General features: G+C 35.4%; 5 protein-coding genes across 10 annotated transcripts; 4 read left to right on the forward strand and 1 right to left on the reverse strand.

The window, feature by feature from the left end:
* The first annotated feature begins 613 nt into the window (after positions 1 to 613).
* Positions 614 to 12,009, forward strand: LOC117419789 (inter-alpha-trypsin inhibitor heavy chain H2-like). The gene is made up of 21 exons (XM_034032902.3): positions 614 to 813; positions 1,074 to 1,166; positions 1,781 to 1,825; positions 2,587 to 2,759; positions 2,961 to 3,065; positions 3,222 to 3,384; positions 3,527 to 3,634; positions 4,080 to 4,208; positions 4,422 to 4,538; positions 5,101 to 5,269; positions 5,743 to 5,868; positions 6,602 to 6,783; positions 7,482 to 7,667; positions 7,834 to 7,973; positions 8,129 to 8,301; positions 8,521 to 8,652; positions 8,969 to 9,082; positions 9,786 to 9,984; positions 10,068 to 10,240; positions 10,516 to 10,627; positions 11,649 to 12,009. The coding sequence occupies exons 1-21, from the start codon at positions 724 to 726 to the stop codon at positions 11,794 to 11,796; spliced, it is 2,877 nt and encodes a 958-aa protein (XP_033888793.3). The 5' UTR covers positions 614 to 723; the 3' UTR covers positions 11,797 to 12,009.
* Positions 11,903 to 18,422, reverse strand: LOC117419790 (DNA/RNA-binding protein KIN17-like). The gene is made up of 13 exons (XM_034032904.3): positions 18,153 to 18,422; positions 17,563 to 17,657; positions 17,299 to 17,342; positions 17,074 to 17,196; positions 16,731 to 16,912; positions 16,007 to 16,055; positions 15,685 to 15,742; positions 15,385 to 15,505; positions 14,804 to 14,854; positions 14,442 to 14,510; positions 14,208 to 14,307; positions 13,795 to 13,895; positions 11,903 to 12,947 (listed from the first exon to the last, which is right to left on the reverse strand). Exons 1-13 carry the CDS (start codon positions 18,264 to 18,266, stop codon positions 12,888 to 12,890), a joined length of 1,167 nt encoding a protein of 388 aa, XP_033888795.1. The 5' UTR covers positions 18,267 to 18,422; the 3' UTR covers positions 11,903 to 12,887.
* A 53-nt stretch (positions 18,423 to 18,475) lies between these two features.
* LOC117419497 (ATP synthase subunit gamma, mitochondrial-like) lies at positions 18,476 to 25,912 on the forward strand. 3 transcript variants are annotated; one of them, XM_058985958.1, is made up of 10 exons: positions 18,476 to 18,602; positions 19,515 to 19,549; positions 19,899 to 20,030; positions 20,302 to 20,506; positions 20,732 to 20,875; positions 20,983 to 21,047; positions 22,161 to 22,316; positions 24,362 to 24,458; positions 24,905 to 24,942; positions 25,765 to 25,912. In XM_058985958.1, the coding sequence occupies exons 1-9, from the start codon at positions 18,562 to 18,564 to the stop codon at positions 24,909 to 24,911; spliced, it is 882 nt and encodes a 293-aa protein (XP_058841941.1). In that variant the 5' UTR covers positions 18,476 to 18,561; the 3' UTR covers positions 24,912 to 24,942; positions 25,765 to 25,912. The 3 variants fall into 3 exon arrangements, with proteins under 3 accessions (XP_058841941.1, XP_033888173.1, XP_033888174.1); XM_034032282.3 differs by lacking the exon at positions 24,905 to 24,942; XM_034032283.2 differs by lacking the exons at positions 24,905 to 24,942; positions 25,765 to 25,912 and having other exon boundaries at positions 24,362 to 24,462.
* Positions 25,913 to 28,169: 2,257 nt separating this feature from the next.
* LOC117419367 (transcription initiation factor TFIID subunit 3-like) lies at positions 28,170 to 86,788 on the forward strand. Its single transcript, XM_034032061.3, has 7 exons — positions 28,170 to 28,681; positions 30,321 to 30,563; positions 65,776 to 67,592; positions 73,886 to 73,968; positions 82,485 to 82,782; positions 83,399 to 83,505; positions 84,927 to 86,788. The coding sequence occupies exons 1-7, from the start codon at positions 28,516 to 28,518 to the stop codon at positions 85,039 to 85,041; spliced, it is 2,829 nt and encodes a 942-aa protein (XP_033887952.3). The 5' UTR covers positions 28,170 to 28,515; the 3' UTR covers positions 85,042 to 86,788.
* Positions 86,789 to 104,734: 17,946 nt separating this feature from the next.
* LOC117419871 (transcription factor GATA-3-like) lies at positions 104,735 to 122,014 on the forward strand. Of its 4 annotated transcripts, none has more exons than XM_058985959.1 (6): positions 104,735 to 104,824; positions 111,640 to 111,987; positions 113,355 to 113,879; positions 116,704 to 116,849; positions 118,831 to 118,956; positions 120,846 to 122,014. In XM_058985959.1, the coding sequence occupies exons 1-6, from the start codon at positions 104,746 to 104,748 to the stop codon at positions 121,140 to 121,142; spliced, it is 1,521 nt and encodes a 506-aa protein (XP_058841942.1). In that variant the 5' UTR covers positions 104,735 to 104,745; the 3' UTR covers positions 121,143 to 122,014. The 4 variants fall into 4 exon arrangements, with proteins under 4 accessions (XP_058841942.1, XP_058841944.1, XP_058841943.1 ...); XM_058985961.1 differs by lacking the exon at positions 116,704 to 116,849 and adding an exon at positions 116,903 to 116,940; XM_058985960.1 differs by having other exon boundaries at positions 113,355 to 113,822.
* Positions 122,015 to 144,179: the final 22,165 nt, after the last annotated feature.

The raw sequence follows: 144,179 nt of genomic DNA on the forward strand, positions 1-144,179 counted from the left end.
CAGTTATATATTGTAATGGCTTTTGTATTAACTATCTTTTAAAAATTGCTTTTTTTTTAAATTATGTTTCTAATGTATTTTTTTTACGTATCTGATGTTATTAGCAATGTAATTTACCATACCTCACTATTCTTTACAGTGTTTACCAATGCTTTACCCTGCTTTCACTATGCTTTATTACACTTTGCTATGTTTTTATTACTGTAAACTTTTATAACAGCACCGTTATTTTGAACCGAGTAAGAATCAAATTACAATTTGGAGTTTGGACCTTATATCATAGATATCCTGTCTTATACTGTACAAGTAAATGTTAGCATGTTACTGATGTTAAAGGGAACTAATATTTTACTCCCAAGAAATGAAAGTACAATATTTCATTTTCAGCAGAATAGAATGTTTTTTTTTAATAAATAAAAGTTAATGTAGTCAGCTGAAAACAAGACAGTTCCTAGAAGTGAAGCAAGCTTATACAATTATCAAATGTGCTTGCATACACCAGAAGCCATTCATAATTGCACAACCTCTGTCCAAATTTCAAAGTTTTAAGAATGTGACCTTGAACAAATATTGGCTGTAGTCTAAAGCAAACTGTTCTTCAGTCCTTAGGGCAACTTTTCACTTTTATCATTCACTTTACTTTGTCCTGGTTTGGAGCACTGCCCAACTTAGACAATCTGTTTGTATTGCCATTGCAGACAGACAGGCAGCCAGGCAGGCAGAATGAGGCGCCTTGTGTGTTTTATCGGTCTATTATTTGCGTCTAAAGCAAGTAGTTTGGACTTTTTTGTTGAAGAAATTGGAGATTTTTATGTGAGCATTTTGTGTTAAAATATATAGTTTGTAGGTACTAATATGAATTATGTGTATGTGAATATATGCTGACAAATAGCTTTTCTAAAGTCCTACCATATCCAGAGAAATATTTTTATTCTAAAGTCTGGAAAAAAGGGAAAATGTACCTAAAGTTATGGGATTCTTACAGGAATGCATTTAAAAAAAAGGTTTGTGAAATGAAGCTAGTTATTTGGGAATAAAAAGATTTGCATTAACACTGGTCCTCTATATATTAGGATACACGACTTGGACAAGATGAAGAGCAAGGCAGCATCAAGATTTCTGGCCAATCTCCACCAAAGCTGATTAACAGATACGAGAGAAACCGGGTAAGTGCAGGGTAACTCAATTGTCTAAAATGGTTTGAAGACAAGTTAGGCTTGACATACTTCTGCAGCACAATTTATTCATTCTTAATTTGCAAAAAATGTTCAATTTAAGTGTATACAAGTACTTTTGTTTGATTAGAAACATAGTAAAGTAATTCAGACCAATATGTGTAATTTCATTATTTTTGTCAATTAATGCAAATGTAAATAATAATTTTAAATAATTGTATTCTTCTGCATTAAGTAACATTTTCATTTACAAAATATTTACATTTTTTTTGGAGTAGTTGTATTCACTTTTAAATACTCACAGGAATGCATTTCTTTAAATGTGGTTTTGAAATACATTTTGTGTTTGAAATGCAGTTTGTATATTTAGTATGTTTGTTTCCTAATAACATTTCATATTTTATCAACGTAAGATTCTACTTTTTTTTTTTTAAATGACCTAAAACATAGAAATGTTGTGTCAATTGTGCCTAATTCTTTGATTCTCCTCTTTTAAGGGATATGTGCTTACCATTAATTAAAAACAGTTCTTTGTATGTTATAAACCTACTGAAAGTCAATATTTCTGTGCATGTTTTAACATTTGTGTCTTTGATATTGTCAAGAGAAGTACATTCACTGCTGATGAAGTAGAAAACGAAGAAGTTGAGGTATTTTTTTCATTTTGTTATTGCGATAGAAAGAACACTGTGGCTCCTGTAACTAGAGGATCTAGAAATCAATTGTTTCGTTTAGAGACATTGTTGTGACTGACAAGTTATTATTATAATTATTATTATTTGTTTATTTAGCAGACGCCTTTATCCAAGGCGACTTACACAGACTAGGGTGTGTGAACTATGCATCAGCTGCAGAATCACTTACAATTACGTCTCACCTGAAAGACGGAGCACAAGGAGGTTAAGTGACTTGCTCAGGGTCACACAATGAGTCAGTGGTTGAGGTGGGATTTGAACCGGGGACCTCCTGGTTACAAGCCCTTTTCTTTAACCACTTAACCACTGAACCACACAGTCCTTACAGTGTCCATTTGCTTTGATCTGCTGTTCAGATCCATATAAAACATCATGACACTCATTTATTTATTTTTATGATAAAACAGAGCAGGCCTGGTTGGAAATTTAGTATAATGCTGGTTGAAGCTGGCTATGTCAGTAGAAGTTTTGGATGAAATTCTAAATTGTAGTGATCATTGATGATTCTTAAACAAATCTAATTGCTGTACATCTGTGCAGAGGCTTTGTAAACCAGGTGAATATTCCAGTAAGAAAACAGTAATTGTGTGCTACAAGTCACCAGCTCACCAGTGCTTATTGGTGGAAAAACCTAAATCAAGCCATTTAGAAGGTTACTAAATAACACATTATGTATAAATAATGATCTGAGATTTTACATTCGTTTTGCATTTTAGGTAGAAACTGGAGATGGAATCCACATCCACAGTTATAAAGTGGAGGCCAGAATCACCTCCCGTTTTGCTCACACCACAATCTGCAGTAGAGTGGTCAACACGGCCCAGCATGCACAGAGTGTTGTGTTCAATGTGCAAATACCTAAAAGTGCCTTCATCTCTAACTTCACTATGTGAGTTCCTTGATTTCTCAATACCTCATTATACATTGATTTATTTGCTTAACTCTCATTTTAAGTACAAAATTATTTATAAACAATGCAGTTATAAATCTGTCACACTGTTGCTAATTTAAAATGTGTGGGTATGAATTCTCAATGAGCAAACCTCCTACAATGTTGCATATAATTAAAGTTCTCTAAATCCCATTGCAGGGATGTGAATGGGATCACATTCATTGGTTCTGTTAAGGAAAAGACCGTTGCTAGAAGCCTCTATGCAAAAGCTAGAGCAAGAGGGAAGGCTGCTGGAATAATAAGGTGAAATAAAGTTTAATATTCTACATGTTATTTAACAAATGTCCAGTTAAGTATACAAAGTCCTATGTATCTATATTAATAGGATATGAATTAGGTAAAAAATTCAATACTAATTTATACTGGCAGCATACTAAAATTCCCAATTGATGTTTTCAGAACAAATTCTAATGACATGGAAACGTTCAAAACTGAAGTGCATGTCCCTGAAGGAAGTAAGATCCAATTTGAAATACACTACCAGGGAATGATGCAGAGAAAGCTGGGAGTGTATGAATATAATCTTAACCTTCAACCTGGCAAACTTGTTCCACAATTTCAGGTACATTTATGCTATATTTTTGCAGTTATATATTTACCAATCCAGGTGTAAACGTATGTCTGATACCAGAAAAAGAGTGATTCATCTTCCTTACAACATATGAAAATGAGTGCTGTATGATTTGAACAATTGTTTTTCATAGGTGGATGTCTACATTTATGAACTAAAAGGCATTGCTTTCGTTAGAGCACTAAACTCCCTTGGAGGACACTTTGAAGGACTCATCAAAGTCACTACCTCAAATCAGAAGGTAAAAAAACCCACCATCTTTAAAGTTTCTAACCTTAAGACTCCTGAACTGCAGAAAATATTTGCCATTAATTATTATTTTGTGAATTTACTAACATATTCCTCTTCTAATATATAGTCACAGGTGTGAAACTGTATTTAGGTTTTGGTAAATTTACAGACATTTAATGCAAAAAAATGAACAAAAAAAGTACATTATAGCATTTTTAACATTGTATTTTGAAGCTTTCAAGACAATGTTTTAGGTAAACAATTGCAATATAATACTACCAAAAAAGAATTCTTGCTTATATTATAGTTAACCTTTGTTTACTCCTCTCTGAAAACATAACTTTGCTTTTGCCCAAGCTGTAAAGTAGGGTCCTTATGCTTTAAATCAGCCCATAACTAGCTTTGTGTCATGTCCAAAGTGATTAAGATAACATGCATTATATTTGATTTTTCAGGCACATGTTTGTTTTAAGCCAACTCTGCATCAGCAGCGTAAATGTCATAACTGTTCTTCCACTGCTGTTGATGGAGACTTTACAGTGCAATATGATGTGAGCCGAGAAAACAATGGTGGAGATCTACAGGTAAGTTTACTTGGGTTCATGACATGTGTTTTTGCTTTTTGGAAATGTTAGAGATTTATAGAATTTTATGGAATTTGTCTGGAAGTTAACACTGGGTAGATCAAATTCAGGAGATCCCATTTAAGATTCAAAGTAATAGTTCATGTTTTATGCACAACATATGCAGACTCATGTTTATTCACAAAACTCATGTTTATTCACATCTTTCCATAGGTCTCCGATGGATATTTTGTGCACTTTTTTGGTCCCATCAATCTGTCACCTCTTCCCAAGAACATCATTTTTGTCATTGACGTCAGTGGTTCTATGTGGGGATTAAAGATGAAACAGGTAAGAGGCCCAAAATACACTGCTAAGCACCAAGTGTGTTTTTTTTTTAAACTCTAAAGGCAGGAACTTCTCTGCTGTATCAGTGGATTCACCCTAGACCATCTGCAGCACTGAAAAAAATCAAGATAGCACCTCACAAGTTGTTACTTAATGCAGCCTTTAACCTGTGAACAAATATATACATTTCTATTCAACTGACACAATCAAATCAGTTAAACAGCAATTCATGTTAAACCCTGAGCATAAATCAGTTTTCTAAAGTCATGCAAGGCAGTCTTTCCAAAGCACTTTACAGTAAGATATATTACTTTGTAGTCTAGTAGTATACTGCCCCCGAGTGAACAGATATGGTATTTCTGCATTCCTGCTATAATTAGAAACCTAAATGCTTTTATAGTACTTCAGTGTTTTAAAGATGTAATATATGGTTTGCAAGAGATAACAATGAGAATTTAAATATGTGCATATGATAGCTTGTTTCGAACTGATAGAAAATATAGCTAACGTACAGCAGGGGACATAATGCTTTACAATACCAATGACTTTCTCCCTTTGTATTTAGACTGTTCAGGCAATGCAGACCATCCTGGATGACCTTGGCCATGATGACTTCTTCAGTATCATTGACTTTAACCACAATGTTCGATGCTGGAGTGACGAGCTGGTTCCAGCAACTTCCATCCAGACCTCTGAAGCGAAGAAGTACATCCAGGAAATCCAGCCTAATGGAGGTGAGTAGTTTTGGGAATTACTGTTCTACCTACAAAATCAGATCTCAGGCCCCAGCAAAGTGACAAGCACCTCACCTAAGCTTAAACGAATACACATTGTGCTGGACTTGTAATGAAAGTAATAAATACTTTGATTTTGAATAAAGTGGAACATGTTAAAACATCAAGGGAAGACTAAGTCATAGCTGTGTGTTTAATACATTTATTTTAACAGTAACCTAATACATTACCCTATACAAATATTCAGCATTTTGTTAGAATAGCTGGAAACTGATCCATTCCAATCTTAGAGGTTACTGACCACATCTCAGCAGAAACAAGCTTTTACAGTTATAACACGTATTTAGATCAAATGTATATTTATTCATTAAAGAAGTCGGCAAAAGACCTTTTTCCCGATTCCTCGGTCAAACTCAGTCAATTTAACTGGATAGTCACTGAACCCCAGTTTTTGGTAATCTCTTTTGATTCAGGTACTAATATCAATGAGGCACTTCTAAGAGCCACTCACATGCTCTCTAACGCCATGAACTATGGAGTCATAGACCCTCGCTCAGTTTCTATGATTATTCTGGTCTCTGATGGAGATCCTACCGTTGGTAAGCTGAATGCTCTTCATTCTTTTTTGTAGTTTGCTTATAGATGACATTTACCCTCATGCCAAATACTATATCAATTATTAAAACTGCCATTGCAACCTGCATAACTAGCACATAAGTAAATATAAAACTGCAATGCACTTATTCGTATGCCACGCAACAATGTATAGTTGTGAATCATTATTATTATTATTTGTTTATTTAGCAGACGCCTTTATCCAAGGCGACTTACACAGACTAAGGTGTGTGAACTGTACATCAGCTGCAGAGTCACTTACAACTACGTCTCACCTGAAAGACGGAGCACAAGGAGGTTAAGTGACTTGCTCAGAGTCACACAATGAGTCAGTGGTGGGAGGGATTTGAACTGGGGACCTCCTGGTTACAAGCCCTTTTCTTTAACCACTGGACCACACAGCCTCCTATATCATAATACAAAATAACACAAATTAAATGTTTTATGTATCTACAAAAATGGAACACAACATTCTTAATAGTTTAAAGGGTTAACAACTGGTGAAGGATCTTGTTCTAATTTTAAGGTCTTTGTTTTCATTATCAATCAAGCCAGCCAGTTCAGTCTTTATTTGAGGAACCCTAGGCATTAATGATAAGGCACAAGATGTAACTGAAGCTCAGTCGGCATCTGTATTCTACATTTGAATCTCTTTCAACATTAATTGATAGTGTGTTGACCGATATTCCTGTTTTTTTCTTTTTCTCCAACTATAAGGGGAGATAAAGTTGAGCGCCATCCAGAAGAACGTGAAGAAAAGAATGCGTGACGAGTTCTCCCTCTTTTCTCTTGGGATGGGATTTGATGTGGACTATGATTTCCTGGAGAGGATTGCGCTGGAGAATCGGGGAATGGCTCAGAGGATTTATGCCAATCAGAATGCCTCTCAGCAGCTGAAGGTGCTGTAGAAAGAATTTATCACCTTTTTATATACACAGCCACTCCCCAAATAGCACTCAATTACCTAACTGGGGAATGGCCACATCTGTGATTGTTTAGGGCTTTCACTCTGCCACAGGCACACTAACCTGTTCAAATGTCCATGGCCTTTTGGTGTTTCCTTAGCTAAAAAATGAATCACACAATGAACCCAGTAATAAAGATTTAAACAGTAATGCCAGTGGACTAGGAAGATTTTAAGGATGATAGAGTTAGTGACTTTAACCATATTTGAACATGAGGAAATAAAAAGTGATAGTGAAATAGTTTGTACATTAATATATTTTTCTTTTACGTATTAAGGCCATTGCACTTTGGATAAATTATTTATCTTCCTTCATACGTTACAGGGTTGGTACAGTTTTCTCATATGATCCTCCGTACAATAACCTTTTAGGATTGTGTCAGGCAATTCAATGTATTGTTACTTTGTCATTGCTTTATGCATTTAACAGGCAGTGCAGTGCAGCTCTATAACCACAAATGCAAGGAGCCTGGCTATTTTGCATAGTGGTTAAGATGCTCGCTTGCGGTGTGTGTGGTCACTGGTTCGCGCCCAGCCTCTGCCCCTGTTAGACGTGTCATAGATCTTCAGATTTATGTTTTGCCAGTGAGTATTTAAGTGTCCTGACACTGTTATCTTCTTGGCACTCTGCAGGACTTCTACCAACAAGTCTCTTCTCCTCTGCTCAGGAAGATTTTAATCGAGTATCCTGATGAAGCCGTAACTGATGTCACACAGAACAGTTTTGACAAGTACTTCAGTGGGTCGGAGCTTGTGGTTGCTGGCAGAGTTGAACCTCATGGATATTCGGTTTTGCAGAGTGTTATTACAGCCTCTTCTGTACGTATCACACATGCTGTTATTTGAAGATGTATATACAGTACATGGCAGTGCTTGATGATGAAGATTAGTTTTATTTTCATGTGGAAATGATTGCATCCACTTGGTAATCAGAAATACAAGTAATAAAATGAATTAGTTTGAGCACATATTGTGTTTTTTTCAGGGTACAATGGATCTGTCCCTTCAGGCAGAAGCGGATGTCCATGAACTTGATGAGATATTGGCCCTACAGAGATACGTGAACCCCGGGTTTGCCAGGCAACTCTGGGCCTACATCACTATCAACCAGCTTTTAGCTGAGAGGTCAGTTTGGAAACTAGCCTTTTTGTACCTTGATAATACTTTCAATAAGGGTTGCATGTGCTTGTTTTTAGAATGTCATATATACCTACAGAATATTGTGTAAAGGAATTGTGGAATCAACAAAGTCACTACTACATGTTTCAATGTATAAATAGGTCACTGGCTTCAACAGCTGCCAAGAAGAGGAAAATAACCCAGAGGATTGTGAGCATGTCACTGCAGCATCAGTTTGTTACACCAATGACAGCCATGCTGGTAGAGAGTGAGAGTGGTGATGAGAGGCTACTGGTTGATTCTCCGAAAGATCCCAAACAGGGCTGCTGCTCAGGTGGCGTCAACTTTCTGTATAAAACAAATAAGAATTGAGTATGTCTCATTTTTGTAAAAGTGAGGAGGGGGTCATTCTACTAAAATTATTATTATTATTATTATTATTATTATTATTAATAATAATAATAATAAAAATAATAATAATAATAATAATAATTATAATCAACTGAACTTATTTTATGTTCCCTACACAATTCTCAAAGCATTTTTCTTTTAGGTTCCTTGGGAAGGAAAGTCTCGCTCACCTACGGCCCTCCTCCTTGGGCACAATTTCCAACTGCGCAGCCAACCGCCTTGGCTCAGATAGGTCCTGATTTGGTGGAAGCTCTACCGAATCACATCACACTGGGTATTACACACCTGTAACGTGAAAGTAGCAACGCATAAATTATTTGACTAATATGGTATTTTTTTTTTTAACTGTCGATGTTTTGTGGAAATATCGGACATTTATTATACAGTGTAAGCGACAAAATAAGATATTAGTTATAATTGATATATTACCTTTAATACTGGTACAGCATTTGGAAGCAGGGTGTCAGAAGTTAAAATAACTTTACATAGATAAACATTTTTTTTTTTAAATAATGTGAAACATTTGTAGCATTAACTCATTCTTGGTGTCTTGTTCTTTTTTTCATATGCATGGATTTTCTACGTTCCAGTTGAAAACGATCCTCACTTCATTATTCACCTGCCAAAGAGTAAACAGGATATCTGTTTCAACATTGATTCAGAGCCCGGCAAAATTCTGAACCTGGTGTCCGATCCTGACTTAGGTAAGACATTAACATGGCTTATTACCTGTACGTTACTCTATATTTTCATGAATGAAGATGAACAATATGGTTTTGTATGGATCATTTATTCATTTTCTGGGGATTTAATGACAAACTGCTATTGTAGGTTCACATTGTTATAAAGTAATAATGTTTAGGTTATTTAATTGTAATTACTAATTAAACAAAACATGTTAAGGTATTGTATTAAATCTTATTGTTTTGCAGAAGAGATCTGAAAAAAATGATTTAGGTTTTTGTCTCTGGTAAACAAGGGTGCAGAATGGGGGTATCTGCAGTGTATTTCTGAACACATATTGAGGGTTTTAGAATATACTGTACATGAGGGTCAGAGGATTTGGAGAACCAAATTTGGGTCTGACGAAATGAGGGTCACTTCAGGAGTCAACATTTTACTTGAATGCTGTCATCTTGTGTTGATGTTGCTTCAGAGTTTTTTCTGAAACATGGGACCCTATTCACAAAACCTTAAGGTCTGTTCAATGATTGTTTTGTTAAGGTTTTTCTAAGCCTGTTTTGGTTAATTAAATCATGTTTGCAGTTTACAAAAACGTTTTCAATTGTTTTAGAGATGGTTAGAAGTGTATTCAGTCTTCAAATAGCTGTTTAACCTATAAGAATGTTTATTAACACACTTAGTTTTACAACACATAAGTCATATCTGTTGTTTGTTTATATGCAGGTGTTGTGGTTAATGGTCAACTGATTGGAGCCAAGAAACTAGAAGAGACAAAAATGAGTACCTTTTTTGGAACAATTGCAATTTACTGCAGAAAACAGGATATGAAAGTAGAGATCAGTACTAAGCGCATCTCTGTGACGAATGGGAAGTATGCCCATATCTTCTCCTGGGAAGAAACGGGAAACATGACACAAAATGGGTGAGTTGAAAAAGCTGATTCTGCAATGTGAACTGCAATATACTGTACAGCTGCACTGCAAACACATCCTGTTCTTGATTCAGTGTTAAGATCTCCATCAAGAAAGACACTCGTGTCACAGTCAGCGTGAATGAAGAAATATCATTTATGGTTCTACTTCACCGTGTCTGGAAGAAACACCCAGTCAATGTGGACTTCCTGGGAGTTTACACTCCTCACACCAACATGTTCTCACCTGAAGTACACGGACTACTTGGTAAGTAGCCTTCATCCAAAACCAGATTCACTTGACATCAATCACACAAAATGTAATCTTGTGCCTATTTCACCTCATTTAAAAAGGTGGCTGGATACTCGCAGGTTAGGAAACCTGTCTGATGCATTCTGGCTAAAATGTAGAGAACGTATGCCAGATGGGTCACTTTAGACATCTTTTCGATTATATTCGTGTGTACTGTTTGAATATGTGTGCTTCACATGAGGTATCAAAAAATAATCCTATAAGGCTGTATTTTGTATTGTTTGTTTCAGGCCAGTTTTTCAGTGAACCTGAGGTAAAGGTATTCAATGTGCACCCTGGATCAGATCCAAAGAAACCTGAGGCTACAATGGAGGTCAAGGGACATAAACTTGCTGTAACCAGGTATAAGACATGCAGGCTCAACCACTCAAAAAAACAACAGTGACAAAGTTTGCACTGCATGAAACATGCAGCATTGTCAGACAGAACAAAAAAAAAAGTTTTACAGAATCATGACCCGATTAGAGTTTGAAGGTTACTTATTTCTGAATGGTATTTGAAAAGTTCACACCATTAATCATCCCTAATCATCCATTCTTTTTTGTGTTGCTACATTAAAAAAAATATAATGCAAATTATGCTTGCTGAAGAAAAGATAAATAGATACAGATACCGCTATAGCTATATCAATGCATATTGTATAGTATACTGCAACTATAATATTTCTTATAAATGGATACAGATACAGTTATATCAATGCATATTGTATAGTATACTGCAACTATAATATTTCTTATAAATGGATAGATACAGCTATAGCCATATCAATGCATATTGTATAGTGTACTGCAACTATAATATTTCTTATAAATGGATACAGATACAGCTATAGCTATATCAATGCATATTGTATAGTGCACTGCAACTATAATATTTCTTATAAATGGATACAGATACAGCTATAGCTATATCAATGCATATTGTATAGTGTACTGCAACTATAATATTTCTTAACTGTCATAATCAAGTCAGGTAGCACCAACAGTTTTAAAAAAATAAATACTCATTCTTTTTAGTTGCAGCAAAAAAACAAACAAAAAAACACACACTTACTAATGCCTATGTTAATATATACAAGAATTTAATAAATTTAAATAAGGCCTCTTGTCATTTGGTTGTATTATCAAGAATGTAATAGTCAGTTTTTCCATTTTCAGATCCAGTGATCACAGGATATGTGCTTGAAACTTACAAAGCAACAGCTATTTGTTAACAATAATACAAATGTACTGTTATTGGACTGCTAACCTAGTTTTATTATTTAAAATAATGTCAATACTTCAGATGTAGCAAAAAACAAAAATGTCCAGCCTTTATTTCTTTTTTTAATATTAAATGTTTTCTATTTTTTCCCCCCCAACAGAGGCTGGCAAAAAGATTATAGGACAGACAAAGTATATGGAACTAATGTCTACTGCTGGTTTATTCACAACAGTGGGAAGGGATTCATTGATGGACATTACAAAGATTACATTGTTCCTCATCTTGACAGCTTTCTGCAGCGCTCATGAATCTTACAATTTAATAAAGTATATAACAATTGGGATATATTATTTTTGAATATATTAACTATTCTTACAAATCTAAAAATCACTTAGCATTTTATCAAATTCAATACCTCAGTTCATTCCAAACCTGATTCAACAATATTATATTTTTGAAAGTTGGTTTAAAATATATAGATTGTATTATGCAATTTATAGTTTAATACAAGATATACTGTCTCTGGTTTGAATTTTTTTCTCAACTTACCTCTACAATGTGTATGTTTGGATTGAGTGATTAGGATCCCTTTAAGTAATAGAAGTTATCTATTGGAACATACAGTCAAACCCAACATTATTGACCAGCTGTATAGAGGGGCCATGTGTCTTCTGGGACGACTTTGAGGGATTCCAGTATATATTATATTAAGGGGTCATAGCAAAGGTCCTATATGCGCATGTTACAGAAAACATGCATTTTTATTTTCATAAAATTATATCTGGTACCATACTAGATTTGTTAGCTATAACTCTTTAAAGAACATAACAAGACTGGTGAAAACTTTTGCACCCACACAATATCGACCAGACGAAAGTCAAACTTAGAATAAATCAAATAAACATCAGCAACTAGTACTAGAACAATTTGAAATATGTATTAATTTCTCAAGAAATACATGGAATATGAAATAAGGGTTGGTGCAGTGCTCTGAACTGAGGCTATGGCAGAAAAGGAGGAGCTGAAGTGCAAGAATTATATTAAATCAGAAAACATTTTAATCAAAGATTCGGATCTTGACTATTTGTAACCCAAACACCATTGAGTAGGCGACAGAAAACATTTCATTAAGTATTTGGGGAAAAAAACTAATATATGAGAAATGTAAATAAAGCACTATTCTTTTTCATGTCACAAGCAATACAGATCTGTATTGCGGTATAACACATGGGAAAATTTTACATAGTGATAACAGAAAAATTAAACTTTTAAGAGTTCAATTTTAAGCATTATTCAGTTAAAATAAGGATAACCCTGACATAGTAGAGTTTATTGTCCTGAAAAGCTAAGATAGCAACATGGTGTCTAGGTCTTTCAGAAAATATGTGAAACTTATTAGTCAAGCCAGCTTGGAAATATCTTCATACGGGACATCAACTTTCCGTCCTTTTAGGCGCCCCTAAAATCAAAACATTATGAGCATCAGTTGCAAAGTAATTTCTTCAATCCACTAGGGGTGTAATGATACACTCATTTCACTCTATGATATATATAGGGCTTGAACTTTTCGGTTTCTATTTTCCAAATCTCTACCTCTCTTTAAATGTTAATTGGTAGTAGTTTAGCTGTCTCCTAATTAAGAGCAAACTACTCAATACAAACTGGGTTTAAGAATTTTTTTCATTGCTACAAATCAAGGAGATTTTAAATGATGGACTTGCTATCAGTGTACACTCCGTACTGAAAATAAAATCTGTCAGGACAACTCTGATAAACAAGTGAAAAATAATAAAAGCGCAAAAATAAACTAGGTGACTGCAAGAATGAAATGCAGTTAGGATCAGTGATGCGCAATTGACGTAATTTGTCACGTCTGTTTGAAATAAAAATTAAACAAAGCAGTATCAGGTGCAGTCAAGATATGAAGGTAAAAACAATTGACATTGTAATTAACAGCTTTTTCTGAGATTTTAATTAGGAAACAGAATCGGCTCAAAATAAGTGTTAAGGCACGTCATGTGCTCAACAAAACCCCAGAAAACGTCAAGCCCTAGATATATACCATGGTATGCAGGTTACAATACTACATGTATCCGCTACGCAGGATACATAAGATCAAATGATCATTTAACAAGGAATATAAACGATAAACATTCAAGAACCATTTGGTAAACTACAATGAGCTAGATGATGAATCATTACTATCCACACATTTCAACATTATCTGAACTTCCTTTAAAAAGGGACAGGACTATTCAAACACGTATATATGGGGCAAAATGGCAGCTGTCATGCATAACACTTACAGAATCAAGAGTTATTAAGGCAGTAAACTTCTTTTCATCTATAGAATCGAGGATGGCTTCACTTCCCCTGAAAGCACCATTTAACACCAGTACTCGTTTTCCTGAAGAAATAAACATTACATATAAACAATAAAACAAACATGCTATAAATCGGTCTAGGATTACAAATATACAAAATTACACTGCAAAACAATCCCCCATTCTTTCTACTACAATCCCATACATGTACATCATATATAATAATGCAATAAAGCAGAAGATGATCATTTAACAAGCCTGGGTAAAAGAAGGTTTATATGCTTTGTTTTGCTGTAAAAGAGTAAAACTTCATCTGCAGCTTTTTGTATACAAAATAAAATACTTCTTTAGCACAGTATTTATGTTTATCCAGATTATTTTACTGTTGTTTTTACCTGGTGCTGGAATGACCGTCTCCAGATGAGCCTGATCAATTTTCAGTTTGTCACCAGAATCCACCATCTTTATAATCGCTGTGTACTTCTCCTGGACATCCTATTCATTATTACAGCAAAGTGTCAAGATTTTTTCTTTCAAACCTTACATTTTACATACATAACTCACAAGTCACCAGTGCTTGTCTTCTACCTTATTCCACTCTCAAACCCACACCTGGCCTTATATGTTACCTTTATTAGTCCTTTCTTCTTGTAATAGTTATCACCCAGCCTCTTGGTTAATACTTTCACAACAATATTCTGGTGGGAAAAGAAAAAAATATATATATATAAATAAATAAATAAATAATAATACACAAAATATTATTCTTTGATTTATAACTTTTGACTCAAATGGACATCTGCAGTATAACATGGTGGCTGTGAATCCACAATACAGTAGTAAACTTACATTTTTGACAGCTTACAGTAATCATTTTATTTAACCTGATAAAATCTCTGTAATACTGCTTTTAAAGACCCAAGTTGACTTTAATTGATCTGAAGTTGTATTAGTCTAAAGGTGCATTAGTGTTCTTCTGCAGAATACTTACAGGATGCAGCCAATAGTCTGTCCTGGATGTTTTCTTTTTTTGTTCTTCCATCTAAAATGAACAAGAAATCTAGTAATGAGTAATTTAACAAATTATTGTTTTTAATTAATGGTAAATGGTAATGCTCGTTTGGTTGTTAGTAGCTTATTGATCCCAGAATCTCATCAAGCAGCTTCTTGAAGGATCCCAGGGTGTCAACTTCAACAACATTACTGGGGAGTTGGTTGCAGACTCCCACAATTCTCTGTGTAAAAAAGTGCCTCCTATTTTCTGTTCTGAGTGCCCCTTTATCTAATCTCCATTTGTGACCCCTGGTTCTTTTTTAAGGTCGAAAAAGTCCCTTGGGTCGACACTGTCAATACCTTTTTTGTTCAAGACTGAATAGATTCAATTATTTTAGCCTGTCTGCATATGACATGCCTTTTAAACCCAGAATAATTCTGGTTGCTCTTCTTTACAATCTTTCTTGAGCGGCAAACAGTAAATAAATGCAACAGTCCTTTATTCATTATTGCTTATGATTCAGAGAATAACAAAGTTGTGTTATAAATAACATGCAGGAGTGGATTTTAAATATGTACTTCTATGATTTCATCCAGGGCAGATTTCTTCTTTTTTTCCTTAGACTCAGAACTGTGGCTCGCTTCCTTTCGTTTCACTGATGCAGTTGCAGCCTGCAGTGCACTGGGACCAAGAGAAGTACTAAAAGACAGAAACACGTTGTTGAGGAACAAACAAACAAACCCATCAATTTAGAAACACCATTCGTTTTGAAAATAGTGACCATACAGTAACTTAACTAGCTATCAAATCTGAAAACAAATCAAACAAATGGTATGAAACTAAATGTATGGAACACAATTCCGCAACATATTTCTTACCTTGACTTTGAAGAAGTTGCAGCGGATGTACTTGGTCCCTTGTTTAAACTGAATGCAACTAGGCAATAAGACAATAAACATTCAAAAGGTAAATCAGTGATCATATCAAAGATTTTATTTTTCATATTCAATAGCATTTTAAGCAAGTATGAACCAGCAAAGTACCCTTTAAAATAATGTGTGACCGACAGGACAGCAGGCAGGATTGTACGAGCACAGTTTAAATAAACAAGTAGCATTAAGTCTCAACTGCATAATCTCCTGTGTCCATATACCAATAAACCATTCAATAAACCATTCAAATAAATACATTTCAACATACCTTTTTCTTCTTCGTTTTCTCTTTTTAATTCTGTGAAAAATGATGTTTCCTAGGGGGAACAAATGTTAACATTGTATTTATACTGGCCTTTCAAATTTATTTTCCATTGCTGATCAAGCCTGGGGCCCTCATGAAGCAATGCAATGAACTTTGTGCTGCTCTGTGATTGAGAGGAAAATCATCTGCTGAAGTTCACATAGAGCCCTACTGTACAGGCACCCACAAATCTAAGTGGAATCTTCCCAGACTGGGCCATGCCAACATTGAGTAGCTTGGTAATATAATGTTGCTTAAGTTTACCAAAGGAAAAGATGCAACTGTTTTATTTATAAACAAAATCTGACCATCTGAGTGATTTTGGACAAGCAATTCAGATAAAGCAATTAAAAGGACAAAATGTGCACCAGCAGGCCTCCTGCTGCAGAAACAGTGGCTCAATAGCTTCAACATAATTGACACTGCTTACCATTTGCATTACAAAACGGTAAGTTTAAGATTAGGATCATGCCTTGAAAGACTATGCACTAGTTACTATGACTAAACTATCTTAAATATTTTAAATTTCCCCCTTTGTTCCTAAACTTCGACCATATATTTTAGCCCTGCTAAAATATTTATAGAAAATTCAATTGTGAATTATTTTACTGAAAATTATCCATGTTTGCACACATTGTGGGACAGGCAGTTTTGTTCTATGAGTGAAATATAAAATAGAGATCTATACCCCTTCTTTTCCTTCCTTTCCTCTCCGAACTTGCTCCTCGATGAATTTTGCACTCCTCTCTTCATCATCCAAGTCCTGTTTTTTCTTTTTCTCAAGTTCTTGCTGCCTTGCAATGGTCTCGGGGTCCCTGTCTATATACTGTACGTACCAACCCTTGGGTGTTTCATCCACTTTACAGTAACCTAAACATAAAGGAACAGATCATTAGGCCTACTGGCAATACAGCAAAATGGCAGAATATAAAACACACACACGATTGGAAATGAAGGTTAGTTTCAGCCAACAGAAAACAACTTCTAAAACATAAGAACTACATGTTTCATTATCTGCGTAAAAAGCATACCTTCTTTGCCCAACCATTTAGTGAAATCCGTCAGTGTTTCCCACTGTGTAGAATTCATATGGACATGTTCTCTGTCACTGATGTACTCGTTATACACAATATTGTTGTGTACCCTCTTTGTTCCTAAAATGATCAATTAACAACATGTTAACACCATAACAAGAAAGACAAGTAAAAGTCCTGCACGTTGTTTACAGCGGATATTCTCTATGATACCAATCTTACCAAATCTTCTTCTAATCAGCTCTAAAAATTCATTCTTGAACTCCCTGAAAAAAAAAAAATTAAAAAAATATATATATATATTGTATATATACATATATAGACTGTTATACTAAAGTCCAGTGTTAGATCACTCAACATTAATAATGAATATGCAGACTTCTGTTCTTTAGATTATTTACAACGTCTTCTACTTGATGCAGCGGGTACAATATAATTTCGTTGAAAACGTTTAGTAATAAGGTGCTCTTGCAGATGTACACTTACTCTGAAAAGTAGTCCATAAACTGGTCAGGATTCTCTGAAGCAAGCAATAGTTGTCTCTGGTGAGATTCGGCCATGCAGTGGCACTTGAACCCATTCTAATAAAACATAAATAATACAAAAAATGATAATGTGTCACTCTTGGACCTGAAATATAAACTTGTAACACTATTGTTTGGTTCTGATAAACGGTTTTATGATTGACGGGGCAATAATGGTAAAAATGTATCTTTAATGTAAATGTTGTCAGCATTTGCCCAAGAAACCTGTAGCCCTGCAGCTACAACTACACATTTGGGGAATGTTATGAAATTGACATAACAAGGTACACTTTCTGAAGTGAGTGCTCAGCAGAACACAGTTTCTGAAACGTATGCTAACTAGTAAATACTGCCCAAATGTGAGATTATGGAAATGCACAATAATAGTTAAACTCTATTTAAACATGTCTTGATACGCAGGTTATATTTTTAAACTAAACAAACTTAAAGTATGATACATGAGAAATCTGTTCACGCCAAACTTATTATTTAATACAAATAACATAAACGAAATACCGTACTAAACCCCAGCTAACCAAACACAGGACTCACCTCATCTCTACACTGTTTCTGACACATCTGACAATACCATCTTAATTTCTGTAACCCTTTAGATTTTATCCTGTTGCCGATGGCTTTTGGAGATAGGAATTCCGCTTTCCCCATTTTCTTTCACTTTGAAACACAATAATAAAACAAACTACAAAAAGTCTGCTCTCAGAAAACCTTAACACCGCTCACACTTGTTAATATTGACGTCTACGTCATCTAAAATGAGGACCTTTGCGTAAAATCTCATTAGTTTCTGTGTTCGCCGTTGAATCGTCATGATTTAGTGTGGTTCCTGTATACTCGCTATCGCGAGACTTCACAATCCGATTACAAAGATATTTCACAGGCTGGAGAGTTACTGTATTTACGCCTGCGCAGTTAGCGGCGTCTGACCTTCAGCTAAGTCACCATGTTTGCCAGAACCAGCACTTTGGTTTTCCAGCCTCAATGGTAATGTTATTTAAAATACAGAATCATATGTTATTTGTGATACTTAATAGTGAGTGTATATGTTTTATAAGCGAAATCTGATTGTTTTGTTTGACAAGCAGTTCAGATAAAGCGATGATAAAAGGACAAGTGTGCACCGGCAGGCCTCCCTACAGCAGAACTGTGGTACAGATTACCGTACTGTAGTCATTTGTAGAATAAGGCCAGGTTCATTGAAGATGTGCATGAATAAATCTGTTGTTAATTCACATAATAATACTAGACTTGATTTGACTTTTTTATTTATTAAGTTAGTCTTTTTATTGCAGCATGCTTGTTTTTTTAATGTATGTAGTGCTTCAATGTCACTACATACTTATTGAATGAAATATGTTTTACAGGAGTAAAACTTGTGTGCTTTATCGACAATATCGTACTACAAAGCCATAGGAAAAGGCAGTGGCTTTAGTATGTGATGTTATACTAAAAAAGATATTGAGCAAGTACAGGTCATTAGTGTCACACTGTCCTGAATAGGACGATACTAGTCATAAATCCTGTGGCTGTAACTTTGTTACAAATTAAATCTAGAATGAATACACGAGTATTTATAATAGTCAACGATCATACGAAGTTTTCTTTGTGCGTGTAAAATAAAATACTGCCTGACACTGGTATCAACATTGTGGTTTGATATATAAAATGTGAACAGGAATAGACTTGCGTCCGATTGGTTGAATGTTCATCACCTAAACAAGCGTTTCTTCTGCATTGTTGAAGAAAGCAAATTATACAGTGTTTGCATTTGAGTATTTTAAAATACTACGGTTCCAGCACATTTTACTTGGTAAATATCATGCATTTTAATAAGCAAATTCTGTTTTGTTTTGAAATCAATTAAGTATTCTTCTCAAATAATGTTTTGTTTTGCAGTGGCCAAGTAAGGAACATGGCCACATTGAAGGACAGTAAGTATTATTTCTTGGTCAGACATTCATACTGTGTTAATTTAACTTAAACCACAACCTTAAATATGAAAAAAGTAATAATGTTTAATAGGAGTCAAGTACCATGTTTTTGTACATTTGTTCAAAATAAAAGAAGCTCATGCAGAACAATATAATTAGTTGATGTGATATTTAATAATTTAAAAAAAGCTCATCCCCCCCAAAAAACATATACTTAAAAAAAAAAAAAAAATATATATATATATATATATATATATATATATATATATATAATATAATCTCTCGCAGGGCCAGAAATTTACAAAGTTCTTACATTTTTGTGTTTTTTTTTTTTTTTTTTTTTATAAAGTCACCATGCGTTTGAAATCCATCAAGAATATCCAGAAGATCACTAAGTCCATGAAGATGGTTGCTGCAGCAAAGTATGCAAGGGCTGAAAGAGAACTGAAGCAAGCTCGAGTGTATGGAACTGGTGCCCTAGGTACAGATTTTACATAACCCACTAATTTTTGTTATTATTTAAGTAATTGTGGTATACTCTGGGTGAATGGAACTTGGGGGTGTGTGTGTCTGTGACTTGCTCAAGGTCATAAACCAAGGTCTGGAACCACAGCCATTCTATTTGTACAGTTACAGAATAAGTTAATTACCTTTTTTTTCTTTCTCTGGGAGTCCTTGGCAATACAAGTGCATTAGTCTTCATGTTAGTTAATGCACATCACATGTACCAGTATATTATTTATCTTCTGTAGCCCTGTATGAAAAAGCAGAGATCAAGACCACTGAAGACAAGAACAAGCACATCATAATTGGAGTGTCCTCTGATCGTGGTCTTTGTGGTGCCATTCACTCAAATGTTGCGAAGGCTATCAAGAGTGAGATTGCTAATCTGACAAGTGCTGGGAAGGAGATAATGGTGATTAGCGTTGGTGACAAGCTGAGAGGTCTGCTCTACAGGTAATCCTTTCTCAGTCTGTTAACATGTATCCATGATGGAATATTTACTTGCTTTGCATTTGTGGTAAACAATGAAATGGCAGCCTTGAACATGCATTTTTATTTTTTACTATGCTGAATTTTGTTTCAAAACAGCATGTATTTGATACATGTACAAGTACCTCCTATGTCCTGTTGGTAGCAACACCTGCTTGTACAATAATTATAAAACTTTTATTTTTGCAGGACTCATAGAAACCACCTTCTGCTTAATTTCAAGGAAGTAGGACGTAAACCTCCAACCTTTGGGGATGCATCGGTCATTGCCACTAGTCTGATAAATTCTGGATATGAATTTGACCAAGGATCTGTCATTTACAACAAATTCAGGTGAGAATCACTGTCCTGTTTGTAAGTGATATGTTCAAGACTGTTTTTAAAATGTTTGTTCATTTGCTTAAAAAAAAAAAAATGACCTTTTTGTGTATCATTAACAGGTCTGTTATCTCATACAAGACTGATGAGAAGCCTGTGTTCTCTGTTGATACTGTTGCAAACTCGGGTAAGAATAGTTGACTGACAGAAATAGACTTTCATTTAAATGAATGTAATCCTTAGAGGTCAGGTATCCTTGCATACCCAAGTGCCAGAGCCAGCATGGAGACATTGAATGGATTTGTTGGTCTTTCCTGATTGCTATGCTCCTTGCTTTTCCTTGCAGTGTGCATCTCAAATTTAGATCAGTCACTGTTTAGATCAGTGGTTTTCAACATTTTTTTTTTTAAACTGTACCCCTTCTCTCTCAATGTTTTAGCTGTACCCCTTAACAATTTTCACTCTACTAAATGGTACTACAGGTACAACAAAAGGCAGAATAATCTGATAAACTGAAAAAATAATATTTTTTTTATTTAATATATAATTTGTCACTACTGTTTGTGACTGAGAAATTGCTGGTTTAGGACAAAATACAAAACAGTAATTTTTAAACTGTTACTTTGGATGCACAGAATCAAAAGACAGTATTTGGGAATCTCTTTGGATACAACTGCATTTGCTTTCTAATCGACAGAGTTATTATAAATAATCCAAAATAGCCTGCCCTGTAATTGTTTATCACATTACCAATGACTTATTTCAGCATAATTGTGTGCCATTTAAAATGTTTACAACATCAAGAACGCTAACCTCAAGATAAAACTAATTAACAACTTTTTTTATTGGGGGGGGGGGAATCAATCATGCATTCGTACAGGTGGATGATCATTTTGAAAATAGTCGGACTGTCAACTTTAAGGCTGCTAAACAAAAATCAAATATTTATGTACAGTGGTTGAGACTATACAGTTAAAATAATAATAAAATCAATTCAAGATCATTATTTTTGCATTTCTGAATCCTCCTGTGTACCCAACAATACCCCCACTGGTTGAAAACCTCTGGTTTAGATCATTAAATTGATCCCCTATACCTTTTGCCACAAGGACCTCGGAATACTTAAAATTTGATGTGTGGGTTAATCAGTTGATCTAATCTTATATATAACAAGACTAAAACTGTTGAGCCAAGTTTTAAAGGAACCATCTATGTGATGAATATTTTCAGTTACTGTACATGTCAATTTTAAAGCTGGTACTTTTTTTTTTATTACTTTAACGGTTATTAATCATTTTAGAAAACATGGGAATTTATGATGACATTGATGCGGACGTACTGAGAAATTACCAGGAGTTCGCTTTGGTCAACATTATTTACTACAGCTTGAAGGAGTCCACCACAAGTGAGCAGAGTGCCAGGATGACTGCTATGGACAATGCCAGCAAGAATGCTTGTAAGATTTACTTAATTTTTGGGGGGATTTGTACAAATTGCGAAAAAATAAATAAATATGTTTTTAAGATGGGTGTAGAGCGTAAGGGGTTGTAATTTGATATAGAGTTTTTGATATAGAGTTCTGTATGCTTTTTTTGATTGTTTATTTTTTCCTGGCGAATATATATATATATATATATATATATATATATATATAATTCAGCTGGCTCTTTGAGCTAAAATATTATATATATATATATATATAATCTATATATATATATATATATATAATCTATATATATAATATACACACACACAGTGGTTTGCAGAAGTATTCACCCCCTACCAATGTCACATTTTGTTGAATTCCAAATAATGTATGCACAGTTTTTCAAACTAACTTTTTTTTTTATTCAAAGCTGTAGTGGTTAAACTGAACACTGTTTATATGAGGAGAAGGTTAAATGTCAGCAAAACTTGCAAAGAAAATGTACACAATGAAATTTACTGGTTGCATAAGTATTCAGCCCCTTAAGTCAGTACTTGGTAGAAGCACCTTTTGCAGCAGTTACTGCTATGAGTCTTTTTGGATAGGTCTCTACTAGCTTTGCACAGTAGGATGGTGACATTTTTGCCCATTTTTCATGGGAAATTTGCTCCAGTTCTAATAAGTTTGTTGGGGATCGTCGATGGACAGCAATCTTCAAGTCTCGCCATGAATTTTCGATTGGATTCAAGTCGGAACTTTGAGTGGGCCACTCAAGAACATTAATTCTCTTCTTGTTCAACCACTCGTGTGGCTTTGGCTTTGTGCTACGGGTCATTGTCCTGCTGACAAGCTTCCCGCTCCTTGCTGAAGAGAAGCATCCCCATAACATGATGCTGCCACCACCATGCTTGACAGTTGGGATGGTGTTGACTGGGTGATGTGCAGTGTTGGGCTTGCGCCAGATGTAACACTTGGAATTTAGCCCAAAAAGTTCAATTTTTGTCTCCTCTGACCACAGAACCTTTTTCCACACGTCTGCAGTATCATTTACATGCTTTTTCGCAAACTCCATACGTGCTTTAAGATGAGGCTTTTTGAGAAATGGCTTCCTTCTTGCTACCCGTCCATACAGGACAGCTTTGTGTAGGGACCGGCTCATTGTTGATGTGTGAACACTTACTCCCATCTCAGACACAGAACCAGTTTCCTGCTTGCCCGACTGCTCAGTTTGGGAGGGCGACCTGATCTGGGTAGTGTCTGGGTGGTTTGATGCATCTTCCACTTCTTAATGATGGACTTCACTTCTTGTACCCTTCTCCTGCTAGGTGCCTCTCTACCACTTTATCCCTAACTTGTTTCGAAAGCTCCTTGGTCATCATGGTTGCTTTGTTGGATCACTATGCGAGTTGCAGCTTGAAAGTCTTTATATACCTGAGGGAAATTATCTACAAGTTAAACTACTTTGAGAACACAGGCTGAAACCAGTTCACTAATTTTGTGGCCTTTCAAACAAATCATTTACACCTGAGCTGATTTAGGGCTGCAGTAGCAAAGGGGTTGAATACTTATGCAACTGAGATTAATCCTGTTTTTCCCTGTAAATCTTACTTACTTATATTCTATATGCATTTTTTTTTAACTTCATCAATGTGGAGTAGTTTGTGTAGAGTCTACATGTAAAGTCTAATTTGAAAGCATCATGGAGTATGCTCAGGTGCCAACAAAATGTGAAAACTTTGCAGGGGGGTGAATACTTCTGTAAACCACTGTGTGTGTGTGTATATGTATGTGTGTGTATATATATATATATATATATATATATATATATATATATAATTAGTGTGGTGGTGCATATATGTAATACTCTGAGCTTTTAGTTCATCACATTGTGGTTAAGCATGTTATGGATATTCTTTAGCACAATTTATTGTAATTTACATGTAGACATACTTGGTGTATAGGTTTTATACCAATGACATATCGTTGTTGTTGTTGTTAATAATAATGACCTCTTGAAACCTGTAGTGGGTTATTTCCTGTTGGTACCTAACATACCTTTTCCTTTCCTTGTGTAGCTGAGATCATTGACAAGCTGACTCTTACATTCAATCGTACACGTCAAGCTGTCATCACCAAAGAGCTTATTGAAATTATCTCTGGTGCTGCTGCTCTGTAAGTATAAAATAGCCTGTGATTTATTTTATTTTTATAGTCCATTGCAATTTAATAACTTGGATTTAACTATTAATTACCAAAGCTATTTGTTTATGATATGTCGCTTTTATTTATTTAAACCAGAATTGTAACCAGAGTTTCTTATTGATTTCAAAATATTGCAATGCATGGATTGAATTTCGTTTTGCATAACTTAATTATCATGAGGCTAATTCATATACTAATACCAATATTGCCTATTACAACTGCCTTGACTGCTTTCATCACCATTGTCACCACCCCTGCTGCTTTCAAATGTTGCTATCCAATGCTTACAAGTGAATTAAAACTAGGTAGTTGCTTAACGGCTGCATTTGGAAATTCACAGCCCATTACGCAGCACATGCATGTCTTTTCTTCCATTATCATTGCTCACTTTCATGCTGCATGGTTAACTAAAATAGGGCTTGAAGGAATTTTTCAAACCCCCCCACCTAAAAAGGTAACTACTGTAGTTGTGTGTGTGTGTGTGTGTGTGTGTGTGTATATATATATATATATATATATATATATATATATATGTATATGTATATATATATGTATATGTATATATATATGTATATGTATATATGTGTATATGTGTGTTCCAGTCCTGGGTTTGTCAATTACAGGTGATGTTTCTCTGTACTTGTTGATTTATGCCTCGGATACCACACCTTGAAAATCAAGTCATGAGAGCTATATCACTCTCTATATCACTGTTTTTCCTTCTTGATGCAAGTCAAGGTTGTTATAACAGTAGAAAACACTAGTGGAGGCTTTGAGTAAATTGTTGATGCTCATAATGCATCGGAGTAGAAAAATGCAACATGTCTAAGAGTTTTGCACAGCTCTGTGTGTGTGTGTGTGTGTGTGTGTATAATATATATTTTGTATTTCACTTGCACTCGTATCTAACCCTGATGTAACTATCAACACTTCTCTGCTCTTGAATTGCCCCGATATCAAATCGTACTTTGTTTTGTATTTGCTCATTAGGACTGAAGTCATTGTATTTTGTATCTTGCTCTTTAATTGTACTGTAATTCTTTATATGTATTTTTTATATACAACTCTAAGTTGCCCTGGGTAAGGGCGTCTGCTAAGAAATAAATAATTATATAAATTTAAACCTAAAGTTAGTCAGTACACATTAAAGTAGTTTCTCAAATTTTACATTAAACCTTTTTGTCTTGTCTAATTTTCTTAAATGTATTTTCTGCTACAGTTTAGTTATTTACATTGTATCCTATTTGTATTTCTAATATTTGCATTCTTTTTACAGGTAAATGTGGAACACCAGTTACTTTCCAGACTCGCTGAGCTTCTGCTATTCATGTTAACAACTGCTGGTGAATTGTTTTGTCAAGAATTTACAGAAACCCTTCAGTCTGTTTGTTTGTAAATTCTTTGAATAAACATCTTGCACAGAATTATTCCATTTGACTTAATAAAATACATGTTGTGTTGTAAATCAACAGTGATTCAATTGGTTTACCTAATGAACAAAAAACTGAACATCTAGATATTTATAAAACACAAGATTCTGAAAGAACTATTCAAAATAAACATGCAAATCAGCCCCAAAGTTTCCACAGCTGAATCGTATATAAAGTGCCCCTTGATTTCACAAATTTGATGAATTCTGCCATGTTGACAGTCAATTGTAAAAGTACTACATTTTACTTCATCATTTCAATGTTTTTCAGTATTTCACTTTGTGTCAGATAGGAAAATGAGGAAGCACTGTACTTTTATTCTTATTGAAATAGAAACTGAAATCATGTAGATGTGTGTTTTGGTTAAATGCCTTCATCTGTGTACACTAATGAATTGGCTCAGCTTTACTGACTTGGTTTTATCTCAGAATTTACAATGGTTTAGCGGATGTTAAGGATTAATTATATGTGGAGTAGAACATGATACAGGGTACAATTTGTTCATATTGTTAATGCATATCTGAATAAAGTATCAAATCAGTGTTTAAATAGAGGAGCACTTCTGAGAGAATTAAGAACTTCACAAATTGGTTGTAAAAAGGTGTGTTTTATCTGAGTGTGATGTAGTTTTTGACAAAGTATAACGATGTTGCCAAGTTTCAGCAGCATAATCCACATGATGAATTGAAATATTTATGCAAAAAATAGTTAGTCATTATTTTAAAGTAACTTAAAGGGTTGTGTATTTATTGAGAGTATATTGGTTCATCTTAAATATGCTTAATATTATTGTTTATAAGGGGCACAGGCATTTGGGTATCCAGTCTGGTTGAACTGACAAAATCCTTTTGAACAGGCCTGGCAAATGTCCTAAAGCACTAGACAAAAAATAATGCAAAACTGTTTTTGAGAATGAAAGAGCAGACACCTGGCAGTTTAGTTACAAAATTTAAGATACATTTTATTTGAGCACTTCATCCGTTTAATATGAGGGAGGTTCAGGTGGGTTGACCCTAAACTAATTAACTAGAAAAAAAGGTTTTAGTTCCTGGAGAGAACAAGCTGATAATGCAACACCATTTTTTTTTGTATCACAAAGGGATAAAGATTATAAAAGGGGTACCTAAATTGGCAATTTATGGATGTTAAAATGTATGTATTTAAAGTTAGTCACCATTACAATAACTACATTTAGTCACGGTGAAATTATCTGTTAGTGTCTACTCTGTTGCATCTTGCATTAATGCAGTTTTGTTTTTGCAGACCCTCTTATTCTCTAAGAACCACACTGATCTAAAGTAGACACGCTAGCCTCCAACTCTAGCTCAGCACTGACAATAGCAGATTTTTACAGGTTAATCACTCTACAATACTTTATAAATTGATAATGCACCATATGTTTAAATAATTGTTTTGTTATAATAGCTAATTTGAGAGCAAATTCTTAAATCGGGTGCAATGAAAGGCAAATCAGCCAGATTGAAACCTTGTTGGTTTATTCTTTAAATCACCTTAACATGTAAAATCAGAAAATATTTTTCTGAGTATTTAAAGTTTAAAAAAAAAAAAATCTACTGCACAAAAAATGGTATTCATTGTTGACTGAATATATTATGTGGCTCAATCTCTCAATGTGAAAATAATAATGCTTGCCATCCTTGGAATGTTCATCGAGTTTGACAATCCTGTCATCTTTTTCACAAGCAGTCATTGTTGTGTTTTATTGTATTTGGGTAAACCCTACACATCACTGCTTGTTAAATCCATACGATATAAACAGGAGTACAGCAGTAAAATACTCGTATTACCCATTTCAAAGACGGAATCTGTCTGATTATACTGTTGCTCTAACAAGCCTTTGCCCATTCCGTTTAGTGCAATCGACATCAGCAGAACTCTTGCAACATTCATGTTGCCACCAATGCTACGATTCATGCGTCCAATTTTATTATTGATTAGCCATATGGTAAAAAGTACTGTAGTTACAAGTTAACTTTCTATATATTGGCCACTGAGAAGTACATGGCATTGTATATTCGCCAACAAACGAGAGGCGCCTTGGTTCAGCATAGAAACTACCGAATAAGTCCCCTCTCACCCTGCAAACACGTATTTCAACGTTGTTTTTTCACTACACGAATCAACACAGACATAAGACAGCAATACAATACTCGCTGGCAGCATACTACCGGTATTCTACAAATGCAAACAAACTGAAGAAAGAAAATAACATAGAACCTTATTTAAAACATCTAAAAATAAAAAGACAAATTATACCCTTCCTCTCGGAGCAGCACATAGCGTAACAATAGCCAGAGTGAAAAGCTGATTGAAGCATCATCGAGTTTAACCTTCCAATGCGCATGTGCACCCCCAATTGACCCTCTCGGCGATGGATTGATCTTGAACTATTTATAAAGAAAATCAAGATGGCGACTTTCGCATTAGAGCTAACATGTTTATTCTTTTAAATGTCAACAGTAACATTATTAACCAGTTGTTTCTCTAATACAATTGGATTTAATGCATCATGAGGACGAGGAGCACAATTTGAACCTGGAACTAACCGGAAAAAGCCCCTGAACAGAGCCAGCGGGATGTGTGAGAGCTACTCCCGGTCGCTGCTGCGGGTGTCGGTGGCGCAAATCTGCCAGGCTCTCGGCTGGGACTCGGTGCAGCTCACCGCCTGCGATCTCCTGACCGATGTCCTGCACAGGTATATCCAGCAGCTGGCCAGGGGCTGCCATCGATACTCCGAGCTCTGTGAGTACACATTACCTCTTTATTTACGCTGGTGCAACATCACGTTATCATCTGTGGGCACTGGGCTCCAATATGAGGCCTAGGCTTCAGACAGCAGATGCATGAAAAGTTCATCACTGCAGAATGCACTACACAGAAGCAATCATGTTACAAAATAAGAAGTTTTCCTGTTGCGTCTGACAATATTATAACATGCAATAGTATATATATATATATATATATATATATATATATATATATGAAAACTGGTTTTGCTACTAGTATGTGTAATGACTGAACCCCAGACAGTTCCTTTATTTACACTGACTGGCATTTAATTTCAGAAAATTATAGCTGCTGAACTTGCTGTCCGTCGGTGTTTGGTGCTGGTAGTGAATGGTTGTACGTGTGCGTGTTGTTTATATTGTTCTCATCATTGGTCTACCAAGGGGGTGTGTTCACGTCAAAATAACCATGGATCTCGCAAGATAGCCAGTAATTATATAAGCTCCTGTCTTTTTTCAGAAGTTCGTTTTTCTTTGGCTCGTTTTCAATTTTAAAACACATTTTCCAATTCAGAAATACTGTGTCATCATACAGACACACATTATTCATTCATTAAAAAAGTAAAAATCGTTTAAACTTTTTTTTTAAACCAGAGCTAGGTGGTGCAGTGCCATCAATGCTGCGGCAAATTCATAATGGGAAAAAAGCACACTAAACATTTGAATAATACATTTTTTTTGTTGTTATTTTGAATGTCATTTTACATCTAATTGTAGATGGTGGTAATAGTAGTATTTCAGGATCTATAATGCAACATACCATTTTCATCTCTCTTTCAACAGTTTCATCCCCCAAAACAAGTTATTATATGTGCATATGACGCAGCTGAAGCGTGAACATTCAAAGTACACTTACAAAAAACTAAGAGACGTTTTCTTAAGATCCAATATTTCTGTCTGAAAATTTAGATAGACTTGTGTACTGAATTTAGCAGCATGTATTTACAAACCTATCCATAGTGAAAGGGGGTAATGTTTGGTAAACTGTTCAAGTGTATCATTTTGTATTCCATATTGTATGTTCTTGGACCATGTTGTAAAAATAAAAATGTCAGTGAAGAGAAGTGTTTGGCAAGTCACCCGTCTCCTCAGACAGTTCTGTAAACATTTTTAATTGGTCACATATATGTAATACAGTGCATGATGGCACCAAACATTTCAAATTTTCTCAGTAACATTGCTGTATTATAGACAATTTAACTGATGTGATTGTGTCATGTACTATACTTAAAAAACTATGCCGTTTTAAAAACTGGTCATTTCTGCAACAGTCCCAGCTGAGTGCAATACAGGGAGTATATGATAGTCACTGAGAACTGATCTTAATTTTACATATTTTGACTGGAATTTAAGTCTTGGGAAGGAACTGAAGTATTGCTAATTTCATTTGAAATGACAAAATAGCCTTCCTGTTTTACATGAGTAACATTTGGAGCTTGGCAGATGGTAGACATTTTATTTTCTTGTATAGAGAATTTAAATTTCGTAAGAGCCAGGGGACTTCTGCTATTCAGAGAGTGTTGATGTAGTGAATTTTCCACAAAAATCAAAAAAAGAAAAACAAAATTGATTATTTTTTTAATTTATTTTTTCAGATGGCCGAACGGACCCCATGTTAGATGATGTGGGACCAGCATTCAAACTGATGGGAGTGAACCTAAGTGAACTTGAAGATTATGTCCACAATCTTGAACCAGTTGGCTTTGCACATCAGATCCCATTGTTCCCTGTTAGCAAGAACAACATCCTGCAGTTTCCCCAGCCAGGTACCCAGGATGCTGAGGAGAGGAAGGAGTACATTCCTGATTATATGCCACCAATCGTATCCTCACAAGAAGGTGGGGTTATTGTTTCCTTTTCATTTTACTACTCTTTTGACACCATATGTGTTTGCTTGTATGTCAGCTGCTACTTAGTTGTAGAATAGACTTATCCAAACACATTTAATACTTTTGCCTTTTTGCAGCATACTATACATAGGTATATTAAATGACACCTTGATAATCTGAAACAACTGATTATCAGGGCAAAAAGTTAATGTTATAGTGTGCTACAAGGGATTTTCAGTTTAAATTGGGGTTCAAAGGGGAAATGTAGTAAGTATTCATATATATACTCAGAACTTTACCAAAAGAAAAAAATATATATCTATCAATATTCTGAAATCAAATTAGGAATGCAACTTTTTTTAAATAAGCAATGTGGCTTTTTCTGCCTTTTGAAAATTGCCATTTTGTGATGCCAGGTTAACGTTTCTGATTCTTTTGTATTCAATTTTTCTGCATAATTATAACGTTTATTAAGGATGTGACATCCTTATTTAGCATAAAATGAAATATAAAGATTGTGAAAACATTGTAGTCTTGATTGCTTGTGTAGTGACAGGCAATATATTGGTGTTCTACAAAGCCTAGTACTAGAAGTAACTTGTCTAGAAAAAAGCTTGGAATTGTACCTGGGTTTTTGTTCCTGCCCCTGGCTTCTATCGACATCCCTGAATGTGATTGGGTAATAAAATAATGTTGTTGCTTAAACAAAAAGCATAACAAGTGCATTAATGTTTCCAGTAAGGGAGCTATTGTCCAAATGTGTCACTAGGTTGAGCAGCTGGATTTTATTAGAGCATTTCACAACACTAAGGAATCTCACTGTATGCATCAACCACTTATATTGGGTGTCCCAGGATTGATCCAAAAAAACATGTGGATGATCAGGTCTAGGGGTGTTCCCTGGTGCTGTAAAATGCACTTATAAAATACACTCCCAAGTCTGTTTTATTCCACCTTGTTAAAGAAGTAATAAAAGATGAATGTATAGAAAACACGTATTGTAATATCTGTATGTCTGTAAACAGTAATGTTTGCACATTTGCATGATGTTTAATTTTACTGTACAGTGCAGGTGCATAAACATCACTACTAATAGTTGTGAAAACCTGGTACTCAGGTCTGTATGAACTGGCAATGAGAAGAAAATGATAACACTGTGTAACACTGTGTGACACTCCTTTTACAATCTTTTTTTTTTTTTTTCCATCTACTTTAAAATACAGAAGGTTTTGGTATAGGATCACTGCATGGATACATGTTTACACTGTAGTTTTGGTAAGCACAAGGTTTGGAATCTTCATTGCTGACAGAAATAATGCTGAAGTGACACCTTTTAAGCATATTTGTGGTGACTGGAAAAATTGTACACTTTACATAGGGTTAGGTGAGCTATTCCACTGCTGTACTAGAATGTGTTCTAAAATCTCTTACTGACTATAAACATGTATTACTAATGAACTTATGGTAGTTTTGAGCCACTGTTTTACCAAGTTGAACTTGAAACAAGTAAACACATGTGTTTTGTCCAAATGTTGGTGTCATTAGAGAATTAAATTGTGAATTTTAATGATTTCTAGTTAGTAGTAAACCTTTGCATCTGTTGGGTGTTTGGAAGAACTTTGAATAAAGCTGACCTAACTGAAAAATAAGCAGCGATATCTAAAATAGTTTTTTGACCTAAAGCTAACTGTGGATACTTTACTTTGTACCATTCTGGACATCTTTTTTTAATCGGGGACAAATTTGCTAAAAGGGCTGAAGGCATATTTTAAACCAGACTATAAATGGGTTTATTTTGTTTGTTTTTCCCCCTTTCCCTGTAGTCCATAATAGTTTCCCTGTATAAGAAAATGTTAATGTAAATGTAATGCATTTAATATAATGCATCTATATATGTGTTTCTGGTGGAATTTGGGCCAAAAAGTTAAATCCCTGGATGCTACAAGTCATGCAGTATTGCATTATTTTGTCTTTTCTGCTTCAGGTTAAAAAGGTAATATTAATTCCTGAACTCGCACAGTGCTCTATAAATTTAAAGTGAAATATCTGTCTGGATACTGGCTTAGGGGAAGTTGGAAACTGCATATGGGAGGCAGGTAGAAACTTGTGAAGATTCGATTTGTACAACACACACAACCACCCTGCACCTGTTTATATATGAGAATTCTCTAAAGTGGAGTACGTCTTTAAGGTACAGTAAAGGATGAGAGGGGTTTTCAGACTGCTACAAAATTTACAACATGCTGGAATGCAGTTTTGCAAGCTATGTACAAGATTTTTGAATAAACTATTTCAAGACTAAAGTAACTTAATACTGTTACAATTAAGCAGCAAGCCAGGACCACTCAATGTTTTTTTTTTTTGTAATAAACAATTCCGTGTATACTGTATTTTTATATTGTCCTCCTTTTTCTATATGGCTTTCTATTATAAAATCTTGACAGCAGCATAGACTTGAAAATGTAATGCTAAAAAGCACATTTAACAGCTGAAAGGAAAGATTGAGTTAGAAGCCAAGATGTATTGACAGCTCAGTCATTGGCCAGTCTGAACTAGTTTTTGTATATCTAACCTAAACATTGGGTGATTATTCTACAGGTAGCCAGTGTAAAATAATATTGCTTTTATGGGTGCCAAATAATTAGTGATGGAGTAGTGGTTAGGGCTTTGGACTTGACCAGAGGGTCGTGGGTTCAATCCCAGGTGGAGGACACTGCTGCTGTACCCTTGAACAAGGTACTTTACCTAGATTGCTCCAGTAAAAAAAACTGAATAAATGGGTAATTGTATGTAAAAATAATGTGTAAAAAGTAATATAATTGTATATAAAAATAACGTGATATCTTGTAACAATTGTAAGTTGCCCTGGATAAGGGTGTCTGCTAAGAAATAATAAATAATATATTAGTTGTAGTTGTAAATGACTCTGCAGCTGATGCATAGTTCACACACCCTAGTCTCTGTAAGTCGCCTTGGATAAAGGCGTCTGCTAAATAAACAAATAATAATAATATCGATATTTTGATATGATATTGATATTGTTCAATATCGATAATAATTTCCATATAGTGGGAATTTTTAAAAAAATAATCACGTATGCTCACAGAGACCTATTTTATTGCTAATACTGCTAAAAATACCAACACAGTATAATCAAGTTTATTTTATGTTAAGATACAACAAACCCTATACATACCAATCATAGTCAGTCTCGTAGGCAAACAACACCCACTAAAGTATTATTTAACCATTTCATACCATTGATTGGCGTTTAGGTACCAAACTCTATTTGCATGCTGTGTTAAGCACTATTGGTATTATATTGAGATATGCGCATGCGTCAGCGGTTCGTTGCATTTTGTCTGTGTGATTTACTTACGCTATTATTAATGTTTTTTTAAAATGTGAACTTTTGGTATTATAAATGAGATGTACTTTTAAAATCTCAAAACACATCTCAAAATTCGGCACAACACGGTACTTTTTACTTTTAGACGTGTCGTGAGTCAGCATTTATACATTCGAGCAGTTGAAGATTCAATTACTTCTGGATTGGTTAGAAAATGAACACCCCCAAAGTCTAGAAATATTTTGGTTTTGAGGTGGCTGATGATGGAATTGTAAAACAATATAACAAGACCTTGTTTTTCTCCATGGATATTGTGAAGCAAAACACCACTAAATTAAAGTAGGCTATTGCTTTTTGCTAAATGTCTTTTAACTTCTATTTATGTTTGATATTGCAATTGTGTTCTATTTCTGTGTTTTGGAAGACTTCGATATTATCTATCGAAGTACGCGCACAATATCGATGTACAATTTTTATATCGTTGCCCACCACTACAAATAATATATGATTTTAAGAAAGGACATGATATTACTGTATTTGTTAGAATGACTCAAATCACTCAAGTGAAAATATGAAAATCTTCATATTATCTTAAAACCAATTTTTTTTATTTTATTTTTAATTATACAGCTTTTCTTGAAGCAGACTTTATGAAATTTTATTCCCAGAAAATAACCCATGCATTAAAAAAAAATAAAAAATAAACTTAATTTGTATTCTTGCTCATTCTTTTTATCTAATTAAACAGTAGTTGATATAACACTACATACTGATACTATATATATATATATATATATATATATAATATATATATAGTTTACCACCTGTCCTTGATTACATTACCAATATGAATAGGTACTTCTTTTTAAATGTAAACAGTTGTGTCTTTGGATTCATAAAACTAATGCTGGATTTTCAGTTTAAACTCATAATACAGTATTAATTGTATAATTACACAATTCCTACATCATTTTTATTTAAAGTGCTTTTTTGTAGCTCTAGGCATGTTGCATACTATGCAGCGTGCCCAGGAGGAAATAATAGTTTGCAACCAGCCGGCAATAAACAGACATGTTCAGGAACTCCTAAGTGCCAAAGGCAGCAAGAAAAGGGGCTTTTTCATTTCCTCAGGTCTCTAGCGCCTTTAAAGAGAGGAGGGCTGGATTACATTTAAAGGAACAGGGTACTGTTCTGAGAAGCTGGCTCTCCCAGAGAGAGAGGTAAATAGGGTTGGAGCCTGTCTCAGCTGAATTCCAATCAGAGGACAAAAAAAGAAGCTGTTTGCAAGTTGTTGGATATCCTGTTAAAATTAAGCGAAAAACAGACGTGTGCTCCGCACGGATAATATTTTCACTGAATAGCATATAACATACTTTTCCTGCAGAAACTAATTACAATAAAATAAATAGTTATTAGTAGCATGCAGTACAAATTATGATGGTTTTAGAATTGTAATTATACCACTCCTGTGGTGAAATTTCCATTAGTTATTTTTAGGTTCTCTCATGAAAAGTTAGTGACTGGATCTTCTTTCTTTTTTATTGTGACATACTGCACTGCAGCATTCTATTGCTAAGCATGCTGCATATGATTTAAAACCAACACTACTTACAAAACCCTGATATTCACAAAATTGAAATATTTTAAGATGGAAGTAAACTTTGATCTCATTTTCTATTTAAATGAGACTAGTTTAATAGAGGAATTTCATAGACTTGACAAAACACCGGGTCTGAAGAATGCACTTCTCTACACTCAGTCCACCTGTCGGAAGAAACAAGCTCTATACTTCCTACTCTGTAGTAATGCCTTGTAAAAAGTAATAGATTACTGTACAGTATCTCTGAATCAGTTTGGGGTTCTACAGTATTTTTTACCAATATCTTATTTATAGAAAATGTGAACATTCTTAGCTTAAACAAGATACCAGTATGATGAAAAACTGTAGTTATTTTAATGTGTATTTGTTTTAATGTATTTATTAGTGACTAGTAAGCCATTACAATTACAGGGAGTAATAATTAAAAACATCAGTAGGCTACCGGTAGTAAATCCCCATCAGGATATGCAGCTCTGTACTGATAATGACTGTTTCCAGTGAGGTGATGTCATAAACTGCATTACCATACAAAATATTTTTAAATTTTTATATAGTCCTTCCACAAACTATCTAGTGCAATGGCAGGGCTTTAAACCAACATAAAACGTGCATATACAGTATGTGCTTACTGATGTAAGCATTTGTGGTATTAACAAGATATGTCCTGAAAAAACATGAAGTATCCTCTATTTCTTAAGCTTTATATTAAAATGAATTGAACAGTGGACACCAGTCATACCAAAAGGCTACACAGCCCTTAATGTGTTGTTATCATGGGAATGTACAGATGTACAAAAAACACAATACCATGTAGTTTGGTTGGTTTTGTGAGTTTGAAGTTACTTTACAACACAACAAAAAAAGTTAATTCCACACAGAAAATATGGAAATAAAAATGGTTGTGTCAACTATAATGCCATTTGTCCTTGGAAAGTAACAGGCCTGGAGAAATGGAAAGTGGGTGTTTTGATGGTGGGGGGGAAAAAAGGCATCTCTTCAGAACTGTTAAATCTGGGATTTAACCTAAGGTGTTTAAAACCAGCCGATCTGATTGAGATCAGTCGATTCAATGGGACGTTAAAGCAAAAATAATCCCATAGGAGTGGGCCAGTAGGTACCTACTAGCCTATTAATCCCTAAAGCTACCCTCTACCCCTAAACCTAATGTCTACAACTACCCTAATCTCTACCCCTAAACCCAATCTAAACTCCTAAACCTAACTGTGTTACTAATAAAGTACTTTTTACTATTATTTCAACACTGCTTTTTAGCGCCCTCTAGCGGCTACTACATCCGACGTCCATTACAGTGCTTGATCCGGACCTACTCTATCTGTTGGGAGGCTAGTAGGTACCTACTGGCCTATTCCTGTGGGTTTTTTTTTGCTTGGTAACGTCCCATTGAATCGACTGATCTCAATCAGAGCGGGTGCTAAAACGGACCTTGCTGGTACATGCTTAAATAGCTCACGTTTGGCTACTGCAGTACACACTTAAGATTCAGACCTCAATTAAAAGAGTAGTTAACAAAATAGGGATTCCAGTTTAAATAAGGTATTATTCTACCAGTGTGGCTGGTTTTTATTTTAATTTTTTTTTTGTCTTTCATTTTGAAAGTATTTCCTGCAGGTGGTGCTGTTTATTTAAAATTCTCACAGTTCAAACCTGATTTTAAAGTTGCCTACTATTTAAAATCTATTGAAGAACTTGAATCAGTATTTACCTTGTAATACACGACTTAACTTGCAATACCAAGCTTTTGTTTTTACCCAAGGCTGGAAGTGTTTATCTATTGTCCTTTTGCTTGTTATTATTTACTCTAAGGGAATGGAGATTAAATCTAAATGTTAAATTACCACTGACCATTAAGGTAAACTCTACATTAAGTATCATATTTAAGGTGGCACAAAACATATTTTTTTCAAAATGGATTTGCATTAGGTTCACAAATCTGCTCCATAGAGGGTGTCATTTCAAGCAAATACAGTACCTTGCGAAAGTATTCGGCCCCCTTGAACTTTGCGACCTTTTGCCACATTTCAGGCTTCAAACATAAAGATATGAAACTGTAATTTTTTGTGAAGAATCAACAACAAGTGGGACACAATCATGAAGTGGAACGAAATTTATTGGATATTTCAAACTTTTTTAACAAATAAAAAACTGAAAAATTGGGCGTGCAAAATTATTCAGCCCCCTTAAGTTAATACTTTGTAGCGCCACCTTTTGCTGCGATTACAGCTGTAAGTCGCTTGGGGTATGTCTCTTCAGTTTTGCACATCGAGAGACTGAAATTTTTGCCCATTCCTCCTTGCAAAACAGCTCGAGCTCAGTGAGGTTGGATGGAGAGCATTTGTGAACAGCAGTTTTCAGTTCTTTCCACAGATTCTCGATTGGATTCAGGTCCGGACTTTGACTTGGCCATTCTAACACCTGGATATGTTTATTTGTGAACCATTCCATTGTAGATTTTGCTTTATGTTTTGGATCATTGTCTTGTTGGAAGACAAATCTCCGTCCCAGTCTCAGGTCTTTTGCAGACTCCATCAGGTTTTCTTCCAGAATGGTCCTGTATTTGGCTCCATCCATCTTCCCATCAATTTTAACCATCTTCCCTGTCCCTGCTGAAGAAAAGCAGGCCCAAACCATGATGCTGCCACCACCATGTTTGACAGTGGGGATGGTGTGTTCAGGGTGATGAGCTGTGTTGCTTTTACGCCAAACATAACGTTTTGCATTGTTGCCAAAAAGTTCGATTTTGGTTTCATCTGACCAGAGCACCTTCTTCCACATGTTTGGTGTGTCTCCCAGGTGGCTTGTGGCAAACTGTAAACAACACTTTTTATGGATATCTTTAAGAAATGGCTTTCTTCTTACCACTCTTCCATAAAGGCCAGATTTGTGCAGTATACGACTGATTGTTGTCCTATGGGCAGAGTCTCCCACCTCAGCTGTAGATCTCTGCAGTTCATCCAGAGTGATCATGGGCCTCTTGGCTGCATCTCTGATCAGTCTTCTCCTTGTATGAGCTGAAAGTTTAGAGGGACGGCCAGGTCTTGGTAGATTTGCAGTGGTCTGATACTCCTTCCATTTCAATATTATCGCTTGCACAGTGCTCCTTGGGATGTTCAAAGCTTGGGAAATCTTTTTGTATCCAAATCCGGCTTTAAACTTCTCCACAACAGTATCTCGGACCTGCCTGGTGTGTTCCTTGTTCTTCATGATGCTCTCTGCGCTTTAAACGGACCTCTGAGACTATCACAGTGCAGGTGCATTTATACGGAGACTTGATTACACACAGGTGGATTCTATTTATCATCATTAGTCGTTTAGGTCAACATTGGATCATTCAGAGATCCTCACTGAACTTCTGGAGAGAGTTTGCTGCACTGAAAGTAAAGGGGCTGAATAATTTTGCACGCCCAATTTTTCAGTTTTTTATTTGTTAAAAAAGTTTGAAATATCCAATAAATTTCGTTCCACTTCATGATTGTGTCCCACTTGTTGTTGATTCTTCACAAAAAATTACAGTTTCATATCTTTATGTTTGAAGCCTGAAATGTGGCAAAAGGTCGCAAAGTTCAAGGGGGCCGAATACTTTCGCAAGGCACTGTAAAATGCAATTTTAACCATGTGTTGTAGTACTGTATTACTGATAGATGTTCATAAACATTTGGCCTCATATTAAATACACAAATATACCAATTAACACATATCCTATTTATAGTTCAAGCAGGACCTATCTGTCTGCTTTTCCTGTCTCTACTCTCTCTTTGTATTATTTTTAGTCACATTAGGGATGTTAGATTCAGTTTCATTTCCTAAACATTTAAGCTTCATGATAAACTTTTTACATGTTGGGAATGTTTGGAACCAACCAGTGTTAATGTGGATAATATGACGTGTGTTAAACATGTATGTGCAATGGAAAAGACTATATGGAATAAATAACCTATCACTGTACACATCCTTCTGTATAAACACTGCAGCTGACATCTGTTTTTGGCATGCGTATCATTGACAGTGGTTAAATGTTTAAGAAAAATTCTAACTTGGAAAACATTTAAACTCAACTATTAGCATCCCCCATTCACTTATGCACATAAACAATCCTGTTTGTCTGCCTCTGTCAGGAAGCCTATACAATTATCAAATCTGTTTATCTTTCCAAATTGAAGATTATACAGTAGGCTTATATTAACAAATTTCACAAACACATAACGAAAACAAAAAAATATCTTAGTCTTCATTCTAATTCTAAAATAGTGTAGCTGCATAAGTAACACAGTATCGACTTTTAGGATATGCTCGTAATTGTATATTTAGAATGGGCAGATATTTTGCCAACTTTATGAACAAAAATGGTTAGTGTGTTTTAGTTTCAAGCAAGGAAGAAAAAGTACGGGCTTTTTTTTAAGCCATATAACATTGTCTAAATTGTAAAATTATATTTCCCCCTTTTATTTTTAAAGCTGCTCTTGTCATCATATTAGTAATTTTAATGTTCACTTTTTAAAACATTTTTATAAGAAATATTTCCCCCTGTATCTAGCCTTTATCCTGTAAAGGTATTCATTGACTAAAAAGACACCTTTATTCAGATAATTCTCATTACTGTTTGAAAGCATACCTTTCACAATGAGAAGGGGTAGGGAAGTCTTTTTCTTTGTAGATAGATGTTCATCTTCATTTTGACACTGATACTGATATACTAATACAGTATTATCTCTGTCCCCCTTATCTCCATGTATTTCCCTCATGAGGAAGCTATCTGTAGTTTGTAGTTCTATTTATGTTGGACAAGGTCAAGATAATTTAAACTTCTATCTTTATAGATAAGAGAAGTGGATTGGGATCAATGCAGTCAGATTTATTTGCTCTTATTTTGTTTGGGCCATGTGTTAACAGAGATCTTCCATAGTTTTCTCATTTGTCTTTTTTACTTTGCCAAGAAGACTGTTCAGAGATCTTTAAAAATATAACATTAAACAGAATAGCTTTTCCTTTCAAGATCAAATCAACACCAGTTACATTGACCAATAGTTTAGTCATGGAAAAAACTTCATCTTTATATCTTTTTTTGTTATTCTTAAAATAAAGTAAGCATTTAGTGAACATGTTTTCCTCCACTGAACACACAATGAGACAAGCAAACATTTATTCCAGCTGAAGTTACTATCTTTAATACTGAAGCAGAAACGTGCATCATACATTGTTTTAACCCAGCAGACTTTCTTGGGCACATTTTGAATGTGTACATTTGTGTTTGTGTGTGTGTGCTTTTGTTTCTGTTTTGTGGAATTCTGTGAAGGAAGTACCGGACTAAACATTCTGTTCTTAGGAAACCTGAATGTGTCAGAACCATTTTATTTCTGACCTCAGCCCTGCATGTGTGAGTGTGAAATTGCTAGTTGTCACGTTTAAAATTACAAAAAAAATGAAAGCATCCCACTGAAAAACCACAGCATGTTACCTGCTGTGTGGTGGTTACTGTAGCACAGAGGTCAGCTGAACTTGAACTACCGTGTTGGGTCTTTTGCTGCGTGCATCCTGTGACCCTAACCTCAGGGTGCTGCTAAATAGAACCGAATGTGTGACTGAGGCAGATTTCTCAACTTGCTGGTTCAAGTGGAGCCTGAACGTTTCAAATAGGCATCTCTAGCAATGTATTCCTACTGAGACATCCACAACCTGAAACAAGTAAGAAATACATACAAAATAAAGAATAGTTGGTGTTGAGTGAAATTGATACTGAAGGTAATCCAACTATTTATACCGTGGTACGACTGAGTTTGCAGACAAAGATGGTATTGTTGACAGAACTTAAACACAGTTTCTATTCTTGAGCTTTTACTGTAGCCATTTATAATCGGCAAAGACAACAAACTTTTGTTTACGTAATATGCATTATACAAATCAAAAGATCCCATTTTTGCAATTGACATTTAATGTGTGATTTATTGTATTTACACATTGTCAAACGAAAAAATATATAAAAAAAAAAAAGCTACCTTCGAATTCCTGGATAGCGAACGAACCTTCGAACACAGCCCTACAATATTTAATTCTAATTTATTTATCTACATCAATTAACCTTTTTCTCTGCAGCGTGAAAAGGTTGTTTTCTTTAGTCACAGAAAGTAACAATATGTGGGGACTCACAGATGACTTCAGACATTATTATAGGCTTCTACCTGGCTGATTTAACATACGATTTTGGCATTAATTAAACTACCAGGGATTAACCAAAATGAAAATATATTATTATTATTATTATTATTATTATTATTATTATTATTATTATTATTGAAACTTTTCAAAGCACTCAAGTATTTTTTTTTATTAAAGCAGTATTTGTAGTAAATATAAACAAAATAATGAATAAAACAAAGACTATAAGAACTGTGAAATTGATTTTGCATGTGTGAGTTTTCATAATTCTTAGGTTTTTTATGTGTGTGTGTGTGTGAAGGAGGGGGAGGGAAACAGCACTGTTTACTGTGGTTGTCAAGCTGTTTTCAAAAAGGCCAGCCAGATATGTAGTCCAGCATAAAATTTATAAAAAGCCAATTTAAAATTGCATCCAGCTACCTGCTGTAAGCAGTAAGGCATTGTTGATGTTTGAAAATTGGATTTGCATACCTAAAATAGGAAAAACCATGCTGTTCACTTTAACAATTTGATAATGGTCAAAAACTGTGTCTCTCATTCTGGTCCGTAGTAAGCTGGTGCCATCAGTTCATGCATCTCTTATATCCAAAGAAAATAATCTTTTGAAAATAAATGAAATATTTTTCCTTCACAAAGTCTGTGATCTTTGCTCAATGAATTAACCCATGTGTTTTTTTTTCATTATAAACCACTGGGTGCCACATTGCAAATTTTCTTCTATTTTTCTTTTTGAAATAGATACAGACATAACATTTTGCAGTTTATCGACTTTACACAATCTAAGTTTTTTGTAAATAAACAGACCATGAGAAAGACATTTAGTCAAAACACTTGTCATTGCATTTACTATGTTTTCTTTTCGTATTTCAAAATTTACATCAATTGATTGTTTAATAGTTATGGATAAAGATGTGCTTTAGCATCCTTAAACAAGACCAATTTTAACCACATCAAATAACTGAAGACACTGTAGGTACTGTAGATAATTATGTGAATATTTTAAAACAAAAGGTTAGCGGAATTGTTTACATGTGACTCCAACTGTTTGTTTTGTATTTATTTGTACAATAACTGCACATGTTTGAATTGCAGCAAAAAAGAACAATAGAATATTAGATTATTGCTAACATTTGAAATGTAAACTTCCTCAACAAACATTTATTTGTGTATCTTTATGGATAATGAAGGAGCAGTAGTTAATGTGCATTACCACAGGGAGCCACCTAGATGGCTCTCTTGCACTAGTTTTAAATGCTTAGTTGTGCTAGTACTAGTGATTAAAAAATCATACCGAACATTTGATGTAATAGAAAGGGTCTACGTTTTCACCCTTCACATGGAATCAAGCTTTGTAAATTATCATAGTGTAGGTTATACGTTGGACTTACACGTAGGCCTAATCATATTTTCCACATCAAAAGCAGGACTATTCATTGAATATTGACTCAGATTTAAGGTTGTTCGTTGAATTCTGACTCATTTTAATTTTCAACCTACAATGTGTTTTTTAGTAATCTCTGGTAAGTCACAATATCACCAAAATAAACTTGCCATGTTTTTTACTCACATTATTTAGGTAGAAATGAGAAATTCTTATGTACGTTATTTATAATGCAACGAGTAATATGTCTGAAGGTGCATTTAAAGAAAGCTTGTCAATCACAAGAACAAAGTGCTTCCTTGCCCTGGTAACTACATAATTGTAGGTAGGCTACCTATTGCCAAACTGTTTAAGGAACATATTTATGATTTCTGCAGATTCTGGGTAACTGGAAGTGCATTTGAATGGAAAGCTTCATGTGTTATATCTGTTAAGAGCATTATAAAATGGAACCCAATTTCACCCTGATATAATGTATCTGTGTAAAAAAAAAAAGGCAAGCCTGATTTTAAAGATGTGTTTTCAATTTCTAAATGTAACCAGATGTTTTTAATTGGGGGGGGGGGGGGCATCATAAACCCCTAATCATATTAATCATACAGCTACATTTAAAACCAGATTGACACCATGAGATTTTTTTAAATTGTGTATTTATTTTGGAATTGCAGAATTTTAATAGACACAAGGTGGATTGTTTTGAAATTAATACATTGACAGTAAAAAGTGGTGTTGCTCTGTTTATTTTAATTTGTAATGTTTTACTTTTTTTTTAATCATTTTGCTGCAAAATGTATTTGGGATTTAAATATGATTTAAAAAAAAATAAACATGAAACCTGTTTAATTTCTAACATGGCCTCCATAGCAAGCCTAACCCTAAATTTCAATAAATAAAGTGACATTTTATTAGGCAAGTAAGTTTGTCTTGTTGATTTCATTCTTTTTCCTAACCACCATTGGTAGCCGGCCAAATATACATGTAGATGGTTGTAGAATAACTGAGCACCCTGCAGGACCTACTCAGGGTCTAGCTTTGTGAAGCTGGCACAAGGCTGACTGGCTTGTTTTCATCGATGTACAGTATAAGTGTCTTGGCAGAAGTCCTGAGCCTTTGCTCTGTGGTTAGTCCCAGTGGTTAAGTCAGATGTGCACTGTGCAGTAAATTAGGGCTTCCACTGGGTTTATTTATTTTTTATTGATGACGAGCCAAACAAAAAAAGTGCGATCCAAGTTTTTTAATTAAATACAAAAAATTAAAAGTCAGTGTGTGTGGTTTTCCATTCAACAGAATATAAGCTGTAAAACATGGTTACAGAGTGAAATAGCCCTCTCATTCTTCCAGGGAACTATTTCGAAGAGGTCCATGGTTTCCTATGTATTGCAACTTGATGAAACTGTACATAATGTGACTACACTGTTTTTAGCCAATATAAACATGTCGTTTCTGATCTATGAAACAATACTTTTTTGTGATTTTCCTTTATTATTTTATTTATTTCTTAGCAGACACCCTTATCCAGGGCGACTTACAATTGTTACAAGATATCACATTATTTTTACATACAATACCCATTTATACAGTTGGGTTTTTACTGGAGCAATCTAGGTAAAGTACCTTGCTCAAGGGTACAGCAGCAGTGTCCCCCCACCTGGGATCGAACCCACGACCCTCCGGTCAAGAGTCCAGAGCCCTAACCACTACTCCACACTGCTTTCCTTTGTATTACTGTGAAAACCAAAGACAAATGATGGGGCTCTTCCTGAGAGATGATTACACCTACCTGTCCTGTAATCTTATTCCATCTAAAATGTTATTTGAAGGCATCTTTCATTGCTTTTTATGTTCTAGTTATACCAGTAGTACAGTCATTTGTCACATGTTGATTTGGTATGTGTAGTTACCATGAACACTTTGTTTAATGGAAACTTTTTATGTAAAGAATTGTGAGTACCATATAGAAACTAATTTAAGTATTTGTTTATCCCTGTCGGATTAGAAATAATGTACAATTGCAATTGAATTGCCTCCCTAGAGGGCTTTAAGCTTAGAGGGTTAAACAGATTGTTTCAGCTTCTGTCCCTCGAGATGGTTCATTTAAAAAAAAAAAAAAAAAAACATTGAAATAGTTGATGTGGCATCTGTTGGTGCTTACTCTTGTTGTGAATGGTCAGCTGCCAAGGTAAAGGGGGGGGGGGGTTGTAATGTAAATTGGTTTTGAGCTGAGAATTGCTGGTATATAATTTTGTAATCAGAAAGGATTTAGTAGACATTGACATTTTATTTAATGTCCTTCTTTCTTAATGACCCTATTTCCGCTAACTTGGCTTGTTTCAGCAGATTTTTGTGTAAAACAGCAGCCACTTGATGTGATGTTTGTGGGAAAGAAATAGCAAAACTGTATAAAAATACAGGATACAGATTCTTATGCGAGAATGCAGTATGTGTGTATATATATATATATATATATATATATATATATATTAAAGAAAGCCTTTCCCCTTATTTTATTTTAGTTGTAATATTAAAGGAGAATAACTTGAATGTTCTAATCAGATGTTCTTACTTTCCTTGCATCCCTCTAACTCCTTCTTTTGGAGAACATCACACAGGTGGAGAAGTCTCATTTCATTTATATGTATTAACTTGGGTTAAAATTCCCTCATACTCATATACCTGCTTATTAAGTGGACTGTGTAAATTCCCATTTATAGTATTAGCTTTAAAAAACACATTGTAGTGTCTTATTTTTTAAAGTGTGTACTTTTGTGTGTAAAGTGTGGACTGATATCTGCATTGCCATGTTTGTACTTAAAGTGCATACATTAGGCTTCTATTTAAGACTCAGGCTTTTGATTAAATGATAAACTCTGAACCGATAAGAAGATAAAACTGATGAGTCTTAACTGAAGCTTACATCTCTTAACTCAACGTTTTTCTGACGGCAATGTGAAATTAAAGCCTTACAGAAGTGATACAGTATTGTTCATTCGTAATTTAGAATAGGGCTAAATTTCAGTATTAAACTGCTTATAGAGAGACCGAAGGTTTAAGGACCCCCTGGATGGTTACAATGAACTTTTATTTTTCCTTTGATCCCTTCATTAATTATTTTAAACTGTGTTGCAAAAAGCACAGGTCAAAAGGGGAAGAAAGAAGGGTGTCATTTTAAAGTGAGTGGCCTCACATGGGTAAACCTAAATGCCCGCTGGGTTGTTGTCGGTCAGTCTATAAAAAAAAAAATCTTAAAAAAACAAAGAAATTAATTATCCTTTACAATGATCTGTACCTCTGCTGGCAAACATTCAATTAACTTTTTAGTGCTTGTTGTTTTTAGTGTTGTGTTTGACCAATGAACCGTTAAGAACGATTTTCCTTTGAAACAAACCTGAGAGGAAAAGTAACACAGGGTTAAGCAGAAAACCAGCTAACAAGGCTGTTAATTGACATCTTTCCCATGATGTCACAACCAGTAACCAGTAGAGTTTTTCATGCAGGTATATATAATTTGTACATTTCAGCTTTCTTTTGCAGGTAGTCAAATTAGCTTTGAGTAGCTATTGGAACCACTATAAAGAGATTACTTACTGTAATTTATACTTAAAAAACCCAAAAAACAAAACAAAACAAGCGGTATAGTTTGAAGGTAGACATGGTTCATTAAACCTGTGATGGTTTCAACAGATTACTGCCAGTTTAATCAAATGAAAATATTTTAAGACACATCATGGACTTTTATACTGCAATTCTCTGGAACTGTATGTAGACGGGCATTCGTTTAATATGCGCTATTCTTAAGATAATTAATTGATAAGGTCATTCATTTATTTATTTTTTTCCAATTGTAGTTTGATTTTAAAATCCTAGATTAGTTTTGCCATACATATGAAACAAATGTTTGATCGTGACATTGTAATGTGACCTGCAGTTGCATTCACATTCCTGTTAAATTGAAACAAGGTTCACCCCTCCCCCAAATTAAAAAATGTTACCAAACGATTAGTGCGGCTTTGTTCGTATGCAAATTGTACAATTTACATACGTAAAAATAAAATAGAACATTGTCCTAAAGGGAAAATGTTTCTGTAAGAATCTTTTGATCCCGTACACCTGCATAAATGGTATCCGTTACAATAAAATCTAAATTAAATCCCATATACCCTATTTCATTTTTTAATTATTTTGTATGGTATTTTACAGCACATCAATTCAAGGTTTAAAATAACAACAAAACAAATAAAGTATGTATTAACAATTGGGGCTTCTTAACAGGATTTGTGTGACAGGTGATCCTCGGATATACTACAGGTACAGCAGGGTACTATTTTATTCTGTGTGACTTGTCAACTGTTTACAACTCATTATTGTATATCAGATCTGAGCACCAGAAGTATTTTTGGCTGCTGTGCAAGCAAGTTCTTTTGTTGAAAGAATAACCTTTTGTACAATATTTTTATTTTTTATTTTTTTACTGTATTCTGTTTTAATACAGAGCACCTTTTTATATTAATATGTGGCTAGCAGGTAAAAACTGGATCGATTTAATTGTCTTCATGCTTTCCAAACCTGAAAATAGTGGGAGTTTGTTTAACTGCCTGAAAGCAAAAACACTCTATTCTTGGATTTCAAAACGGTTACATCAACAATTTAATTAATTAATTTAAAATAATTTGTCCAGAAAGGGACAAAGTCCCATTTTAAACTGAGTTTAATTAGGCCAAAAAGGTAACTATGTTTTTTCTTTGTTAGAGCTATTGCATTTCAGAGCACTAGTTAGGAGTTTTATCAGAAACATAGAAAATTATCAGAGGAGCACTAGAGAATGTGAAGGTTGGTCTGCTGAATACAAATAAAGCATTGAGACTGTGGTTCTGCCTCACAGAATCCACGCTGGTGGAAATGCTCTGATAAATGCACTGATAAATGTGGAGAAGCAGAGAACTCCAATGTAAGAGTCTGTCAACAAGCAGGGAAGTGTCCAGTTAGAGGAAATTTCATTGCCTGGTCAGACACAATGAAATTAAGTACAGTTTGCTGAAGTGAAATCAGATTGAGCAGGATTGAAAATGCTCTTGGGAGCTGGTGGTGATCAGTTTACACTGCATTCTCTGAAGTGACAGAGGGATTAATATCTTAGAAAAATATCTGTACTTATGTAGGCATTACAGGATTGATTTAAGTTTACTTTTAAATGGATTGGCTAGATCAAAAATGACTGTGAGTATTGCAGTACTTTTAAAGACATTTTCAAAAACAAAATCATACATTTAAGACGTGTAGTATATTTACTATATTTGGCAAAAGAACATTTGTTTGCATATATTTGCATTTTTGACAGGGCTTCTGTGATCTATGGTAAAAAAAAACAAAAAAAAAAACATTTATGTCCTTCAACTTTCTTTAACATAATTCAACTATCACATCCTGCTAGATTTTTTTGTGTGTTTTAAGACTACTACCCCACCATAGACATATTGTAGAGAGCTGAAAATATTTTCAGTTTTACTTCTAACAATGATAGGCCTGACTATTATTATTATTATTATTATTATTATTATTATTATTATTATTATTTATTTCTTAGCAATCATAAGCAAATACATTTCAAGTATTACATTCAATTCATGGCTTGTTTTTCTTCTTTTGTACCCCCCCAGAAATCCGAATTGTAAAGTATGTGTGGGTTTAACTTGGAAGTGATTTCTTTTATTAGGTCACTTTAGAAGAAAATGTCAGAAGACATATTTTTCAATGTTATTTTGTGCATTACTCATAGTTGGAGGTCATTGCACCGAACATGCTATGGTTACCCACAGCCTTCATAAATCCATCTTGCATTGAGCCGGGTGCAGCTGATGTTATCACAGCTTTTTCATTTACAATTCTAAACAGGGCTTGCCATTTTACTTTACAGGTCAGTGAGGGTGACGGTGAACCATGTGTATTATTTTTATAATGTAGCGCTTGCATAGTACAGTACTACAGTTCACTTCACATTTCGGATAATATTTAATAAAGCTGTGTTAAAGATTAGCTTTAGTTTTAAATACAGGTTTTATGTGTCATCTTGTTGTTTTATTTATTAATAAAATCCAGTAGTTTTTAAACCGGTTAAAAAAAAAAAAAAATCGCCAAATCTCAACTTTTATCAAAAATCAAAATCACATGTTTCATGTCCAAAGTTAATCCGGTAATGCAACTTCTTGATACTGTAAGTCACACATTTTGAAGTACATTTGAAGTGACTAAGGTTTTGCTCCGAATACTGCTGACAGTGGCAATGAGACATTTTAATTTAAATTTTAGTATGTAATTATTTCAACATTAAAGTGTTTCAGTTTATTCAATTATTCATAGCAGTGTTTTTCCATCTACAGTATTGTAACAGTGAGAATTTAAATATTAATTTAACTTATGCTTTCTGTACACCTGGCTTGTAAGTCCAGTGGTGATTGTATTCTGGCTTGCATGTCTAATCAGACTTCCCAGGAAGAGACTGCACTCGCCATGACCCTCTGCCTTGTAAATTCAGCTAATAAACATAATATAAGTGACCTGACCCTGAAAAGGTGTGTGGGAGATCTGCAGCGAATACCCTCTATACAAAATTGGCTTAATTTTGACACTGCAAACAGAAAAGAAAATAGCTGTAATCAATGCAGTAATGTTGTTGTTTTGCAAAATAAATGAATATCCACAATGATTAAAAATAGCAGTAGTGCATTGTGGGTGTACCATAGTATCGTCTCTTAACATTACTTAACCGTTTCTTTTAGATATGGCATTTTAATAAATTAGGTATTGCTAAAAAAAAGTCAGGGAAGAGGTAAGGAGTACTGGGTTTGAGAAGCACAAAGATATTTTGATAAACTCAGTTCGAGATCAAAGACTACTTGTGAAGAAATTTAAGACTGTGCTTTGGGGCCTTTTTTAAACTGATAATTGAAAAGTATTTATGCTCAATTCCAGTGATATTCTGATATCAAAAACCTTTGCAGATTCTAAAATGTTCATTTTAATGCTACGTTTGTGGTGTAACCAGTTTATTTCAATTGATTCTTAAAGGTGTAGGCCTATACATTGGAACAGAGTGCATGAAACTGTATTTGCTGTGTATGGTAATAAGAAAAGAATCCCTTTATTTTTGGGTTACATTTACTGACCAGGGTAGAATACTGGCCTGTATTAAAGTATTATTCTAATTGAAACTGTTTTTGAGGTAACACATTTTGGGAGTTTTAAAACATTTCTATTAACCAACCAAACAAAAAAACTCTTTTAAGGTCAGATTCTTACTGCATAAAAGACCTTTCCATGCTTAACTTGTGCCTGGGGGAGCTGGTGAGCTTTTCTCATGGGATAAATGTGATATTCAAGTACAGGCCGTTAACATACCTTAACCTCCAGCTTGTTAAACACATTTGTTTAAAAAATATTTACCCATGAAGGGTGGTTGTTACCGTTTCCAGGCAAGTGCTTTCCCACTGGAACAACAGGAATAGGGAGAATCGTTTTGTTTTCAGATTCTAGATTTACCCAAAACCATTCAGATTTTTTTCAATTGTACAGTAGCATGAAATATTTGTAGGCTTCCTCTATAAACATGTCTGCAGTATTGATGCTGGTTGATGTTTTACCTACACTGGTTCCAAAGCAGAAGCAACATAGGAGCTACACTATGTGGCTTGTGTTGCTAATACTGTAGATAATTGTTTAAGATGATTGCTGTATATATCAGACACAATGAATTTTAAATGATTCACTTCTGTACTGGGTATTTTTCCGCTTAGCTATACATTCTCTTGTTTGGATTTGATTGTTTTGTAACATGGTGGAGTTATGGAACATGTAAATCGTTCTAACAAAATATTCCCTGAAAACACAAATTTTGCTATTCATTGATCTACAAGTGTTGTTGTTAATAATAATAATAATAATAATAATAATAATAATAATAATAATAATAATAATAATAATAATATATTTTCATTTTGGTTAATCCCTAGTAGTTTAATTAATGCCAAAATCGTATGTTAAATCAGCCAGGTAGGTGCCTATAATAATGTCTGAAGTCATCTGTGAGTCCCCACACATTGTTTCTTTCTGTAACTAAGAAAACAACCTTTTCACACTACAGAGAAAAAGGTTAATTGAGGTAGATAAATAAATTAGAATGAAATATTGTAGGGCTGTGTTCGAAGGTTCATTCGCTAGCCAGGAATTCGAAGGTAGCTTTTATTTATTTATTTATTTTATTCTCGTTTGACAATGTGTAAATACAATAAATCACACATTAAATGTCAATTGCAAAAATGGGATCTTTTGATTTGTATAATGCATATTACGTAAACAAAAGATGGGTGCCGCTGCTGTGTATGGAGCAATGTATAGTATCCAAAACACTGGGGATACCTATAGTGGTTGTAGTGCTTCAGTAAACTATGTACTGAATACCCAGTGTACAAGACAGTGTAAGAGAAGTGTTGTGGTAGAATATGTTTGAAACATACAAAATATACGCTAACACTAATTTTAATTTCAGAAACTGAGCAACGTCCGCCCCTCCCCCCTCCAGCTCATGTTAACCAGAGACAACTTTTAATTTCTTCATTCACCATCTGGACTGCAAAGCATTGTATACCGTAAGCTGTATTGAAAGAAATGTCTCAAAACCCCTCTGATGTTTAGGATTTTTTTTGTTAAATGCCCAGACGACCAAAAAAAAAAAAAAATTTAAAGCAAACTGCAAGCGACTGTTGATGTATCATGGAGGCACAACCAATCTCCAGGGTCAATTGACAAGCGTAAGTTCATATTATTATTAATATTTTTAGGAGTTTTAAAATGTGACTGATAACCTGCTTGGAATCGTAACTGTTAAATAAAGCTTTGTTTTGCCTAGGTCCACTGCAGTTGTTATTGTTGCAAGCAGACTCAATTACGTGTAAATAAATAACATGCATTTTTATTTAATTATAAAAATGTGATTACTGTTCTATATAACAATTTTAAACAACATGTGACTCCTTTTATTCCATTTATATGGATTACTTGTAAAATAATAGGATTTTCAATCAAATATAAACAAGTAGCTATGGTGAAAATATGCAAATTCGTACTATTGAAGGTTCGAACCTCCCTTTGGTAATGTGTTCCGAACCTTCGAAGGTCAAAATGTACCCTTCGTTGCAGCCCTAATGTGTTGTATAACTACAGTACTAAACAAACCCTGCCAGGCTTTCAAAACATGAAACATCCATGACTGTTCTAACTGCTTCCACTACATTTTAAGAGCCTCTCTCAAACTACTTTATCATTGAAAACTATAAAGAGCAGGTTGTAGAACCACTGCTAGCCTGTGAGGGGTAGAAAAGCTCAAGAGGTCGAATGCAGCTGCCAAAAACTAGCCTTCAGACAGAGTATTATCATAACAGAAGTATTTGGATCACTGTGATGCTAATTAGAAAGCCACTTGGTTCATAATTGTGGTGATGAGTATTTCTGCACAACATAATAGCTTCCCATTTCCAGGAAGTGAAATGCCTCTAAACTATGCATGATTATAAATGATTATATAATTGTCTTTTATTAGAGCTTTAGACGACAACCTTTATACTTCAGTTTTTTTTTTTTTTTTTATAGCTTTAATAAGTATAATTGCGGGTTTGTCTGTGGATATCCTGTACTAGAGACTGCCAAGGGAATGAAATTAGAGTCTCAACGGTAGTTTTTTTTATTTATTTTTTTTATTATTATTTAAGTTGGATTTGATTTCCAAACTAAGCAGAACATATTCAATAAATGTATTAAATATATAAGTATTAAATCAGAAAATGAATTGCAGGCTTCAATATGTTTGCTAAACTGATCAGGGTTCTTTCAGTTGTTCCTTAATTACGTTTAAAAAAAAAAGAAGAAGATAAACAAACGGGCAGTGTTTTTCTCTCATCATCATATTGGCGTAAACAGATCTTTTCCAAGGTATGGCCCTACACATTTCATGGGAAAAAAATAAATTAAGACTACATTTGTAAGATTGACCTTTATTTGTACGTGTGCTAATACCTGAAGGCCCTACATCTTTAACAAGGACACTGTCAACATCAGCAAAAAATGCTGGGAAAATTCACACTTGATTACCTGTACTGTAGGCCGATTTGCATTGATCCTGGCAAAGGAGTGAAGAGCTGTGCTGATGCTGGTACAGTTGTCATGAGTTTGACAGCAGACACATTTCAGACTTGAAGCTGTGCCTCTAACTACTGTATAGGAAGAGGGTCAGTGGATGTGTGTATGCCACTAATGTACAGTGTATGATTGCCTATAATATTGTGCTGTGATACAACTAAAAAGAGGATATATATATATATATATATATATATATATATATATATATATATATATATATATATAAATTATTATTATTATTATTATATATTTTTTTTTTTTAAAATAACAGGCCAGGTAACATACTTAACCCCCCTGCAGGGAATTTCCTTGATGTCTGTGAGCAAGTGGATTTGTATGCCCCCACATACATTCTGATACTGTACATGCTGGAGGATGTCTCTGTGATGCCTTCCATTCTCATTCAGCCGTTTCCTTTTCATGGGAAGGGCAGACTCCAGGCGCCAGTCTGTTTGGTCTGCTGCAGCCTTGCACTTCTAGCACACAGAGAGTACATAACCAGGAAGATAAAAGCAACCATGCAGTGCCAATTAAGCATTTTGTTGTATTGCTCACAACAGACAAAAATGCACTTACTTATTGTTTTTGGTATGTGAGTTCCATGAGGGTACAAACTGTTTTAAGATATTGCTGTTTTTGTTTGTGAAAAGGTGAAGAGTTCAAAGATTTGTAAAGCTGTACAGCCCAGAAGTAATACATGCTGGCTGCTTTCTAACCCCAAAAAACAAGAGTTTTCACAAATATACCCGTTTGTGTGTTAATATTTTGTAACTGAAGTGTGAGCTTAAAAGGCTAGTTTTATACAAAGTAGTGTAGTGCCAATTAAAGGCTGTATTATGGGTGTGCTTATGAACATTTGGCAGATATATCAGGGTTGTGATTCCAAATGTGTTCTACTCAATTAGTGCCTAATAAAGCTGCCACCAAGTGTACATCAACCCTTCCTGTTTCTCTAAGTGCAGGGGGGAGTTGGGTTTGTCGAAAGCTGCCATTGCATTTTCTAAAAGTTCAACAGTATTTAGGATTTTTTAAAAAAATTCTTTACTTAAATGACACCGAAAATTACATTAGTTTTTAGAGTGGGAAAATAATATAAAATTCAGATTCTTAAAAAAAAAAAAAAGTATACGTAGGACCCTATATTATTTTTGTTTTGTTTACAGAAATGGCTGAATTGTTTGTTTGTTTTAATTTATTTTAAAAATACCTCCTCTGATTTTCAGTGGGTTCCTGGGGCAACTGCCAGCATGTAATGATATACAAATTACATAGAACAGTTTTCCTCTTACGCTTTTACAGCCTCATTTCAGGGTCATGACTTGTTGGTTTGGGCAATCATTACATTAGTGACTCAAACTATTGCAGTTTAGTCAGTAAGGCTTTCTGTCTGTCTTCTTCAAAGTAAGGTTTCTTAGTACCTGTCCTATATATTTTGACATCAAAGTATTTATTTGTCAGGGTCGGTGGTGTGCAGTATATTTTAGTATTTTAGTTCATGAAAGGCACTACACAATAAAATGCTGTATATTGCTTGTATTAAGTATCCAAGAATGTCATGTAAAGTTAGTCTTTCTAATGCAAAACTGCGATGCAAGATATCATCAGGTATTACTTGCTGTATTGTATTTATTTTGATTTTCATAACAGTAAAATCAATGAACATACCTCAACAGAAACTCTGGAAACAGTGAGCAGTGAAATCCTGTGCCATGACCTTTTGGTTTCTCAAGAGTCAAATACATTAAAACATCTGTTCATAGCTTTCCGATAACACAGAGACTAACATGACGTGTGAAGCACAGTAGTTTCAGATTTCTCCAGGATTTATTCTGCGTTTTGTTTTAGTTTTTTTACATTGGTAATAAGTTAATGTTCCTAGTAGAGAGCTGTCCAACCTTTTTTGACAAAAGCTGAGCCATACGACCATTGGGCTAGAATCAGTAAAATGTAAACATTAGATAAAACCTTAGTAAACTGAAACTGAAATCGCTTTTAAAAAAAAAAAAAAAAAAAGATTAAACAAAGGCACTGCTTCAGTATTTTTTTCTAAACCTGTTACTTTTGAGTGATACTTCTACTGTAAAAGAGACATTTTGGATCTTGGTGAAACATAGAGTACTGTATAAGGCCACCCGATCTGATTGAGATCAACCGATTGAATGGGACGTTATCGAGCAAAAATCATCCCACAGGAATGGGCCAGTAGGTACCTACTGGCCCATTCCTATGGGATGATTTTTGCTCGATAACGTCCCATTGAATCAACTGATAAGGCTCAAGTGCCAATGGACAGAACTCCTACAGTACAAATACATTTTTTTCCATCCTTGTAAAAGCTAAACATATCATTAAAATAGCATCCAGCATCTGAACTTATCAGGTCAGGTTAATCAACAGTACAGTACTTTATGCTGAAATCTATTCAGTACAGTAACTGTCAACATAAAATAATCATGGTCACTTACCATTTCTTACAGTTTTTATTTTGGTCTCCAACTGACCACTATTGGTTTTTGTGTTCAATAAAATTACATTCTAATCTGTGAAACTAGAAGAAACATTTGGTAATTTAGATGATAATAATAATAATAATAATAATAATAATAATAATAATAATAATAATAATAATAATGTAATTCAATGTACAAAAGAATAGAGCAGTGTAGTTCCTAGGTATTGTATATGTAAGCATAATCCACGACAGGGTGTGCAAGAAGACATATCTTGTGCACACATGGTGCATTTTGAACCACCCAGAAGTGCAGTAAGATATGTTTATTTTATAAAAGCAGTAAGATTATTAAACTTTAAATTCAGTTTTATTGAATGTATCCTTCTGCCTGCACAAAATAGTTCCTATTGTCATTAGAAGCCATACATTTGCTGGTAAAACTTACTACTGCTGAGTAAATTTTTTTGATTTTCAAGGTTATTTTTTTAAAGTGCAGTTTGAATGTATTATTTTCATGGCGAGGGTGAAAAAAACAAAACAAAAAAAAACACTAAACTAAAAATATAACTGCTTATTTACATGTTTTATACACTTTGGAAAGTAAAGTTGATGTTTGAAATCACTGCTTAATATATGTGGCCTGAAGTCCTTAACTGCCAGTATGGCAGCAAAGTTTTTTTCAAGATCTTGACCCAGACACACATTCATCTTCAGAGGTGATTCGGCCTGTAAAGGTGTTTATCCAAGTGTTTTTATAATTCTTTATAGGTGATATTGCCCTTTTACTATACAAGCAGAAAGCTTGGTTATAAATTCCCCAAAATTGATACAATTTAAATAATACATCATCTGAAAATTATTGCTTTACCTTAACTGGAACATTTGCAGATTGTGCTTCAAATTTAATGGAATAAAAAATAAATATTATAATAATCTACATTATACTAACAGCATGGTGGCATGAGTGTTTTAAGATAGTGCATATTGTTTTCATTAAACACAATATAGCTGCTCATTTGTAAGATGTGGCTCTGTCCTAATGTTTTAGGCCATTTGAAGTGTAGAGTGTAGATTAAACATTACATTTCTTCAGAAAAGCTAGTAGCTACAAATAAGAACCTGGTAGCAATTGAAATGCAATAAAATAGTTTTCCCTGGTGACCAGTTAATGATTTTTCTTAACATTTCTCCTCTTTTGGGGTCAGAGCTAAAATGCCTTTACCGGTAATACTGTCAGGTTTTGAAAGCCTTCAATTCTGTTGACCTTTGAGTTGAACCCGTCACAAATGTTAACATTTTCTTGACACAGTTTGTACGAGGGCCAGCCAGTCTAGGCTATTTTACTGGCGTTGTGTTTGAGGGATTTTGAGAGTCCCGAGGTAATTCTTTCTGAGCCAAAGTAGCCTGAACGGCATTTCACTTTAAGGCACGCAGGGTTCATTGGCAATGCCTTTTTTTTTTTAAAGTGTAATTGCTGAAAGACATAATTGTTGGAGGCTTTGAAGTAAAGGTAGTTTGCGACAAGCTATATAGTTGTAGCTTTTTTAAAATTAGAATGTATGTTTTTAAAACAATTTCTGATTTATTATTGTACTGTAGTTAGTGCTTCCTCTGAAGAATATGTGGGTATTAGGAAAAATATATCTATTTTTTAAAAATGTTTTGCCTAAATATATATTTTAAAACATTGTATTAAAATTCATTATACCTAACTATTCATTTACCAAGTGATGCATATTTCTCACGGCTAATATTTATTTATTGAACACTTTCTCCTTAGCTTGCCTCTTAATAATATACTCTATTTATTGGGTTAATGAAAGGCTTACTAGGGGTCAAAAATGGGAGACAGAACCAACTTAAAAGGGTTTTTACTTCAGCTGATGATAAGGGCACAGGAAGCTAGGTACTAAAACATATCGCCTGGCTGCTGGCATTCATTACAGTGAAAAGGAGGAATCATTCAGGGCAGTGTGTCACCACAGCGTACATGTATGAAAATATCTGTCATCAGCCAATGTTTATTGTTTACTGTTCTCAGCCTGGCGCCAGGCACTGAAAAAACAGAAGCCAAAAAATCACTTTGTTTTGGGGGCGGACAAATTCTGTGGTTTTGTAATCGTCTCTGATCAAAAGGTATGTTATTACAAACAACGTTGTAAGCGGCTGGCATTTCCCTGTTCAGGGTTCATGCATTACAAACCAAGCACACTAAGATGTGGGCGCTGGATGGTCCCTTCTGGGTTTTGGTCTGCTGCAGCCTTTTTGCTTTTACATACCAGTGTCTTGTAGTGGAGCCAGCCTGACCCAGGGTAAATATGCTTATATTTCCCCAGCCATTTGCTGGGCTTCCAATTCCCCCTTTGAGCTTCTCAAATCTGGGCTTGATGATACATCTTTCAAATAAAAACAAATGCTGGAGCCAAGGAAAGAGGTCATGTAAAAGTAAGGAAGTAGTGAGTAAAATAAACACTTGAAACAAGTTTACAAGTTTGATTTATGTGCAGTACACCAACAACAAAAAACAAGAAAAAAACAGATTCTCTTGTCAAATTATGCTAAATTATGCAAGTTAATTTGTTACTGAATGTAACCTTGAGCATAAAAAATTGATTTTCAGTCACATTTCATACACAGGTATGTTCTATTCATTTTGATTAACAGTTAAATTCATTTTATTATTTGCGAACATTTTAACTTGCTGCATGTTAAAATTCCACTTCAATTTTTTGCCCTATGTCAGTGATTCTCAACTCTGTGGCTGCTGGTTTTCATTCCAACTGAGTTCTCAGTTATTTAACTAGACCCTTAATTGAACTGATCATTTGCTTAATTAGACTTGTTTTACTTGTTTTCAGCTCTTAAACAGTTGCAGATTTCAAGTTAGCTATAACATTTAATAAGTAACTTGAACTCTGCAACTGTTTAAGAGCTGAAAACAATTAAAACGGTCTGATTAAGCAAATGATCAGGTCAATTAAGGGTCTAGTTAAGTAATTGAGAGCTCATTTGGAATGAAAACCAGCATACACAGGGGGTCCCCTGGACTAGGGTTGGGAACCACTGCCCTGTGTTACACTGCATTCAGTAAACTGGAGGACATGCATTCTTTACATAGCCCATACAAGTGGTGGTGGTGGTGGTGTTTTTTTTTTTTTTTTTCGGCAATATATGCTAATTCAATACAAAAAAATAAATAAATGCATCGCCCACCTTAATGGACAACACATCTGTGTGTGTGTTGTTTTTTTTTTTGCTGCCATCCGTACATATGGTTAGTGGTGGTTGAAATACAGTAACTTTTACATTCTACAGTACATATGACAAAAATTTAACCTCTACTTACACATTTCTTTCACTAAAATTCAGCACCCAACAAAATGTTTCACATCCTTGTTTTTTTTAAATATAATCATTAGCATTTGGGTGGTTCATACCAAGTTGCATATTTTAAAGAAAAGCTAATAATTGATTTGACCATTTTCATAACTACTTCAAAGGAAGACCGCCTTGTACACTTTGTAGCAAATTACAAAAGTTAAGAAGCATTTGCTATAAAGTGTCAAGCGTTTGCCCTTCTTTGATTAAAAAAAAAAAAAGATTAGTCTGTTACACAGGTATAGAGATTTTCTTTTTTAAAAACTGTCATTATGAACATACAGTGCAATTGAATGTACTTGTAAACTATACTGTAGCTATTTTAAATTAATGTTATTGTTTGAAATTCAATATTTTGGTTACTTGTGTATTTTTTATTTCCATTGCTAATAAGATATAATTCACAGCTTTTTATTTTCTTCTGTGTAACTGCTGATCTTTATGGTTAAGAATAAGCCTTAATTAAAATAGCATGGTCTTTATCAGACTATCTTGCAAATATATATATATATATATATATATATATATATATATATATATATATATATATATATATATATATATATATATATTGGGGCAGCAGTGTGGAGTAGTGGTTAGGGTTTTGGACTCTTGACCGGAGGGTCGTGGATTCAGTCCCAGGTGGGGGACACTGCTGCTGTACCCTTGAGCAAGGTACTTTACCTAGATTGCTCCAGTAAAAACCCAACTGTATAAATGGGTAATTGTATGTAAAAATAATGTGTAAAAAATTATGTAATTGTATGTAAAAATATGTGATATCTTGTAACAATTGTAAATCGCCCTGGATAAGGGTGTCTGCTAAGAAAATAATAATAATAATAATAATAATAATAATAATAATAATAATAATAATAATAATAATAATAATATATAATCAGTACATTTCGGCAGTTAAAAAAAAAAAAAAGATAAAAAACAAAAAGTGATTTCTATAATTTTGAATTGTTCTATTGAAAGATATAAATTAAAGTAGAGCTTCAGTTTTATAAGAAACAACACATTATTACATAACATGCATACAATGAAAAATAACATGCAAAACTAATTTCATAGTTTGACAAAAGTATTTGGGCAATCAACATATTTCGTATGAAAACCATTTGTTGCTAATTATTGGCAATTATCATGATTGAAAACCACCTGATGGTAATTATAGAATAAATAAATACATAAGCAAGTGCTGAAAAATAAATTGGAAATGTGTGATTTCAAAAAAGTAAAAAAAATGGTTAAGAGTATAGCAATGATCTAAAAATGGCAGTGATACAACTTAACGAAAAAGGAGAAACTACCAGAAAAATAGCAGAAAGACTCGGTTTACTAAAAAGCACTGTGTGGACTATTACTGAAAAACACCGCAGAACATCAACGACTGCAACTAGCGCCAGGTGTGGAAGACCAAGAAAGATTTCTGCAAAATCTGGAAGGAGAATCGTTCCAGCAGCCTGGCAAAATCCTCAAAAGTTCATCATGCCCAGTGTTAAACATGGTGGAGGTTGTGTGATGGTATGGGCTTGTTTTTCTTCCTCAGGCACTGGCGACCTTTGTGTTGTAGAAGGACCAATGAATGCTGCTAAATATCAAGAATTGTTGCACTCCCATTTGTTACCCAGTGCTAGAAGGCTTATTGGATGGAAGTTTGTATTCCAGCAGGATAATGACCCTAAGCATTCTGCGAAGTCTACAAAGGAATTTCAGAACAAAAGGAAGGTTACAGTTATGGATTGGCCTTCTCAGTCCCCAGACTTGAAACCCATCGTGATGTTGTGGAAAAAGGAAACCAAAGTCGATTGCAGAACTCAAAGGTGTATGTGTTGAAGAATGGGCAAAAATATCTCTGGAAAGATGCCAGGAACTGGTTTCAAAAGGAAGCACAGGGTGGGCACACAAAATACTAATGTAAAAGGTCCCCAAATACTTTTGTGAATGTATGAAATTTGTTTTTGCATGTTATTTTTCATTTTATGCATATTATGTAATAATTTGTTGTTTTATTATAAAGCTGAATCTCTAGTTTATATCTTTCAATAGAACAATTATAGATTATAGAAATCACTTTCTTTTTTTGTAAATGGGTTTGTGGTCCTGGTCGAGTTACCACACTCTTTTGTGATCTTCAAATTCCTCTTTGTCATCTTCAGTGGTCCTTCAGAATAATTCAATACTAGACTGCAATCATTGCTACACTGGTTCGAAAAACAGGGTTTCTTCCTTTTACTTTTTAAAAAATCATTTTAATTAAACATCCCTGTAATTGGAGGAAATAAATACTCTAATTACATACTTCATATTTGAGACTCTGTAACTTAATATATGGATATCTATAATAATCTACATATTCAAAAGTCACTTGGATCTGGGTTAGTTTTTGGCATGTTCTTCTGTTTGTAAATCAGTGCCTGTTATTAGTTTTTGTTTAGTTTGAAAACCAATACTGTTTCTGTGATGTAGGCTGTCAGCAAAGCGTGGCCACCTGAAGTTCAAGCACACATTGCAAATGTATACTTTCAGTTGTGTTTTCAAAGTGGCAACCTTCTGCTAACATTATCTTTGACACAAGAGCAAAATCGCTGAAATCATTACAGCAGGTAGCTTGGGCTCAGAGATCACCTGCCCTTATCAGCCTTTTTAAGTAAAACCCCTTTTCAGCAGGTGTGCACCACCTCTTGACAGCATCTTTCATACTATGAGGATTAGCAAGGAGCCATTGTTCTGACCTGTGGTTGGTGGGTCACTTGCAGCTTTTTGCTCAGGCTATAATTGTCTTTCTGTGTAGCTTTATTTCCAAAGTGGTCCTCTTGTGTTGATTGCTTAGTGTGTTAGTAGGCACCTTGGGTTAAAGAGAGATTTAAGATGTGTTTTTGACCTTTTGCATATTCTAAATTATTACCTTAATTTTGTTTTTGTTTTAGTACATTCAGCCATTGTGTCAATTGTAGGTTTAGTCTCTGTAAAGATGTATTTTATAATTAATCCTATATAAATGATTACGTATTGGAAGAGTTACATTTTACATGGCTGACATACAGTCTGTGCTTTATCTAGCCGACATAGAGGGCTACATTTTGGCACTGTCACAGAACAAGCCACGATGAACACTGACAAAATATACCGCATAGGGGCACAGTTGAAGCACAATCTCACTTGGATAATTACCAATAAATGTTCTCACCCAGTAATACACTACAATTTTGAATTGATGACCTGAGCCTTTAACAGCACCCCTATAACAGAATTTGGCTAGATAAGTCACAGTATAGATATACTGTACCTCAAGCCAAGCAGCTTTATGCCAGCCCTGTATATAAAGTTATTTGGGACTTAAAACCTATTGAGCCTTTTTCATTCTCGATGTGGGAATTCATCTGAAAATGAATGAAAAAATCCTTAGAAGTGTTTTTTTTTTTTTTTTTAATTATGAGAAAATGGACTGTGTATCTTTAAATAGACTAACCATCATTAAATAATTACAGCAGTCATTAACATTAATAGAATACTAAGGGTTATCTGTCGGTTAATACTTTGGTAATAGAATTGGCCCTCTCCGCTGTCTCCGAGTTTTCTCTTTGCAGTGGCTGGTGTGCAGACAGAGCTGTACACAGAAGTGATTATGGGAAATAAGGGAGCCACTTGAGGCCAGCTGAGAGAAAAGTAGACCTTATCTCAACCAATTAATCAAGGAACTCATATTGTGGGGCAATTATTCAAAGCTTATTCTAAAGTAACTTGTAGCCTGAGGTTCAGAAACTTTTTCCAGAATTTTTGTCAAGGTCGTGAAAGGACTTTGGGCCTGGTGCTGTCACTTGGAAGGAAAGCCTGATTAAAAGGAAAATGGAAGTACCAAGGGTAAAGTGTCAGATCACATACAGTAGCATTTCTGCTTGAACAAGTGTGTTTTAGTTCTCTATCCTGAATAATGTGGGCACCTTTTTACAGTTCATTCTCTACTAATGCGAGTGTGCAATTAACATTCCTCAATGGCAGTACTGTGAAATGAGTGGTGGAAAAAACATTAAAGCGTACCAGACTTTGATGTAATTCTGACTGTTTGTTTTTGGTGGCATCTATGGAGCACACAAACCTAGATTGGGCTTTTGTGCCCGTGACAGGGCAGCTAAAAAAATGTGCATTGTAGTTATTAATATCAGGTGGTTATTATTTTATTGGTTGTTTATACAATCCATTTATAATTTAAATAAAAAAAAAAACAATCAGGTCACATCTGTTCTGAGACGCCATATCCCATTTTTTACCTACTGACAGCAGCAATACTGCAATTTTAATTAAGCAAATATCTTTTCCAATATTATTCATGTTAAGTGCCATCATATGTTATTTATTGGAGCTTCTTTATCATTTGATAGTCGATAGTTTCCTCTTTTGAAATAAACAATAAATGCACACAGCACATTGCAAGCAAATGTTCCTCTTGCTATAGGTACATCACCATGAGTAGAAATATTTCAAACGTGTTCCCTAGAGTTTAGTGGTTACTGTAGCTTAGTAAAAAGTGTACTCTGCACTACCAGTGCTATTGTACTGTATATTTTAAAATAAATACTTAACAAAAGTACTCTTTACTTCAAAAATATGCCATGAACGTTATGATCACAAAGAAACCAGGGGTGGTACTGCCATTGTGGTTACATTCTAATATGGGTCACAAAAAGTGGCCTAGCCAAATTCTATCCACGAAGAGATCTTCAGTCCCCTGATACATGAGGACATCTTTGTAAAGTTGTTGTATTTTCTCTTATCGTTGTCTTGCTTGCCTTTTATTAGCAAAAAAAAAACCAAACCATGAATAGCAGTGCATATCAGTCAGCCACAATTGTATATCTGGTCTCTCGTGTATAGAGAAAATACATCTTTACTCCACACAAATTAGTAATATTATTCTTGTTTATGTTAAGCATTAAAAAAACAGTGGTAAGATATAATCACAAATAGACAACTGTGCCCTTAAAATGACTCAGTTGACTGCTTATCTTGCATTGTGTAATTCTACTGTATTTGTCCAGCTAGACATTGTGTATTGCATTCACTGATACAATAGATGGCACATACTGTTTCTGGGTCCAAAAAAGGTAATAAAATGCAAATAGTACTTGTGCTGTTTAACAAATTAAATGTCAGAATATAAAATATTGGCAGTCTCATTTTATTGCAAGAAGGAAACAAATACATATTCTTAAATGCAATTCTTATTATACAGTACTGCAGTAATCCTAGCTGAACAAAGACCAGTGATTAACGATAGCAATTTATTGTAGCTTGTAGAAGGGAAGGAAGAAGGGACATCATTGTTATCATATTTCATATCATAAATAACAGAAGAGAGCCAATCAGAAAACTCTGGTGATGTCAACCAAATAACCTTTGAGAACAATTACCATAGAGTGTAGCCAAAAACCCTAAATTCATAATGTTATCTTATCCCTTCTATGGTTATAGGATACAGCTGTATTAACATATAGATTAGTCCATTTATAATAGTTGGTGTCATTTCAGGTCGTCTTGTTTAAAAAAGCATTTTTAATGTTTAAATTGTACAGAACTGTATGTCGAAGTGTATTATGAGAGATTGTAGTGCTGTATAGCATTTATTTTTTGCTCCCCTCTGAACTATATCGGGTTGAAACACATTTTAAGATAATTCCCAATAGTATAGAAAATGTGAGTGTAATAGGCAGCAGACAGAAATCACAAGACATACTGTAGATATTATTAGAGATGTCAAATACTGTAAAATATATCCTGTTCCTGTATTTTTTTTTTTTATCTTTGCTACTTGTTCAATATCATGCCCCTCTTTATTAACTGGAGTGCCTTGTTTAAGTCATTACAGAGCATTACAAGTGTTTAACTCCTCCAAAATCATCACAATTAGTGCAAATCTAAACATTAGACAAAAAATTGTTGATTTGACAGATATGCTATTGTACTCTGTTCTCAGTGTACTTCAAATTGTAAACCTATATTCTATATTTTTTTTCAGTTTTTATTGAAAAGAATATTCTTTTCATATTGTTAAGAATAGGCTTCAAGTTATAGACTCATCACCAGTGCCATGACATTAATTATTTTTTAGGTAGATCAATTATTTTCAGAGAGCAGATCAACCCATCTTTCAGCTGACTGTAGCAACTTCAATACAAGTCCTTTACCTCATAAAGGGGAAGGCGTAGTGTTGAATTTCAACACCATTTCACTTAATTTCCTGTAGTGAGTGCAGACAACTTTCCTGTGGCTTCTTTAATAAAGGTACCCCTACTATAATTAGGGCTTATTGAAAAGTCTCTACAATGAAGAGGAAATCATACCAACTGAAAGGCGTCTATTGAGGAAAGTAATGCGTGAGAGAGTATTATTAACCCATTTGTTTCTTTTGTGTGTGTATTTCATTAATTTGAACACACTTATTTTAAGACTATATATATATATATATATATATATATATATATATATATATATATATATATATATATATATAATATAAAAAATTACACATACAGCATTGAACATTTACATATGTTTTAATAAGCCTTACTTTTTTAATATCTTCTGCAAAAGTGATGCATTGAAATGTATCTGTTAATGTGATCCTTATAGGCTGCAGATTTATAATGATTTAAATAAAAGAAAATGTGCACACTATAATTTTCCTATTTCCTGTTACAGAAGAGGAAGAGGAGCAGGTTCCTACAGATGGTGGCACCTCAGCAGAAGCCATGCAGGTTCCTCTTGAAGAAGAGGAAGAAATGGAAGAGGAAGAGGATGTCAATGATGAGAACTTTTTGGGCAAGAGACCTTTGGGAAGTCCTGACTCCATGGAAATGCCAGTCATGAAGAGACCACGATATGCAGGTCTCAAAACAGAAAGCCCAGAAGGGGGGATGGAACCAAGAGAGCCTCTTATATCCATCAACCCACAAAAGGTGCCACCCATGCACTCTCCTGTAAATACACATGATAGTTCCGGGTCTTTGTCTAGATCCCCTGAGCCCCTGGTTTTGGCACCACCCTCTAAAACACAAATGCCTACCCCGAAAACAGACTCTAAGCATGGTATTCCTAGAGCAAAACCAAAAATAACTTCGCCCGGACAAAAAGCTAAATCCCCTAAGGGGTCTAATTTGACTTCTGCTACTGGAAGTCCTATACGATCTCCAAAATCTGGACCTAAAGAGAAAAAATCACCAGGGCGAACTAAAAGCCCCAAAAGTCCCAAGGTTTCGTCGCATTCCGCAGAGAAGGTGGACACCCCAACAAGAACACCTTTAGCAGCACTGAGTGAAAAGATGGGAAAAGAAAATATACATTCAAAGCAAGGGCAAGCAACATGTGAGACAGAGAAGCAAACTACCGATAATCAGTTAAAGACATTTTCTGTGGCTGATAACACAATTGATGACTCTATTGATGCAGTGATTGCCTGGGCTTGTGCAGAGAGGGAACCTGACCCATTCGCATTTTCATCGGGGTCTGAATCGGAGGGGGAAATCCTTACAAGTCCTAGACGACTTACGATTTCTGAGCCAACGACTCCCAAGTTGATGCTAAGCACAAATAGCATCAGTAAGGGTAATTCAACTCCTGTTCCATCTAGTTCAGATAACTCCTGGACAATGGATGATTCAATTAATGAGGTCATCAGAAAAGTAAACTTGGGCACTCCTTCAAGTGTACCTTCCAATCCTCCATATTTATCCTCGCCCTCTGCTTCACCACCAACTCCAGAACCACTTCTCAAGGTCTATGAGGAAAAGACAAAGCTGGCTGCTTCAGCGGATGTGAAGAGAAAACTGAAAAAAGAACTGAAGACCAAAATGAAGAAGAAGGAAAAGGAAAAACAGAAAGAGAAGGATAAGGACAGGGATAAAGAAAAAAGTAAGGAGAAAAACAAGGAGAAAACCAAGGAGAAAGATAAAGACAAGGATAAAGAATCCAATAAGGAGGCCAAGATACAATGGAAGGACTTCATCAAAGAGGAGGACCATGAACCTATCAAATTCAAACTCAAGGACTTTGAAGAGGTGGACACCAAGGCTAAATCAAAAGAAGGTGGTTCAAAAAAGGACAAAGAGAAACGCAAGGATAAGAAGAAAGATAAAGAAAAGAGTAAAAAGGATAAGGAGAAGAAAGAGAAGGGAAAAGATAAAGTTAAGTTGGAGAAGCTGAAGATTCCTTCAGTGCCTCTCCTAATGTCTCTTAAGGAGACCTCATTGCCACTGTTCAGCACCCCTACCAGTGTTAGGCTGTCATCCATGTTGCCTTCATTGTCATCTATGCTCCCTGAAAAACTGTTTGAGGAAAAGGAAAAACCTAAAGATAGGGAGAAGAAGAAAGAGAAAAAGGAAAAGAAGAAAAAGAAAGAGAAAGAAAAGGACAAAGACAAGGAAAAGGAGAAAGTGAAAGAGAAGGAAAAGGAAAAGAAGGAGAAGGAGAAGGAGAAGGAGAAGAAGGAAAAGGAGAAAGAAAAGCACAAGCATGAAAAGGTAAACTACTTTACAGTGCATAGTCGAGAACAATATATATATATACACACACATATATTAGGGCTGTCAAGTGATTACATTTTTTGATTGGTTAATTTATGGGCATTAGTTGATTTAATCGATCTGTGCACATATGCAACGATCTTATAGTGGCTGTCCTGCAATAATACAAAAAAATCAATTTATGGGGGGAAAAAAAAAAAAAAAGCCCAGGGGGAATTTGGTCTTTTTAAAAGCATTTTTTAAATTATTTTTATTTTAGTAAATGTAACACATTTTCACAGAACAACCGTTCTTTCGGGCCACTGTCAGTCACATACCTAAAAACACAAGACAGCTGAGTTGCGTTTCCAACATCAGTTGTTTAATCTACCATTATAGCTACATACTTGGCTTCCTTCCTGTACTTCTGCATCTAGCACAACCTGAGGCATCGAAGAGATTAAGCCATTCCGGTAAGCCACGGATACCTTTCATAATTTGAATTTTGGAAGTGGCGAGTATATCCCTTCCCTTCATGTGTTAGTTCAGGTATTTGTGGTGTATACCTCCATTTTTTCTGAGAAAGTTCTTTTTGAAATTTGATTTTTAACCAAATCGACTACAATGTCTCCATTGTCCTTATGACTTTTTTAATTTGTAAAAAGCAATTTGAACTATTACTTAGAAGTTCTCAATATAATTCTCAATAACAGTCTCTATAATAAGCAATATCGCTCAAAATTCAGCTATTCTTACACCGTTACCCTAGCATATTTATATCCCGCCTCTGCTCACTAATGATTGGACAGCTACAAAACCAGGTCAGATCTTTGACTTTCCTATTGGTTAAATTTCCAATTATGTCCTGCCTCTGCTCACTCATGATTGGACACCTGCAGAACAAAGGGCAGATCTTTGACTGACCCATTGGTTAAACCTGCTAAATGCCTTCAATTGTTTATGTCCCGCCTCCACTCACATACGATTGGACTGCCGCAGAGAAAATGCAGATCTTCCATTGGTTGATTTTATTTTATTATTATTATTATTATTTATTTCTTAGCAGACGCCCTTATCCAGGGCGACTTACAATTGTTACAAGATATCACATTATACATTATTTCACATTATACAGATATCCCATTATTTTATGTACAAAAATAAAATTCTGCACGTTTAAAGTTTGAAAGTTTAACACAATGAATACATGTTGAGTGACATATTTTCTTCTTGGATAAACAATGTATACCGAGCATCAAAAGAAACTTATCACTATTATAACACATATATTTTCGAAAAAAATAAGGTATATAAATGATGGACATTGACAAGCTCGACAGATCATTTTGCAGCATCTTTGTGATGTCAATTGTTAATCAGTACAATAAAAAGTCACTGCACCTGCTCTAAAACAGTGTTTGCCATTTTTTTATCACATCTAGTGAATTTTATCCAAATATATAAGTGGTGAGTTGTTTTTTTTGACACTCAAATATAAGTGATACGTTGCTTTTGATGCTCAAATATAACTGATAAGTTTCTTTTGATGCTCAGGATAGATTATTTATTTATTTATTTATTTATTTATTTATTTATTTATTTATTTTAAACAGCCAAGTAAGAAAGTTAAGATGTGACTTAGCAATTTCAGTGTATTTAGTGACTGAGGTCAAATGAGTAATACATTATTTTGAAACTTTATAAAGTAATCTGGTTGTCATTGGGTTTGTATGCACAGTATTAAGGGTGCACCGATAAAGATTTTCTTGGCCAATACCGATAGCCGATAGTTACCTACCCGTATCGACTGATACCGATTGGATACCAATAATAGATAGAGCAGGTGAGCTATTGTAAACTACTAGAACACAGGGCCAATACTTAAACTGTTTTTGTAATTATAAATGTTAAAAAATGAACAGATATCATTTACTTGTTGTATTTATGACAAAAATGAACAGGTATTGTATACTTGTTGCATTTACTTCAGAAAATGATTACAAAGAATAGCGTAGCATTGACAGCAATTTAATATTTGTTTTACAACAGTCGCGCAAAAATAATATTTTGCATTTCTACAAGTAAAAACAGTTCTGTAGAAAAAAATATATATAGTGTGACATTAACTTTTATAGCCACTTGCTGTCAAACATTGTATATTATAACTTCTACCTATGCTGCACAGTAGAAAAGAAAGATGTAGCCTACGCAATGTCAACTACAACTAACAATTAAAAAAAAAAGATGTCATAAAAATATTACATTTCTGGTTACAAAATTCAGTCAAACTTGAATTTGTTACTTAACAAAAGACGGTACAGTAATCATTTTCTGGTTCAAAATGCTGCTGAATACACCCGCAACCAATGCTGATTAAGCAAGATAAACAAAAATTACAAAAAGTAATTTTGAAGCACATTGTGTAGTAATAATAGTACTAACTTAACCCATCAATGTTATTTAGGATTCACTGAAAAAATCATCAGAATAATATTCTACTCTCAGTTTGTTGTTGGATTTAATGTGTAAGACATTTGTATGTTTATCAGTTTGGATTTTATCAGTTCGGGGCAGCAGTGTGGAGTAGTGGTTAGGGTTCTGGACTCTTGACCGGAGGGGTTGTTGGTTCAGTCCCAGGTGGGGGACACTGCTGCTGTACCCTTGAGCAAGGTACTTTACTTAGATTGCTCCAGTAAAAAACCCAACTGTATAAATGGGTAATTGTATGTATAAATAATGTGATATCTTGCAACAATTGTAAGTCGCCCTGGATAAGGCCGTCTGCTAAGAAATGAATAATAATAATAATAATTTGGAGGACTGCACCTTTTAAGTTTCGTTTTGTGTTTGTTATAGAGAGACCGGTGAACTGACAATAGTTAGAACAAACCAGATGTGACAAAAAGAGACACACAGGAAAAGTGAGAGAGAAGCAGCAGTAAGATATACTCCTTACCTAAACTTTTGTTTTGTGTAAACTACGCTGTGTTCCGATTTGAGGAAATGAATAAAACCTCCATTATTCGAACCCTTGCATCACCCTGAATCAATTCAACTATCCTATTGTTGTCTTCAGATATTTAAAAGAAATGTCCAAACACGCCGCTCTTTTGAAATATTTACTGCAGGTTGAGCGCATGTTGTACTGCAAGGAAAATGACTGTCTCAGTGTTCTTGCATAATTAGTAAGCGCGCGTGACCAAACATTCAATTCTGTGCTGGAAGAAATTCAAGCATGAATATCGACGTATATTATTGGCTAAAATAACAAAAACTGCCGATAGTTGATTGTGTTTTTTTTTTTCCTTATATCGGTGCCATGCTGATAGGCTACCCACTATCGGTGCACCACTTTTATTAATTAATGTATGTGAGCCAGGAAGTCAGGTCCCAGGGGTAAGACTCATTCTTTTTTTGTTTAACCATTTTAATTTTGTATATTTAAACTGAACAGTAACTACTATACTTCCTGAGCATTACCAATAATGTGTAGTAAAAATGGATCGAAGCCCTCAAACAATCTTAATAGAAAATACAGAATGGAATACTTAACAGTGCATTTATAATGCAATCACACAGTGTTGACTCTATTGTTTTTGTTTATCTACTTTATGTATCTAGGCTTTCATGTTTGTCTCTCCATCAAGCCAGATCCGTATAGCAATGTGTTTGTGTATGTAACATACAGCATTAAAATAATAATATAAAAAACAAAAAATGTTGATTTACATAGGTAACTTAAAAGTCCATCTTTTGCTGCAAGGATTCTGAAAAAGATTTTTCTAAATCACTTGATCACTTTTTAATTTTTTGCAAGGCTGCTTCACTGGTGTCCTGGAAAAAATAGAGAGAGTTAAGGTTTTATCAGTAAGTGCCCCAAGGTATGTGGCAAAGAAGCTAAATCCCAAGAGATTAGTAGAAAAATGCAGCACACTGCAATAAGGGGCTTATATGACTGCTTGTATTAGTTCAGGTGAAGAGAGTATTGCTTTTACATAAAACGGGACAAATCCACTGACAATGTGTTTCTAGTCAGCTACAAAGGAATCGTATATCTCAGGATTTCACCTCTTCGTTGGTTCAGTAAGCTTTGGAATCTAAATACTCTTCGACTGGACCACATTCCCAGTAATAATACCTTGTGCAAAGTACTTATTTAAAAATATGTTCTTTTTGTGTTTAACCTAGTAAGATACTCATGATTTTTGAATGTAGTTAAACTTAGGGGGTAAAATGCAACATTACCTTGAAGTCATGAGTAATCTGAATAAATACTGTAATTTTTAATGGTAATGGAGTAGGCATTAAAAAAGAGCCTTCCATTTTAACTGTGATGTTACTTTGAACTACTGCAGTGTACAACCACACGTCTGTTCTACAGGGTTATTTATTGGCTCAGCGCATTTCTTTCAAGGTATCACACTGACTGCAAATTCATTGTTACTTATATTTTAACATTAAATTCTTAGTGTTAAAACTTCAATATAAAGCTATACAAATAAATAAGATAAGGAAATACATTAATACGTTTTATAAAACAGTTTGTTTAATATTTTAGGCCTCTTTTTTTTTTTTTTTTAATGGTTGCCTCGGACGATGGTTCCAGTTGGATTTGTAGCTGGACTGGGGTGTTTACGCTTCAGCCTGTGTAGCTTTGAATTTGTCTTATTCTTACTGTGATTGGCTGCAAAGACAACAGGTCTAGCCAGAGATTGGATAATGTTAGTTGGTTTTTCTTGTGTACAGTTTCCTAGTAACTGAAGATATTGTGTTCAGGGAAATAGTTGTTGGTGGAAGTTTTAGGGGAGGTTTTATGTCTAATACTGTGTACTACACCAGTTGTAGGAGCTGCATGTAGGCAGAGCAGTGCTTTCAAGTCCGTGGGTGGGGGTGTGTTAAGTTGGGCAGGGTTGGCAGAGGTTTTGGTGAGGTTAGGCAGGTACCTGGAAAGGTAATGTTTTTGTGCTTTTTATTTTTTTTTCTTTTCATGCCTAAATTCATTGATTTAGAAATCTGAATTACTCAAAATGTAATCTGTACTAAGTTCCAAACTGGGTGTAATTCCCCACACTTCCTTTTTAATATCCGGTGCAAGGCTGTTCATTACTGTCTTCTAATCCTTATCATGTTTCTCCTCTTATTCTTACAAAGTACAGTTCCAAAAACGAACTTCAAATGTGTAATTTATTAATGTCTTCAGATCTAGGTATGCAACTGCTGATTTGGAATTCATTGCAGTGCTGAGCATTGTGATAGCTATTAGGGCCAGCTAGAATTCAAATGCTAAACAAGTTAAAATATTTTCATTATGTGTATTGTGTTTATTATTTAAGTATAAGTGCAGCATTTGTAACTGCACAACCAATTGAGTATCATACAAAGACATGTTTTCTGAATACAGTCTTATTTGGGAGCAAAAGGGTTAACAAATAAGAGATAGCTAGTTAGTGTAAAGGATGTTTTATATTAAGAACATGAATGTGAAAATCAGGATATGCATAAAAAATGGTGTTTTATAACCTTGGAGCATCTTGCGTTAAATACAAATGTTGTATTTTTAAAGAAAATTAAACCAGTGGTTCTGTATTTTTAGTGCTCTTTGTGCTTATATACAGTATAAACATGTAACTTAAAAAAAACAGCAAAAGATAGGAAACTTAATATTTCAGAAAGGTTTTGTGGGAAAATGGAGAATTCATCTGAAACAAACAAACAAAAAAATACCAAAACAAACCTGAAAATCCTGAAAATCCTGAAAAATATTAGGAAGGACAAAAATGTGTTCAGGTGAAATTTGTACAGCAGATGTTATGGGACACTTCTAAGGTCATTGTGTTACAGTGACCTAAATCACCTGATCGGTTTCTTATCTTCTAAGTGCAGTACTTTGTTTTCACTGTAGAACATACCTGTAACTATCTGAACATTCCAATCCGAGTTCAACTGGGTAGTAAAGGAATACAGAAGTGGCATTCCTTTAGTGTTCTTGTATTGCCTGTATACTCGAAAACTGGAATTTACAAACACATGTTTACCTAGTTGTGGTACTGGTTTATGCCTAAAATGTAGTAATTATGGCTAATTTGTAGTACCACATGGTTTATCATGACAACTATTTAATCAAGTGAAAGTTCTATGCAGTTCATGGACTAATGGCATGTTACGCTAAAGAGAATGTTAGTGTGTGTTATGACAGTTTTCACAGGAAAGTAGGATAATATTGACCAACATACAAACAAATGTCATGTTGAGCTTTGTTTGGGTTACTACTTCTCATAATAAATTATAATGTTATTCCAAATCTGTTTCAGATAAAGACGGAACCTTCTATTACAGCTCTGACTCCTGTTATCCCCAGGCTGACTCTAAGGGTTGGGGCTGGCCAGGACAAGATGTGAGTACTTTACTGTGTTTCCAGTACAAATGTAGTATTGAACTCTAACTAGGGATGCAAGTCGGTTATGATCGGTCCAGTTTTTAAAATGTTTTTAAATAATTGCACCACTACCACTGCTGCAACCCCCCACCACCCTTCAAATTTCCATGAGGTTTGGAGGCTGTGCACTGAAGATTGTGGACATTCTGCTACCCTGCTGCTCACAGAAGCATCTAATTTGAAGTAGTTTCCAGATATTTTGTTGTCAACAGTATACCTTTCACTTCTTTTGCAGCTTCACCCAGTACTGCTTATTCAGTTTAGTTTCACAGGTTCATGGACCTCAACTAGCATTTTCTTTTCTTAAAATACTTTTGCATTTGGCTGTTTGTCAGTTTAGCCTCATTATATTTTTTTTATTGGGTCTACACAGAGTAATTTAACAGACACGACAGACTCAACAACTCAAAACTTCCAGCGACAGCTTTTCACTCCTTCGGGTGCATGCATTTATTTATTTATTTATTTATTTATTTATTTAACAAAGTGTTTAGACACTTGTGTATGCCTGCTAGTACTAGCACCAACATCTTTCATTAGCAAACCTAAAAAGAAAACAGCCCTAGACATCTCAACACCCTACTGAAGACCATCTGGGATGTCTTGTCATAACTTTTACTTTATGTTACCATATTACAATTATTAAGGGGTGTTAATATGAACCATCTACATGCAGCAAAGTGTGCTGTGTTTCGGTTCGGTTTCAGTTTGGTAAAATTATAACATTGCAACTCTATCTAACCTAACACAAAGGCATTAGTGCGAAGGGAATGTAATAGGTGTTTTTAACCTTGGTCATTCCTTTACTTAAGTCAGGTTGCTCCATGTATAAATAACTCTTCAGGACAGATAAGCTATTGTCTAAACAGGGGCTTCCATTATATCCCTATCGCCAGGGATATGCCACTCTTGCGCGTGATTAAAAAAAATACTACTTCTCAAATAGAGTGCTGACAAGATACACTGCCTCAGCATAAACTGTGTTTGATTGGTTCAAACATGGACGTTTCAGTGAGGCAATGTGAAACTTCCTCATTATTTTTGCCATGGTGTGATTTTATTTATACATAGAAATTTCCATTACAAAAATTTAAAACCCTTCTACCACTTTAGTTTAACTGTAGAACTTCATGAGTCACGCACAGTTCAGCCAGATAAAGATATGGTGCATGAAGTTTATCAAACATGATCCGAATGCATACAGCATGATACGTGAGTGTACGTAAATTTACAGAGGTGACAGTAGCCTTAAATATTAATCTAATCTAACCAGCACTATAACATGTTTGCAGTCATGTTTTTCTACTGACTAAAAGCCAGAAATGTTGTACAGTATTTATTTATTTATTTATTTATTTATTTATTTATTTAAACATTTATTGACTTTTTTTATTAGTGTAAATGTTTCTTGATGGGGAAAACTCTGGAAAGTTCTGGTTATTTTTTTAGCTGAAAAATTAAAATAGATGCAGGGCTCTACATTTAGATTTTTTACTACTGGCCCTTTGGGCCACTTAGGTAGTGTTTTTACTAGCCCGAATACAATGTTAACTGCCCCAGCAATAAGTACAAAACTGTATCACCCTGCTCGGCAAGTTAATAGCAGAAAAATGTATTAGGTTGTGTGTTCGCACCATTCAAAAAAAAAAAAAAAAAAAAAATTATTTGGATTATTTGTTTAACCACTCTGATTATGTGATACCATATGTTTAAATAGTAATAACTGATCTATTTTTTAAATCTGGCTTTTTGTACATTTAACATGTTTCGACTAGATGTCAATATAAAAATAAAATAATGAGTTATCATCTCTGTTTTTCCCTGTGAATCCATTATTCCTAAAGTACGAGAAACTGAAGTTCTGGTAGAAATTTTGGTCAGACATCAGAATCTCACCGAACTCAACAAAACTCACAAAATAGTAAAATATATTCAATCATTTCTCAAATTACTTTGTTTAATGCCGACATTAGGAGAACCGTGCAGAATTGCGTAAACTCCATTCTCCTGCTGTAGGCATTCAAGAAATGCATCCACTAAATTAGCAAAGTGCTCCCCCAGTGCTTTCTTCCACAGTAATAGAATAATCTAAAACATGATACAGTATATTAAAAACCAGAGCAATACATCAGTAGCTGCCATCTTTCAATATGCCTTGCAGAATATTGTAAACATCCGGTTCACACACCATATAAACGAGCCGAGTGTACTTGCAAACTGCATTTGAACACAAACGGTCTCGGTCCTGAAAAAAACAGAAAGGGGAAATAAATAAATAAATAAATAAAACTTTAGCTTGCATATGTTCTTTCATGATAGCTTTTCATTTCTGTATGTTTAGTAATGTGTACAGTAACCAAAGAGAGCCTACATCTCAAATAAAAAAGTGGCTAAGCAAAGCCTTTCAATACACCACCCACTCAATATATTGCGGCGGTCGGGGTCCACTATAAATCCGCTATATATTGAGGGCCGCGATATAGCGAGAGACTCATAGAAAAACAAATAGGCTAACAAATACTGTACAACCACTCCCTCGTTTTATCGGAGGCACCAGGGTCCAGTATAAATCATCTACCCACTTTTTCTCATTTTTTGTATAAAAAGCAGCACACCATTTTAATTCGTACTGCGAAGGGTAATTGCTTCTCATCAACTTAAGTCTCCAATTAATTTCGTGGGTCTTCCTCTCCTTTCTCAAATGCACAAACCCGCTGCATTGAAAGAATCCCATTCCCAACATAGGAGGCTTGTTGCTAGGGAGCGGACGTCAGTGCCGTGTGACATGCTAGTGCATTGCTGCCACAAGTGAACACCTCGATGGCTAAAATAAAAACCGTTTCAGCAAGTAGATAGTTAATTTGCTTTGTGTTATTGTGCAATGCGTGTCTATATGATAACAGTGTGATATTAATGCTTTGTTTTTATTTGTTTTGTATATTTTTGTTTGTGATGTGCAGTACAAAATAAAACTAACAGTAATTCTAAGTGCAATTGCCTATGTATATTGCAGATTGTAAAAATGTGGCGCCAACTCCAGGACCGTGATATATACGAATAGCGAGGGGTGATATAATGAGTGGTGGGTGTATATGCTATTGTATTATTTCAGCCATTTAATATGCACAGATTGGAGTGCTTGTCAGAAAATGAAAATACTGTTTTTCAAGATTTTAAAATGTATGTGTACAAATGATACTCGTGTTTGTTTTTACAAGCAAACATGCAACCGAGCAATGCTAAAGCAACGCTAAAAGGTTAACAGATTTATACTAATCCTAATAATAAACACTATTCAAACAATAATCATAATAAAAATAATTGTTCTTAGATTGTTGTCGCTTGTAGCCTCTCCCAAGTTAGCACCAATCTTTCTGCTGATACGAACGAGTCCTGTAAAGGTTGTGAATGGCATTTCTGACCTGAACACGTTGTATCCCAAATCAAAACGTTACAGTTCGATTCCGTTGTCCAGCTTCCATGTGGCGTATCTGGGTATTCATCGGTGCATCTTTTTTCGCTGCAGTCAAAGTAGCAGACAAACACCTCCTAACCTTGCAAACTATTACTACGAAACTGGATATGAGGTCAACTAAATGTTGAATTCCCAAACAAAAAAGCTGCTGTTTCATCTGCAAGTCTGGGAAACTGACATTTCTTTCACTGTCATCATGAAGCCATATTAAGTCTTTCATCCACTCCACTCTATATTTTTGTCAATTTTTTTTCATTATTTCTTTCTTTATCATTATTGACACCTTACTTTTGGCTTATTGGTGCTTAGTTGTTAAAAAAAAAATTGCCATGTCGAGGTAACGAGTATTTACAACAGCACTTCAGTACGTAGTCTCAGATGCTGACTGTACAACAAATACGACGTGCAGCGGGAAAGTTCAGACGTGTTCAATTACGCTGTTATCGGGAGTGGGGGGGGGGGGTGGGAATGTTTTTAAAAATGGGTTTGTAAATTCGTTTTTCAGTTTTTTGGCACACTGACCTATTTTCCTGCGTTCATGAAACGGAAGCCATGTCTACTATACTATATACATTATACAGTTAAAAAATGTTACCGGCCCAGTCGGGCCTGTGGTGCTTCATAACTACCGGCCAAACTGCGATCTCCACCGGCTCCAGGCCACCGGGCAATGGTTAATGTTGAACCCTGAGATCTGAATTGGTAGGTAAATCTTTAGATTAGATTATATTTACATTTCTGTTCAATTTAATGAAAAAAAAAACAACACTCATCCTTAATGGATTCAGATTGTATTAGTGTCTGCAACATTTGAGTGTTTTTAAAAACAATTTCTGTTATCTCTGCTGCTTGATCACAAATTTAGTTAACTTAAGTAGCTACGTAGGATTTCTTATCTTTTAAAAGCCGCATTTAAATTCCCCCTGATATAAATCTTTGTCAGGTAGTCAGAATAGTACCAGTGTGTCTAGGACTTCCATTATAGTTAAAATGCTTGTATTCAGATTGAAAGTTTTGTTGAGAAATAGTCCTTGTATTGAGTTTCTTAGATGTATGCAAATATTTTCCTGGAGTTAAGCAAAATGTTTTTACTTATCAAGAGAGAAAAATATCTGGTTCCACCTCAGAGTTCAAGGCTGCCTTGGTCGTCTATGCTTAACATCTACCTTATTCTTTATCATGTATAACATAAACTGGCATGTAGTTACAGTGTTCATGAATAATCTAGAAATAGGAATGTGCACAATTGAGGTGAATTACTAAATTCTTAAAGGTAATACTTCTACCTATTTTCTTTTACACATTTTCTGTGTGGAACAAATATGCGACCCATAATTATTAAACATTTGAAATCCCAAACTGTTGAATATAACTAATGTACACATGGTTATTTTACAATGGTATCCTCCGCAGGGGCACCCAGACCTGTGTCTGATTTTTGATCTCTTATTGAGCTTATAATTGAGCTTATGTTCTAGCAATTTATTTCACCATGTTGCATATTTGAGACACTGAGTTGTTTTATTGTTACTTGGAATATAAGTTGAGTTAATCAATAAGCGACTCAGTGATATTTAGTTTTAAAATGGATACTACACTTGTAAAGAAAATAACTGAATCATTGTCCTAGAACCACTTACTCTGAGTTAAGCCATTAAGTTTGCGGGTAGTGCAATGTTTGCACACAATAGCTGAATAATGGGGTTATTACACCACTGGTTTGGTCATATTCACACCAGGCCTTCCTCTAACCTTTACTCAGTATGTGTGGTCAAGGGCAGGAAGGATTGACTCTTTAGTGACTTGTCAAGCATTGGGTATGCATTACAGGCAAAGCAACTCATGACCTGTTTTGTGCAGTCTCTATTCTGTGGCAGAGAATCAGGTAAATGGAACCCCACTGCATGCCCCTCCTACAGCACGTTTTCATGAATAAGGCCAGTGTTTGTGGCACTTAACTCACTGTGACCAGAATTGTCCAGTGCTGTAACATAAGCAGCAAGGGGCTATTATGAAGCACAGCTGTGGGAAGTGTCAGTTACTCCATTGGAGACTGGCCATTCAATAGGGAGTCCAGGAGAAGAAGTTTCAGATGGAGTGTAAAAGGAAAAGATGGGTTAGTAGTAGTGGTGCAATCGACACCCTAATTTCTTATTCAAATGTCATATAGACATTTACCAACGATAATCAATGCATTGATGTTTTATTTTTTAAAATAAAGAACAAACTTTATTTATTTATTTTTTTAACAGAAGATCTAATCTCTAAAAACACAGCTGTGCATAATAGTTAAACAAAAAGGCACTTCTTCTTTTAAAATTCGAACACTTCCGATTATAAAAAAAGAAATTCAAAGGACTTGAGTTTAACAACTGAAAAGAATATGCATGCGCCCGCATCAGATGACCCTTTAACATTGTAATAATAATAATAAAAAAATACTATTTTAACAGAAGTAATTTTTATCTGAACTATGATTGTTCATTAACATTTTATGTCCAAAAGCAAAGCAAAACATTTGAATTAATCACAAATCCTGACTAATTCAACTATCGTACTAAATTCATCTTCTTATATAATATTGCCATATAATCCAAACACAACATGCTTTGAAACAAAAGAAGGTAATGTGTAGATTTAATAGATAAAAAAATGTTAATCAAGAAAACGTTGAATACAATAGGCCTACTTCTGATTTGGCTTGTCCAACGTGAATGGTAGCGGCCTAAGTGTGTATCCTAGCAACACACTAATCTACAGTACTAGCACTAAAAGACGCGCACTCTCACACACTGAAGGTTTTAATGCAAACCGGCAGCAAGAAACTTCAAACTGGGTTCTAATTTGATGCATCGATTCACCAATATGCAATCGAAGCTCTGGAAATTTAAGGACAGATTATCAATAATCAACACATATTTTAGTATCTCAAAGCATTGAGGAAGGTAGTAGGAAGTGGTTTAATTGCCCAGTGCCATGTTTTTAAAATGTGTCTTTGTTCTTCCCAGATGACCTCACTTCCACTATTTCAGGAAGGAAGTATTATATTCACTCTACTGTCTTTGTAAAAGCTTTTATGTAGAGACCTTAAAATGCTGTCTCATCTACTATCTGCATGATTTAAGTATTCAGTAGATATTTTCAGTGGCTGCAGTTTCTCACATATTGTAAATAAAAATTGTTGTGGAGTTTGTGGTTTTCTGATAAAGTGTGTGTGTGTGTGTGTGTGTGTATACAGTACTGTGCAAAAGTTTTAGGCAGGTGTGAAAAAATGCTGTAAAGTAAGAATGCTTTCAAAAATAGACATGTTAATAGTTTATATTTATCAATTAACAAAATGCAAAGTGAGTGAACAGAAGAAAAATCTACATCAAATCAATATTTGGTGTGACCACCCTTTGCCTTCAAAACAGCATCAATTCTTCTAGGTACACTTGCACACAGTTTTTGAAGGAACTCGGCAGGTAGGTTGGCCCAAACACCTTGGAGAACTAACCACAGTTCTTCTGTGGATTTAGGCAGCCTCAGTTGCTTCTCTCTCTTCATGTAATCCCAGACAGACTCGATGATGTTGAGATCAGGGCTCTGTGGGGGCCATACCATCACTTCCAGGACTCCTTGTTCTTCTTTACGCTGAAGATAGTTCTTAATGACTTTCGCTGTATGTTTAGGGTCGTTGTCGTGCTGCAGAATAAATTTGGGGCCAATCAGATGCCTCCCTGATGGTATTGCATGATGGATAAGTATCTGCCTGTACTTCTCAGCATTTAGGAGACCATTAATTCTGACCAAATCCCCAACTCCATTTGCAGAAATGCAGCCCCAAACTTGCAAGGAACCTCCACCATGCTTCACTGTTGCCTGCAGACACTCATTTGTGTACCGCTCTCCAGCCCTTCGGCGAACAAACTGCCTTCTGCTACAGCCAAATATTTCAAATTTTGGCTCATCAGTCCAGAGCACCTGCTGCCATTTTTCTGCACCCCAGTTCCTGTGTTTTTGTGCATAGTTGAGTCGCTTGGCCTTGTTTCCACATCGGAGGTATGGCTTTTTGGCCGCAAGTCTTCCATGAAGGCCACTTCTGACCAGACTTCTCCGGACAGTAGATGGGTGTACCAGGGTCCCACTGTTTTCTGCCAATTCTGAGCTGATGGCACTGCTGGACATCTTCCGATTGCGAAGGGAAGTAAGCATGATGTGTCTTTCATCTGCTGCAGTAAGTTTCCTTGGCCGACCACTGCGTCTACGGTCCTCAACGTTGCCCGTTTCTTTGTGCAAAAGAGCTTGGACAGCACATCTGGAAACCCCTGTCTGCCTTGAAATTTCTGCCTGGGAGAGACCTTGCTGATGCAGTATAACTACCTTGTGTCTTGTTGCTGTGCTCAGTCTTGCCATGGTGTATGACTTTTGACAGTAAACTGTCTTCAGCAACCTCACCTTGTTAGCTGAGTTTGGCTGTTCCTCACCCAGTTTTATTCCTCCTACACAGCTGTTTCTGTTTCAGTTAATGATTGTGTTTCAACCTACATATTGAATTGATGATCATTAGCACCTGTTTGGTATAATTGTTTAATCATGCACCTGACTATATGCCTACAAAATCCCTGACTTTGTGCAAGTGTACCTAGAAGAATTGATGCTGTTTTGAAGGCAAAGGGTGGTCACACCAAATATGGATTTGATTTAGATTTTTCTTCTGTTCACTCACTTTGCATTTAGTTAATTGATAAATATAATCTATTAACATGTCTATTTCTGAAAGCATTCTTACTTTACAGCATTTTTTCACACCTGCCTAAAACTTTTGCACAGTACTGTATATATATATATGTATATATATGTATATATATATATATATATATATATATATATATATATATATATATATATATATATATATATACACACAGGTCTTTAGGAGATAAATACCCATTCGGTAATGGTTACATTTCTATTTCAGGGAACCAGGGTTATAATAACCTAACTTTTTCTCCTACAGTGTCATCAGCAAAGTGGTTTCTACCCCAGAGGTTAAGACCCCAGTTCCTAAGACTCCAGTCCCTAAGACCCCTGTTACTGTCAGTCGTCCCAAGACCCCGCCACCACCCCCACCCCCTGTCCCGGCTCCATTTCACACAGCTACCCCTCCTGCTCCGGCCCTCCAACCACCCCCACCACCACCCCCAGCAGCTGCATCACCAGCCGCGGTGCCACCCCCCTTACCTGCAGTGCCAGCAGCAGGCTCCTCCAAAACACCTGTCAGGAGTGTGGTGACAGAAACAGTCAGTACCTACGTGGTGAGTATTGCATCTACAGTGACCTTACATGTTTTGTTTATTTTCTTTAGAATTTTCACACATTGGAGAAAGCCATAGAGCATATCTCATTTCTAAGTGGGTTCTAAATGTAAAGACGCTAAATCTGTTTGTGAGAACCTTTTGTAGTTTGATTCTATATCATGAAAGTGATATTTAGGGATTGTTACTTAGAAAAAAGAGAAATGGAAGAAAAACATGATTAAGATTAATGTCCTCTACAGATGTCATGTAGTGAATTCTAAAGACTTGAATACTGCAAATATTTTCTGAATCATTTTTTAAGCTTATCAAAATACAGGACTGTGTCTGTGGCATAAAAGCCAGTAAATTATGTTATATGGTTACATACTGTGTACCTCCTTGGTGTCAAAATTCAGTATCCTACCCATAGATTTCTTGAACTATTATAAACAATAGTTTACCATACAGCTGTTTAAGATTTGTATTAGTTTAGGTGTTATTGTTTTTCCCTATCATGCCTGTGTTGTATTTTCAGTAGCAGATTTTCCATATAATTGTTCTGTTTATGGTTTAATTATTTACTTACTTGCCAACATAATCCAAGCTAAAAAAAAATCATATTCTCCAATGTAAGATCCGGGATGAATGGGGTAATCAGATCTGGATCTGCCCTGGCTGTAACAAGGCTGATGACGGTAGCCCAATGATTGGCTGTGATGGCTGCGATGACTGGTATCACTGGTATGAGTTCTCTTTCTTTTTTCTGTCATTATGGTGCAAATTAGAAGCCAGTTAGTCTGTTTAAAAATCCTAATACAAGGTAATTAAATTGGACTGGGAATGCTTAATTAAACAAGACCTTTTCAATATGAACACTTTGACAAGTTTACACATTCCAGAAACTACATTGATTAATTTGTAAAATAGATCTATAACACAAACCCAGGTTTATTACTGAAAATACAGGGGTAATAAACTAATAAGCTACAATAAATTCATAAGAATGAGCTATAATAGTGTCATGTACTGTTTTTAACACTTTGCGGCCCATTTATTCAGTGCCTCTCAGGCGCTTTGGGTCTAATTTATTTTCACACAAACTGTTTATTTTACACGTTCTGTTTTAAAAGTAATTTTATTCACAGTGAAACAGGTTTAAAGGCACTGCATATCAAAAGGACACTCAGTACTGCATCTACAGCCCTGCTCCACTCCTTGTTCGCTATATTTATCAAATGTCTTCATAGTAGTGCATACTGACAAATCATCTCCTGATCACTTGATTTATCACCAGGCTCCTCAATAATGCTATCCAAGTCATTATTTTATTACTATAACATTCAAAAAGCTTGGCAAATGTCCACAATTTTCTGTGAGCGCTGGATACGGAAGCAGCTGTCTTGTTTGTTTATGTCCTTGTTATGTCTGTGGTGAAGGGACTATGCGTATTGCTGAGATCCACCTCTGTTTTTATTTCGGCTTCAATCGGCCTCTATCGGCCATTGAAAGCTTTTCTCAACTTTTTTCCGGAGAAAAAACAACTAGGGACCTGTGTATGACGCCTTTTTGATGATCGGACATCAGACTGGAAAGGAAAAATTGTAATGTCGGACCTGGTCCGACATAGGACCGCAAAGGGTTAAGGTGCATTTTAGTTTGGTGGCCCTAAAATGGAACTCTGTAGGACACCCAGCTGATACATGATGAAGGTTTGGTTAAGTGGATACCCTGTTAGGAAAATTGGTCTATAATTCACTCACTAGGAACAAATGACTTTTAAGAAAAGAAAAAAAAGACAACCATTACTGACTGAGAAACCATTATAGAAACTCATGATTGACCAAATGTGTGTGAGTTAGGATCTGTCAAATCATGTGCTCTTAAAATGAAAGAAGGCCTTTTTGAAAGGGATAGCGTGCCATATTTCCGTGATTTAACTGAGATCAGTGAAAGACAGGATCAGATTACGTTGTAGTTGGTTAAAGATGAGTGTGTCCTTCTTGTCCTCCTTGCCCATCAAACAAGAAAAGAATGACACAGGGACCATCTCTGGACTCTACAAATGTTTATCAAAATAATGTCCTTACTTGTCAGCCCTTTCTCATAAGTTACTGCTTTTTTGTTGTGTATATTTTAACCAAGATAACTTTTATTCTCTTCAGGCCTTGTGTTTCGATCACAGCAGCTCCCCCAGAAGAAGTTCAATGGTATTGTCCTAAATGTGCCAACAAGAAAAAAGACAAAAAACACAAGAAGAGGAAGCACAAAGCACATTGAATTCCTTGTAAAGAACTGTGTTTGTAAGAGTCTCTGAGCCACTTCATCCCCTATCGAACTTTTCCCTGAACTGCAAAGATCTTTGTATGAATTGCAAAGTGGTTTCACACCTGACTTGGACTGTATTCCATAGAGCACTGCAGAGCACTGAAGGGTAGTAGCTCTGTGAAGACACTGAATTGTCCTGGGTTAATACTTACTCTACATGAAAATAGCACACCCAATAAGTTTGTTTGTTTTTGTATTTTTTTTTGTTTTGTTTTTTTAGCAGGAAAAAAAAAAACTCTCTCTCTCTCTCGCTCTCTCTCACATCAAAAGAAACTTATCACTTATAGAGCAGGTGCAGTGACTTTTTATTGTGCTGATTAACAATTGATATCACGAAGATGCTGCAAAATGGTCTATCGATCTTGGGTAAGTGTTGTGACTCGTGGTCTCCCAGTTCGTGCGTTGTCCTTGACAGAGTGTGTCTGGTTATACCGTCTCGCCAGGTTTGAAATTGCTGGCTGTGAGCACCCACAACGGCGAGCCACAGTATGCTGCCCTAGTCCAGCATCCAGCATGCAGATTGCACGAAGGCGCTGCTCTCTTGACAGACGTGGCATATTGCTTTTTTTCTGTGATTTTCTTTATTGCTTTTATTCAAGCTTGCAATTCAACAGCTGAAATCACTCCATATCCAGTGTCCAATCAACTGCCTCACTAATTAGGTGATTAAGTGCATATGCTTCAGTCACAGTCACTCAAGGGTGTCATGGTCAAGGATGAATGATCGAGTGATTAAAAAGAAACCAATAACATTTTGTCAATGTCCATCATTTATAGTACCTTATTTTATGTGTTATAATAGTGATAAGTTCCTATTGATGCTCGTGTGTCTGTGTGTGTGTGTGAGTGTGTGTGTGTGTGTGTGTGTAATATATATATATATACATTCTGTGCTTTTATAAGCAGTCTGCACATATGCGGTTATGTTAGTTTTCTAGAGTGTAGTTGTTAACATTTCACTAGCTTTTGTGAAAGTGCTGTGTATAATGGTTTTCCTACTGCATTGAAAGTGGTCCCATTATGTAAAACTTACACATTTTCTAAAGCTGAATACTCCTGAAAAACTAATGGATCTCCTGGATAAAATCAAGCAGCCCATTTTACACCAGTTGAGTGACTAATCTATATCAAAAAGGATATTCTGGACCATTTAATTGCTATTATATATTGTATATATATATATATATATATATATATATATATATATATATATATATATATATATACACATACATACACAGTATCTCTCTCTCTCTCTCTCTCTCTCTATATATATATATATGTGTGTGTGTGTGTGTGTATATATATATATATATATATATATATATATATATATATATAATATGTGTGTATATATAGAGAGATTTTTTTGCAACAAATGTTATGTAATCTGTAAAAAAAAAACAATATTCACACACACACACACACACACACACACACACATCTAAACTCTAGACCCAAGTGTGATCTGTTTTTAATTGTTGGGGTTTTTTATTAGATTTTTTTTCTTCTTTTTTTCCCAGATGTTCATTTTTATTAGTGAAACTAATTTTGTGTAATTATTGTATATTTTTTTTAAATGAAAGTTTCTACTGTTTATTTTTTGCTACATGGATTCTCCTTATTGTAGTTATGCTTGTAATGTATTTTATTTCCGTGACTTTTCCTATTAAAGATGTAATGCTCCCTCCAATAAGAATCCACAGACTGCTTGTAAAAGAAAACAAAGGTTTGTTTTTCCTGGTTTACTTTATTTGTTTTAGTTGTATTTCACTTTAATAACTGTGAGACTTGAAAAAAATATTGTCACATGACCTGTACAATGAGTAGCTAAACACAACATATTCTATCTCCTGAGACCCACTGTTGTATGTGTGCAACATTTGAGGGCTGCCATTTTGTGGATAGAAGTAGAACTATCTTGAATCAAAACAACATGGCTGCACCCTTGTGAAAAGTTTCGTCTCCCTTTTGAGTTTGAACTTCTCAACATTTCAGGTAAGGGATTGTGGCAATGTGCCCCGCCCCTGTGTGCTTATTATGTGTTGTATGTTGCGTGCGTGTGTTAAATGTTGGTGTATAGATTGGTACACGGGATATAAACGGGTCTGTGTTTCACGTGTATTTAAAAAGGTAGATTTGTATTTAGGCACGAGGAGGGCACAAATCACTTCACGTGCTGGTTAAATGTAATATGTGAGCACGGGGTTGCACAGAATTAATTCACGTGCTGGGATTCAAGTGAATAATTAATTAGTAATTGAATCCCAGCACAACAGTATATATAGATGCACATTTTCATTCAGTCGGGGTTAGGTGTTCGGTGAGTGGAGAACGGGAGAGAGAGAAGGAGTAACTAAAAGTGAAAAAGCGTAAATATTAGTGTTATCTGCTCACCGTGTTTTGTTCGTCTGTTTGTGCACTGTCTAGTCCATTTTGTTCGTCTGTTTATTTTGGCTACAAGTGTCCTGTTTTGTGTTGTGTTTAAAACCTTTTATTTTCTGTTCTGTTTATTAAATGCTGAGCGCGATCACGCGCTCAGCCTCACCAAAACCCCAAGTCTCTGTTGTTTATTTCCTGGCTCTGGTCTGACGCCACCCACTCCGGCCGTCTTTGTGACACGTGGTGTCAGAGTGGGATCGCGCCCGTGAATAGACACGGCAGTGCAGCCTGAGTAATACACGTGAAACACAGACCCGTTTATATCCCGTGTACCAATCTATACACCCAACATTTAACACACGCACGCAACATACAACACATAATAAGCACACAGGGGCGGGGCACATTGCCACAGGGATGTATACAAATAAATAAAAAATCTTTATAGACTGTCAATTAGGCACAACTAATGATCCTTGCTAAAAAAGGCTTTCGAATGGTATTTGGGGTGCAAATGCGCAACATTAGGATTCGTGTTCATCCTGTCCTGTGTATAGACCATAGACTTGGCGCTAACTAGATATGTTGTGAGTGATTTTCAAGTGCATAATCAGACAGATTCTAAGCAAACTACCTGCAAATGGTACCTGAAGAGTACAACTGGATGAGATGATGATCCCCTTCAAAGGGAAATTCAGCAGCATAAAACAATACATGTGTGGTAAACTGCATCCCTGGGGCTTCAATGTTTGGGCATGACAGGGATCTCTGGCATTTTGTGGGACTTTGACGTGTATCAGGGTAGTGTTGATGGCAAAAGGGCAAAATCTGATCTTGGATTGTCTGGAGATGTGAACACTGTGAATAAGGGGTAGGCCATCACTGAGTGAGGGGAAGCTGTCAGCTCATCCATAACCACCAAAGCAGCTCTGCACAGGTCCTCCCATGGATGTCTGCTGGGACAGTGTGGGACACTGGCCGAAGTTTGAAAAGTGGGGTCGCAGCAAGAATTGTATGGATGGCTACACATCTACTGCATGTAAGAAATGTGATGTCATCTGTGCTTCACAGACCTGAAGAATTGCTTCCTGGAGTATCACTCCTAAACTTCAAACATGACTTCTGACATGTTAGGTCAAACATGACATTTCTGTCATTCTTAGTTTGAGCTTCAAAATAGGGCTCAAGTGGCCTTCTAGGCATAGTGTTTCAACTTTTGTTATATGACAGTTTCTTGTTTACGAACATGGGGTAACATTACAAATGTTCAGCTATTAAAAATGACTACTTTGTCATACAGTTGTCACTTTGTTTTGATTAGTGTAGTTTCAGGGATGATGAATGAAAAGACCTTGGTTTTAATTTTTCAGTCCTGTTGCATATTAGCAACATTGCCACAAAGTGGGCCAAAATACTTTGCACAGTTAAGATCTGAAATGTTTGACATTGCTTTGTTAGAGGGGGTGGTTATTCTTTAAAATATGTTTGGCTGCTTATGAAACTATCTCATGGAATGAATCGCACAAAATCTTTTTTTTTTAACAACAAATATTAGAAAAGAATATCAAAACATTTTCAATTGTTGTAATCTGTCAAGTACATCAGTTTTGCATTGTAATTGGCCTTGTGACATCAATAAAGGAGCCAACTAGTGGAAACTATGTCATTGACTAAAACAAACCTAAGTTGATAGTGTGTCTCCTTTTTGTTTCTTAAATAACAATAAAACATATTGAGATGACATAGTTAATGAATACATTTAAAAAAAAAAAAAAAAAAGTGTTAGTTAGTCTGCCATGTTTTTGCCTACCTAAAATATTTAGCGGCACACTAGACATGATAGATCGTTGACGGGTGTAGCTGATCTCTTTGGCATTGAGAAAATAAATGGTTTAGCAGTCAAGTTGTACAATAAATGCACTGTATGGATCCTTAAAAAGGCAACAATATAGTTACCTATCATTAAATCAATCTAAAAAGGTAGCAGATATGCCTGTTCAAAAAAAGATATACATTATATTTAAAACCACCCTACATACATTTTGCTATGAAATTTCTGTAAATTGTGTATATAAATATCTATTTGTTTTGCCTCTTGAATGACTTACTAACACATGCTTTCATTACCTTTGTCATCAGTTGTATTTCTGTTTTGTCTTTTTTGATGATAAGAAGAAGAATCAGTGGCTCTAAAGATAATTGGATTATTCTTTAAAAAAAATAATGAAAAAAGAAGCAGTCTGTTGAAATGCACCTTCAAATAACCTTTTGATAAGGTCATAACATTTTACATAGGCATGTATTATGGCCATTGCTCATTTTCAGACACCTGCCTTTTTAGTGTAGACAAAATAGTCAAACTAAGAAAATGTGAATGTAAAGTTGCAGGTAACAAATAGTATGTAATCTAAGGTGGCCAGTTATTTTTATTTTATTTTATGCTATTACTGTATAATATACTTCCTTCAAATGTTCTGCTTTTATTATTAAAATTATGACAAAGAATATGGTTAAAATTAATCCTAAAGCTAACCCATTACACTGTACCAGTGATGGCTGCACCTTCTACTACAAATTAAGTATTTAATGGAATACAATATGTACTTGGTATTTAATGGTGAAATAAACAGGCTTTAAAATGTACTACACAATATAGAGAATAGTTCTGTGTATTTCAGGTGATCTAAATCTAAAGCTTACTACGCCTGGATTGCAACATGATAATGGAAATGGTAGAATATATTAACTTTCCAAAGACAGTTCATATAAAGAAGTTAAAACAGAGAGAGAAGTTTAAACATCCTGTTTTAGAGACTGCAACAACTGAAAGAGTTGAAAAATGGAGACTTGTCTCATAGTCAGAATGGTTGGCGGTTGGCTCTGAAAAGCAATAACAGTAAACCTGAAATGCATATAAGTTTGGCTTTGTATTTCTCCAAATTCTGTGCAGCATATCTGGGAGCACCTTAATAGATGTGTATAAAAAAGACAAGAGAAACGAGCGGACATATACTGGTCATATACAAATTCTGATTCATTCCTTAGTGAATTAAGTGTTATGCCTTTTTATTCGTGTTCATTGTCTGCAGAAGAGTCTGGAATCTTTGTTTTTCTTTTGATAGTTCTTGTTTTCAAATGCTAGCAGAGGGCTGTTTTTAAAAATGTATGTTTCAGATTAATGTAAGCATCTCCTTTTGTTTTCCTGGATGCAGTTTATATAAAGTCTATTTTATTTTTGTCAGTGTATGTGTGCACTTCTATTTAACATAGCGGGGTCCAGTCCTTTTAACTGATGGTCTAGTTGCTAAAGCTGCATTTTTATAATTGACAAAAAATGTAGTGTTCCTGTCAGAATTTCCTTGTTGAAATACATTAAAAACCAACATCTCTTACAATGGCAGAAATACTCTTGACAAATCACAACAATAGCTAGAGGGTCCTCCTGGATCCATTCAGGAAACAAATCTAAATGTTGAAAAACAACACTTAAATCCACCATGACAAACTATTACCAAAGTTTAGGATTTAAAAATGTCTATTTGCTCTATAACTTCCTGTGGTGAAATAGTCCTATTACTTGTGCCTGATGTTTAATACTTGTGTATTTTAATTTCTTTATTGAGTAGACCCAGGACCTACTCTAGTGGTACAGTGAGCTCCACATAGTTCATAGCCTTTATTTTCCAGTTTTATAAAGCCCCAGCATTGTTTTCAGTGTGCAGCTTCATTAGCTAACAGACCCTTTTGGCTTGTTTCACAGACTCTTCTTTTTTTAAGGTAGTCCAAGCTGAATGCTAATAAGGTTCTTGTGAAACCAGTCGTTCAGTATCGGCGCCTCTCATCTGTCTTGAGAAACTTGCTAACCCACTGTCTCATTCTCACCTTCCTAGACAAAACTGGGTACTTGGTTTTCTGTCGTTCTATTCTCCAGGACCTCCACCAGTTTCCTCAGCACATGGTCATGGCAAAGGTTTGTCTGCACCCAACCATGAAGAGGTGAAAGTTGAGTCTTGATGCACTGCAGATGCCACAAGGATTCTCCCCAGACCATGGGCTAAGGTTTGTTAGTGATGGGAATACACAAAGTTAAAAAAATGAGAGAAAATAACACCTAATTAAACTTTCAAGTTTTCTGTACACTTTTGTGGTGCTGTACTGAATCTGGTGATATTGTAGCAGCCAGGGGTATCAATAAAAAATATGTTTTCTTTTTTCTGTTGGCTAGTGGAGAAAATGTGTTTAACAGCCGAACTGGGGTAAAACGTTAAGATCTGAAAAGTGTTGTCAGCCATAATATAATAATATGATTCTACTGCTGTGGGCTTAAGGGGACCCCTAGCCCTCTGGCTTTTTCTGCTTCCCCATTTTTCTGGCCACCAGCTGCCAATGTGTCCTATAGTGGTTATACAGCATGATTAATTATTTGGAATGACACTCACGAGTAAAGCTGCAGTGGAAGGCATTGTGCTTTACTTGTTTTGTTGGAAAAGACCTTGAGGGTGTGATATGTATTGTAATGCCTAAATGCCAGAAAAAGAACCCGTGAGTCAAAGTGTGATTGAATAGGATTATATACTGCTGTCGTACATGGCTCATATTGTGATCTCTGAATCTTGATACATGATACAAATTTGAGTTATCTGATGTAATTCCTTTGTGATAGCTAAAATTGGAGTTTTGCTAAATCTAAAGTGCCATCCTCCCCTCAAATGAAAGAGCAATCTAAACATGCATCATAATACTGTATGCACACATCTAGCATATAAAGGTCAACTACAATATTTTTGTTTCTTTATTTTTTGTTTGAAATTAATTTTAGGAATACCAAAAATATTTGCGTTCATTTTCGCATGTTTATTGTGAATGTTGGTTAAAAAAAAGAATAACAAACTAGTCAGAGTAACCATGTGTGACCTTTCCTTAGATGTAATAGTCTTGTAAACCTTAATACTACCATCCCCAATAGCGCGACAGTAATTTTAAGTGTCCTTTTGTGTCCTTGAGATGTTCAAGGTAAAAAAAGCTGTGCCACTTGCTGGTTATTGTTTAGGTTGCAAAGTTGAAATAAAGAGGCTCAAAACGTTAGGATACTTACTGTAAACCCTGGTTCCCTAAAAGAGAAGATGACCACCAACCAATACTTTTGGGATACGCCTGCCTTAGGTAGGTATTCGCTGAGCATTTTATGTCAGAGCTGCCGATAGGCCCCTCCGTGGAGTGATGTCCATGGTCCCGTCTGCCAAAGGAATAAGTAGTTGCTCTGCGGAGCTCACTTCCTCTTTTGCATTGAACCTGTGAATGCGACTGATGCGACCTCGCTTAGAGAGATCTACCACATTAAGTCGGTGGAACCTGGTGAAATGTATGCGGCGTAGCCCAGCTAGCCGAAGTACAAATGTCAGTCAATGAGGCACCTCGAAGAGAGCCCATGACGCAGCCACACTTCTGGTAGAGTGCGAGGCCACCCTTCCAGGTGGGGTAGGCCGGCATTATTTAATGTAGACGATACTGTGTCCACAATCCAGCTGGCCAGTCGCTGCTTCGAGAGGGCTTGACCATTCACCATAGAAAGGACCTGCCCGCCTCTAGCAAATCTTGCAGAAACTGTAAAATAAAATGCCTCCACTTGTAAGCATATAGTGCTCTTGAGGAGGAAGCCCTAGTGTTCTGCAGTGTACTAACGACCGCATCTGAGAGCCCTAAGGCAGACAGACGGTCCCGTGCATGGGCCAGACGCACAGCTGGAGTCTGGTTCTGGGTGCCAGAGGGTGTCTTGCACCTGACTGAGGAGATCCTTTCACAGTGGGATCTCCCAGGGCTGACCCTGCAGCAGCTGGCAAAGGTTAAAAAAACAGATTCTCCTGGGCCATCTGGGAGCCACCAGGAGAACTGTTGCTTTTTCTCTCCTGACCTTCTCAAGGAAGACAGGGAGCAGCGGTATCGGCAGGAAAGCGTACAAAGTGCTTTAGGCCATTTGTTGGCTAGTGCACTGCTCGGAGCTCCAGCATATTTATGTGCAGGGATGTTCAGCGACCTGTCTAGGACCCGCTGACTCCGCTGCCTGCCCAGACCGCACCCCAACCCAGGTTGGATGTGTCTGTCATCACCTGTTGATGGTTGTGTATCACTTCATCCTTACGGTGAGCTGTAAAATTGTATTATTATTGTTATTACCAAGCGCGCCGAGTAGGGGGGCTGAAACAAGTCAGCAGATTCAACTCAACAGTGGGGCGCAGCAGAGCTGGGTCCCAGTGGAGGAATCACGCTGGCACATCTGGTAAAGGTGCTCCATGTGGAGTGCAGGATGTGCTCTATAGCCTGGACGTCGCCAGGTCGAGTCCAGGCTATTCCACTGCCTACCGTGGACCGGACCTCCCATGGGGCAGCGCACAATTGGTTGAGCACCACCCGGGAGGGGGGGTCTTAGGGTGTCCAGGGTGTCCTCGGCGCACCAGTGACCGCTGTGGTCTGGCCGGGCGCCTGCAGGCTTGCTTGTAAGCTGCCCAGAGCTGTGTTGTCCTCCAACGCTGTAGCTCTGCGGTGGTTACAGGGTGGGCCTGCAGTGTGAAAAAGAAGCGGTCGGCTGACGTACAATGCTTCAGAGGACAGCATGTGTTTGTCTTCGCCATTCCCGAGTCAGCGCGTGGGTGGTAGCGGTGGGCTGAGCATAAAAATAATTGCCAATTCCAAATTGAGAGAAAATGATAAAAAACAATTGGTGACTACTAAATTAAAAAAAAAAAAAGAAAAGCAGATTACAATCGCAAATGCTGTTGAAAAGAAAAAGATTAAACGTAGCGCAGTTGTGCAGTGTTTATAGTTGAGTTCAGAGAAGCGGAGTATCTGATTCCAGGGAAGTGGCAAGGCAGCTTCCAGCAATGAATTGCCAGGGAACTGCAGAAAGCTCTCTCTGTCTCTCTCAAGTTGTTTCACACAGGCTCAATCACAGCAACTGGACAAGGGTGTTTAGTCTGGACTGCGTGCAGTCACACAACTGGGGATGCGTGTAGCCTACTGCGGAGTTGAGCACCGTCTACAAGCAGAGGGCACCGAGCACCGCGGCACTGAAGTGCCGGGGGTCAGCTAATGCAGCGGTGCCTACCCAACTGCGTGTAGTCAGCCACCTGGTCAGTGCGCAGTATGCACCAGGGGATACTCGCAGGCCGAGGCGCGACGAGTGAGAGCTCAGTTAGTAAAAGAAAAAAAGGAGAAGGGAGAACACACTTTTTTTTTTTTTTTTTTTTTTTTTTTTTTTGAAGGCCCGACGCACCGAGGTGGGCGGCCCGAGGCAGCCAGCGAGGTCTACTTGACAGCGGGGCAGGTTAGAACACATCCCCGGTGGAGGAACACGCGGCTGACTGGCTGTTCTTGCTCAACGATGGGGCGGCAAGCCGAGCCCCGGCGGAGGAACGGTGTTCTGCCTGAAGGTGTAGGTTGAAAGACAACACACGCCCACACCAATACTGCAAGGCAGTCACACTCATACGATGGACAGCTAAGAAAAGACGACCTGCGGCACAAGCGAAGCAGGCCGTGAGAAAGAAAAAAGACACTCAAATGGAGCCGCTGATTCCACAAGAGCGGCAAGCCAGCTCTCAGCACGAATGCAAGGGAACTGCAGTCGACTCAGAGGAGCGCTTTCAAAACACACTCCGGTTAGTGATACAGATTGCTTACCTTACCGTAGGATCAATGCAAAAGAAGTGAGCTCCGCAGAGCGACTACTTATTACCTCGGCAGGCGGGACCGAGGACGTCACTCCACAGAGGGGCTTATTGGCAGCTCTGACATAAAAAGCCCAGCGAATACCTACCTAAGGCAGGCATATCCCGAAAGTATTGGTAATAATAATTACCAATAAGTAAAGCAACTTTACTACCAAAAACACTTAGTCTAAGTTTAATGATTCTGAATAATGCATAATAGGCCTACAAGAAAAATATATATTTTAACAATAGATTTAATAATAAATGATAGTACTGCATTTATAATACTAATGCATTCTCAGATCAAACTGCATGTTGCATTGGTGTGTGCAATGTAAAGCAATATGCCCACACAACAACAATGCAAGCCGTTACCGAGTTGAGTAAAAAAAAAAAAAAAGAAATTGCCATCAGTCAAGAACATGTATCAAAGCGGCCATTCAGATATCTATAGGCAGCGAAACAAACGTATCTCGCTGCTCTTTTATCTACTTGTTAACAAACCACTATCGGGTTGTACTAAACATCAGCATTTACTACACAGTACCCTTTATCAAGGAAGATATATGGAGGGTCTCTCAATTAGGACAAAGACTATATAGATACCTGTAACGAACACAAGGTAATACTTCCGCGTTCGGTACAGAAATTGTGAGATTTATCTAAACAATAAAAATTTTAAAAGAAACAAACAAATCACCTATTCGACATGATACAAGGTTACTGTTGAATCAATAAATGCAAGTTACCATTATATATTTGCATTAATTAAATAAAGTGCTTTTGTTGACAAACTATTTTGAATATATTCTGACAAGTAATTTGATATTGGCTGACAAAAGATACACAGCTGTAAGCAGAGACCGGTTTATTCTGAAACTGTACCTTTTGGTTTGTATGGATTGAATAAAATACACAACGACAATTAATGCGAGTCTTGTTTGATCATCTATAACAGCAAATACAAGTTCAGAGGTAATTGTACTGATACCTTTACTAAGAACAAAGAAGCCAGCAATTGGACGTTCTGCTAATGTATGTACTTACGTATTTGATTGTTTGTTTGTTTGTTTGTTTACAATAAATATTTATGGAATATGTGCTACTTGTAAACGAGAACCACCTGATTTGACCGATTAACTTTTAACTCTAGTAACCGGGGCTCGTTAATTAATCGACTATTCTCATTGGTGGACTAACTACAATAGTCTATGAATGTTAATGGAGTAACATTCAATTGCTATAATACCACGCAGTATAACAGTTGCTGTTTGTAGTATTTGGAAGCTGCAAGTGACAGGAGATTTCTATTTTTGATCAATTATTGTTTGATTTCATGGACACAAAATCCTTTCATCAAAAAAAAAGGTAAACCTTTTTTTTTTTTTTTTTTTTTTTAATACTGGGTTACATTTGTTAAAATATTTAAATGTTTTTATACAATGCATTTGCAAACATTACTTTCCTCAAAAATAAAGTTACTAAAATAACTAGCTGGTATGAAAAAGATTTGTCTTCCCATTTTTGAGTGTGTCAAAGCGATGTTGTTTCATTTGAAATTCTATAATGGTCAAATTAAATCAGAAATCAATTCCAAACGTGTTTTCCTCTCCCAGCGCAAAAACAATTAGGCTACACTATATCCAAGGGATGGCTGCGCAATCAATCAAACCTGAAGGAAAAATGGCTTTTAATTGAATTAGCGAATAAGCAGTTTAAAACCTTTCCTAGTTAAATGTTGAATAACCGAGATTATGTAACCAAAGGCGTATCCGCATTATCCGTTTTGACAATGTCAATCACTGTGTCCCTCCTCTTTCTCGTTTTTTGGCCAATCTTCATTATTTGTATACCAAAATAAGATACCCATGTAAATACTGCTGTTTTGGGGTCGCATTGTTACTGGAAAGCAAATAGCTCTGCAGTATGGAGTGTAATAAATCAGAAGCTCCCATATCAAACATAACGTGCATTAAAGAAAATATCAGCACTTTTGATCCATGAATACTGGTAGATGTACACTATCATTGACTCTGTGTGATCAAATATAACATTTCCATCTCAAAATTAAGATACACACAACTTCATTAAAACCACGAAACACCGAATTGTATAAATGTGCTGGTCAAATTCATACAAGTGCAACATTTTTCTTTACCTCTGTTTAGCCAGGACGTCCCGTTGAAAATAAACAATCACGTTAGAACGCAGCGCAAATGTTTGATACAATATAATATTATGCTGATGGTGTAATGTATTGATATGAATACCAATACAAATAAAAATGAACATACATTTTGATCCGTTAAGAACCAAATCGAAATGCATATTACATCATGTATTTTTTTCCTGCAGGTTGCACCTGTTCAGTGTATGTTTTTAAAATACTAATTCCACAGTCAGACATTAGTTAATATACGTTCCATCAGTTTTTGTTTTTTTTTAACATTTTGTTTTTCAACATAAAATAGTGGGCTATTCATTCACGTTTCAAATTCTTCTGTGATGCTAACGGGTGTATATTGTTTGTGTATTCTGTTTCAATGGTATGTTCACGCATTTATTGTTTCAATAAAAAGAAAACATATTAAAGGGCATTCGTTAAGTCCAGCAAGGCATGCTTGTTTCTTCCCAGCGACGTCATAGGATGCCGATGATGTATATGTATTGTAAAGAAATCCACGTATTCTAGTTGTATGTAAGGAAATACAAAAAAAAGTGTCATAAATGTGTGCTGTGTTGTGGATGACTTTGTGGCGACCTCTGTTGAAAATGGGCTATGCATGCGGAATAATGGTCTCCTTGCAGACATGGAAATGGCTTAGTGCTATCACCGTCTCCGTAGCAACCATCAGAGTCCCCATCTAGCTGAGAGAAATGAGTTATGAAAAGGCTGGAGTGAAGAAGGGATTAAAACATGATCCCAGGGACAGCATGTCAATCAGAAAACAGCTAGGAAATCTTTAAAAAAAATGTATTGTGAAACGCAAGCATACATTTGGCTACAGAAGTAGGTGTAGGCTAAGAAAGGCGCTTTTTGACTTTATAAGAAGAATCCAAGGTTCACAATAGAATTGTTATTTATTTTCAGCAATCATTTTTGAATCCTGTCCATGTATAAAATCAATACCTCAAATTTCATGACAAATTGTTTTAAAAACAAATTGACGTGAAATAATTAAATATACAAATAATGCTATTGTAAGTTATTATTTGTGATAAGTTTCTGAATATCAACGCTCGTCTTATCACGTTGTCTAGCTATTTCACCCTTAAGATGTCAATTATGTGCACTGTGATTTCTGTAAAAGAAAACGGCCTTAGAAATCCCCAGAAGAGCTCCCAGTTCAATGCAGCCAACTGTAGCCCACGGATCACATATTAAAGGGATACTAAGGCTGTCGAAGTGGGTTGCGTTAAATGGACTCCACTTTCAGCATCATTCAGTTATGGTGTAATAACGACAATTGAAATACAAACTACAATTCAGTTACTCATTTTAACTGCAGGACTGTAAGTCTTTATTAAATTAGTATACATGCATACATACATACATACATACATACATACATACATACATACACACACACACACCTAACACCCTGGAAAGCTGGCGAAGCTAAAGGTAGAATACACACAGAAAAAGTTAACCAAATTGACTTGACCCCTATGCTATTTGATATTTGCCTCTTTGACACTCATTTAGGAGCTCGCAGCAGTAAAGCAGAACATGAACAAGTCCGGCCTGAAACCAAAGTCCTGTGAAAGGGGGAGATCAGGAGAACCCGATAGCTGGAAACTTGCACTCTCTAAAGTCTTTCTGGACATTTTAGCCCAGCTCAGTAGTCCTTGGAGCGCCAGGACGTCGCCAGGCAGGGTGTAAACGTTAAATGTTAGCTATTTGTTCATGAGATTGCAATGAAAATAGAGTCTTTCTTTTTTCTTTCTTTCGTCCACTCCAGATCGCCACAAACAGTCATTCACTAAGCAGCTTAAAGACCCCTCTAATAATATTTTAATTAATTCTCAAATGAAAGAAATGAATAACTTTCGAGAGAATAAAACGATTTGTAATCAAGGATGGAGAAAACAAAGAAACACGGCATTTCAAAATAAAACAGAGCTACTTTTTTTTTTTTTTTTTTTTTAAAGAATTTTCTTGAAATTACATTGCTTTTAAATGTGGACAAGGTAAGTCCACTTGAAATTGACGGTGTGCTTATTAATTTGTATGTATCTATGTAGGTATGTATGTAGGTATGCATGTATGTATGAAGGATATGTGTTAAAGTTAACATAGTAAAATGCTAAATAGTCAGACATTTAAAACAAAACTTTATTCTAAAGTTAACCCTACAGTATGTCAAAGCCATGTAAGCCAAGGTGAGCAAGGAGGTAAGGTGAAGAAGGGCGAGTGCAATCCTTTAACATGAAACACTTTAGGAAATTACATAAACTTTTTATTTGGTTCATTATTATCCAGTTTGAACAAACAATCTTTTAATCTGAATTATAGCATAAGCTCTGCTCGGAATTGTTACCATAGCACTTTGATCCTTGAACCAAAATACAGTTATGGGATTTGTATTCTAATACCAAGGAAACCTTACATCCGCCATTATAAGAAATGTGTTTCCACGAATGTGTTTTGTGTCATACATTCATACCACGTCAAAATTGTTTCCTGCCACAAGAGCTGCAGTATTACAACACCTGTGCATGGTTATTTATATAGTTAGAAAATAAAACCCTGAAACAAACACACCATGTGCCAAATTATAATACTTAACACTTACATCACTTACATAATTCTTATATATATATATAAATATAAAATCTTGTGTGTGTATGTATATATACACACACACACACTTTATTTTTTTTTAATTACTCAGATTTCAATAAATAGACACAAATTTGAAATGCACTGCTAGGACATTGGGAAATGACAGATCCCACAGGAGACATCCTAAGAAATAAAAAAGGAGTAAATGTAATGAGAATATAAAGACAAGATGCACATCAGCTAATTAAAGCTGCAAATATAATGCACATTTATCACGGCAGAGAAGCGAGCGAGCCAAGTTAAACGTGCAGGTAATTCTGAAACACCGGCTGCTCATTTATGCACACAAAATGCTCCAAGTGTGTTCAAGTGGCGCGTTACACGTTTGGACTACTCACTTGAATATTGATCTGAATCTTCATTTATTTATTTTGTATATTTATCCTTTCCCCTTTATCCTTGTATCATGATTGTTTTAGGAATGGGTTACAATTCAACGTGTATGATTAGATCGAATGAGTCAAAACTATATGGATTTATTTGCTCAGATTAACTCAGTTAGCCTACACTACATTTTACTAGAAAACAATACATGAGCATTTTCATCATAAACTATGCGTAAAGCACATTTTAAATTATTGTATTTAGAACAGATTCAGTTATCAGACAGTCTGTTTAATGCATTGCGTGGGTAGGAAATAGATGTGGTTCTGCCATACTTTTATCCACTATCATCATTTACAAAGGTTTCAAAATCAGTGAATGTGCTTTTTGTTAGCCAACTAAAATCCTGCAAATTATTTAACACGTAATATTAATAGATTGTATTTTTTTCATGAAAATCAAATGATTTTGCCCTAAAAGTGCAATAAACATCAACAATTCTCTAACTGCCTAACACTGTTATTATTTATGAAAGTAAAACAACATGTCTAATGTTCTAACTTCATGATAAATTATATTTTCCCCAAAATGTATCATAGAAAATTAAAATCTTAGACGTGTTCAGGGGAAAACGAATTAGCTTCATGGAATCTTTTTAGATGCAAATTTATTTTTTTTATCTCAGCATTGCTGCACTGTTTTCAATGTTTATGATTAATTATCTCTTCTTCCTGAAAAATAAATCATGCGAAATTAGGATCTCGCATCTTAAAATAAGCAGCAGTTGCAGGTCGATCTTGTTAATTTCAAGTTGAAATTGACACACTAATTATAGAGCAGTATGGTGGAGCACTAGAAGGCAAGATTATACCGTGTGTTTTATCAGATCCCCCTTATATTTTACCAATTAAAAATCGTACAGGCATTTCACTGCCCTAGGATAAAAAAAAATAAGGGCCTTTTCGTCACAACATTGGCCATCACTTGCTACCATCAGATTCATTGTGATGTATTAGCTGCAATAAATTATCCCATGTAACAAAACATTGGGAGCTGAAAGGCTGATAATCTGGAAAGCAGAGATAAGGATTCATTATTCCAAATCATTATGAATCCAACGTTGGCTCTGACTTCTTTCTTAATCAGCTTCTCTGATCCTGGATATGTGAGAAGCGCAGATAAGGGACGAGTCGTTTATTATTCTCCACCTCGCCTAATATTTTAAAATAAAGTCAGAGGAAGAAAACGACATAAAAATACTAGGTAGCAAGTAAGCACCAGAATGAAAAATCGCCTCGATTATTACAGTCTGCAAGGCAAGATTTAATTAACATTTGCAAGCTCATGCGCGTGTTATATACAGAAGGCTCTCTGTGGTATGGCATGTGGTAAAACTCCCAGAAAATGAGCAAATGGGAGTATTTGTTTAAAATAGCAATTTCGTTTTTATTTTTTGTATAGAACATATTAGTATTAAGAATATACCTAATTAACTGGAAAACAGGAAGTCAAAGATAAGAATATATAGTTGGTTTCAATCTTACGGTGAGGGGTCAATAATGATGGTAATAAAATGGATCCGGTTATCGATAATGATCAATTCACACGGATCAGGTGAAAACACTGAGACGATTAAAAAATTACAATCACGGCTGCTGAAAACAAAACAAAAATGATTCGCAGTCCGATTCAGTTCAACGGGTCAATACGTCTCTTTTTTGAGCCAAGGTATGAGTTTTATCCATAAATCACTTTTTTTATTCTCTTCAATGTGAATTTACCTATAGCCACTTAACGTTAAAACGAATTTCGTTGCTAAAATACATTTGATATAACTTGCATTATGTTAGAAAACAAATAATGTAATTACCTTAACATTGTGTTTGAAACGTGTAGCCCAGAAACAGGCTCACAAAATAACCTAAAAAAATACAATACAATAAATACCTAATGTTAAACAAAATTCAATTTTTGGGACGATTAACGGATGTGTGTCACTTCAAATTTATTATTATTATTATTATTATTATTATTATTATTATTATTATTTTCTTAAGATTACAAAGTTATCGCAATGGTATTTACTCTTTGTTTTTTGCCATAAAATGTAGCCGCATGTATTTTTAATAGTGGATCTATCTATCTATCTATCTATCTATCTATCTATCTATCTATCTATCTATCTATATCTATCTATCTATCTATCTATCTATCTATCTATCTATCTATCTATCTATCTATCTATCTATCTATCTATCTATCTATCTATCTATCTATCTATCTATCTATCTATCTATCTATCTATCTATCTATCTATCTATCTATCTATCTATCTATATATAAAGGAAGGGGATATAATTACCTGTTGTCTTAAGCATTTTATATACTCTTGTCTATTATGGTCCATTGGATATGCTATAATTCTATTAGCAGAAATTAAAATACCAATTATTTAAATCAAAGTTAACTCACGTTGCCCTGGAAACAGAAATCGTGTAATAGGTATAAGGGGTAGTTTGGCGTATTGCTTGTGTATTTTATAAAGAGATGTTTGTCACCTAATTATACTAATGTATGACCTTAATTGAATTTGTTTTCCAAAGATAGAAATGGGTGCGATCAGTTTACATTCCCCATTCAGAGACACAAAGTAGAATGAGAGAGATATCAAGCTCTAACGTCAGCAGAAAAGGGGTTTTAATGTATTCAAAAGCGATCGCTTACATACTGGTATATGAAACATAATGCAAAACGTTTATGTGAATCCAACATTTTTGCTGTGCTATAGGTGTATGTATGTATGTATGTATGTATGTGTGTATGTATTTAAACCAGGTTAAGAGCTTACAACATAAACATGAAAAGTATATAATCTACAGGAATACACGTTTTATTTTATATTATATAGTGCTTTTTATTTTTAACCCAAATTCCCACCTCAATAAACAAAACAAAAAATACACACGGTCTTCTGCAAATCTAATTTGAATAACCTCAAAATGGTTGATGCTAACATTCATATGAGCATTCTTTGAATAATTCCTATAATAATAAATTGACTAAGCAGATTTGATAGACGCCCACAACAAAAATAGGGTGTGTTCCATAAAGATACATAAGGATTTCGTTTTTATCAAACCAACTGGTAATGAAAATAAAACGTTAAGAGGTGTATTTGTCCGTAGACTCTGAAGTATATGCATTTTATTCATTTAGACGTAGTCTATCTGTTATATACCGTTCTTTAAGAAGACAGTCATTCATAAATACAAATGACATTGAAGACTTTGTTTTCAGTAAGAGCAGCGTTAAGTGTCAGATATCTTGTCTGTAACATTGCTAAAGATGTCAATACTTCACATTACATTACATATGTGAAAATATAAACAGACTTATATCTATATGGGAGTTTCCCATTATTCTAGAGGAATACTTTTGATACTGCTATAGATTTTGCATATTAGAAATGAACATTTAGTTAAGTAATGCACTCACAATATTAATAATGGTGAAGAACTGTCATGAATCATGCATCTTATTAACTATGCCTGTGAGGGACTTGGTGTATATTTTACCAATATTTAATTTTACAAATGAAAGCAAATAATAATAATAATAATAATAATAATAATAATAATAATAATAATAATAATAATAATAATAATAATAATAGACCTGTATATTTCAATTGAGGCTGCTATGCAAACTGTCGACTAAAAATAAATTGCATATCCCGCAAGAAAACATTCATTAATTTATTTGCACAAACCACAGAACACAATAATTATATGGCTTTCTGATATTAACACACTCGTTGAATCTATTGTGGTTTAGATAAATGTGGTTATTTTATACAACGGTTCAGCTGCATACATGAAACCTTATGAACCCCTAAACACCTAAATAAGATAAATCCTTTACCCAGTGTTTATAAGTCTACCCTTTTACCCCACATATTGTCCCGACAGCTGAGTCGTGTTGCAAGAAACCATGCTTCTAGCAAAAAAAAAAAAAAAATACAATAGAATAAATTAAAGCATCGGTGTAAATGTTTCCATTCTTGAAAAACCTTAAGAGTCATATGTCAAGTTAAACCATGCGTTCTCAATTTTTTGTATATATAACGCTTTGACATCACATTTGGTGACAATCGCTAAACAATCCAGTCAGTCGTTTAAATCGTTTTGAATTAAAATGACTCAATATGGAATAATCTTGTACATGTATAGCCTATACTGAACTTTTTTTTTTTTTTTTTGATCCGCACCCTTCACCAACCCGGAAGCGCTCAGATCTAACAGAAATACAGTAAGAAGGTTGGTTGGTTGTGTCTGTGGGCTGGAGACGAGGCAGATCGCCCAGTTCTTTTTTTTTTTTTTCCATCTGCCTTGTCTCTAAATGCCATCATCATTTCAATGTGCCTGTCATTTCTGCTTAGATCTTCAACAAAAAAACACTTCCAAACTCAACTCTGCAGGTTAGTGAATGTTTAGCTTGCTTTCTTCTATCCCTCTCTTTCCACTATTACACATAATACGAAATATGGTTCTTAAAGGTACAGCGTTCAATTACAAAACGTCATTGTGTCATTACAGATATGTGTGGAAATGTATTGATTTTGAATACAAATCGAGTCAGGATTCATGTATTGTATTTTAATTAGCAATGTTGCCCATTAAGTCTTTTGGGATTTTAGGTTTGGCATTTGACTCAAACGATTTCTTAAACTCAATATCTTACAAAAAAAAAAAAAAAAAAACTTATATTAAGAATTCATAACCAAGAACGGCATGCAGCACAAACTGTCTTTACCTGGTTCTTTTCATCTTCTGTTGACACAGCTGAATGATGCAGCACAGCTGTATTTTAAACGTTTCACATCTTCCAAGGGAGCCTATCAAGGTGTACCCCGGATAGTACCCTCTTTCTGGGGGTGATTTCCTTACACACATGCTCCCCTTGAAATATCCTAACTGATCAGGGTGTTAATGCCCCATTAACACAAGGGACTAGCTGATTCCTATAATGCGTGAAATTGATCAGATTAGACTGCCATAAAGGGACCTCGGGTTATTATAACTGAACACTTCCCATTTAAAATATTTTGGACTGGGTAACCTGTTTACCCGCTAAAGATAAGGATGTGAAATAAAGGACATCAGAAAAGAGCTTTTTATTTGAATACTGCACACACAACTGAACCATCAGACCGCACCGCAATTCATTGGTGTACTCTTGTTATTATCGTATAGGAGCCTCGGACATATTAACAGTACTATGGCTACCGGAGTATTTCAAATGTAATTACATTTAAAACGATATAGCCTATTACGAATAACATTCCATTAAGATTTCAAGGTACAAAAATAACAATATTATTTCTTAAATACAAAGCTGCAGCTTTAATCTTCAGAATAATAAGAGTAGGCCCATAACAATAGTAACAGGCCTACTGCTAATAAAATGATTTCCTAATATACTTTCGACTCTGGTTTTAGTCTTGTATTATAGGGGAATATATGTGAATGATACCGTAATACTATAAGCGAAACAGTATTGTACACAAAAATTATAAACTTTATTCAATACTCCATATGGAATTTCCATTCATTTAAAATGACACAAGTAGACTACGGCAAATTTGCAACTGATGCAAAACTGGCTTTAATGATGTCGTTTGCTGTATAAAAATGGCCTCTGTCGCATACGAATCACTATCGCTCAGAACAAGTGACAAAGTGTTTTACAGAGGAAATACAAAACTCGTTAAAAGCAGATTTATAAATAGTATAAAACACATATGTTAAGATGCAAAATTAGCACATGTCATTTGCAGCAGTAGACCTACGCTTAACTGATTCTGAGAAATTCACATCATTTAGTGAGATCGTATATGAATAAACAATCCAATTACAGTATTCCGGTATAATTTCTTGTGGGTATACAATTAATTTTATTAATTATATATATATATATATATATATATATATATATATATATATATATATATATATATATATATATATATATATAACCCTGACCATTTGTATACATTATTATTGGTATAGTATTATTATTGCATTATTAGTAATTGTATACTACTAATAATATAATATGTAAACCCAGAATACAGCCCTGGTTTGACGTGTTACAGGCTCAGGCACATAAACATCGACAGCGAAACCTTAATTACATTCAGGCAACTTGTCAGGCTATTGTATTTCTTTCTGGTCTGCCCGTCTCTGTCTACGCAGTAAACAAACTGGGTAGATTTTTCTCACAGTTTTCAATTTGTATAGGGAGGCCGCTGGCCCTATGGTCCACATAAAAAGCCGTTTCTGAGGAAGTAACCAGGTCATCATTAGTAAACCATAGTCCACCGTTTCGGGTTTTGATATTCAAAAGCGTTAAATACAAAATTGAAGTCTTTTTAATTTTTTTAACGAACATTACATTCCGTATCCCTACTCTTTTTAATTGTATTACCAATTATGTGTAGCATTTAGCAAAACGTTTTTGGTGTCAAAAGACTTCGCAACTGTAGTCATTCATTTTTACATAACAAATACAAATTAAGAAATATATTGCACGATAGAATCAATGTATCCTGTAGCTGGAGTTGTTACAAAGTCTCAGCTCTGCCGTGGGCCGTGTCCTCTGAATAACCCTAAGATTTCTTCCTCGGGGTGTTTATACAGCTTTACCTGTACCATCAGAACAAAACTGTAAAATCAAAACCCATCAAAAGTAACCTAATCCAACCGCGGTCCCTTTAATTAAATGGTATTTAAGGCTAGTCCGTTTCATTTGCCCAGAACACTGCGAGGTTCACTGGCTTCTTGCAGGCAAAACACATCGGTCGTATAGGCTAGTTAAACTAAAACTTAAGAAATGTATTCAGAAATTGGAAAGAATTTTACTAAAGTATTTGTTGCCACATCGCTAATAACATATGTAATTTATAAACTTTTACATTTAAATTATATTGTTTTATAATTGTATGTAAATAGATTATGCTCAAGATAATTACCAAGACTTATAATAAATCCAGTTGAAATGTAGGCCTTTCTGTTCAAGACAATAAATTGGTAGACGCACCTATAGGCGGGTCGATGTTCTAGATCATAATCAGTTTAACACTTTGACTCAAATTATCTCGACAATCTGCAAAACTCATCTTTCCTCCGTGCACAAGTGTACTTTATGTTCATTTACGAATTTGGTAAATGTGTCACTTGTGGTGGACTGCCCCTTTCTATGACAGTGCCGATGTAAATTGTCAAACTGCATTTTTTTGTTTGCATTTTATTTTACTCCGGTGGAACAAGAAAATGTTGACCTCAATGACACGTCTGTTAAAATCAAATCAAATTAAACGCCCTTTTCCATATTCCTGCTAATAAGCTACACAATGGTGCCTATTTCTCAGAGCAATCAATCAACGTAGCTTTGTGTGACCAGTGGGAGTCATTAAACGTGACAACTAACTATTTTTAAGTGGGACAATTTTTTGACAGCGTGAACAGAGCGGCAGTCTGTCTTAAACTAACCATATACCTACAATCCTAAAGCTGTAGGCTACATTATTTTTGTTTGATTATATCTGTACCATGTTATGCACGATAACCAAGTCGAGAGACACAAACATAATCAGGATTTTACATTTACCATCAGATCTTGCCTCGAAGCACCTATAACATTCTTGCTGGATAATAGTCTTCAATACTTTTCAAGGGATAATTACACGACTGCGCTGACAGCCTGACAGTGACAGCTGGATTGTTCAATCGTCGCTCTATATAGCCAGTACAACTGTTTCCATTCAAGTTTAATCTTAGTTTTCCCTTTTGACTCCCTCTGGTATAGAATGTACATTAATAAATACATTACATTAGTCCTAAGGGTTTATTTTCTTTCTTTCTTTCTTTCTTTCTTTTTCTTTCTAAATATGTACCCGGTTTTCAGTGTGGCTGTATATGTCCATGACCTACAATACCACATTGTAAAAAACGTATTTGCCTAGAGAGGTCTATTCTACAATATAGTTTTGCATTTTTTTTAGCAAGACCTCATAGGCTAATTAATAAGGTATAATGATAGTATATGTTGGAAAGGCTGATAAGTGACGCTGAGCACCATATATAATGCCATTAAACAGGTTAGCCTACCGGTCCGCTATATTAGCAGTTAAGAACAAGGCTATCAGTTCCATTTATCCGTATATTGTTTAATTTATTTGTTTATTAATATTGTGAACTACTGTCAAATTACCTGATACTGAACACGCTTTACTTTTTTTTAAATAACTATATCTCAGTTTCTATTCTTTTTATGTACCTACATAACCCTCATGCTCCCCCATTAGATACAGTAGATTAACTATAACTATAATAATACTGACATTGCATAATATGACAGAATCTTGACAAGCACTATGCTATCTCTTTAAACGTGCTTGGTACTATACCCTCCCCCAAATCGTGTTCTCTATTAATTTCCTGGCTGTTTACTCTAGTGATGACGTCACGTCCAGTGGCGTCGGCGAGGCTGGCCATTTCAGTGCATTGCATAGCATCAAAAGAGCAGCCTCCTATTCCCCAATTACATACTGTCAGCCCGGGAGCATGGGGCAGCCAAACTGGGAATTAGACACTAAATACCACCCCACAGGGCAGGCCCCCTATTACAGAGCAATCAAGTGGAATAATACCAGAATACAAGGCAATGTGCCTACCTGCCATCATTACATTGACATAGAAAACGAAAAGTAATGCCCCATACGAAATTTAAAGTCATAATCAGTTATATAGAACATTACCGTGGCGCACAAGAATCTGCAATATAAAAACAAATAGCCACGTTATTATACTATGACGTTATATGATATATAAACCAGTTTAATTTAAGTTGAAGATTAAGCCTGTTATTGCATTTTAAAAATCTTTAGTCTCTTACACTAAAATAATTAACAGAAAACCGTCAGTATTTTTTTTTATTTGTACTATTCAATTTACTTGCACAAAGCACAGAGTATCTTAATAAAGGAGTAGTCTTGTCAAACGTGCTTTAAAAAGGGCCATGCATAATGTGACTGTCACCGCGAGGGGACGCACTGTCTCAATTAAAAAAAAAAAAAAAAAAAAAGTTCTGGTAGCTATACAGTGTATCTCGGTGGACAATTGAATTTCTGAGTTGCCTTAGTTTCAGGTTTGAGACAATCATTGTGCATTTTAAATGTAGCGATGTGTCTATTTTGTAGAGATCTGTTAAGACAGTTTAATATGGTTGCGCAATGTATTCATTAGAATACTGTTTTATTTCCATTTTTTTAAAAAATTGTGTTATACATTGACATTATATATCCTATAAAATTGACTCGTTATATGTCACAAAGGTACATTGAAGATGCAACTAATTCTAAATAAACATGTAAACGTACTGTTACTGTACTGTACACAACCATATCATATTCTTGTACATAGGGTTATTCAACACTAAAACTCAACACTTGTTGTACAATAGGTATATGGCTTCATTGGCTGTTTGTAAATAGTTAAGTAACGCCCTTTAATGAAATTTAAATAAAAATCACTTTTTTACATAAAAAAACCCAAAATGTTCTATATTAGGTAATTGCGTCTTTATTATTATTATTATTCATTTCTTAGCAGACGCCCTTATCCAGGGCGACTTACAATTGTCACAAGATGTCACATTATACAGATATCATATTATTATTATTATTATTATTATTATTATTATTATTATTATTATTATTATTATTATTATTTTATTTATTTATGTATTTATTTATACATACAATTACCTATTTATACAGTTGGGTTTTTACTGGAGCAATCTAGGTAAAGTACCTTGCTCAAGGGTACAGCAGCAGTGTCCCTCATCTGGGATTGATCCCAAGATCCTCCGGTCAAGAGTCCTAACCACTACGCCACACTGCTGCCCTATTTGTTTTATAGGTGTGTTTGAATCGTTTAATGTCCACTCTAATCTATTTTAAAACAACATACTTTAGCTGTCCTCCTATAACCTTCAATATAGTAAAAAAAACAAACAAACAAATAAATAAATAAATAAAACAAACAACTTTCAAGCAACATAACTCAACTAATAGCATTGGTCTAGCCCCCCCATGGATTAATGTATGTGCTAGGCCTATTACAAATGGAAAGAATTGATGATATGCAGGGTTTATTATTTAATTTAGCTTATGAGCTGAATATTTTAATGTTGTATTTAACTCGAGTTAAATACTCGAGTATAAGGATTAACATGGACCTACGCTGTTTTCATTTCACAAATTTGCGAGATAATAATAGTTTTTTTTAATAAGTCTATCAATAAATACATTGTTATTTAACATACCAAAAGTAAAAGTTGTCTAAGTTCGGCTATATGCCAAGAAATGTTAATTGCAAAATTGCCAATAATAATAATAATAATAATAATAATAATAATAATAATAATAATAATAATAATAATAATAATAATCATCATCATCATCAACTGCCGTTTTCTAAGTTTTCTGTTAGAAAAGATAATGGATTAAAAAAAATACTACTGTTGTTCTAATTATTTCCATTTTAATTAATGCCAAATCACGTCAGCTACATAACAGGTATTTTTGAGTAGAAGTTGGTAAACTCGTCGCATTCCGTGGTCATCAGGTCCTGGCCCCCTTATTTAATTAGTCCGGTTAGTAAGCTCCTCCCTTCTGTTGATGACACTGGTAGACCCTCCTTAAGTTGCGTCGCGCCACAGCTGTCTGCTAGCATTGAGCCCGCTGGCGCCATCCTGAAAGAATGCCTTCACTGTAAAAAAACAGAGAGCGAGAGAGAGAGCGAGAGAGAGAGAGAGAGAGGGGGATTGCTACACATAAACACACATATCCGATCATCACTGAGTTTCAGCTTCACTCACAGTGAGATTGTATTTACCCATCTCTTGCAGACACGGTTGGTCTTTTTGACATAGCAACTGATTGTTGCAATTGCATTTGTGTGGGGGTGTGTGTGTATTTTAGTTTCAAAACAAACAAACAAAAAAAGTAATAACAAAACTTCAAAGTGCTAAGGAGAACTGCAGAAGGTAAATTAATTATTTTGCAGTTTCATTTGTTAAATGCTATTTGTGTTTTCCAAAATTATTTTCAATGCGTCAAAGGTATTAATTTATTTGTTTAGTTTTTCTCGAAAACAATCTGATCAAATACTTCAATAAATAGGTGGTCAGGTGTAAAGTGCTTATCAAAGTTTCTGTTTTTATTTACAGGTGATCATAGACAGTCTACCTGTAAGAAGAAACCTGTGGATTTAACATTGCACATCGCTGGACTGATACACTTTGACTTGTTATCATTTTTTGTGTATGAAAGTTTGGTATTAGAAATGGAAGTTAGTGCGGATCAGCCTCGGTGGATGAGCCACCACCACTCGGCGGTACTAAATGGACAACACCCAGACTCTCATCACCACGGCCTGGGTCACTCATACATGGACCACTCGCAATATCCTCTTGCAGAAGATGTGGATGTACTTTTTAATATAGATGGACAAGGCAACCACGTCCCGTACTATGGAAACTCAGTAAGAGCCGTCCAGAGGTATCCTCCTCCGCACGGTAAGTTTGGGATAATTCGATTTTCTTTTTTAAATATTTGTCTTATTTTAAGCATTTCTGAAGTTTCCATCTATCGTTTATTATACCTAGTTTATTAATTTATTTGTTTATTTATTTACTTAGTTATTTATTTATGTATTTATTTATACCGTATTACAAATAATGTATAAAATATTTACAATAAACATATACGGAAGTACATAAGTATTTTTATTCAGGCAGGCAAAATAAATGTAGGTTTGGATCAGGGAACTGAACTCGGCATTAGAAACTCGATATTAAGAGACAGTGACATGTTCTAATTTTGTTGAAATAAGCAGGTTTTCTTCTGCAAGTTGTGAACATGTATTTAACATTTTTAAAGAATATTACACGCAGGCTTCGCTTGAATTATTGGCACCACGTATATAGGCTTTGAGAAATGCAACATTAATTGAGAGTCATTTTAACTGTAATTTATAAATAAACCATTGCAAAGCTTCGTTTCTGCTACAGCTCAGTTCAAGTGTGGATACAACACTAAAACAGTATTTGCTCTGAATTCATTTTCTTAAAAAATGCAATTTTTAAAAGACAAGAAACATATGTGTATGACTTGTTGCTTGAATTTATACTACTTCCTGGATGGGATAGTGATTCGTGACCTCTTTTCTAAAGCCCGTACCTCCTGTAAAACGTTACTTGCAGTGTAGTCGAAGTGAAGACGCTGTTGAAAATGCATTTAAAGTGAAAACAAAACCAGTTACTGTAGCCTAGAAGAAGCATTCATCGTGCAATCTGTTTATTTAAAATCGGTGTTATCTTTTATGATGGAACGTACCCTGGCATATTACAGTAAGTATTACATTCTTATTCAGAGGAAACGTATAACTGAAGTACACATGCTGTCTAAAGATTTCAAACATGTGTAGGCCTATCTAAATATAAAGTATCCCTTTTAGAAAGTCGGAGAAATGTTAGCAATAAAAATAAAAGAACGATCAGCGATTTTGCTTTATTTCCGCTCAGTTTAAACCGTTTTTTTTCACACACGCCTGTAACTTGCTCTCAAAAAGGAAATGTAAATAAGAGATGCTACAAGTGTGTTCATATATATATATTGTTTCAGTTGCCTGTTTTATTCACAATATTACAGTATAGTAGAATTGTATTCATACATAATATTATACTCCAGTAGGGTATAGTCTAGAATATTGTGCAACTCCTTTAGAAACCCCATCATTTGGTTTGCCTCTGTATTACTTGTGTATAGTTTTTTTAAAATGAATAAGTAAACCCTGCTATTTAGTTAAGTAACTCAAATTATTAAAAAAGAAAGACAAGTAATATGTCACTAATCTACCATTATTGAATTTGTTTGATTTTAGGAAGTCAGGTTTGTCGTCCACCACTCATCCATGGTTCCCTGTCCTGGCTCGATGGAAACAAAGCCTTGGGGTCGCACCACAGCACTTCTCCATGGAACTTGAGTCCCTTCCCCAAGACTTCGCTGCATCACAGTTCCCCAGGAGCACTCTCAGTTTACCCATCAGCTTCTTCAGCAGGCCATTCCAGTCCTCACCTATTCACCTTTCCTCCAACACCCCCTAAAGACGTCTCCCCAGATTCAGCCATTTCTACAGCAGGCTCTAGCAGTTCCAGTCGTCAGGATGAAAAAGAGTGCATAAAATACCAAGTATCCCTAGCCGATACGATGAAGCTGGAGTCAGCGCACTGCAGGAACAGCATGGCAGCAATAGGAGGGGGGGCATCATCAGCTCATCACCCCATCGCAACTTACCCATCCTATGTCCCTGAGTACGGCCCTGGCCTCTTCCCACCAAGTAGCCTCATAGGTGGGTCATCTTCTAGTTATGGTTCCAAAACAAGACCAAAAACAAGGTCCTGTTCAGGTAGGCGTCCGTTTTTTTCCCTTAAGTTACAATAAATGTGTCACCATATAGTCCATAAAAAGCGTAACCTGTTACCTGTATGCTTTAGTGAAATTTATATATGTGATCTTGCAAGTCAGCCATTATTATTTGGGATGTGGTTCCACGAATTTGCTAGGCTAACCAGGTAGCAAACACCTGCACGACCACTGATAAAGCATGCGTGTAGACAGAACACACTAGAAAAAAAACACATCAATAAATAACAGCTGATTCATGTAGCCCCATGGTTAATTAAAATGTCTATCTTATACAAAAGCATCCAATAAAATATAAAAAGTCTGTCCCGATTTACTGAAGTCGAAATTTCTAACGGCATTTTATTGGAAAGGCTGTGTAAGCTGCATAGATTTGAGAGAGAGAGGACAATTTCATCAACATTTGCAGCACTATAAATCTGGGTTATGAAAAATAGGCAATTTCTCTAACGTGATGCTATGATTATAGAAGATCTATTGGGTACAGCAGCATAATAGCTGTCAATAGAAATCAATTTCAATACTAGAACTTCTTCCAAAAAACAGCCTTCAAAAAAGTTTAAATATTTGGTATTTACACACAGGACAAAATGCAGATAAGTAAAGCTACATATAACCGCTTTGTTTAATGTCCTTGTTCTTTAACAGGCCGTTAGCCTGTTCTTTAGCCCGTCGACTCGAAATAAATAAAACATAGCTAAAAAATACAACATTTCAATGACAAAAAACAACCCCCCCCCCCCCCAAAAAAAATAAAAAAAAACCCCAAAAAAAACGGGTTCTTCGGCAATGAAAGGCTAATGGTTATTATATCATAAGGCATCTTCCGAATAGGCATTTATGAAGAAGGATTTCGTGAACGTTGTAAACACTCTGTAGCCTAAATGAGATCAGTTTTCAGGGCTTTTCCAGTTTGGCATTTACTGTGACTGAGCAAGGCTGACTCTTTTTAGTTTATATGTTTTAGCTAATCCAATTATTTTCAGACTGTTGCACGCGACAGTTGCATTGTTTATCCAGCGCCAGAAACTTTGATAGAGTCCGGATGCGGTTGTATTGAAAGAGGGAATAACCTGCACATAATGTGCACAGAAAGCAGTAAAGCTGAACAAAATGAATCCTTAATATGGACCAAGAAGCGATTATTTAAATAGGCTAAAACTGGCATAATCTTAGAAACACATACACCAAATTTAATCAATTTAAATTCAATTCGATTATATTACTACAGAAGTGCTGTTCAGGGTTAAAAGTAATGGTAGTTATTCTAAAATGAGATAAACAGGCCTTGCAGTGTCCTCTTCACAGGCACTTAAATGAAAGATGAAAATGTAGGTACAAACCTGAACGATGTTTTCACTGAGCTTTAGTAGTTTTCTGCTATACTTTGATATTGTGTGCACCTAAATCTAGCCTTCGTTGATTTTTTTAAAATCACATTGCGAAATAAAATAAAATAAAATAAAATAAAAATACTACTATCTAGCAAATGTTTGTTAGAAAAAAGCACCTGTACTAATTAAATAGGTCACTCCAAGAGCTGTTAGAATGTAGGTCTTTGTTAAATATTATATTCAGAAGACAGGTATGTGGTTAGCAAACCAAAACCCGGAAAACGCTTTACGCAACACAAAACCTGTAGAGCTAGTATTCTTTTTGTCTTATAATATAGTAACACAAAATAACAAAGATTTAAAATGAATACATCTTCGGACCGACAGTTTTTGAGAGTTCACTGCAGTTTTCATGTTATCTTAACAGTGAGACTCAAACGACCTTAAAAAAAAAAAAAAAAGAAAATGAAACGGTTTAAGTTTGTGGTTAAGGTGCGGATGCATACGCATAGCGTATAGTCTCCATTGCATATTATATGCTTTCAAATATTGTTATTAGTTCAAAAGGCAACCTGAATCAGTTGTTTTAGTTTCAGTGGTTAGTGTAGGTCAGAGACAGCCCTACCCCAAATAATGTCCCCATTAATGAACACATCAGCGAGACACTTATTACAGCGATATTCTTAGCTCTATGGCCAGATTGATTGTTAATGAATAATGTATATGAATAACAAATAAAACACTCATATTTGAATAATAGATAGTTTTAAAGAAATTGTATTTTTTTTAATAGTTCTGGATTTACAATTATTTTAATAACGTGTTACACACATATGGTGACAAAATACGTTTATATCACATTGGGAATATACTATACGGATTGTATTTTTCTTGTCATAAATGGTTGTATACGCAATGTTTTCATAAATCCAGAATACCATTTCAGAAATTGAAAGAGAATGAAGCAATACAAAGTAATCATCTAATGAAAATATGTAAAAGTACTTGTTAGTGCAAATAGAATTATGAAGATATTTTCAAATCTGTAGCTTATGTGCATGACAATTTCTAAGAATCTGTACGAAGTTGTCCATAATCTCCCATTGCAATGATGCCCATTTTATTTCATAGGCCATGTCTGGCAAATATTCATATTGCAAAGCTACATTGTAACTAATAAAGGCTTGGAGAGTCTACTAGGAGTCAGAATTAAGTGCTTGTTTAAATTGAATTTCTTAAGCACATAGTAACAGTTTACAAAATAACCTATTTAATATGTCTTAACTTGTTCCTATATTATTGTAAATTGAGTAAGGAATTTAACAGAAATGGTGTGTATTCCTTTTATTGGCATTAATATAAAAGCAAAATACTACCATATAAGTCCTATAGATTGTCTTTTGCCAGACACATATGCTGTCTCTCTCTCTTTCTATATATATATATATATGTGTATATTATCTTTGATTTCAGAAGGTAGAGAGTGTGTAAACTGTGGAGCAACATCAACCCCTCTGTGGAGGAGAGATGGCACTGGTCACTATTTGTGTAACGCCTGCGGTCTCTATCACAAAATGAACGGGCAGAACCGACCCCTCATCAAACCCAAGAGAAGGCTGGTATGTTTAGACAATATTGATCAAACACAATTTCTTTCTCTTTCTCTACCCAGGGAGAAGTGTCTGCAGGAAATTGGCACGACAACTAAAGGTCTTGTTTCTTCTAGCTATAGTTCTGCAGTTGTTTTAAATATATATGTTGATAATGTAATACACTCTTTCACATTTATTTTTAAATCTACAAGCCATTCCAGAAAGCAAACTCCATCTATTATTATTATTATTATTATTATTATTATTATTATTATTATTATTATTATTATTATTTCACTCCAGCTGTGGTTGTTGTTTTGTTTTCTTTCTGATATATTTGGAAGTGTATTGCCAATGCAGTCCATCCTCAATGCGGTATAGAAAAATGCTACTGGAAGCTGTGAATAGTATTAATGACAACATTTCTATTTCTAAGAGCCAGTCTGGTCTAATACCATTCTCAATACAACGATGAAGCACAAAATGATTGAAAATTGAGTAACTTCCATAAATTTATTATTATTATTATTATTGTTATTATTATTATTATTAGTAGTAGTAGTAGTAGTAGTAGCAGCCGTACTACATTACTTCGTAGTTCATTACTTATATTAATTTTAAACTGAAGTAAGGGTTTTGTTTTGACTATTATACATATATATTGTAAATCAAGTGCAAAATCTGTTTTGTTTTCATGATGCACAAATTACACCGCGATAGTCAAATTCCTTAAAAAGATGAGATTAATGGGTGAGCCATAATGAAATTCACATCTTTCATAGCCTCGTTAAAAAGGAAAATCTTTCTAGGCAGGGAAAGGTTCGCAGGGCTGCTATTTTGGCAGCATGCATTCCCTTTCTTCCATTTTTCTCAAATGGGAAAAACTGACTTCCTAGGAAAAAGCTGCCGGATATCTGAGCCGCAAAGATAACTCCTTTTAACAACATCCCGGCTTCCCTAGCCCAAACATTAAGATGATTAAACAAATCAGAACAAGATGCAACGAGAGCAGAGTCTGAACTGGAGGGCGTTCTTTGAGAAAACGAATATAATCACCATTAAATTATTTTGTAAATGGATGAAGAAGAAAAGTCACCCCCCATTGAGCAGAAGCTTTACACAATGTAAAACATACCGCTAGTGGAATTTCACTCTTAGTAATTTTTGTTTTCAAACAGCAAGATTTTTTAATAGTAATGTGTGTGTTTTTTTTTTAATCGTCTTCTATTGTCACGGATCAGTGTCGTTGCGTCGCTGTAATACTGACCCAATTTGTGAGCGTTTTATTTGTTTTAAATTTTTTAATTTTTTCTGGTGCAATGTGACTCAATTTGCAATGCCTCCATGCAATGCTTTGTTATGTTTTTAAATTAACAGTTTAGTAGCTTACTTATCTATGCACATCCCTGAATATGTATTGCAATGCAGTTTTGTCTTGTTTTTTGTTTGTTTTGTAGTGTCTGTATTTTTATGGTTTAAGCATAGACCTAAATGACTATTGATTATAGCACGTCCACAAAGAATGGTCTTACACTCAGAAGAAAAACAAGTGTACATAAACCAGTTATAATATATATACACACACACACATTTTTAATATGGTTTCTAAACTGATATCTGATATTATTTAAAATACAAACGCCTTAATTCAAGTGGCTATATTTTAGTCGCAGTACAATTCATAAAGTTCTAAATGGAGTACATGTTCTAGACAGCTTTTCCTTTGATGTCTTTTTTTTTTTTTTTACACCTTCACATTTCTGATCGCAGGTACACATGACGCCAGAAGCATTCCAGCATCATTATTGTTTCATTTACTTAACATTATTTTCTACATTATTTACGATATTGTAATATTGCATAAATAATAACTATTGTTTTATATAGACATATCTGTATAGTCATTGTAAATGTTATCGTTATATTGAAACAACAATATATGTATATATTTATATTGTTCTTCATTTTTAAAGCATACTTTGACGTTGTTTTTTGTTGATTTTTGCAGTCTGCAGCCAGAAGGGCAGGGACGTCTTGTGCAAACTGTCAGACCAGCACCACTACACTGTGGCGGAGAAATGCTAATGGAGATCCAGTCTGTAATGCCTGTGGGCTTTACTTCAAATTGCACAATGTAAGAGATTCAGCTACCTTTACATTACTATAGTAAGACATTTACTAACTTAACTAACCACTAAATATGAATGTGTTGACATTGTTTCCCAAATAGGTACTGCACTAATATATTTCATATATATATATATATATATATAATATGGCATACTGGTCTGTTGCCTCTTTTGAAAACAAAGATATTTAAATGATAAAATGGGTTGTCTATCAGCACCACTAGTTTTGCATTTGGAAGTTTTTCGAGGCTGGTTTTTCATATGGAATTGTTTTGTTCTAGAATAGGGACAGCCACGCAAATGTTCACTTCAAATTATTATCTTTTGTTGGTTTTGTCTCATGACCTAGTGTTTGAATGTATACGCTGTGAGGGATTATATCAGTAAAAAATATGTAAGCACTTTTAAACATTTTATCTACATGCAGTGGCTGATGGCAAAAAATTGGTTATTTTAAATATTTTCCATAGTATGTGTAAAGGTTCCAGGGATAGATTCTGCAGCTCTCCAAGTAAAAAGTTACTTTTTGATATTATTATTATTGTTTGTTTCTTAGCAGACGCCCTTATCCAGGGCGACTTACAATTGTTACAAGATATTACATTATTTTTATATACAATTATATTATTTTTTTATACATTATTTTTACACACAATTACCCATTTATACAGGTGGGTTTTTACTGGAGCAATCTAGGTAAAGTAGCTTGCTCAAGGGTACAGTAGCAGTGTGCCCCACCTGGGATTGAACCCACAACCCTCCGGTCAGGAGTCCAGAGCCCTAACCAGTACTCCACACTGCTGCCCTGTATATCAATAAAGCACATATTGAAACCTTAATAACCAAACCTTTGGAGCAATTTGAATGTGATCTACAGTTCCAAATAGGCCTTCTCCTGTGTATCTAGATTATGAAACCACATTCCATTCTAAGCCTGCCAGACAGGTTCATTTTTTAAATTGTTAGTACCACCAATGAGAACACAATGCATGTGTACAATATTGGATAGCTATGAAATAAAGCGAAGAAAGGTACTGGATTCTCTTTAAAATATATATATATTTTGCACAAGCTCCTTTCATTTTGGGTTAATTTGCATCCATGTTTTCTTTGAGCATTTAATAGCATGTACCTTTCCATAAACAATGTCCATGGCTGCAAAATAGGCTGCTTTGTTGGGGCAGGCATTGCTGTAATGGATTTTTTCCAGCAGTGGGTTGGTCTTCTTTAGTATGACAGCCATGATCCTCTGCAGCCCATACTTAACAGATCCTCTAAAGGTATCGGAAAGGTTTGTTCCATGCTTCCTCGCCCATAGCTCTGTAAGACATACTCCTCTCATTTTGGCTGCCTTATCCTGTGCCTGTGCCATTGAGGCCTCTTTTGGCAACGACTACAATAATTAGCCCAACATGAGGGAGCTGCATCTGAATCCAGCTTGGTTTGGATGTCTCCTGACATAAATGATAGGGGTTCTTCACAATACAGCAGTTAGATTTCTTCTATAATAGACCTCTATTACACATCAGTGTGGACTGTGTGAAATTGTAAACTGGCTCTTGGTCCTCGTAACAAATTGTTATTATTCCTTATTAAAATGACTGAGAAAGTAACTTAAACATGGCTTGTAATAACATGGTTTAGTACGCTTAGGAACAACTATTATGTTTTGCTCTTCATGTGGCTCAGGTGCAGCAGTTTCTAAACTAGTTTTTATGTGAGCTACAACAGGCCTTGTTTACTGTTTATGTTCTAATATATTGAGAATGTTACTGGATTAACATGCTAAACTGAAGCATGTTCTGGGGTGAGGAGATAAATACATGAATAAATAAGTACATAATTAATACAAAACCTACTACTACTAATAGCACATGTCTTTTTTCTATTTCAGATCAATAGACCACTGACCATGAAAAAAGAAGGCATCCAAACCAGAAACCGAAAGATGTCCAGCAAATCAAAGAAGAGCAAAAAGTCCCATGACAGTATGGATGACTACTCCAAGGGTTTTATGGACAAGAGCTCGTTCAGCCCTGCTGCTCTCTCTAGACACATGTCCTCCATTGGTCACATTCCTCCTTTCACTCACTCCAGTCACATGTTGACGACACCAACGCCAATGCACCCAACATCAAGCTTGTCATTCGCGCCTCATCATCCCTCCAGTATGGTCTCAGCCATGGGTTAGACTGATTGAAAAAAAAACAACAACAAAACAAAAAACAAAAAAAAGTAAAGCCTTCTTTGTATGTATATTTTTCAAACACAAAATCCCAAGACTCAAAATATACTGACCTCTGAAGGCTTCCATTCCTCAGAAACAGTTGTCACTGTTTATGGAGCTCACTGTGGTGTATATGTATTCTCAACCACTGGACCTGGATTCCATTTGTGTAAAAGCCATTTTTTAATCTTTTGCTGACTTCACACCCTGTCTAACATGGCCTCCTGTACTGTGAAAAAGGGAAATTAACTTTGAATATATTTGTACAAATTGTATGAAATATAGTACATTTAATGAAGACTTTTTAAAGGCCTCTGGCCAGCTAAAAGGAGGGGTACGAGTGACTAGTGGAGAAAAGGAACAGTGAGAGCAAAAAAGGACAAATATAAGGCTACCTTCACCTCCCTGCTCAAAACAGTAATGGACAAAAACTGCCAGTTCTGCTCATTCACTGGCGGAAGTTGTTTGATGCATTAAATTTGTAGACAGATCAATCATCCAGACTGCAGGCCTCCACATAGGAAATACTATCAGTTCCAGGCAATCAGTGTTAACACACAGATATTGCCAACAAGGATTCTCTGAAAGACATTTTCCTGGCCTATATGCATTGTGAACAAGTTCCTGTATTTGTTATTTGTATGTATAAATCAGATTTACCAAAAATATGAAAGAAACAAAGATGTAGAACTATTTCTTCTTGTAATGCAGACTGAATGGTTGTATAAACTTATGAATTGCTAGTGTAAAAAGATTGCTTTTTTTTGTTTGTTTTTGTTTCGTAATATTTTTTTTCTTTCTTTGAAAATAAACTAGTTTAACTCTGTTGACCTGAAGCTGGTTTGCTCGAAAGAACCTTTTTGTTGTTTGATGTTCGTTACATAGTTTTACTGCCTTAACAGTATAGATTCTCAGGTCACCACAACATTTCTCTTGGTACAGGAAACACAAAAATAAATATTAGCACTCTAGGCCTCAAATCCTGAAGTCTGCAGAAGTTTTGAATAGCTTTTACTTTTGAAACTTGAAAACACTGAATTATGCTGCAGTTTGGGTATGAAGCATCATACTTTATTTTTGAGAGGTGTGTGGGGGGTGTATTTTTATAGAAATCTATTTATAAAATAATTCCCAGAGAATCTTACAGTATCAAACATTGGAAAGAAAGATTCTAGTTTCACGGAAGACAAACGCTCCTGCATGCAAATTATAGACACAGAATTTGTACAGGCTTTGAATATGAAGAATGTGCAGAAGTCTATATCAGCAATCTGACTCAACAAACAGCATATTGGCGATCCTATGGAGAATCTGTGTTGAAACATTGAGGAAGGGCTAAACATCAAAAATAAAGTATAGCCACATTGCTCATGTTGAAGCCTGATTTGCGTATTTCAAATGACACTATAACTGGCTATGTTTTGTTTCACAGTATCTTAACATCCATAAAGAAATTTTAAAATATTCTATCACCATTGCCTCACTCCATTATATAAATGTATTTTGAAACAGTAAAGTTAAAAAACATGCTGAGGTAAAATATTTTAACAATATAGGAAAGCTTTTTTTATGTCTTAAAATTATATCCAAATAAGTGACATATTCAGCAAGGAATCACACATCAAAGGAACTTGGAAACAAGTATGCAAGTTGTAAAAACATACACAATGCAACAGATGTTCAGGATTCAACTGTAATGTAATGCATCAATCTGGCATCCCTGTTTTGCTGGTCTCATCCTATTAAGACCCGATCTTCTATGAAAGAACAGAAATGCTGTGAATCAATCAGCTGCTTTCCTGACAATTCCAAACTCCAGAGAGGTTAATTATACTGCAACTTTTCAATCTTGCAATCTAATGTTGTGATCCGTCAGAGTACAGTGAACAGTACAGTGCCTTACAATTAGATATTTTTTATGTATATGATATTTATATTATGGCTGACCTTATTCTTGATGAAAGCTAAGACGGGAAAAAAACAGGAACTTAGTATATGTGAGAGAACCAACATTAACCACATTGTGGCTTACATCGACTTACAATAATCTGATGCTCCAGCAGTTTCATATTTACATTTGTCAGAGTAGTAAAAAGCTATGGGCTAAGTATTTAAAAAATGATCCAGCACTAATGTTCATTCTGTTTTAAGGTAAATATGAATTTAAAAGTATAATGGACACATCTTTGATTTTTTTTTTCCCCCTTACATAATGTATCAAGGGAGCATTAACAATGAATGGTGTATTTTTTTTACCAGTTTCACTTTCAAACAGGACACATGACTCAGTAATGTAAGTAAATAATCAGCACACCCTTTGATTCTACAACCTTGCAGTCAACAATTTCTTTTAATTTATGCAATTTACATGCACTGTTAATCGTTTTTTTTTAATGCTGTAGTTTAAAGTATAAAGTATGACCTAAATCATTCACATATCAATAGTTAATTGAGCTTTACTCAGTACACTGCTGACATGGCAGAGGAAGATTGATCTCTTAGTCCTTGTCATGTATTTTCATGTTACTGTAATTTCTTTTAACTAAACAAATTGCTGTGCAGGTTCCAAGAAGGAGATATTATGGAGTCAAGAAGCTTGAGAGAAATGAATTACCGTTATAACACCTTAAGTTTTCAGCCAGCCATTTTTTGTAATTTCTGGAAAAGCCATGTGTAAATCTGCAAGCTTTTTTCTTCATTCGATGTTTTTTACTGACAAAGGAAAAGGAAAGAGAGAAGCACTTCTAAAAATGCCTGAAGTCCCTGTCATATGACCTTATTATTATGGTATGCCAGGCTTCAAGTACCAATAAGCCACATTTACCTATAGTCAGAAATGCTGCACACACAGTACAGCATACACAGTGAATATTTATTTTTCTTTGACCTGCTGTATATTGAATTGGAAGCTTTTGGCTTTTGTTATTGCAGTGACTGAAATGCCTTTTAGCAAGAGGTATGTTCTTTGAAGGACTGTTACCTCTTGGTGACCCTTTCTTGGCTCATGAAGGGGTCTAGAAGCAGGAAGGCAGGTATACCGAGCCTATGCTTGGCCTGTTGACAGACTGGGGTGATAAATCATGGCTGAACTATGCTTCTCTCCTTCTCCAGTCTTAGTTTGAGTGCCTCATGTAAACGGTGAAGGAGGCTGATTCATGATAATGCTTAACAATAAACTATTATCGCACAAAAAAACAACACTTTAATTAAGCCAACAGGAGTTTAAAAGAGCACTGCTCCTGGTTAAAATCCACTCTGCTCCTTTAAAGGGCCCTGTGTATTTTCAGTACGTCACCCTGTATTATTGGGGGGCTACACTATGGCAATTTCTATATTTAGCAGACTGATCCAACTTACCCAAAAGCCTTAATATACCTTTTAATGATAGTGTTGATGTTGATGCTTTGAACTGGCAGTGGGCCATGCTATTGCACTGTATTTGAATATATGGTTGGGTAAGGACACACCCAAATATAGGAAACAGTGGAAAACTGTACACATCATTATACTGGTTAGGGACCAATCTTAAAATGCTAATAACGACAACAGTGACTAAAGGCATTAGTCAAAATATGGAGGACAGGGTACTAGTGTATTCATGATTATCTGACTTACTCTTACTGGTTATGGGAATGGAAAAGTTTGCATTCTTGGAAAAAAAAACATTGATTGTTACTTGCTTAACAGGTGACCGGAAATAATGTTGTGATCAGTCAGAGTACAGGGAACAGTACAGTGCATTGCAGTGAGATGTGTCAGGACATCACTCTCTCGTGCTGTAAACAAAAAAGACATTCCCAGAATTTAGACACAACCCATCTGAATGTACCTGCTGCATGTAACGACTGCATAACTATTTATTCCGTTTGAAAATGCTAAATGTGTTTGAACACAAATAGAATTACTGTGGTGAATCCATATACTGTAGTTAAATGAGGGTTTGTAATTTATGAAACAAGATAAAATTGAACACTATCAAATTCAATAAAAAGTGTTTACTCTAGTGACAGGGTAGTTGTTTGCTCTGAACACACCTTACTGTTACAAAAATGAGAAACGAGCATAAAGGACCCATATGAATACCTAAATGGATCCTATTTGTGTTTTTCTTTGTTACAGATTGGTTGTTAGCAGGGCACAGTACACATGAGCACAATCAACTTCATAATAATGTCATCATAAATTTGAACACAAATCTCTAGTAACAGCAAAAAGAGATAAACGATTTTAATCTCTTTATCTTGTTACCTCCGGGCACGCTGGTCTCTACAGTGTATAACTGAGGATATTGGGAGCTCTTATCCAGTTTACAGAAATATCTGAAAAAGTGCTGAACAATATATTATATGTGGACCTGCCACCTACTTATTTGAAATTTTTGCTTATCATGTGTAAGATGATTAATTTTCAAACAAGAATGAGAAAAAAATGCTTTTAGGGCCTGTAATGGAAGCTTTACTTTAAATATTTTATGTCCAATTTAAGCAAAACCGGCATGTAAGAAAAACTAAATTAAATACACGATAACACTAGGAAAATGTAGCTTACATCTAATGTGCAGGCCATAAAAGTATATATATATATATAAAAAAAATGTAGTGTAAAAAGTTCATAAGTTCACCCAGAGCACAAGATTACTCAAAACTCAAGACATAAGGATGAGTGATGTTGGGGAGAGGCTGAAGACAGGTGTGGGAAGCGTTTGACTGAAGAAATGTAAAATTACTTGAGCATTGCCTGAAGACAGTTCAGGTTTCCATGCACTCCTTTCCTTCAGACCTACCGGCATTCCAGGATGCATGCTTTGATAGGTAGAGCATGTAATGTTTGGTTTCTTCTTCAGAAAATATCATTCTTAAAGACAGATAAGTGCTCCTCTATTTGAAATATTGATAGGAGAATAACGTAAAACAGTTGACGTTATAAAACAATCTGGAATTCTGTACGATAATAATAATAATAATAATAATAATAATTTTCTGCAGTCTAGGTATAAGACTGTGATCATCTATTAATAGTAGGCTATAATCAAACAGCAGAAGTGGGAATTCAGGTGGTAGGATGGTTTGCTTGATTTCTCACTATGTTGGTGTTCACAGCATCTTGCTGCATGGTCCAGCTCTTTCCAGGTGGGACGTCCAAAAACTGGAAACAGCCTTACCTGACTGCTTCAGATAAACACTGAAGACTGAGAAGACTTGGTCAAAGCTTTGACTTCACACGCTATTAATTATGCTATACATTTTAAAGAGTAGCTCTCTTATGTTTTTTGAGAATCCTAAGAGCAAAGCATTAAAGTATCCTTGTATTTACTCAGCTTATATAATTTACCATGTTTACTGAAATGAATGATGTGGCCTGCCTGCATGATAGAGCTCTTCTTCACAGTGAAGCATTCTCTTTTTTCTCATTACCCCCAGGCTAAGCAGATATTTTTCAGTTAATAAATATTTCTCATTTACTAACTGTCACTGTAACTCATATTTTAAATTTACATAAACAAATAACACATACAATATATATCACTATTCCATCAAAACTTCACTTGTACTTGTGCTGACATAATTTTTTGGCAAGGTAGTGAGACGCACAATAGGTCATCCCTAATAAAGCTAACAATTGGCAACAGATCTTCACTGTAGTCCGGTTTTGATAGGAACATTTTTATAGGTAAGTATAAGACTGAATATAAAAAAAGATAACTACTATCTATGACTTCTAGTATTAATACCACTGCGACTACGACTACTACTACTACTACTACTACTACTACTACTAATAATAATAATAATAACTTCTTACAAAGATGGTCAAGTCAGATGAGATACAGGATATCAGCACCTCTGTTATATACAAGAGTAGTTCCAATGGGAGTACAGCTAGGGGTGAGCCTAGTCAAAATAACCAGCCTGGGCGAGAAAGGAACCTTAATGGGAGCAAGCCAAGGGTTAAGTGGCCAAGAGCCTCTGAGAAAAAGGACTGGCACACTGTTGAGACAGACCTCTGCTTTTTTGTGTTGAAGTGGAACAGTAGAAAGGAAGCTGGATAAGTTTGGGGATACCACCTATTCATATGGGAGTGAGGTTTGGAGTGGAAGGTAGAAAGCAATTACAATTGCAGGAAAGACGGCAGCTGGAGATTGAATGCCTGGTTAGAGAAAGGAGTCAACTGAGGAAGCAGTGGAGGAGAGCTGAAGAAAGTCAGAAGGCCTCAGCACATATTGTTCTCCTGGTGGAGCTAACAGTGCCATGGGAGGATTCCATGGATGAGCCATATGAAAAGAAGAAACTCTGGTATGTTTCGCCGCCAAGGTGGATCAGCAGGGGTGTAGAGGTGGGTTGTTGGGGATTCTAAGGCAAGTAATGGAGGAAGTTACCATCAATGAAAAGGAATGGATGGCTAAGGTAAGTAAACTGGACTGAGTTGGGAGGGGGATGGATGGAAGTGGTGCTGGGATACCAGCATCACTGTTGAGCCTTCCTGAGGCATTGTGAGCTAGTCTCCGAAATTCGAAGACAGGAGGTGCCACCTGATGGCTGCTGCGAAGTGCCCCACCTAGCCCACTCCAGAAGGCTGCCATGCTAAAGTGCTAGGACATGTTAGCTGATCCCTGGAATAAGCAGTACACTTCACTCACCAACACCAGGCCAATAGGAAATCCACATTACCTGGAGGAAAAGCGCTGAAGGCTCATATATTACAGTGACACTACTGTGTGCTGTCTTGGTTGGTTCCCACCACTAATATCTCATTTTATCTTGGCAAAAGCCAAGTGTAATATTAGCATGAAGTAAATAACAGCTACTATCATGCAATAAAAATCTGAAAATAAAACCCACACATACATGCACAAAGTATATATACTTACAGCATATATATATATATATATATATATATATATATATATATATATATATATATATATATATATATATATAGTATAATATACAGTGAATATATATAAATAGAAAATAGAAAGCCCAGACTATACTTAAAACAACAAGGTGGAATGTCAGGCAACTCTAATACCCAGATAGTTTCTTAATGTTATTGTGCTCATTTATGTTTAGATAAAGCCCTATTTGCATTCCAGCTCATGCTATGTCATAGACATTGTTGCTTTGAGCTTTGTCTCCACCGGCAAATCTGACAAGCCATATTAGGTAAATAATCATGTTAGACACATTAGGGAAATGATGGAATTTTAGTAGAAGATATCTATAGCCCATGTATTTACAAAAATGAACTAGGAAGTGAGTAATATATGACTGCTTCCCCTCCCCCAGTGACTGTTAAAAAGCTTATTTTGTTGTTATCTAAGACACAATCTTATTATGTATTGTTAACTCTTTCAATGCTTAACACTCACTTGCACACAATGAAACAAATATTTTTGGAATTCAAATTAATTCATAACAAAGTATTGTACAAGTCACTTTATTTAAAATGAATATTTGTATACTCTATTTTTAATTTATGAAGAAAAAACCTTTATTTTTGGGTTGGGAAAATATTTAAACATTAACTTGTTAGAAAATGTATATAGATATGATAAAATATAGATATTCCTGTTAAAATTACTCATCTTTTGCAAAAATTCGGTTTAAATTTGTTATGTGAAAACAAAATATTTGAGTGGATGGATGTTTAGGCGAACTTGTCACAGCTTATTTTTTATTTTTATATCATGGATAAGGTTTGTCACAGGGATCTAAAATCAATAGATCAAAGAAAAATCAATAGGTCTCGGAGCAAAAAAAATTGCATTTGTAAAACTTACTACAGAATTTGTAGCATCTAGAGAAAATTGTCTAACCGGCACCACGTAGGAACAAAAAAGTGTGACGAATAATACTATGGGCCTCATTCACTAAACGGTGGTAAATGAGCAGAATTACTGCGTGGCAGGGAAGCCACACCGTGCATAAAAATGAACCAGTGGTAGCTCTATTCACTAAGCTAATTATATGCACAAGTAAAGTGAGCTAAATGATTCATTTGCAAGTTGTCACAACGAGCGGAATTCAGCACAAGGCATTATGCATGAGATTTACACACATTGTAGTATAGTATAGTATATATATATATATATATATATATATATATATATATATATATATATATATTACGGGCGCTTGAAAGAAAGTATGGTTCTGAGTTTGTCACAATGACAGCGACCAAGCAGGACAGATTGAGGAATCTACATACCAGGAGCTAAATGTATTAGCAGAAGAAGTGGTGGGGAATTATTAAAAGTATTTTGGTGCTGAATCAGCGAGAACACTAACTTCAATGAAACATTTATGGACAAAATAAATGCACTCTGTAGGAGGGCGGAAGTCTTGTCCCAAATCACAGCGTCCTACGAGACAGTCAAAGCGGAGAAAGTAATTGTTAATGGAACATAAGAACATAAGAACATAAGAAAGTTTACAAACGAGAGGAGGCCATTCACCCATCTTGCTCATTTGGTTGTTTGTGGCTTATTTATCCCAGAATCTCATCAAGCAGCTTCTTGAAGGATCCCAGGGTGTCAGCTTCACCAACATTACTGGCGAGTTGGTTCCAGACCCTCACAATCCTCTGTGTAAAAAAGTGCCTCCTATTTTCTGTTCTGAATGCCCAATTATGTAATCTCCATTTGTGACCTCTGATCCTTGTTTCTTTTTTCAGGTCAAAAAAGTCCCCTGGGTCGACATTGTCTATACCTTTTAGGATTTTGAATGCTTGAATCACATCACTGTGTAGTCTTCTTTGTTCAAGACTGAATAGATTCAATTATTTTAGCCTGTCTGTATATGACATGCCTTTTAAACCTGGGATAATTCTGATTGCTCTTGTTTGCACTCTTTCTAGAGCAGCAATATCCTTTTTGTAACGAGGTGACCAGAACTGAACACAATATTCTAGGTGAGGTCTTACTAATGCAAAGTTTGCTGCTGCAACAGTGTTTGCCACTCCTCCTATTTTTGTGTCTGCAGATTTAACAAGTTTGCTTACTATACCAGAATCTAAATCATTAATGTAGATTAGGAATAGCAGAGGACCTAATACTGATCCCTGTGGTACTCCACTGGTTACCTCGCTCTATTTTGAGGTTTCTCCTCTAATCAGTACTTTCCGTTTTCTACATGTTAACCAATAATCCATGTGCATGCATTTCCTTGGATCCCTACTGCGTTCAGTTTGAGAATTAATCTTTTATGCAGGACTTTGTCAAAAGCTTTCTGGAAATCTAAATAAACCATGTCGTATGCTTTGAAATTATCCATTGTCGATGTTGCATCCTCAAAAAAATCAACCAGATTAGTTAGACACAATCTCCCTTTCCTAAAACCATGCTGACTGTCTCCCAGGATATTATTACCATATAGGTAATTTTCCATTTTGGATCTTATTATAGTTTCCATAAGTTTACATTTAATAGAAGTCAGGTTTATTGTCTGTAGTTACCTGGTTCGGTTTTGTCTCCCTTTTTGTGGATCGGTATTACGTTTGCAGTTTTTCAGTCTGCCGGTACAACCCCTGTGTCAAGAGACTGTTGCATGATCTTGGTTAGCGGTTTGTAAATAACTTCTTTCATTTCTTTGAGTGCTATTGGGAGGATCTCATCCGACCCAGGGGATTTGTTTATTTTAAGAGCTCCTAGTCCCTTTAACACATCTGCCTCTGTTATGCTAAACTTATTTAAAACTGGATAGGAACAGGTCGACATGTGGGGCATGTTGTTCGTGTCCTCCTTTGTAAAAACCTGTGAAAAGTAATCATTTAATATATTTGCTATTTTTTTTCTTCGTCTATGATTTTGCCATTTGTGTCTCTCAGACCTCCTCTTTAACCTCCTCTTTGAATGTTCTCTTGCTGTTATAATATTGGAAAAACATTTTGGAATTGGTTTTAGCCCCCTTAGCAATATTGATTTCTATCTCTCTCTTGGCCTCTCTAACTTCCTTTTTGACTTGTGTTTGCAGTTCCAAGTACTCTTTCTGTGTACTTTGTTTTTGGTCCCTTTTGAACGTTCTGTAAAGTGCCTTTTTTCGATGATTTTTTTTTTTTTAATTGATCTATTAAACCATTTTGGCCATTTTGTTTTAGATTTAGATTTGTCTACCTTTGGGATGTAATTGTTTTGCGCCTCTAGTACTACATTTTTTTAAAAAAAAACAGCCATCCTTTTTCTGTGGATGTTTTCTCTATTTTACTCCAATCTATTTCTGTTACTCTCTGTTTCATACCTTCATAGTTTGCTTTTCTAAAATTGTAAACCTTAGCTTTAGTCATTAATTTTTGGGTTTTAAAAATCACTTCAAATGAGACCATGTTGTGGTCTGAGTTTGCCAATGGCTCTCTGACCTCTGTTTTAGTTATTCTGTCTACATTATTTGAAAAGACTAAATCAAGGCATGCCTCCCCTCTAGTCGGTGCCTTGACAAATTGCGTTAGGAAGCAGTCATTTGTCATTTCCACCATTTCAATTTCGTCCGTCGTGCTCCCCACCGGGTTTTCCCATTTTATATGGGGGAAGTTGAAATCCCCCATTAGTATGGCGTCTCCTTTTCTACACGCATTTCTAATGTCATTGTACAACAGATTATTTTGCTCAGCGTCTGAATTTGGCGGTCTATAGCATGCTCCTATTATTATGCCCTTTGAATTTTTGTCCATTATTCTGACCCATATTGATTCAGCGTTGTTTACTTTGTCCTGATTTAACACCTGGGCTTCAAGACTATTTCTTATGTATAGCACTACCCCTCCACCTCTTCTGTCCTGCCTGTCTTTCCTATACAGTGTGTACCCACTAATATTATATTCATCTCCATAACTCTCAGACAACCAAGTTTCTGTAACACTTATCACATCGTAGTTACTTGTTAGTGCAGTAGCTTCAAGTTCTAACATTTTGTTTCTGAGAATCCTAGCATTAAGATAAATACATTTAATAGCTGTCTTACCTGAGTTGTTGCTTTTGTTTTGATGTGGTCTCCCTTCTGTTTTTTGTTTTCTCCCCCCTTTCTAGTTTAAATGCTTTTGGACCTCCTCAAAGATCCTGTCTCCGAGTAGATTGGTTCCCTTTTTGTTTAAGTGCAGTCCGTCCCACCTGTATAGATAGTCCTTGTTGTAGAATGTGCTCCAGTGTTCAAGAAATATGAAACCTTCCTGTGTGCACCACAATTTCAGCCATGCATTTTGATTTTGTATTTCCAGCTGTCCATATGGTCCTTGCAAGATGTCGGCAGTATCCCAGAAAATACTACAGTTTTGGTCTTGTCTCTGAATTTGTTTTGCAGGGATTTGCAAATTGAAACATTTATACTCTCGTCTGAGTGTTACTGTTCGGCACGGCTCCACAATTCGGGATTTTTTCCATTAAAGAAAAATTTGGAATATTCCATTGACCAGCCGTTGTATCGGTATCTTCGCTACACTAAAGGCTTCCACTAATTCAAATGTGTTGACATTACGTGTTTCTCCACTTTCTGTGCTCTTTTTAAACAATCCTGTGATTGTAACCTGCTTGTTCGGTAATTGTTTAGCCTGAACTTCAAGTTTGCACTGTCAAGATGCTTGTCAATAGTACCTTTTCTAGATGATCCAAAGACACATTACAAGTTGAGCAAAACAGAATTTAAACAATCATTTTAAACTTCCCGCCTCTGACTCGCATGTTACGTCATTGTACAGTATGAGGAATTCACCAATCATGAAGCTGGTATTTTGTTTGACCCTGTTGCTGTAGTAACCAAATGCACGGCATTGACGCCAGATCGTGTACAGCTACTGTAGCGCTGCTTCTACTTGATAAAAGCAGTAAATGAACATGGGAGGTGAAGAGAAATTTAAAATACTGTAAGAAAAATTAAATGCATATTTTTCACGGTAGGCAGTCAAATACACGATTTCTGTGAAATTCATGATATCATAAATTTGATCTGTGCTCAATCTGTATCTAGTTATTACCTCTTCCTCACACAAAACTGGTTTGAACCCAAGTGACGTCTGTCTGGTCTGAAATACTCTCTCCCTGACTCTTCTCGCTCTTCTGTGCAGCTGTTCTGCTGGTTCTGTGACACTGCATGGTTTCAATAAGCGGTACTTTTAACACACACTGAGGCACCTACTAAAGCTAGCGTCCTTAAGTGAATATGGTTTGCATATCTAAATGATTCGAACACGGTACTTTTTCCACGCGCTAGGTTACTTGCCACTGGTTAGTGAATACAGCAGGTGTACAAAGCATGCAGTAATGGGACTTACTGCATGCAAAACACATTACCACTGTTTAGTGAATGAGGCCCTATGTGCTGGTTTATAGAGGTAGAGAGTTTTAATTGTTTATTCACTGGTAGTTTTATTGTACACTGTTTTAGTTGCACTAATTATTATATTGTTTACACTGTGTGTTTTATTTATTTGTATACCCAAAGGGAGGCCCCAATAAGGAGTTTATGTATGTGTTTTATCTTTTTAATTATTTTACCATGGGTACGGTCACAAGTGATTGGGACCTTAATTTTAGTCAGGTGCAAGTCATTAACGCCACTTGATTAGTTCCCCTATATAACTGGAACTAAATGAAAAGGAAGAGCGAGAACATATGATGGGGCAGGACATTTTGGCTGCAGAAGGAAGAGAAGCAGCACTGGAGCCGAAGCAACAAACACATTTAAGAGAAGTAGAAGGAAACAAAACGGCACAACTAAATGCAGCGAAGACTCTACAGAAAAGAAAGCCAAGTCCTCTTTACATTGTCAAGACTATGAAAATACTGTTTCACAACGGTCTGTGAGTATAACTTGTGTTGTTTACTTAAGCGTCCCGTCTGATGGATGCTAGTGTTCTAGTTACTGTTAACTGTTACACGACTCCAGTACATAGGGACTGTGAATGGAGTAAGTATACTGTTGGACTGGAAGATATCTTTATAGTATTACTAGTGATGACACATTGTGTGACTGTATCCAGAGTTTGCCTTTTCTTTACCTCTGTTCTGGAAGGATTGGAGAAATGGACTGCTGTATCAGCTGCAAACACCCCGATAAGCGAGGCTCTCACCTACTAGAGTTAACTATCAGTAGCCGAGTCAGAAGACTAATGCTCTTGTAGGGAAGGGCCAAATGTGGGCTGTGTGAAATAGCCCTGCTCCGAGAGTGAGACGGGGAGGGGAGAGTGAGTATTAAGGACGCATTGTTTTCACTGTTTCTCCAGGATCGACATCACAGAGGGAGGGAGGAAGCACCCCCTGGAGGCGGGTGTGGGATCTGAATGCAAAGTATTGGCAAGGAGCCAGTTGGATTTTCGTGGACGAATCAAAGTTCCTGTATTATGGTGAAGACCACTTTGGAGAAGATTGCCTTTTGTCCTTTGAAGAACAAGGCACTTTGCGGCCATTGAAGGTCAGGTGACACTATGATATTGTGGGCATAATTAATCTACTTCCTAACCAGTGTGGGACATTTTTAAATCCTCTGGTGGGATTGAACTATACTTTTTACTTACCGTGTGGAAATTAAATTATAGTATCCCTGGGAAAACTGTTGTTATTTTAGGGGGCATAAACTGTTCTGTTGACTTTTTTTGACATAATAAAGAACAACCATTTTACTTACCTGTGTGGTTCCTGTGCGCTCCTGGGGTGGTTCGGTGGTCAATCTGAGAGCCAAACAACCTGTGGGGTATAGAAAAGAAGGTTATTACAAAAAAATATACTTGCTTGTAAAGTCACACAGACAAACCTCTGACATAAACCCTTGTCAAAGTAAAATACGACAGGGTTAAGGAATAATCGCGCAACAATCATAGCAGACTACCTCTATTTTTGTTGTAAATGTAGCCATAGACCCGTGCGTTATTTGTTTTGATGTAGTGCGATCACTATTTCTTAACACAAGATTTGCAACGGGATTACAGAAGATAAGGAAGTGTATTACTGTCTCAGTAAGATGATGATTCTTCAGTTTGTCCTTTTGAATTTGAAGCATTTTGACTAATCTAATTATATTAATCGTACCAAATTGGCCCTGGCCTACACCATATAGGTGTTCCACGCTTGGAATGCGCATTTACAAAATCTATAACAATATAGTATGATGACATCAAAATTCCAGATGAACCTTCCATTGTGGGTGCCAACAGTCATTGTAAACATAGTCAGTGTACACATTTACTGTTAACATTTTGATTCGTACATTTAACAATGTTTTTAAATGCACTTTGAAAAAAAGAAAACATAACATAAAAAAATAAATAAGTTTGTGGACATTGGTATGCTTATCTTTCAACATGCTCCTCAATCACTTCATTGTTTATATGAAAACACTGTCAGAGAATGTCTCAGCAGTCAAGGAAGTACTGTACCAGGTATTAAAACAACATCTTTTAAATGGAAATACTGGATGGACAGGTTATGGATGTTTTTTTTACAAAACTGTTTCCTCCTCTAACTGTATACAGGACATTGGATTTCTTTCCATTCTCTTCTTTAAATCCTGCATGTACATATTTGGTAGGTGTTGCTGTAACAACATTTCAATAAATGTATGTACAGAAAAACCTGTATTTACAGCCACATAAAATAAGTGGTCATCTGCACACATCAGCATACATGCCAACAGTCCCAATCGGGACAGTCCCGATTTCCTAGCAAATGTCCCTCGTCCCGATGCATAGGAAGAAAGTCCCAATGTTAGTGAAAACCACACGCTGTGATCTGCTGATCGCTAACTTATAGAACGGTAAGAACGGTTCATTAGGTCTATTTTTCCTGTCATGATGGTCATGTGGTGTTGAGTTGGGGGGATACATCTATTATATGATAGTGTTTTTTGCATATGACCCCTCCCATGTGTATGATGCATATGACCCCCCTCCCCAGGGGACAAGCGTCCCGCTGAACAGTTTCCAAATGTTGGCAAGTATACATCAGCCAGTTAGAAAATATTTTCAGACAATGAGCAAAGTGTCAGGGTTTCCTCACTGTTAATGCCAGGTAAGTATAAGTTTCTACAATTATCTTTATAACCCTTTGCCTTGCATGTTGTTTCCATACAAAACCACTAAAACCTTCACTAAAAGTTAGTAGGCTACATGTGACTTCGGGGGGGAGGGGGGGGGGGGGCTATTACAATTATTCCATTCCAAACAATATATTACCACAACAGTCCCAAATATAAGCAGCAGTTTGGTGAAACGATAGTTCCATTATATTCACAGAGGCCTAGAAAACTCAATTTGTAGGTCCTGTACCTAATCCAAGTCGCATAACACTGTCCTGCTAGAAACGCCAACAAAGACAGGTAAAGTTGAAGGTGACCGATCCAAGAACCTCCTAATCTGTTGGTTTTTCCCAGTGTAAGGCTTGTACATAGCTCCCTTCAGGCTCAGTTCACCCTCTCCAGCACCATGTTGCAGGATCCTGCAATGGAACAACAAACAGCACTTGATCTCCACACTCCCTGGTCTTTCACCATGTACACCCCGATCTCGGCCCTCCCTACTCTAATTTGGTCTTCCGACCCGGCCACTGGTACTTAGCTTAAGTAGGGTAGGACCTGGCGTCTCAGGTGCGTACAGGGAGCTGGCAGTCCATCCCTTGGTTGGTGCCTGTTTGCTCCTCTGGGACGTCAGTCACAGAGGGGGGTGCCTTGAAGCGAAGCAGTACAACACTGCTTCAACAGTATAATTCAAGGAAAAATACTTCTGCTTCTGACCTTTCCTTTCTTCCATTGGGCTGTCGTGTCAATCCTTGTTGTTTTACCATCCAGTTCGGTCAGTTGGTCTGTCTGTCAAAATAGCCAACTTCCTGTGTCCTCCATTCAATTCCCCCTAAACAATGCACTCCCCTTTTTATAATGGACTATCAATGATAGTTAATTGGTGCAAATGGAAAACACCTGGCTGCATTTGGAATTGGGGAATGGGACTAATTTCTCCCTCTGATAGCTGTGCTGTAGTACACATAATAACACACACTTAACAAATAAATACATAACACAAAAATACAAAATAAGCAACAATGTGCCTCCCTCTGAGTAAAACAAAAATAAAGTGTGAAACGTAACAAGTACAAATTAAACCAAATGTATATAATAAATACAAAAGCAAAACATAATGTGCACAACCCCAACTAATTAGTCACTCGTGACATGAAGCACCCCGATTGAGCAAAAAAAAATCTGTGTCTTTGCTGACTAGTTAATTCAGGTTTCCCTTCAGTTCTTTTGCGTCAGTTTCCCCATTGCCTGTGGCTTTTCTGAGACTGACATTTTCAGTTGTGTCCTAATTTGTTGTGGGTTCAGGCTTAAAGTATATTAGTCAGATAAATCCCTTCAAGTGTACTCTCTCACAAAACTTATCTTTAGCATTAAAGTATTCTTTGAGGTGATGATAAAGAGACTGTGTTGGTTTCTGGTTTCCTTTTAACATTCATGTGTGCATAAAAATATTAACTATAGACACTATAGCTTCTTGGCTCAGACAAAAGCTATGTGAAGACAAGACTAGCAACTGTAATCAGAATCGTCATGCCTTCAGCTTTATGACATGGGCTAGGGCATCATTTAAATGAATACACCAATAAGGACCGGAGCATTTCAGAAATTTGAAAGTGTGTAGCGAGATAAATAATGCAAAATGGGCCTGGACTTATTCCAGATGCTTCTTTTTTCCTAAAAATAAATAAATAAATAAATAAATAAATAAATAATAGACCATGCTAGGTTGTGATGGTATCAAACCCCAAACAATTTGCATCAGTAACAGGGACGATAAGCTAACGCCATTGGAGGTAATAACAACAAAAAAAGAAAACTATAAAGAATTTACAGTGCAGTGACCATAGTTAAAGATGGCAGCATGTTTTTAGATAGCTTTTTGTGGTTTACACAGTTAACATTTCCCAGTGTTTCTCCTGTCTTGCTTGAAGTATTTTTCAGAATTCCTTACAGATGAACTTGTTCCTGTAATTGTTGGCCTGAGAAAAACTCCCACATACCAAAAACGCTGGATAAATACAGTTAGACAGCCAAGACATTTACTATGTTTTTCCCCCCATATTTGTTTTGTTAAAAATGAATTATTATTATTATTATTATTATTATTATTATTATTATTATTATTATTATTATTATTATTATTATTATTATTATTATTAAAAGTAGTCATAGTAGACATATTATTATATCTTATGATTAAACAGATGACTGAAGGCCAAATGTAGTTACCGTATTAACTTAATCATTATGTAACAAAAGTTTAATATTTTAATAAAGTATTCTCCCTATTAAGGCTATAAATCAAATCTTTTGACAAAAGTCCCTGTATAGCAATCTATACATATTTAATAAACTGTTTATAAACAGCAGTTGCAAATTGCACTCTTGAGTAAAGACATCACAGCCATGTCATTCATTGGAAGCCAATGTAAAGCAGCAAATGAAAACCCACATAAATTAGAATGTAGTGGCGCCTAGAAGTTAAGTACATACATTGACAGCGCACATGTAGATGTGATATCAGCTTCCGTGTATTCCTCTTATATGAATTGTGTGAAAGTACAATGGGTATACAGGATGTCTGGTTAATTAATTTGGATTATTCTCAGGAGACACTGGCTACCAGCACATTTGCACTTGCAGCTCTGGGCCGACCACATACTTGACTTTCATATTTGTCACTTGACTTTCTTACCTGAGAAAATATTACTGTGCAGTTCCACAAATATATTTTTGATGTGGTCATATCATACAATTAGAATCTCCGCCTTAATATTCAGAATTGTGTTTATTATTAAGTATGGATGCCAGTCCATACATTCAAATAATATTTGTCAAGTATATTTTCTGTAAACAAACTTTTTGTTTGTGCCAAAACAAGCATAAAAGGGCTCTGTTTTTTTTTTCTTTTTTTGATGTGTGAAAACACCAAGAACACCATAAATAAACATATTTAGTAAATAATAGTAGGGATAAAACAGGCTGGGGGCCCATCATCTCTTGCTAAGCATATTCTGGATGGAGTTTCTAAATATTGTACCCCCCTTAATGGTTGAGACAATTAAAGCTTGAACTCTTCTACATGTGCCAATTGCATGAAACTCAAAAACTTTGTAAAAGGTATTTAATCATTGAAACTTTAAACGGGTCTTTCTACACCACAATAAGTATTTGTTTCAGTTTAGGCCAACAATTCACCTTCCATCAATAGAACAGTCTGCAATCATTTCCTCACTGCAGCTGAGTGTAAGGCTTCTTCCCTGGAAGGGTTTAGGGCAATGTGATCAGTGGAGTGGGGTTATGGGAGAGACTGGGGAAAAGAAAGGTAGGATTGTTGCTTGATTGTTGCCCTGGACTCAGCCACCTGGTTGTTGTGATACCAATGAGTGGAGACAAATAATGGGAGTCCTGTCCAGTGCCCTGTAACCCTCTGGGGGTCAAGCAATCGTAGCTCCCAGAATAGTGCAATTTAACCCAAATGTTCCCATTCAACAGGAAGTTAGCATTGTGTCTCAGGGACTGGGATCTCAGATACCTTTGGAAAGGTGGAAAGGCAGACATGTTTGGTAGTTTATTATTGTGTGGCAAGCTGATCTCATTGATTGTCATTACAACAGGGAGAGGCAAAATATGCCCCTATCCTTACATGCATTATACTATTCATGAGCTCTTTACAGTATACATACATGTGTTATTCCCGCCCAGAGCTCCCCTGGAAGAAACACTAGAAAGATTTGTTCAGAACAAGCTTATCTGATTTGGGTTACAAATGACAAAGAATGCAACTACACATCAGTGCACAATATATAGAAAGGGTTTCAGCAATCTGGTCTGCTGTGAGTTTCACCAAATACCTTAGAACTGTTGCTGATTCTTGAGATTTTCTAACCAAACTCTTTATATTTATTTTAAATTCAATTTTAACTTATAACTTTTAAAGGGGAATATGTGAGCAAGTAAAATGAAAATGAAAATGTGTCCAAAAAAGCTTGTTGAGTAATAAAATTCCTTAAAAACTACAAAATGCATAATGATGGACCCTTATACTCAAAGTATTTTATTTAATAAAGTCTGATTTAAAGTTTTCTCAATAAGGCCTATACAAATGTGCATTGCTAGCTAGTGTTATGATAAGTCTGATTAGTAAATGTAAAACAACAGGGGTGCTTGCAGAAAGACATTTGGCTGGATAAACGTGTTTTGTACATACTGACAGTGATGGCTGGATAGGTCAAACAATATGTGGGCTGTGTCATTGCTTCATTACAAAAGAAACATTATCAACTTAATATAACTCTTTCACTGAAGTACTTTGCAGATCACTGTACCAATAAAATGGAGTTAAAGGGGAACAAGATGTGAGGTTGATAGATAACTGTGAAACTGTTGAACTTTTTGTTTGAAGTTTTTCATTTGTTCAGCTCTTCTCATGTTTTATGCAAGAGTGACTGTCAATAGAGTTCCTGAACTCACTGTAGTCATTTCTCCTATTTCTCAGTTCACTGAGCCTTGCTGATGTAATATTGAAAAGCATGTTTGCTCCAGGGAAGGCCAACCAACAACCTCATCTTTCTAGGATGGAATTTGGGTTAACTGTTTCCTTCCACACCCAAGATAAAACACATCTATTACAGAAGATGCATTTGGTTCATTAGGGGTTATGCTTTGTTTCAGAGGAAAAGAGCAATTCTTTATTTTTTTAGGATCAGCCAATGAGGTTTGATTTTGATAAGAATTGAATAAATTTGCCTCCTCTGATTTATTAAGTTAACCAGAGTCAGTCTGGCTTAGATATATAGTATGTCTTAATATTTTGCATATTCTAGAGTATGAATGACTGCATCTTTTTGGTTCAATTTAAATACTTTAAGGTACTGCTATTATATACAATATATCGTTTGGAGGTACAATAATGGATCAGAGAAGCACAATCTCACTCAGTAATACATTTTTATAATACATGTTTATTTATTTAGTTTATTTTAAAGAAAAAGCTAATTGAGATGTATCCTCTTGTTTCCAAAAGCGTCCTGGAAATATCGTAAGGAAAGAGATGCAAATCTTTTTACATTTTGAAGGACACACAAACAAAATGTACATTTGCAAAAGTTTTTTTTAAATATACTGTATATCATAAAAAAAATAACTTGCGCCACAGGAGAAAAGATGTCAAATATTGTGGTGAATTCTTTAGAAAATGTGTTTTTTTGTGTCAGTAAATGGTGTTCATTTTTAAAGAACATAACATTACAAATTTCACAAGACAATGATCCTGTTTGAAATCCTTTTCTTTTAATAGTGAATTCTAAAGAAAGTCCAAGATGGGAATTGTTGGTCTAGTATATATATACGGTACAAGTTTACATTAATATATATTATGTGAATTAAACAAAATCCTACCATAGTCTCTTGACACAGGGGTTGTACCGACAGACTGGAAAATAGCAAACGTAATACCGATCCACAAAAAGGGAGACAAAACTGAACCAGGTAACTACAGACCAATAAGCCTGACTTCTATTATATGTAAACTTATGGAAACTATAATAAGATCCAAAATGGAAAATTACCTCTATGGTAACAATATCCTGGGAGACCGTCAGCATGGTTTTAGGAAAGGGAGATCGTGTCTAACTAACTAACTTGACTTTTTTGAGGATGTAACATCGAAAATGGATAATTGCAAAGCATACGACATGGTTTATTTATATTTCCAGAAAGCCTTTGACAAAGTCCCGCATAAAAGATTAATTCTCAAACTTAACGCAGCAGGGATTCAAGGAAATGCATGCACATGGATTAGGGAGTGGTTAACAGGTAGAAAACAGAAAGTACTGATTAGAGGAGAAACATCAAAATGGAGCGAGGTAACCAGTGGTGTACCACAGGGATCAGTATTAGGTCTTCCTAATCTACATTAATGATTTAGTATTCGTAAGGTTGGACTGTATAGATGCATGAAAAAATAATGAACGCCTCGTACAGAAGTGGCATCCACTTTAGATTTGGGGGTCACAGTTGCTGACCATCCTGTTTATTAAAAACTGTTCATGCTGTTTTGCAATGGTTTTTACTGCAGCCATGAGTTCTCCAGATGAGCAGGCACCTTCCCCAGAGCTATGAAGTCAAACCTGTTAATTGCTACCACAATTAAGAAAGACACCTGTCTCAAAAAGATTAGTTCAGCAACTTCAAAAATGACCACTTAAATCTAGGCTTCATTCTCCCTATTACAGAACTGGTTTAAGCAAAGGCCTAAGGATTTATTTCTATAACCTAGAAAGTCTTAACAAAGACTTAAAAATGGCTCATTTTACAGACCACGGTTAGGTTAGCACTAATTTTGGAGTACCTTGTGTTACTTTAGGTAAGATAGTCCAAGATTATTGCTAATATGGGTCTGTGAAACCCTCTGAAAAGGTTTCCTAAATATATATTACAGAGAATATGTAAAGCTTGCCTAGTAATTTAATGCTTTCTTATGCTGCAAACTTATATAAATAGAACCCCCTCTCAAAATATCAAAATATATAATATATTATTATTATTATTATTATTATTATTATTATTATTATTATTATTATTATTATTATTATTATTATTATTAAAAATAGCTAAAAGCAGGCTGTTTCTTTAGAAGCAGGACTAACTTTAATTTGACTCATGAGTAACCTGTACTCTTCCTTATCAAGTGATTGATCAATTCATTCACACTGAAGTAGTGAAACTGATTTTATCTCTAACTGTAATCCCTACAAATTGCTTATCTCAAATGCCATGAATTGTATTGTACAATGAATGTTACATTTTTTGTTTTCATTGCATCCTTGATAAATGTGTAGCTCTTGGCTCTATTACTCATTTTTCACAAGCACTTTTGTGTATCACTGTAACTTTTACACATTTTCTTGTAAATGGCAACTGTTTTTTGTTGGATCAATTCATAAGCATATATAGGATCAAGAGGTCTTCATGCACGTTATATATTTATAATCATTTGTAACTAAATATTTGGTCTTATGGATGAGTTCTGGATAATTAGGACATTTTCAGTGGATGGCTTCTTTGATATGCCTGGTGAAAGATTGGTTTACTACTTTTAGGAAACAGCTAAACATGCGCCCAGTCCTATTCAACCAGTTGTGAATATGACTGCTAAATTCAGCTACCACACACGCACCATCAATGCAATACCAGAGGTATTATATGTTTATTTGTTTTAAATATTTAGATTCTTGATTTATATATAAAAAAATGGCCTTGATGTAGACATTTATAACAGTAAAGAACTATTAAATGGTGTGTTTGGTAATTGCAGGTAATTGCAGGTTGTTTTTACAATATTAATGTTAAATAAACTTAAGTCTAAAATATATATCACTGGCAGAATTCAGATTACGTTACGCTTCTGGATAATGGGTAAGAAAGGGGGTTCTTTGGCCTATATAGCAACTAGTATTGCCAGAAAAATATGTGGACCTACACTTAGGAATGTACACTTGCATAGACAGGTTTTCTGATACAGTACGTGGGGTGACCAACAGGGCAGATCTGGATTTTCTTTTGACAATTCTTTTTATTTTTTACGACAACATTTTGTACCTGTCTGCTGGTTTTCAGCGCTGGACTGTCATATTTTAATCAAGGGTATTGTATATCACCTAGAGTAAAGGCCCATTGTTCAAAGCAGTCTATTGTTTTACTAGATCACCTATTGTGAAGACAGACATACTGCATTGGCTCAGTTCCAGGCAACTCTGCCAGTCATTCATACAGCTAAAAAGAAAACAAGAACTGTAGTGCAAGGGTGTACCAGACTAAGCAAGCAGTGCAGAGTTACAAAGTCACAACAGAGTCACTTTAATTTGCCTGAGGGGAAGGCTGAAAAAAACCAAGCATTAGCCTTTTCAAATATGTGTCGGAATGATAGCTGTAAAATGTACTAATAACTTAATGGACACCAGCACATTCCTGATAAATAAAACCCTTAATTTGGAAACACTTTATG

This window comes from Acipenser ruthenus, chromosome 14 (assembly GCF_902713425.1).
Source record: "Acipenser ruthenus chromosome 14, fAciRut3.2 maternal haplotype, whole genome shotgun sequence".
Lineage (NCBI taxonomy): Eukaryota > Metazoa > Chordata > Actinopteri > Acipenseriformes > Acipenseridae > Acipenser > Acipenser ruthenus.

Excerpts from the sequence above, each read along its gene's own strand:
- LOC117419790 (XM_034032904.3), bottom strand. The coding sequence starts at position 18,266 with ATGGGGAAAGCGGAATTCCTATCTCCAAAAGCCATCGGCAACAGGATA. Across the intron at positions 17,343-17,562 it reads TTTATGGACTACTTTTCAGA|GGAGTTCAAGAATGAATTTT; the intron begins GTAAGTGTACAT and ends TTTTTTTTTCAG. Across the intron at positions 12,948-13,794 it reads CCTTAATAACTCTTGATTCT|GGGCGCCTAAAAGGACGGAA; the intron begins GTAAGTGTTATG and ends TTTTGATTTTAG.
- LOC117419497 (XM_058985958.1), top strand. The coding sequence starts at position 18,562 with ATGTTTGCCAGAACCAGCACTTTGGTTTTCCAGCCTCAATG. Across the intron at positions 19,550-19,898 it reads CATGGCCACATTGAAGGACA|TCACCATGCGTTTGAAATCC; the intron begins GTAAGTATTATT and ends TTTTTTATAAAG. Across the intron at positions 22,317-24,361 it reads CAATGCCAGCAAGAATGCTT|CTGAGATCATTGACAAGCTG; the intron begins GTAAGATTTACT and ends TTCCTTGTGTAG.
- LOC117419367 (XM_034032061.3), top strand. The coding sequence starts at position 28,516 with ATGTGTGAGAGCTACTCCCGGTCGCTGCTGCGGGTGTCGGTGGCGCAA. Across the intron at positions 30,564-65,775 it reads AATCGTATCCTCACAAGAAG|AAGAGGAAGAGGAGCAGGTT; the intron begins GTGGGGTTATTG and ends TTCCTGTTACAG. Across the intron at positions 82,783-83,398 it reads AAACAGTCAGTACCTACGTG|ATCCGGGATGAATGGGGTAA; the intron begins GTGAGTATTGCA and ends CTCCAATGTAAG.
- LOC117419871 (XM_058985959.1), top strand. The coding sequence starts at position 104,746 with ATGCCATCATCATTTCAATGTGCCTGTCATTTCTGCTTAGATCTTCAA. Across the intron at positions 113,880-116,703 it reads AAAAACAAGGTCCTGTTCAG|AAGGTAGAGAGTGTGTAAAC; the intron begins GTAGGCGTCCGT and ends CTTTGATTTCAG. Across the intron at positions 116,850-118,830 it reads TCAAACCCAAGAGAAGGCTG|TCTGCAGCCAGAAGGGCAGG; the intron begins GTATGTTTAGAC and ends TGATTTTTGCAG.
- LOC117419789 (XM_034032902.3), top strand. The coding sequence starts at position 724 with ATGAGGCGCCTTGTGTGTTTTATCGGTCTATTATTTGCGTCTAAAGCA. Across the intron at positions 4,209-4,421 it reads ACAATGGTGGAGATCTACAG|GTCTCCGATGGATATTTTGT; the intron begins GTAAGTTTACTT and ends ATCTTTCCATAG. Across the intron at positions 9,985-10,067 it reads GGAAACATGACACAAAATGG|TGTTAAGATCTCCATCAAGA; the intron begins GTGAGTTGAAAA and ends TTCTTGATTCAG.